This window comes from Sapajus apella, unplaced genomic scaffold (assembly GCF_009761245.1).
Source record: "Sapajus apella isolate SASKATOON/1434 unplaced genomic scaffold, GSC_monkey_1.0 scaffold3, whole genome shotgun sequence".
Lineage (NCBI taxonomy): Eukaryota > Metazoa > Chordata > Mammalia > Primates > Cebidae > Sapajus > Sapajus apella.
In genome coordinates, this window is record NW_022436943.1 from 55870552 (window position 1) to 56014730 (window position 144179).

Consider the following 144179-nt stretch of genomic DNA (forward strand, 5'->3'; position numbering starts at 1 on the left):
CTTTTGATCACTATGCTATATAGGGGATACGTGCTCTGAAAGGATTACCTAGAGGCTGCTCTGAGGGCACCAGGTGTGGCATTACTAATTGATAATCGAGGGAAGTTTTTTGGGAGAAATGAGTGCTAACCTTCATGAGATGATCTGACCTGTTCATTGAGGAGCCAGTAGGTGTGATTAGGTCATGCCAAGAAGTGAAGCTGGACAGGTAACATGAAGACAGATAATGATGAACTTCATATAGGATGCAGGGGGGTTGGAATGTAGTGTTGGAAAAAAGGGAGACCTCTAAATCATGGCTATGGGGAAGAGAGTGGTGATGTCATAATTTGATTTGCATTTCCAAAATTGTTGGTAACAGAGGGTGCCTCAGTGGGGCAAAATTGAGGGCAGAAAGGCTAATCAAAGTGCACAGGGGAGTCACTGTCGTGTATCTGCCTGTGATGTGTCAAGCCCTGTGCTGAGCATGCTATACTGGTGAAAAATACTAAGAGCCTGAATTAAAGCTAGGTAATGCAAGGTCAAGTGGGACAGCTTTCCCATCACATGCAAGATGGGCATGGAACAGTTTTCCTATTACAAAATTCTGCTCTCCTCTTGGGATATCCATGGCTGCTATCAGAAGATGCATTTTGAGCTGTGTTTTCCCTTGGTGGTTAGGGTGAATTACAAGGCTTGTGCATTCTTTATCCTGATGGTTCTCAACCAGGTCGATTTTGACTGCAGGGAACATCTGGTAGGTTCTGGAGACATTTTGTTAACGTTACACTAGGGGAGGAGTCCTCCTGGCAGATGGTGAGAAGAGGCTAGAGATACCATTAAACATCGTACGATGCACAGGGCAGTTGCCCACAGCAAAAAATTATCTGGTACAAAATGTGAGTAGTGCTACTGTTGAGAAAACCTGCTTTATTTGAACTCTCTCTGTCATAGGTTTCAGGAATGGGGAGCTGAGAAAAATGGTAAAGTTCATGACAATGGAACACATTCCTGTGAAAACAAACCAAATTTGAAAGGTTCCTGTATGTTCTAAGATGAGGTCATTTTAAACTAAATAAACTGGAATTAGAAATGCTTATTCATTTATTCTTATATTCATTAATTTGCTAAACAAAACTTTATTAAGTACCTATTATGGGATGGGCACTCATCAAATTTGAGAACAAAAAGTATGTTTCAAACATCTTTAACATCAAGAATATCTATCTACATAAGGTGGGCTAGAGTTAAAAGTGGTGGTTGAAAATTGATTCTCTAAAGTTGAACAATCTGAGCTGAAATCCTATTTCCACCTAATAGCCCTGTGAGCTTGGGAAAATTACTTAACCTCTCTGAACTTGTGTCTCACTTTTGTGAAATAGGAATGGCAGTAATAAAATCTGTGTCATAAGATTCCAGAGCAGGAGTTGAAATCAAATGGTAGTATACATGCAAAACAGTTGAAATAGTCCCTAGTACACAGAAAGCAATCAGTACATTTATTTTATTTGGTTTTTTAAAACAAATATTGGCAGTTACAAAAGGTGAAATGAGAAGAAAGTAAACAGAGTAAAACCTCCCTGAAGGAGGGTGCCTAACCAATGTAAGAAAACCACCTTGCAGTAGCCTGGCCTGGAGAATGTACTGGAAGGTGAGTAATCCAGGAGGCATCAGAATACTCAGGTAACCATTGCAGAAATTTAAGCAAGAGGTGATGGTGGCCTGAATGAATAAAATAGCTAGGGGATCAAAGAAAGAGGAACAATTCAAAATAATTTTAGGAATTAGACTCATTTGGTCTTAAACTTTACAGTAGAAACAATAAACTTCTTACCAAACACAGTGTACCTGGACACACAACTGAACTACATCTTTCTGCTCCCTTGCCATTACGTGTGGTCACGAGTCTAAGGTCTCTCCAGTGGATTATGAGTAAAAGTGATCTCTGCCATTTATTGGCTGGAGCCTTGAGCAAAGTAGGTGTTCCTCCACCTCACTTTCTTTCTACTTTTACCAGTTGGCTCCAGGCAATTCCACCATGCCGCAGACTCTACAAGGTTTGCATGGTTAGCAGATGCATTTGACAGAAGAAATCTGGATCTCTGAGTCTCTGCTTCGAGATGAGTCACCAGTTAAGCTAGAACAGTCATTCTAGACAATTATATGAGCAAGAAATAAAATTGGTTTTGTTTGAATCATTACATATTTACATCTAAAGGTTACTACCTGTACCATCTTATCCTGACCAACTGACCAAAAAAGATGTGTGAATAAAAAGTCGAGTCTGGAGAGACTCTCAATGAAGGATGAATGGTGCTTCTTTTCTTTGAAATAGAAATCATGTGAGAAACATTTTGAAAGAAAGAGGACCTTTTCTATTTTAGACATACTCAGTTTGAGATGCCTATAGGAAATCCCTTCCTCCCATGTCAACAAGGGTAGAGTGTATTTCTCTGACCTTTATTCCAACTTGCCCATGTAAGTTGAATTGACCATTGAGATGGTAGCAGATTCATGTACACAGAGGCTTGAAATGTACCTGTTGTCCTCTTGCATTTATGTAAGTCCTCTTGCATTTATGTAATTACAACAGAAAGAACATTCTTCTGTAGTCCACTGGTCTCAAAGTTGGAATTCATACTTGATTCCAACTGAAGCCAAGCTCCACCTGGTTCAGATTAAACCAACCTACTTCAAACATGTGTGTGCTCATTGTTTTATATTATTAAGATTTGATAGTTATTTGTTACACAGCTATTGTGTCAATAGCTGATGGATACAGTCAGCATATGGGTGGTTTTGAAGCAAAAGAAAATGAATGTGATCATCCAAATTTGCTGATCCAAAGTGAACTCATCCATCTTCTTTCCTCAGACATGCTCCTTCTTTCTTTTTGATCTTGGTAAATGGTCCTACCATACATCCAGTTGACAGAGCCAGAGTCCTAAGATTTCATGCAAGTGTTCTTCCTTTGCTGGACCTCCCACATCTTTGGATGCCCAGGATTCCACCTCTTTACCATTCTTTTTATCTATTTCCCCACCCTTACTCTTTCATCATAGCTTTCAATTTGCTTTCAATCCATATACACCCTGCCTTCATTTTTCCCATTGTACTCACTTTCTACTCATGTATTCACACACATCCAACCACCCATCTTTTCCATTGTGTCACTATTATTTTTCTAAGAATAAATCTGATAATTTATCAATGGCCCCTCTTTATTTATAGAGCACAGCTCAAACTCTTTAGCCTGAAATTTAAACACTTTCATCCAGCCCCTGCTCCTGTGCTCAGTCTTCTTTCTTACAAAACACCCCTTCTCACCCTGTTTATCCCTACCAAACTGTTTGCTATTCTCCAAGTTTTACCAGGGTCTCTCAGAAACCCATGTCTGTGCCACCTTTCTAGAAGTCCTCTTTCCTACTTTTATTTTAACTAACATCCTACATTTTTCAAGACTTAAATCAGCCATCATCACCTCTAGTGAATTTGTTTTTACCTATTCCCCAGGTAACATAGATTCTCTTTCTTTTTCTCCTTCACTGCCCCCTGACAGATTTCTATCCTGGCACCCATATTACTTCATTGGTTTCATCTGTTTTCATGTTGGCTATGCCTGTCCCCTCTAACCGTTTGTATTTCCACAGTTTGGAGCAATAATGAGCTCTTTATAAAAGATAGTTGAGTGAGTAAATGAATGAATGAACGATTAATGGATGGATTGGATTTCAAATTTCCTTCTGTAATATGCTTTGCTTACCTAACTAAGTTCTCTTTGTAGATAACACGGGTCTGGGATGGGTTCAGAGTTATGTTGCCATCTTTGTTGCACAGGAAGCTGTCTTCGGTCCAAATGTAGTAGCCATTGGTGAGGAGTCTGGGACTTCGGCGACAGGTATAGTGGGAGCCTGTCAGGGGACTTATGGAGCAGTATTCAAAAGAATGGTCACCATCCAGGACATCACAGGTGAAACTAAGAAGGAAAAGGGAAAGCCTTTTAAATCTCTATCCATTACACCAGTCCCGTATAAACCACATCTCATCACTGTGAAGGAAAATAACCTCTTTCCAAACACGACTGTCAATTACCTCTGCAACCATTTGGAATGCCACTCTTAACCTCCTGGGCTTCATCCCCTCACCTACGACAGCATTGAACTACAGAACATTTAGTGCTTCTTTCTGTTTTAAACCTTGGTGAAAACACGATGGCTAATCACTTTCCTCATCATATGATGGACCTACATTTGATGTTAGTCTACTATATATATTTTTTGGATGGAATGCTGGCAGCTCACAACCCCCTCTACCCCCTTACTTTGAATAGCCCTCCAATTGCCATATCTTTATTCTCATCACTGTAATAGAGACATTAAAATTATGTGGCCACCAGAAACATATGAGGTACAGGATGAACATGCAGTCAAAGAGATCTTTTTTGGCCTTTGCAAATTTTTCCCCAGGCTGGCTGCACACATGGGCACACGGTTACGTTCCCTGATTTTGTAGCCAGGGAAGTCTCATAATTACTTGAGTAAATCTATATGTGTCTTAGGTTTTAAAAAACAATCACATTGAGTTGGGCATGGTGGCATGTGTCTATAGTCCCAGCTACTCAGAAGGCTAAGGCAGGAGGACCCTTTAGTCCAGGAAGTTTGAGGCTGCAGCGTGCTAGTCATGCCTGTGAATAGCCACTGCACTCCAGTCTGGGCAACACAGCAAAGACCCTGTATCTGAAGGAAGAGAGAGAGGCGGGGGAGAGAGAGAGAGACCGAAGAGGAAGAAGAAGAAGAAGGAAGAGGAGGAGGAGGAGGAGGATGAGGAAGAGGAGAAGGAAAGGAAGGAAGGAAGAAAGGAAGGACAGAAGGAAGGAGTAAATTACAGGCCCCTATAATTGACAGGCAATCAATATTTTATTATAAAAATATTTCATAAATCTAAAATTTCTTTTTTTTTTTTTTTTTCGGAGTTTCACTCATGTTACCCAGGCTGGAGTGCAATGGCGTGATCTTGGCTCACCGCAACCTCCGCCTCCTGGGTTCAGGCAATTCTCCTGCCTCAGCCTCCTGAGTAGCTGGGACTACAGGCACGCGCCACCATGCCCAGCTAATTTTTTGTAGTTTTAGTAGAGACGGGGTTTCACCATGTTGACCAGGATGGTCTCGATCTCTTGACCTCGTGATCCACCCGCCTCGGCCTCCCAAAGTGCTGGGATTACAGGCGTGAGCCACCGCGCCCGGCCTTCTAAAATTTCTTGAGGTGAGATTTGGTGGAAGCCTGGTGACAATAGTAATAGAGCCAGCCATATTGGAGAAAATAATATGTTATGTGCTATTTCTTCAAAGAGGGCTTGCATTTTTCTCCTCTCTTCTCCCATAAAAATTAATTTTTTCTCCTAAATTCCAACTAATCTCATTGCCATTTTTGTGTATGTATGTCTGCCTCAGTAATTATTTTATACATTTCTGGAGGGCAGATATTGTGAACCTAAAAAATGTTCAGTATGTAAATAAATTCAATACCAGTTACTGAATGAAATCAGCTGACAGGCTATGGAAATCTGGTAAAATCTGTGAAAATATATAGTGTCTGAATATATTTGAATTCCTGGGGTGGTTTTGTGTCAATCAGTTAACAGTGATGATATTATAATAGCTCTCATGTGCTCTTTACCTTGATGTTCTCAATAATTTCTGTATATTATGTGTTCCACTTAATTGCATAAATTGGGATCATATGTTTCCAGAGATCACAGATTCTAAGAATCAGAAGGAGTTTTGGCGGTCATGTCTGCAGCCCTACCAAATTCTGCTTGTCCCATCTGCTATGTTTTGGCAAACATTGTCCTGTCTCTGCATGTAAACCTTCAGTAAGAAGGACCCCACACTTACTAAGCACCTCCACGCCCCTTAACTGAACAAATATGACTGTAGCATACTGGAAAGGATAGGGAATTTGAAGTCATCCCTCCGCCCAAGTCCATAATTCCAACTCTTTCATTGTTTAGGTAAGTAACCATAATCCAGTCACTTAGCCTCTTAGACTGTTTCCTTATCTGTAAAACAAGAAAACGAATCTCGACTATGGGGTTATCTTAATAATTAAATAAGAAAATAAATGGTCTGTGCTTAGCACCTAGTAGGGGTCTCATAAATGTTCACTTCCTCCATTCCTTTCTTTCCCTTGCTGTGCTCTTCCTTCTATCTTCCATTTGAGATCTATTCAGCTACCTGAAGAATTTCCATGTCCTCCCTGGGTCCTCGCTTCTCCATACTAAAAGTGCTCCAGTTCATTTAGCTCATCTTTATACGACATAATGCAGTTTTGATCCGTTAGCTATCAGTTTGATGGCTTTTCTCTTAGTCTCCGCTTTTTAAAGATCCTGCTCTTAAATAACATGGCAACCATAGAACCCAACCCTTTAGGTGTGTCTGCCCAAGGAATGTAGAGATTATCACCTCCCCCATTATAGAATCCAAGTCTTTAGCGATGAAGCTTAAGTCACATTAGCTTGATTCATTTCTTCCCTCCAGTTACCAATATATTATCACACTATTAAGTAGACTGTCAAGTCTACGGCCATAGCACCCTGAATGCACCTGATCTCATCTAAATAATCTATCAATTTCTAGTCTTTCCCCTGTATATTTAGATGTACCTTTCCTCTCTTAGACTTTTGGACTAGTTTTACATTAAAGAGTCAATATGTAATTAAAACTTTGCAGATAGATAGAGCTAAGTTTACACCCTGGGTTTCAATCCTGGCTCTACCTCTTGCTAATTATTCTGTTCGAGGCTTAGGATTTTTTTTTTTTTAAACAAATGTGAATCTGTGCAATAAAGATTACCCAAAATAAACCTCATAGATTGCATAAATACTAAATGTCATAGTTTAACGGAGGTTATTAATGACTATGCTTTCCATTGCCTAAGTGTGGCGAGCTAAATCTGTTGGCTACTATTTGAAAGAGCTATTCATATTGTGCTATTAGAATTTTGAAGAATTCTGATTATATTACACAATACTTTTAATATATTTACATGATACAAATATGTTGGAATCTACATGTCATCAATACAAATCATTGATAAAAATATTGAATAGTACGGGTAGAAATCTGAGACTTTGAAAACATCACAAGAGACTATTTCCAGACATGCACTGACACACTCTAACAGACGTTTTGGTTCTTGTTACCCCTATTAATAAATAAGAAAATGGAGGCTCCAGTAGGATAAGTTCATTGCTCAATAACTCAGGGCTGATAAGTGGGAGAGGCCAGGGAAAAGTCTAGATTTTTTTTTCCTACTCTAGTGCTCTTTCTTCTATATTATTTTGCCTACTTGAGAATTAATGGGGCAACTGTATGGTGCTGGACACTTAGGAGGTTTCAGAGTTCTGGACCTGTATTCCTAGCTTCACTCCAATTTCCAAGGTTTCCACATTCAACAGTTACCAACTATAGCCTCCCTAATCCCTGGCATCTTTCCTTTTTAATGCCCCTACCTTTATCCTCTCTTGATTGTAAACAAAGACACTCTTCCAACACCCAGATTATAGTTTAAAAAAAAAAAAAAAAAAAAAAAACTTTCTGAACAATATCAAACATTTAGAGCAGATAACAAAATTATCTCTAGATCTTGACTCTTGCCTCATTCTGCTGTAATAAACTTAGTAGCTGATTCTTTTCAGCAGGTCCTTTCCAATTGGTTTCTAAAGTCCAGTCCCACAGCAAAGCCCAGCAAGGTGTCTGACTGCCTGAAGACAAAGTCCTTTCCTTTCATGTAAGGTTACTAACTAGGCCTTAGAAGAGCCTAAATCATGCCTCCTAGGATAGGACAAAGACTGGGTGGTGAAAGGACAAATATCATTAGGGTCATTAAAGAATTTTAGATAATTACACACTGATAGATTACAAAATGTCTCTCATCCTTCATGCACTGTACATCTGCTTCATGCACTACTGAACTTTTGATATTTTTACATTTAAAAGCTTATATACAATGTACTCAGCCTAGTAATAAAATAGTATTTCAAATGAATGTGATTTATTGAACACTTACCATGAGCCTGGCCCCCTACTTTGCCCTTTATCTACTCTTCACAAATCTCTAAAAATTTGTGATTTAGAATTTCCTGATCATCTAGCAGGAAAAAAAAAGATTTACAAAAACAGCAAATTACTTGGGTATTTTATATAGCTAGTAAGTGGCAGAGCTATGATATGAAACCTAGTCTATCTGACTCTAAAACATGGATCCTTTCCACACGTGCCTCTGTTCATATTGATTTATTTAGTAGTATCAGGAGGCCTACAGTTTGCGAGGAGTGGGTCCTAACAGGAATATATGATCTCTTTATATTACAGGCACATTTCACAAAATGTTAGGAGAAACATCAGCTGATGTCTTTATAGGGAATAAGAGACAGTCAGAGAGTCAGAAAAAAAGGAAGAAAAATGACTCCCTTGCAGGACTTCAACAAAATGGTAGGCTATACATGTTTTAGTAGAGCACAAAATTCAGTCATTGGTATAGAATTCTGTTGCTCTTGTAAAACAAGATAGGAAAGCATATTTAAAAGGATATCAGTTTGAGAAAAAGTAGCCATTCATTAGTATTCAATAGTTTCACCACTTGCCAGAGAAACAATGCAGAGAAATAATATATAATATGATATATATGTATATACTCATTATTCTATTAGGCAAGTTTTCATTTAGTATGCACATGGCACTGAAAAGATATAATGTATCAAAACTAGAGGATAGCTAAAACAATAATTTCAAACCAGTAACACAACAAAGCAAGACATACAGGAAAATAATAATAACAATTGCTAATATTATTTTGAGATGGGATCTCGCTCTGTCACCCAGGCTGGAGCGCAATGGTGTGGACTTGGCTCACTGCAACCTCTGTCCCCCAGATTCAAGCAATTTCCCCGCCTCAGCCTCCTGACTAGCTGGGATTACAGGCATGTACCACTACACCCAGTTAATTTTTGTATTTTTAGTAGAAACACAGTTTCACTGTGTTTTACCCAGGCTGGTCTTAAATTCCTGACCTCTAGTGATCTACTGACCTTGGCCTCCCAAAGTGCTGGGATTACAGGTGTGAGCCACCGTGCCCAGCCAAGAATGATTTTTTTTTTTTTAAAGAAGCCCCATAGAATACCTTGGAAAAATGCATGTGGGAGACAACTGTCCAGCATATTCTCTTTCCAAACTGGAAGGACCTGTATAAACAAATGAGAGAGAAGTAGACTGTACCATACCTGATTAACAGTCATACATGTTGATACATGTGTATCACTTGTACAACAATATACACTGTTGCAACTATCACTAGTATATAAGTATACACCATTGCAAACAGTGAAGGAATGTAAGATGGGAATAGCTGATGTCTCAGCCTAAGCAGAAAGACCAGGGCTCTACAGGAAGCAAGACATAAACTAGGGACTTGTATCTCCTTCTCCCATGTAACACTCCTTTAGAAGTTCCTTAGTGCAGGATGAGGCAATAATAAAACATCAGCATCAAACTGAGCTCATGAAAGGATGGGGAAAAAAAAGTCTTGTGTGAAGCAGGAGAAAACCTGAATCAATTACCCAATGTGTTTGTTATTGTAGCTTACTCAGTAACCTGAGGAATTCAATCACTATTCTAGATTCTCCCTCATTAGTGCATATTAAGACACTTATAGGGTAAAACAGTGAGCAAAAGCCATTAGTGGGGAAGAAAAAAAGTTTTGTTTTGTTTTATATAAGATTTTCTAATGTATAAATACTGTGAGTATTCTTAATTATAGAAACCTCATCTATCCATTCATTCCAGTTCAACCAAAGGCATGACAACAGACTTTATTTGGTGAAAGTTGTAGTTGATTAATATTCTAAACTCTAAAGCAGAATTTTACTGTGTGCAGAGATAGTGTCAATAGTCCTAACAGACAGGCTTAGGGAAATTTGATTCCATTATGGACAATTAGTATCTAGGACAAAGAATGGAATTTAGACTTTCAGATTGGGTTGGTTGATTTGTAAGGCGAAAACTGTGGGTGTGTGAGGGAGAGTGAGAAGTGGGGTTTTGGGAGAAAATAACAAGAGGAAGGAAGAAACTTGAAACCACTACCGTTTTAACAGAGCCCTTATTTTCTGCAAGTAGCTATCAAAATCATTCAGCATTTTTTATACACAAACAGTTTTGCATCTTAATAGTAGCTGATAAACAATCTCCTTTCACATTTATGCACAGGCATCTAAAAAAAACGGTGATTTTTTTTTTTTCTACTAGGAGGAAAAATACCACATTTCTTTCAAGGAAAAAAAAGAAGTGAAAATCATTGCCAAAGTGAACACTGGCATTTAAGAAGCACAAGCTACTGACAGATGGTTAATGGTCTGAGTATCAGCAAAATCAAAGCAAGGAAATTGCTAAAAGGAGTCTAATCGTTCAAAAGATAATTGCATATCGCAGTTCTTCTACATTTACTTGCTACTGGTGTTGACATCAGTTGAGATATTCGGTACATCTTGGGAAGGCCGCTTGTTCAAACTTCACAGATTCTCTGCAAAAGACGTTAAAAAAAGGTGGACTATATATTAAAAATAGAAAAATTATGCCAAAACAGATGGCATCTACTAATTGTGCTAGTCAGATTTGTTTACTGAAATAATACAGAGATACAGGATTGAAGGTAGGAGACCAGATTGAAGACACAACTTCTCAAAGTTGTGTCTGCCTCTGTGACTTTGAACATTTTCTATTGCCTCACTCCATGCATCTCAATAACCTTTTCTTGTAAATAAGAACCACACTTTATTTGGAAAATCTAGACTTAAAGAGGTTGATTTGTAATCCAAAGAAAATAATGAAAGTGAGGTATTTGATCAAGAAATCTTAATAAAATGACTGGTTCTAACAGTCATTTACCCCCCAAAACAAATGTATTTGTATTTTGATCATCTGACACAAATCAACTTCATTATCAAGTTTCAAACGGTGCTTGGAGATTGGTGTCTCTTTTGCCCAACAACTTAAACCACTGACAGGTGGTCACAGAGAATGTTTTTTAATAGTTTTTATCAGCGTGGACATTCCTAAACAGCATAAGTAACACTGCACTAAAGATCGCATACCACTGGGAAGATTTTAGAATCCAGTTCCCATGAGCACATAACTTAATTTCTCAATCACAAATTAAAAACATCAAAGTATGCAAATTATGCAAACTTTGATCATTTACTGTTCATCAAATAGAACTATCTTCTGTTGACTATGAAACTTTTGTACATAGTATCACTGTCCTAGTTGCTTTATAAGGTAGGACAAAATTCTTTTCTGATTCACCACCTATATCCACATTTTGTAACATGAGTACTACTAATGGATTGTTTTTGTAGCTGTAATACAATCAATCAAACCAGGCTAATTCTAAAGCTTTAAGTTTAATATTTCAATAAATTATATACAAACCCTATTAGGAAAATATAAAGCTAATAGAGACCTTTAAAGATGTCAGGATAACTTTCTGGCCTTCCTTGGAAGATCTCTAAATCAAAGCACACATTTACAAATTTCATTTGTTTGGGATACAAAATAAATCCCAATAATATAATGTAATATATCAGTATGTTACTTGTCCTTTTCATTTTTGATCAATATTGTATGGATGTGCCCAGCCCAAATAACCTGATTTTAGTGTTCCCCACATATTAAACTTAATTTTCAGCCTACAAATCCTGCAGCAGAAAGCAAGATCTTATGGTTCTATCTTACAAGTGCTTATAGCAATCTATAGGAAGTACGCTGACATTCAGTTGAAAATTAGTAACAGTAGGAAAAAATAACCCTTCAGGTACAAATCTAAAACTTTTCAAGAAACAGAATCTACCAGTTCCATCAAAGCAACACATCTGTTCTGAAAATTGTGTGCTCATATGTGTTTCTTCCAAAGGGAGTTCCCAGCCTCTTCTTCCAATTGACAAAGGACAAAATTGTTACTGAAATAGGAAGCTTCCTGTGGTTGACCCTGGAGAAATAGAGGACTGAGCACTTCCCCAGCTGCAAATGTCTGAATGTCAACAGGTGCAGAAGTCTCTTAATAAAGGAATCCCAACCTACCTTCTCACAGATGCCCACAGGCATTGCCGTGCACAGGTACTTGCAGAGTTTTGTCTTCAGCAGCCTCTTGTTCTCATCTGTTTCTTGGTACAAATGATTGTGTAGTTCTTGGGAAAGTCAGCCTTACAAACCGTCTTGTTTTCTTTTGAAAACAGCCTGCGTAACTAGAGGCAAAGAGGCAGAATGAGGTCACACTTCCTGTTGGGCTCACATCAGTAGCATTCACACTGAGGAGTGTGGTGAAGATTTCAGATAGTTTCCTGGGCCAGCAGCAGGGAATCTGCAGCCCGTGTGTCAGTCAGTCCAGCTGGTTACACCCTGGTCACTGGAGGGGTGGTTTTCTGAGCTAACTTGTCACCTTGGCTGTGAGAATGTCAGAAAGACTTTCAGCGAACTGACACTTCTTGCTCATCATCTGGCCACATTTATTTATAAGTAGTGCATAGTAGTGATCTTTGTCCAAATCACTGAAATTTATTGAGGATGATGCACTGATGCTATTAAATTTAGAATACTATTAAATAGCCAGAGCTTGATCTTACGAAAATTTCTATAGAGGCAATATATTTATCCACTAAAGTTTGGGCTTTACAAAAAACTATGTAGATGACATTTTACATACACATTATAGTAGAATGCAAATACTTGATGCTCTATGTGGGTTCCTACATATCTGTACTATTATAAGTGATAAAAGAAATATACATTCAAACACATTCCAGTAACATCGAGGTACCACTGCATAGTGGAAAGAGTGTGGGTTTTGGGGTCACAGAGAGATTCAACCTGTCTACCATCCTAGTTGTGTGACCTCAGATTTGTGACTTACCTCTCTGAGTTTCAGTTTTCTCGATTATAAACATAATAATATATATGTCACATCATGGCTTGAAGAATTAAATGAGATAAAAGAAATGAGAAATAATTCAGTCCTCAGCACAGATGTCTAAGGTGTATTCCTTATTTGTTTTCTGTAAATCGAGTTCGCTTCTGAGACACCAGCTTGTCAGGCTGGCAGAGAAGTTAATCTCATCCTTTCTTGGGGTTCCCTTTCCCTCTGAAGTTCTGCCACATGGCAGGATCTTCTGTAGAACATGTTCTAGGAAGCAGAAGCTGTCAGGAGGAGGGCCCATGTAATTTCAAAGTTCCCTGTCTCTGGAACTTCATGTCTAATCCTTACCCCTTGAGTGTGGGCTGAAGCTGCTGACATGCTCCTTGTAAATAGAGTAAGGCAAAGGTGCTGGGTTCCACTGCCATGATAAGGCTTCTGTCTTGTTGGACTCTATTACTTTCTTGGCTTGCACACTTTGGTGAAGCAAGCTGCTATGGTGGAGAAGTCCACGTGGCAAGGAATCAAGGGTTGTCTCAAAAGCCAGTAAGGGACTGATGCTCCGTCTAACAGCCAGGAATCCAGCCAAGAACCAAGTGTGTGAGCTTGGAAGCGGCTTTCTCCAGTTGAGCCTTGAGCTGACTGCAGCTTCATCTAATGCTTGATTGCAGCTGAGAAAGACCAAGAATGAGACAACCCAGGCCAGCCCTGCCCAGCTCTCTGGTCCACGCAAACTGGGAGGTGACAAATGTGTTTTAAGCCACCATGTTTTGAGGTAGTTTGTTACAAAGCAACAGATAACGGATGCATAGACCTAACACAGGTCACTTACTAAGCCACCTGTCATTGCTGACCACTCAGTCAGCGAGTCTCTACTGCATTACTGCCTCCTGTAGAATATAGTCACATTTACCCAAGGCTACTTCTGGTCACCTCTGCCTACATTTATCAGACAGCTGCTCTGCTCCACAGCTGTTAGGTGCTCTCTTTATTGGAATTCACAGTTCTCTTCTTCTCCTTTTCCTGTTTTTTTTTTTTTTTTTTCTTATTCTTCATCCTCCTCTTTCCAGTCTTGGCTTATCTCTTCTAGATGAGGGAGGAAAATCCTTCTGACTCATTTGAGGCCCTCTGCTCTTCCTGTGCCCAGAAATCCATTTCTCCAAAGAGCTCATGTCAGAAAGACTTTGATCTATTTTGTTTAAAGATCTGACACATATTAGAACCTTATTATTAACGATCATAATAATTGCTAACGTTAAGGAGTGCTTACTATGTACCAGGGACTGTTCTAAGCCCTTTCCACATATCAACACATTAATTATTATGTCAATTCCATGGGAGAGGCTCTATTATTATTCTCATTTTACAGATAAGCAAACTGAGTTTAGAGAGTTAACAACCTTGCCTAAATTCACATAGCCAGTAAGTGATGAGTAAGCAGAGCTAGGATTCAAACCCTGGTGAGAGGGTTCCAAATTTGCATTCTTAACCTATAAGTGATGAATGATCACGTCCAACGTGTTTCAGCATTTCCTACAAACTAGGCACGGCACTAAACACTATGATCTTGTTTCAGCCTCACACAGCCCTAGAAAATAGGTGCAATTATAATCCACATCAGGACAGAGGCTTATAGAGTTTACATGAATCTTTCAGAATTGCCAAGGGCCAGAACTAAAGTCCAACCCCATGGCTCCCCTCTCAATCTTCTCTCTTGAGGCCCACTCACCTTCTGGTTGTTTCTAAACACGAGACACATATCTACTTCAAGATCTTTGTGGTTAGTGTTCCCTCACCCTAAGGGTCACAGGGATTTCTTCCTCCCTTCCCTCAGCTCTTTGCTCCATTGCCTTGCTACTAAGTTGCACTCTACACCACTCCCTAGTCTCTCCCTGCTTTATCTTTTCTAAAGCACTTTTTACCAAGCAATATGTCACACAATTCATTCCTTGTAACAAGAAACATACTCTTCACCCAGGATATAAGCCTTAAAAGAGCAGAAAATATTGCCATTTTTTTTTCATTTACATAGCCCCAGTATCAAGAATAGTGCTTCTCATATACTATCAATTCATGTTGATAGAATCAACAAATAAATTAATTGCATCCAGGCAGACTTGCCTTCAGAACTCTTATTCTGCATGTTACATAAATCAATGTTTCTAAAAGCATGTTCCACAGAATGTTTAATCCTCCACTATTAATGGAGGTGATGTGTGTGGATGGGGGAAAAGATGAGTGTTAAATTAGGTACAAAAAGTCCTAGAAAACATAGGTCTCTGTAATAAAGGTCACTATAGAATCTTTTAAATGATATTCGGACTTGTTACTATACACAGGACACATGATCTCACCATCTGTCAGAATTATTTGCTTTGAGAATCGTTTTGTCACATATCATCTCTGAAGACCTGGGTTCCAGAGCTGTGTTGCCAACTTTCATGTGCTACGAATCACAGAGGATCCTACAGAAGTAAGGCAGTTGGAGGCAAGTATTTCATATCAGCTCCCAGGTAAAGCAAAGCTGCTAGTCTGTAAGATACTCTTTGACAGGCAGGATGCTAGAGAACTCATTTTAGGAAATGCTGACATAAATTGGTGAACTTCACAAATTCAATTTTAACATAGTACAAGCAATGAACAAACATGCCTGCATGCTTGCTTAAAATCCCTCACGTACTCATGACCTCCCTTCCTACCCAAGCCTCAACCTGCTTTGGAACTCTGTGACCCATGAGATGGCATCACCTTCCACCCTATCACTCATGCCAGAAAACTAGGAGAAATCGTGACTCCTATCCATGCAGCTCTTGCACTTATCATCTAAGTCTCCACCTTCACTGTCTTTTCTGGGAGTCCAACTACGTCCTTCTGTTGCCTAGAATTCTGTGCCAACATGCCCAGGTCACTTGGTCTCCCTCTAATACATTCCCCAAGCCATGGCCAGAATGACCTTTCCAATAGAAAATCTTATTATGTCACTTCCCTAATTAAATCCACCAGTGCTTGCCCTTGCTCCTCTCCCCTGTCAAGTTCAAAATCATCTTCATGGCCTGCCAGGCCGGATAGGGCCTGGACCTATTTTTCAGCCTCATCGTTCCCTCAATAGGCCCCATCTTTCTTTTAGAATTCAGCCGTACTGGCTTCCTTTCAGCTTCTCTTAGCTTTGCTCTACCTTAGTCCCTTGGAATGTGCTATTTTCTTCATCTCCCATCTCTTTCTGAAAGAGCTTTTTTTTGAGCAGCCTCTCTGACCCTCCTAGACCAGGTTATGGATCCCATAGCTGCCTGCCCTTCCCCTTCAGAGCATACATCACAATTGCAATTAATGAGCCAAGTTTCTGTCCATGTTGGTTCCTCTTGCTACACTGTGAGTTCTCAGAGAAGAAGAAGAATGCTTTTCTAGTTTGCTATTATGGTTTCTATGATTAGCATAGTAGGCACTTAATAATATGCGAGTAAGATTTAATTTTTTATCATCTAAGTCTGGCTGAGTTTTATGCCACACATAGCTCAGAAGGGCCAGAAGGAAGTATATGGGCAAAAGCCTGGACAGGCTTATAATTTGGAAGGAGTTGGAAGCTAGCCAATTTATAACAGTTCTGCCATAGGAAAAATCAACCTCCAAATCTTAGTGGCATACAGCAATAAGCTTTTATTTTCCCACTTGGTGGCTTTGTAATACGTCAACTTGGCGAAGTGAAACTACATTTCCCAGAATTCCTTTTCTGTACGCTCCTGGTTAAGACAGGCCCTAAAAAGCAACTCGTTCAAGATTTGGAAGCTGAAAGTGGAGCTGGAGATGTGTGTATTCTTGGAAGATCCACACCAGTCAGACTTCGCAGCAGCTCATACACGTTTTCACATACCTGCTGGCTTGATGTATGGACTTGGCCCAGAGCTGCGGTCCCTGCAGATCACTTCCTTCCACCTCACAGGTCCTCGTAGAGGAGAGGGTGTGGCTCTACAGAAAGAATACCGGCTTCTGTTTAGAACATACACAGCAATGAGGGTGGAGTCTCAGAGACAGGAAAAGGCCTATGTGACTTTTGGTGATAGATCCACGTGTGTTCTAGATGGTTCTCTGTGGATTCCAGGTTTCCGTGCTCTCCTCTGCTTCCTGTTCATCTTTTGATATTGAGCAACTGTCTTGTGACTTCAGGCTCAGCACCCCTCCTAAGAAACAGCCAAACTGAGCTCATTTACCAGTGTCCATAATGGAAAAATGTTCAATTCCTATTTTACATTATTGCAATTTTGCACCATTCCTAGTGGTTCTGCTTCTCTACTTGAATCTAACACATCTTTATATTATTATTATTATTATTTATCTTTTGAGACAGAGTCTCACTCTGTTGCCCAGGCTGGAGTGCAGTGGCACAATCTTGGCTCACTGCAGCCTCCACTTCCCAGGTTCAAGGAATTCTCCTGCCTCAGCTTCCTGAGTAGTTGGGATTACAGGCAACCACCACTATGTCCAGCTAATTTTTGTATCTTTTAGTACAGTTGGGGTTTCATCATGTTGGCCAGGCCGGTCTTGAGCTCCTGACCTCAGGTGATCTACCCACCTCGGCCTCCCGAAGTGCTAGGATTACAGATGTGAGTCACTGCACTCTGCTGAATCTAACACATCTTGACCTGTGTTCATTGCAAGGTGGCTGTAGCTTTGCTCCTTGTGCCATCAGTCCAGGAGGCAGTACCCATTATGGGGGACTTCACTTTCCTGTGGCAGAGGAAGAGAACAGGAGAGCTGTGAGAAACACATAATGGCTTTTAAAGCTTTTCAGAACTGGTGTCTGAAGTTCCTACCCATATTTCCTTGGTCAACGCATATTGCACGGTCAAGTTCAATGCCATCAGGATAGGGAAGTACACACTCCAGGGAGAAGCATTGTAAGTCATAGGGCAATGGGGCGGAGGCATAGCCAAAGCATATAGGTGGGGGCGGGAAAGGAAGAACTGGGAAGTGTTGTATAATTTACTACAGTCCTCCACATTGGTCACAAATACTTACATTTCTCCTTTTTACTTTAAAAAATGCTGTATTTGTCTAGGCATGGTGGTTCATGCCTATAATCCCAGAATTTTGGGAGGCTGAGGTAGGTGAATCACTTAAGCTCTGGAGTTCAAGAGCAGCATTGGCAACATGATGAAACCTCATATCTCCAAAAAGTAGGCAGGCGTGACGGCTTGAGCCTGTGGTCCCAAATACTCAGGAGGCTGAGGCCATACGATCATTTGAGCAAGGGAGGCGGAGGTTGCAATGAGCCAAGATCCCACCACTGGACTCTAGTCTGGGCAACAGAGTGAGACTCTGTCTCAGAAAAAAAATGCTGTTTTCACTTCATCTTTCCAGAGGACACGCCAAAATCTTATTTAACCATGGCAAGAGTCTTCAAGTCCAGAATCTCATAATAATCTCTACATCAATGTGGTTTCTCTTGATATAGGGACTTCTAAAGCACCTTATGCCATATGTCCAACATTCAATACCAGAACAGAGATAGAATAACTTCCAGCAAAACTTCTCCTATTTAGAAAGAGTAATGGGGCCATTCTGAAATGTTATGATCTATTGTTACAAAAGCCTTGTATCCTGTGAATAGGGAATGCTCCTTGATACAGCTCTGATTCTGTTCCCAAGGGGTAGCCACTCAAGCAATTGTGGCTCTTATTTCCACACTCTGGAAAGTAAAAGTATTTTTTTTTCCATTACTCACCTCAGCCACCTCTGAAGATTAGAGAATATGCCTTCCTTGGGGGCTGAGCAAATTTCTCAACTTACTTTCTGCTTGTAGAAGTCTACAAAGAACTAAAACAGATTTACAAGAAAAAAAACAAACAAACCCATTCAAAAGTGGGCGAAGGATATGAACAGACACTTTTCAAAAGAAGACATATATGCTGCCAACAAACATATGAAAAAATGCTCATCATCATTGGTGATTAGAGAAATGCAAATCAAAACTGCATTGCGATACCATCTCACGCTGGTTAGAATGGCGATCATTAAAAAATATGGAGACAACAGATGCTGGAGAGGATGCAGAGAAAAAGGAACAGTTTTGCACTGTTGGTGGGAGTGTAAATTAGTTCAACCATTATGGAAGACAGTGTGGTGATTCCTCAAGAAACAGAAATCTCATTTGACCCCACAATCCCATAACTGGGTATATACCCAAAGGATTATAAATCACTCTATTATAAAGACATATGCACATGTATGTTTGTTGCAGTGCTGTTTATGATAGCAAAGACCTGGAACCAACCCAAACACCCATCAATGATAGACTGGACAAAGAAAACATGGCACATATACACCATGGAATACTATGGAGCCCTAAAAAATGATGAGTTTGTATCCTTTGTAGAGACATGGGTGAATCTGGAAATCACCATTCTCAGCAAACTGACACAAGAACAGAAAACCAAACACCACATGTTTTCACTCATAGGCGGTTGATGAACAGTAAGAACACTTGGGCACAGGGAAGAGAACAACACTCACTGGGATAGGTGAGGGGGTGGAGGGGAGGGGAGGGACAGTGGGGTGAGGGGGAGGGAGGATGGGGACGGATAACACCGGGAGAAATGCCTGATGTAGGTGACAGTGGGGAGGGGAACAGCAAACCACCATGGCATGTATATACCTATGCAACAATCCTGCAGGATGCAGGATGTGCTCATGTACACCCAAGCCCAAAATATAATAACAATAAAAAAAAGAATTCAACACTCGTAGTCACATCAGGAAGATTAAAAAAAAAAAAAGGTTAGCAAATGGAAAGATAACTTTGTAACTTTTAGTTGTCATAATCTCTTTGATACCAAACTGGCTCCTCTTTGACTATATGTTTTATTAAGACCATATTGACACCTTTTCATGCATTTGATTTCAGTTAGTTTTATCTGTCAATATTCATACTTATAATTCTTTTGAGATGTGCTTCTTTTGAGAAGTACTCTTTGTTTTTAAATTGCTAGCACCTTGAATTTATTGGACAACCAGTTGGTTAGGCATCTTTCCTGTGTCATGTAAATAATTCATGGCCACATCTTTGAAGAACTTTCAAACTGTTTGGCTTTATGAGAACTGCCAGATTATGTTGGTCCGTATGAGTTGTGATGAAATTGTGAGATTATAATGACACTAAGGAGTTATGTTACTCACAGGTAATATAGGGGTAGGGGTGGGGATTATATACACAAATATTTTGAGAATATGATAATTAAATTATAAGCGATCCACTAAAAAAGAACATATAAATCAGAAATGGCAGACCAGAATAGATTTGGATTTACTTAAACTGGCTTACTTCAATTCCCTTGTAATAACACTGGAATAGTTCATGTCCAAATAGTGATAGAAGAATGAGATTTCTAATGATTTGTCCTGCTTTTTAGAATCTACAGTTTCTACATAGTTAAATTCACTGCAGTACTTTCATTATTTGCCTTTAGATTTGATTTTCTTATAATTGATGTTCTCAAACTTCCTTTCATCACAAATATTTACATTCCTTCCTTTTACTTTAAAAAATGCTGTATTCCAAATCACACTGCCATGTGTGTACCTATGCAACAATCTTGCATGTTCTTCACATGTACCCCCAAACCTAAAATGCAATAAAATAAATAAATGGGGAAAAAACAATGCTGTATTCAGCCAGGCATGCTATCCACACCTATAATCCCAGCACACTGGGAGGCCAAGGCAGGCATATCCTTTGCTGCTAATGTGTCTTTTAGGATTTATAGAATATTTCCTGCAACTAGAATTCCTGTCTCTCAAAAATGCTATAGATATATCCCTACTGTTTGCTCAGGGTTCAGCTTCAATTGCAGTATTTTTGTTTGTTTGAGAAAGAGAGACAGAGATGGCGAGGGACAGATTATGAAATGGGGTGCAGAGGAGGCAGATCGAGAGACACTGATTAGATAGTGAAATTCTACAATAAAGTCTTAATACGAGCTTACATTCTGGGCAGCAAGAACAGTGTCTTATTCATCTCTGTAATCTCCAGCAGCAAATGCAGGGCTTGACACAGTATGTCCTCAGCAAATGTGTGTTTTCATGGAATCATAGTAAAACTGGGACTATTCTTAAAAATTACGATAATTAGTACATGGTTCCCTGAAAAAGATGAGAAAGGAACATTAGGAAGTACCTGCCAATTGTATATCAATTATCATTTACCAAACATAATTTCTATTTCATTTATTCTTCATTACAACTCCACAAAGTAGGTTTAAAATTTTAATTTCCATGTGAAGAAGAGCAAATCAGAGAAGTATCTAGTCCCAAACATATTTGTAATGTGTCAGGCCTAACATACAATTCCTGGTCTCATTCCAGATCCCTGGATCTTATATGGTTTATTATTTTAAGTTGTTGTTTAAAAAACAATAGCAAAATGCAAGTTAATGGACTGATTTCCTTCAAATCGACAGTCTCCTATTACCTTCAAGATAACATAGTTATAAAAAAAATAGGAGAAAAAAGAAAGAAAACCAAAGGGTGTTTCTCATCCTAGTGAAACCGGCTCTGCTGAATGTTTTGCAAAAATACAAAACAGGAAGTAATCCGATACTCGACCACAAGGGTGTGTTGCCTCAATGCTTTTACTAAGGCAAACCACGAGCTGTGCAATGCTTGTGCTGACAAATTATCTGCCCCTGCCCTACTCCTCTCCCTCCTGCAGAAGGGGTATTATTTCATTCGAATGTCCACAATTACCTTGGAGATATTGTTATTGTTTTTTGGTCCTGGCCAAGAGGCCAGCATTTAGACAGATTGTGAGTGACTGGAGCCCAAATGCTGACCCTGCACATTCTTACACACTAAGACTTTCAAGGTATCGAAGTTACCTGTTTCCATGTTTGTCTACTTGTCTACATTGTTAAATGCCTTAAGATCAGGAATTAAGCTTACCTGTCATGCTCCCTGAAACTCGTGCTGTGTGCTTGGCACATCACAGATGTTCAATAAATGCATGTGGAAAAGAAATGTTAGTAGAATATTTTCATTTGTCAGTTCTTGAAACTATGAAGAACTATAAGGCACTAATAATTATAAAGTCTACGTAGAACTCTTATTTGAAGCTTACTCATCCTTCAAGGGAATTTTTTTTAGATGGAGTTTCGCTTTTGTTGCCCAAGCCGGAGTGCAATACATATTTTGAATGTCTCTTCCTCTATGCTGTCCTTCCTGATTTGTCAAGTGCGAATGACCATATCCAATAGTATCTTTGTTTTAAGTTGATTTATATTTAGCTTTATACTGTGTTTGGCTGTTTCTATATACATCTCTGCAACATGGCAAGTCAACTTTGAATGGGTACCCAGTTTTATTTTTCTTCTTGTTCCCTTATTCTACTTCACCCAGTCTCTAGCATTAGAAAAGAATTCCAAAAGAGTCTGAGTGATATGAACTGAATGTGTGTCTCCTTGTCCCCCAAATTAATATATTGAAGCCCTAATCCCCAATGCAATGGTACTTGGAAGTGGGGCTTTTGGTAAGTAGCTACATAATGAAGGTTGAGTCTTCATGAATGGTATTAGTCCCTTAGAAAAGACAAGTGAGATGATCTCTCACTGTCATGTAAGGACACAGTGAGAAGGCAGCCAGCTGCAAATCAGGAAGAATCCCAGGCACCAAATCAATCGGCACCTTGATCTTGAACTTCCCAGTCTCTAGAACTGTTAGGAATAAATTTCTGTTGTTTTGGCTACCAAGTCTATGGTATTTTTTAAATAGCAGCCCAAACTAAGGCATTAAGTGATTAAACAAATAATGACAAATGAATGCACATAAGTAAATGAATAATGCATGCTTCACATATGCTGTCTGCCATATTTGAGGATGTCACCGAATTGCTGCTAGGTCTGTTCTCAGTGAACACAATGATCACTAAGAGAGTTAAAAATATTCACTCATGGTGACTGTTAATTTATGTAGTTGCTGTGTTCTGTTGCTCACCCTCTCCTCCCCTAGTTTTAACAATCCACAGAAATGGGGATTGTATGTTACAGAGACTCTCTCTAAAATCAAAGACTTACAGAATTAGGAATATGAATGTTAGGCCAATCTCTCACTAGATTTGCCTCTCAGTTGGCTTGGTTTTCTAACTTTGCAAACCAGGAAGAGACTGGTCAGCTTGGTTGGATGGCTGTAAATTGTAATCTGGAGTTACCATTGTGTTGAATATCAGTTATTTTTGCTGTCTCTATTTCAGTCTTTTTCTTTTAAATAACAGCAGCCAAATTTTGCATTAAAGAACCCAGTCATCCTCACCGCTTAGTCCATTAGGTTTGGACCAGTCTTCATACTTAGCCTGCCTGCTTAGGCTTTGGAACCCAGTTTAAGCCAAATCAGTACAAATCATCCCCAAGGCCATCATGCTTGGTTCAGGTCTAGGCACCTAACTTAATTTAGGCCAGTGAGAGAAAGACTTCTAGGATTTGTTTTTATGGTTACCAGGATGCTGTCATGTCTTAAGCTGTTGGGAATTGGGATGCAGATCCCCAGAATCAAGCTAACCCTTAGGAAATAGAGTGGAAGAAGTTATAGTTTTTCACTAAATCAAACTGACCCAGAAGGCAGACTTATCCCTTATCTTCTATTAATTCCCCAACCTGAAAAATTCCCTTTATGCTTACACATAAAATTTTCACTAAATCTTCTGTCATGTGCGACGAAAAAGAATCCCCATGCACTGCAGGTGTGAATTTTTCATGTACGTATGAATTGTTCAGGGTAGCTTGCTAAAACACAGATTTCCAATGCCCAAACCTAAGATATAAATCAGGGCCCAGGAACTTGCATTTTACCAAACAGTGTTGCATTTTAACAGACTGCCTTGTTAAAGCAGTGCCCCTAAGCTGCATGCACATCTGTGTAATGCAGATAACTGGCAGACCAAAGCTTGAGAAATACTGATATAGCTAATGCAAGAGACACTATTAAACAATGATAAAAATCTGGGAAGGTGCAAAAGTATCACACAGCAGCAGGAAGCAAAGGCCATCCTTTGTCCTGAATCAGAAATGGGAAAATATTTTGAGCTGTCAAGGGTGGATTCCATATCCAGTGTAGCACTATTTATAATATCTTTACTAATTTCTCATAATTATTTCTTCCTGCTTTCTGTGGGATGATTATATATCTCAGTTTGTCTAGAAATGTCCAGGATCCACCTGTCATTCTGGTGTAACTATGAATAGCATTTCCTTCCATTCTCAAAAGTGTTTAGGGTTGGATAATAAATTTTATGGTCCAACTCTCTTGCTTCATGGTAATCTGCACACAAAAAAAAGAGTTCTTTGTCTCTCTTGTTGTATTTGCTGAAATAGTCGTACATATTTTTTCTATTTCATGACCCTGAGTGGCAGAGACTTTAATATCTTAGAATCATTACTGCCAAGCCTAAAAGTTTTAAAAATCTCAGAAATCCATGTGGCTCTGAGTAAAATGTAAACTTAGTAACATATAAACTTACAGATATATGAATATATACACAATATATGTATATATACGTATGTTATAAAGTAATACATACTACTTTAATATTCTTTACTTTTATTAAAATAAATTGTATTATTATTTACTTTAATAATATATACTTTAATAATTTTTAAAAATTTTATTTGTGTATACAAACATGTTTAAAATGATTTGGAACACCCTATCATCCTTAGAGTTGGCTCATTCTAAGAAAGTGGAATATAAACCTGCAAATCACATTGAGGAATACATTAGAGACGTGAAAGAATGCTGTAGGAACTATGGGAGAGATGACATCTCTGCCAATTTATACATGGCCTAGAGGTCCTATTGTCAGGGATTAATTCTGGAACAACTATAACTTCTGGTCAGTTGATAAAGGGTTATGGTGACAGAGAAAAGAGAAGTGAGTGTTTTGGCAGGTGAGGGAAGTGATGGCAGTGCTCTTTTCAAAGATTTTTAATGCACCTAGAATGGAGAGATTTGACAGAGGTTATCTATCACAGTGGTTTAAGTTTCTACTAAACTAACCTTAAAAGAAAAAAAAAAACAACCTTGAATTGCTTTGATTTTCTTACTAATGCTAATTATAAATATTCAGTAAACACACAAAAAATTACTTTCTTGTGTTTTATTTGTAATCAAGGAGTATCTGGTATTAAGTAGTACCTTTTTTCTACCTTAAAATAGGTATACGTTTGTTAAATATTCCAGGAGACACTATGGTTCCATATTCATGCTTTTCATGTTGGAGGAATTTAGTTCAGTGATTTCTGCCTAACAACTGTTGTTTCAAGATAATTTGCCCACTGCTTGTTTGGTTCTGCTCAAACACAGCTGTAAGTTCTTTCTTTCTATATTTGGAGATGGAGTGACTGATGGCTGGGCATCAACCATCTGGAAGAGGGTGTGTTGGGTGGAAGAGAGGAAAAGGGACAGAGCAATGCATAGCTTCACAACATGGCTGGGGAGTCAGTACAAGAGTTTTGTATATTCTGTATCCCTTCCCTGATCCTGACCTCTGACGCTATATAGTTAAAAGAGGAAATTCCTACATAAGTTTTTTGTCAGTTTTATCAGGCTTAATGCCTCCCTTTTAGAGTAAACATTATGTTCACACTCTCTCCACTTTCTGAAAACTAATTCATAAATAACATAAAAGCTATACATATATACTTAAAATTATGACAATGATAATATAAAAAACACATTTTATGAAAATAATTCATAAAAATAATATATATTTCAATACATAATGTTCAGCCATGTCTCACAGAGACATATAATGGAGTAGTGAAGTGCTTGCATGTAAATTTAGATTTACTCTAAATGTAGCAGTTACAAAACCAGACTGACACAGGTGCATTCTATCAGTGCCTCAAATACTATGAGTAATTAGCCATTGGTGGCATGATATTTTAAAATTAGATAGACTCTTGGTAATGTTCAAAAAAAAGGACAGTGTTTCCTTACCTTACATAGCTGCTTCATTCCTGGAAAATTTAATGTGTATTAAAACCTTTCAAAAATACATATATGTGAAATGCAGTTCTAGGCGCAGGTTTTTCACCTACATGAATGTCTGGAAGGACATCCAGGAAGTCATGCATGACCTGGGGCAATTCTTCAAGGTATGGGACTGCACTGTACATTTTAGGATGTCTAGCAGCCTTGGTTCCTGGTATTAGTAGCAGTGCCCTGCCCCAAACCTGAGACAACTAAAATACCATCCTCCATTTCCAAAGTGCCCTCTCTCGGGGATGGTATTAACTCCACAGAGGACTACTAAGCCTGTACAATCTACTCGAGCCAGAAATCATTTAAATAAGACCTTATTTTTATTTTTTTCTTTCAAGTGTTATTATTGGAAGACCCATCATCAAGTTCCAATTAAAATGGAACAATCATCTTTTCAGGGCGGATTCTCAACAAATAGTTGGGAGAATGGACAGAATCTATGTTATTGTTTATGTATGCATTTTATTTAAATTGCAAACAATCTCAAATTTTTAGTGGTGTATAATAATAGATATTTATTTTTTCTCACTTAGTAGTTTGTGATTCAGCAGGGGTTCTGCCAGAGTTCAGAAAGATTTAACTCTAGGCTGATCATCAGAAACTTGATTACTGGTACTGCCACAGATGTGGGAGAAAAGTTTCCTTATTTTGAACATCATTAGCAATTTTTGATACAAAGTACTTAGTAAAAGAGTTTTACTTGAAGTTAGAACTTTAGCTGCAAGGGACACTGGAAACATGAGATTCTGATTTTTTCATCTTATTTAGTGGGAAGTTGGTTCTGCATCCAAGATTCATAAGGTGGATGTATCATTTAGTTTGGGTACGATTATGCCATGTAACAAATAATCCAGCTCCCAAATCTCCATAGCTTAAAATAATAATTATTTATTTTTTTCCTTATGTGACACAGTAGTTGTAGATTGTCAGTGAGGCCTGGGCTCATGATAACCTGTCTAGAACCTGGATTGCTAGAGCAGCTATCACCTCAAACACTGCTATTCAGTGTGCCAGAGAGAGAAAACTTGGTGAGCTAGTGTTAAAAATTACCAGCTGGCCATGACAAATCCCACTGCTAATTACATTTGATCGGCCAAAGCAAATCAAATAGCCAAGGTGGAAAGTATAATCCTGTCATGTCCTAAAGGAGATGCTACAAGTATATGGTGTTCTGAACTAACGACAACCATGATGAGAAATTTCCCAAACATGGAAACAGGATTCAGATGCTGGACAACCAAAAAACAAGATACCCAAGTCCGCTAGAGACTGCCTTATTTATATCGTTTCCATGTATAACCATGCTCAGTCGATCTAGCTCAGTAGCTGCTAGTGACATAGTGGTGCTGAATGAATGTTTGTTGAATAAAAAACAGAATATGATTGTTTAATTTACCAAATCTTACTATAACTGAAGCTTAAAGAGAGTTACTTTGCTATTTAACTCTACACTATGAAACAAGATAAATATGTGTCATTTGCATGCAATGTTGCACTTGAAAGCCAGAGTGGTACAGTGGAAAGGAAGACAAAAAAGATGTTTCGTCTCAATATTACTTTGAATGTGTCCACTCATTGCTTTTTCCCCACCGCAGGGATACTGTTTCCTGTGCTTAGCAGAGTTTGGGACAGTAGGTATTCAGTAAAAGCAGTTCTGCTATCATTAGCTGTGTAGTCCTGGCGAAGTCATATCAAAGTAGCCATAGGTTAAGGTTATTCAGCTGTGCCCAAGCGCAGGCATGCACACACATCTTAGCAACATTCGTCTTTGTATTGTGAAGATCTCCAAGACTGGAAAGCGATACAATTGTACAATTGTGATTGTCATGTGACATATCTGCAGCCTAGTGTCTACCACAAAGTATCCATTCAAGGCAGGCTTATTGATTTTCTAACAGTAACCATGCTCGATTCTTGATGTGGAATGGGGTGGGTATCTAAGAAAGCATGTAGTGCATTTCAAAAAGTTTGCCGAGAGTCCTGGGTAGAGGGTTTTGGGGACGTGGTTCCCAACGAATCAAGAACAACAAGCAATGCCCTTCGTCCTCAAATCTCAAAGGTCAAACACTTCACAACTACCAGTCGGCACCGAGAGCTCGCGTTCCTTCCTTCGCTAACCAGGGCCCCGCCCGCGAGCGGTCGGCTAACGACCGCAAAGCCCCGCCTCCCACGGCGTCCCGCCAATCGGCTGCGCGGCCCGGGCCCAACCCTCGCGGGTCACGTGACAAGGCCAGGCCCGCTTCCGGCACGTCGCGGGCGGCTGACGTCGCCGGGGTCCGGCGTCGCGTCAGGGCTGGCCGGCGGCGGAGGCGGTGGCGGCGGCGGCAGCGGCGATGGCAGTCGACCCAGAGCGAGCTTGAGGGCTTGGACCCAGCTCCCTCCTGCGAAACCCTGGGCCGTTCCGGCGCTGCGGCCCCAACTCGCTCCGCTCCTGCTCCCTCCCCGGCCGCTGCCTGGGCGGAGGCGGAGGCAGAGGCCCGGGCTGGCCGCCCTTCTAGTGCCCCAGCTCTGCCCCGGACGGCCCGGCTGCTGTGCAGAGAGGAGGCCGAGTCGGTAAGAGGCGGCGGCGGCTGGGCCTGGAGTCCACCTGGCCCCCGCCGGGCCGCCCGGGACGCCCCCATTCTGGTGTCTCTCTCCGGCCCGCTCCCCTCCCGCCTCCCTCCCCGTAACTCGCCGGCCCTATTGTCTGGGCGCCGCCGCTCCCTCTTCCCCTCCCTTCCTTCCCCCCTGCCGAGGGCCGGACGACTGTCAAACCTGGAGGCTTCTCCAGCTCCCTGCCAGCCCGATCTCAGCCTTTCCTGCTTGTGTCTTGCCGCCCCCTCCCTGTCTGGCCTCACCTCCTCACATTTTTTGGCCTCGCGGTCATTCTCTGACCATTGCTTTACATTGTCCGTCTCTGTGTCTTCTTGTTCATTTCTTCTTCCCTCTCACTTGTCATCTTTCAAAACTTCCACTGTCCTATTTCTTGCCAATCTTTACCCCTTTCCTTTCTGTTTTTACTCCTCTCCGTGCTGTCTGCCTTCTTTTTGCTTCAAGGTTTACTCCCAGTAGACTGTCTTACTTTATAAAAGTTCCTTAATTCAAATCCCCTTCATCTTTCCCTCTTCTACCCTAAGACAAAGGAAAATCTTGGTTATCCTGGTACTTCATCCCTGTCACTGGGGGATTATACTTATTCAGTCCATCACTTAATTATGAGCTCTAAGTTTGATCCTGGAAGATGTTAATGTACCTGGTGAACCACCCCTTACTGTATTCTTCCTGTGACGGACAGCAGAAAAGGCTGATTCTATTTCTACACAAACATTTTAAGTAACTGCCTTACATATTGCGGACTAACAAGATCTCTATTAAAAATATTCATACATTTGTTCTTTTGCATCAACTACACCCTGGCCAAGCTCCCTGTTAACTTTTTAATGCCTTAATATTTGCTCATGCCCTGCCAGGAGGATATGCACTCTCCCTCTCCAACCATGAGTATTCAAGTTTGAGTTCGCATATTTTCATGGCCAGTGTTGGTGCTATTTTTCCCGTTACCTATCAGATTCTTTCAAAGAGAAAAGAAGGAGCAGTTGGAATTTTATGTTTGCTGTTCTGTCTGTTATGAATTGTGGCCAAACCGTTATAAAAAATGACAATTGTGTGTGTTTCCTTTTTTCTTTTTAAACTGTAGGGAGCACAGTCATTAGTCATCTTAAATATCAAAGAACATCTTAGGGCTCTCTCCTTGCCCCTAATAACAATCAACTTACATTCCTAATTATGAGTTATGTTTTGACTAGGCTGTCTCAAAATGTATTCATATTCCTCATGTACCCATTAGTGAAAAAGAGGCCACCTCAAATGTGCTCGGTGGCCAGTGTGGCCCAAAATGTAGTAGTTTGCATGTGAATGATCTAGACATACATAGGTACTCCTTTGCAGTTTTTGTTCTTGCGTTACAACCACTTTTATTATCAATGTGGACACTGTCTATATTGAAATATAGTAGAAATACTCAGAGTTAACAAAAGCATGTTATTATTGCTTGTTGAATATGAAGTATAAGAAAGCAGTTTCTTTTGTAACACTGTGTATTAAAGTATTGAATTATGTGCTACCAAGGTGGGAGATCATGGATAGTGAAAACTCCGAATCCGAGGAGGAATTAGTGGTATCTTCACTGGCAGAGGAGTGTGTCTAATGTTTCCTCCATCTTTGTGTGCTGTAGGGCCTTATCTAGTGTTTTGTATTATGAGGCACTCAACAAATATTTGTTGAAATTAAAAACTTGATTTTGTTCTCAAGAATTGCAGTAGTCATATTCCAGAACACTCAGCCATCTTAATTTTTCAAAGGCAGGAAAGCATTTTCAGCTGTCCCTGTGGAGAATTTTCTTGGGTAGCGTCAAGCTAAAATATAAAGTGTTTTTTGCTATTGACAAGTTTTAATAGCCCATGTATTCGTTCTTTTCAGATAGTTTTCTTTGTTCTCTTTCATAAGTCATTATCAAGATTGCAGGTTGCACAGTACTTTATTAGAGATTTTGGTAATCCTTCACATTTCTTAAAAATTTGGCAAGTATTTTGTCTTCTCCTGTATTGTTTCAGAAAGTCTGTTTAATTTTAATTTTACCTGTTCCCTTATACTCTACTTCCTATGCATTTTCTGCATTGGAATCTAACTTTTTTCTTTCTCTTGAGGTAGTGAAAAGAGAATACTGAAGAATAGGATCTCAAGATGAGTAAAAAGCCCCCAAATCGCCCTGGAATCACTTTTGAGATTGGTGCTCGTTTGGAGGCACTGGACTACTTACAAAAATGGTATGGAAAATATAGAATTTTCACCTAAAGCACAATATCTGTAGCCTTACATATGTTAATTAAGACAGTGAATTCCACTGATGGTAGCGGAAACATCAGTGTATTCACATTTTGATTACACATGTACGTTGTTTTTTAGTCCTACTCTTTAGGCTTTGTAGGTTTAGCATTTAGAAACTATTTTTAGTCAGTTATTTAGTACAATCATTTTCAGTGTTTGAGAAATGAAAATAATTGTCTAGAGTGTGAGGTTTATGGAGAATACCAGTACCCCTGTATACCTTACATGAGTTGTATTGGTGGAAGTAGAGAGAGGAGTAATCCAGAGAACCAACTTCTTAAGTTTTGGATAAATTTTGATGTAAGTCTGTATTTTTGGTCTGTCAGTGGTAGTCTTTCAAACTACAGAGTATATTAATGGTTAGCATAGGATTTTTTAAAAACGATTTTACTTTAAGTGCTGGGGTACCTGTGCAGATTTTGCAGGATTGTTACATAGGTATACACATGCCATGGTGGTTTGCTGCCTCCAACCCCCGTCATCTACATTAGGTATTTCTCCTAATGTTATCCCTCCCCAGTCTCCCCACCCCTTGTGATCCCTCCCCTAGCCCCCAACCCCCAACAGACCCCACTGTGTGATGTTCCCCTCCCTGTGTTCATGTGTTCTCACTGTTCAACACCCACTTATGAGTGAGAACATAGAAAAGCATTTTTTTATGGTGAACACTTTCAAAAACATCTCCACTATTCATTATCCCACCTAAAACCAAAATCACATTGAAGTTTCTATTTTCCCTGGAGGTCCGTAACCTAAAGGCATGTTGTTACTGTCTTCATTGCAAAATAGGCTGTCCTTTCAGAACTTGTGTGTCTCCCCCTATTCTGGCCATTGTGGTAAGTGGTAAATTTAAACACCTCCCATCGTATCTTTTATACAGTAGTTAAGAAAAGTTGGAGAATTGGTACAAAACTACCATCTGGAAAGGCGAGAAGGGTAAGCCACACACAGGGGTCCCTGGGCCAGAGCAGGAATTAGTGTGGTTCTCTTTCTCCTAAGGAGTGTGTCCCTCATTTGGCTTAACTGACACTTTGTTCTGCTGTCTTGGCAGATGTCTTTTTGTTGCCATTCTCTGGTTCTTCGCCTGAGAGGGACATTAGAGGGTTTCCACTTCTGGGAGGGATGCTGCCTTTGCTCCTCCTGAAGCCCATTTATTTTGATGCAAGCCCTGGTTTAGCAGTTCCTGGACTCTCCCAGAATTTTAAATGTTTTCTCATTTAAAACCATAGTGGGCATTTTGTAAATTTACTTTTGATTGATTTGCATTAAGTCAACTTCCCGAGTTGGCAATGGCAGGCAGAGAAATCTTGTTTAGTCATGGTATTTGACTATATTGATCAGGCTGGTGTTTCTCTCTCTTAACATCTGGTGTTAGAGGTTGGCATGTATCTCTGACCCCAGCTTAATGGCCTCTTGTCTTGAGCCCTGCTTTAGGACAGTTTGAAGCTACAATTTGAGATGAAGAGGTTAATTGTCACTGTCAGTAGGTGGAGAATGTACGTGATAGTTCCCAGGAGGCGTTTGGGAAGCACCTGGGAATTAGACAGTAGCATTTCTCCTTGTAGTGACAGTCAGATTATCTCCAGACATTGCCAGATGACAGCTGGAATGAGGGCGAGTGGCAGCAAAAAATGCTCCTGTTGAGAACCTCAGCATTAGACTATGCAACAAAAAATGCTAGTTGAGGCAGCAGTTGGCTATCTTGGTTCGCATTTGACCAAGAGAAGCTTTTTACTCCAAAGGCATACTGTTGAATCTCTGTGTGATACAAGAGTATAGGAAATAATACTTGTTACTTCTTCAATGTTACCCTTAAGTGGTTTATGGATTTTTAAGTTACTGGCTTTCTGAATTAGTTAATTCGTATTAATATATTCTCTTAGGCTTCCCAACTGACAGTGTTGCAGTTGAACTAGCTTCCAGTTTTGGAGAAACGCATAATTAGTTCTGTCAGTAATATTCAGGGATAGTAATATAACTTTGATATTAGTGAGATATTTTGGTAATGAAACATTTTCTAATTTAGGAGCTATTAAATTTATGATCCAGTAGTTCAAAAGACTACAAAAAAGAACTCTTAAAACCTTGCTTGAGGCCGGGCGCAGTGGCTCATGCCTGTAATCCCAGCACTTTGGGAGGCTAAGGTGGGTGGATCACCTGAGGTCAGGAGTTCGAGAACAGCCTAAACAATATGGTGAAACGCTGTGTTTACTAAAAAATACAAGAATTAGCCAGGCATGGTGGCGGGCACCTGTAATCTCAGCTACACGGGAGGCTGAAGTAGGAAAATTACTTGAACCTGGGAGGTAGAGGTTGCAGTGAGCCAAGATCACTGCAAATAAATATCTCACTAATATCGAAGTTATATTTCTATCCCTGAAAATTACTGACAGAACTAATTATGCGTTTCTCCAAAACTGGAAGCTAGTTCAACTGCAACACTGTCAGTTGGGAAACCTAAGAGAATATATTAATATGAATTAACTAATTCTCAAAGCTAGTAACTTAAAAATCCATAAACCACTTAAGGGTAACATTGAAGAAGTAACATTGCGCTGTAGCCTGGGTGAGCCACAGAGCAAGACTACACCATCTCAAACAAAAGAAAAAAACAAAAAGAAACCATGCTTGAATGTACCTTGAGAGTATTCTGTTTTTAGAGTACTTAGGATTTCAGAGAACAAATGAAAGTTGTATCCTCTTGCCACAAAATTCGTATGTGCTTACTAGATAATGTCATGCAAATGTACTCACTGATAAAGCTTACGTTTAGTTTTAATGACCTTGGTAATAATAGTCTCTTTAATGGAAATAAGCATTAGCCAGAATAACCGCATATCATCACTGACACTTGTTATCAGTTTTATTTTTATAAGCTCATTTATATAAAGATTTTGGTACTCTGTTTCAGATGGCTTCTTAATTAAAAAAGAATTGAGAATATTGTATATATGTATTCTAGGTAATTTACAAAAATAATTTCCTTAATGTGATTTTACTTATTAACTACAGTAGTTTCAAGAACTAGTTAGGCTGGGATGCCCCTTAGATTTAGGTGGTTTGCTATTTGACAACTATTTAATTAATGAGATGTATTGAATTTTATATGGGACGCAAAAGATTTATGAGATTAGTGTTCTTAACAGATTTTATTTCTAAATGGGATTATAAACTTAATTGTTCATGTTATGCCATATGTAAATGATCATTTTATATTTCATGGAAATTCTATAAATTTTTGCATTAATATTAAGTAACATTATAGGATTATTTGATTGATGAGAAACTGACATTCTTGTGAGAAGCAAAATATTATAGTTAATCATTGAAAATATACGGAAATTCTTTTCTCCCTCTTCCCCCACTCTTCTCTCTTTCCCTTCTTTCATATTCTATTTTTTGCATCCATATTGAATGCTTAGTCTTCCAAATTTATTCAATTCTCTTTGAAAAGTATTGAGTCATCTTTGAGATAAATGTAGTTTCAACTATTATAGGCATTGGATAGGGAGGAGCAGGAATGCAAATCTTGCTTACTGTCTCTATACTCAAAACATTTACAATAAGCAGCGTATTAATTAGAAACTAACTTATCACATGTTGATAAATTACCTTTTGGAGAGAAGTGCAAAAGGAAAATGGTGCTAGTGAAGAAACCAAAATGCCTATTAGTTTTTCTTTTTTTTTTTTTTTTTTTTGTGAGACAGTGTCTTGCTCTGTTGCCCAGGCTGGAGTGCAGTGGCATGATCTTGGCTCACTACAGCCTCTAGCTCCTGGGCTCAAGCTATCCCCTCACCTCAGCCTCTTGAATAACTAGAACTATAGCTGGGCACCACAAGTCTGGGCTAATTAAAAAAAACAAAAACAAAAACAAAAAAAACACTTTTTTTGTAGAGATGAAATGTCACTGTATTGCCCAGGCTGGTCTGGAATTCCTGGGCTCAAATGATCTTCCCACCTCAGCCTCCCAAAGTACAGTCCTGGCTGGTTTCTCATATTTAAAAAAGGAAAATAGTTTTTGGTATGTGTCTAGACATAAAAGGATAAACTCTAAATTTAGTAGGTAGAAATAATCTGAAGTTAAGCTCTCACTTTTAGCTTTGGGTAGATTTGATTTAATAGGAAGACTCAGTCTGTTTCTCAGGAATTATTGCTTGAACAAACCATATTACATAATTCTTAAAGATCAGAAAGATACCTTATCCTTGAAAATACATTGTACCTTTTTAAGTAGTGATTTATTTTTATTTTCAAATTAACTGTAACTACATTGGCGATTTATTTACCAGTGCTAATGAATGCAGGCCCTGAGGAGCCATCGAGAGGTCAGTCATCTTAGTCCCAGTATTTGCTTTTTCATACTTGGGTCTCTCCTACACTAACCAAATCTAACTCCTGAGTAATGTGGGCTGTTTTATTTTTTAAAATATTATAGCTTTGCAATATTTTTAAAACATTTTCTTTTAACTTTTTTTTTTTTTTTTGTTAGGGAGTCTCACTCTGTTGCCAGGCCGGAGTGCAGTGGCATGATCTCAGCTCACTGCAACCTCCGCCTCCTGGATTCAAGCAATTCTCCTGCCTCAGCCTCCCGTGTAGCTGACACTACAGGTGTGCACCACCAATCCCAGCTAGTTTTTGTATTTTTAGTAGAGACAGGGTTTCACCACGTTGGCCAAATGGTCTCGATCTCTTGACCTCGTGATCTGCCTCGGCCTCCCAAAGTGCTGGCATTACAGGTGTGACCCACTGTGCCCGGCGTTTTGTTTTAACTTTTTCAATCATTTGCATAAAGACTTTAACATGCTAATGTTTACAGCTAACATAGTCAATCATTTTTTATCTTTTTTTAATCATATTTTTCATACCAAACTCTGTGCATCCAAACCTTGATACTGAGTTTTATAACCTCTTGAAGGTAGTAACATCATAAGAATAAAAATGAGTATAGGTGTGTTGATACAGAAGTGTATTTGGGGAAGGAGAAAGTTCAGAGTCGAGGTTATGTTGGAGACACTGTAAGCCGGTGGGTTTAAATTCAGACTGTTACTAATCCTGTACATATGGGTAGGTCCTTTAGGTTTTCTTAGCAGGAAAATGGAAGCAGTGTTACTGGCTTTTATTTAGAGGTTGGTTTTTAAGGTTCAAATAAATTTATGTGTTGCTTTAAATTCTGCAGATTGGCACATAATCATAAAGCATTGAGGTAAACGCAAAAGGAGAGGGAGAATAGAAAAGTCTTTGGGGATCTGAAGAGTTAAGTGATTGAATTTTTTGATGTAGCTTTAGTTGACAGGAGAATGGCTTGGAATCATAGAAGGCAAAACATCACTGCAACAAGCTGATGATCTTTTTTCCTTTTTTTTTTTTTTTTTTTTTTGAGACAGGGTCTTACTGTCACCCAGGCTGTAATGCAGTCATGAGATCATGATTCACTGCAGCCTGCAGCCTTTACATTCCCAGGGCTCAAGCCATCCTGTTGCTTCAGCCTCCCAAGTAGTTGGGACTATAGGCATATGCCATAGTACCTGCTGATTTTGTTTCTTTCTTTTTTTTTTTTTTTTTTTGTGGAGAAAGGGGTGTCCATGTTGCCCAGGTTGGTCTCGAACTCATGGGCTCAAGAAGTCCTTTCGTCTGTCTTGTCCTTCTGAAGTTGTAGACAGACTTTTTGAAGTGTTAATAAAATCCTCACGTTTCCACAGAGTTTTACAAAGTTTGCTTGCAAATACTAAGACATCTGATCATTCTGAATATTGTTTAGTAAGAAAAGTGATAAAATCACACTGGTGTTGACTACTGATTTAACTCCTGTTTTCTGATTGAAATTAAAATAGTTATTCTACAGTAAATGATTGTTAGAAAAACACAAGAGATTAAATAATATGCTCTGCTGTTAATCTTAAAATAAATTTGAAATACAGAGTCAGTTTAAAACATTCAGATGAGTTATGCTCCTCTGACTATTTTGGAACATTTCTATTTAATTCTCTTCTGGATCTAAAAAAAAATGGAAAATGTAAGATTAAAAAATATGGAGATTTCTTCAAGTATCAGAGTTTAATAGAACAGTATAAATTTGAATTGGCAAATGCTGTTTTCACACATTTGAGGTTTTTGAACTGTACAGAACATTTGCAAATGTGAGTTTTAAGATGTTCATGACAGGATAGGAGAATTAAGGAAATTTACATTGTAGCAAGTACAAATAACTTTTTAATCTAAATAAAAATATATATTTTCTGAATAAAAAGTTACTTTTTTCTCTGATTAGATTTAACTATTCAAAGGAAAACACTACTAGAGATAAGTTGTATAATCTATATTTAGAGTAGGAGAATGTTTCTGAAATGTAACATGTAGATCAAGTATAGTATTGTAGGAACATTAGGTGAATACTATAAAAATAGAGGTTCTTTTACTAATATTAAAATGCATGCAGTTTTTGTCTTTTTGTAATTTGGGATTCTTTAAGTTTGTCTAAACATGGAAAGTAATGATTATTATTTTGAGTCACTGCCTTTGAAAACCAATGCCATCTGGAGACTCAGAAAAAATGTACAGTTATAGTTGTATATGTACACCAAAATAAATGAATTATATCCTGTGGTCATCAGTTTATAGAAAACTTATACATGACCTCCTGATTAAGGACCCTTCTTGCAAAGAATTCAGTTGAAATTTGTAATTTGTTTAAAAGTTCTGAGATAATTTACATTTAGATAGTCACAAGTTTTAAATCTTATAGTCAAAGTGAATCATCCAGTTTAATTATCAAGCAGGTATGTACCAGTGCAAACATTTTACTACTTTAACTTTTAAAATTTCCACAAAAGAAAGCCCCGTAAATTTCTTTGAACAATACTAAATATAAGAAAGCTTCCCTATGTACCCTTCCAAATGTGTGAAAAGCATGATTAGAAATAGGGACAGAGAATACACCTGGTGTTAGGTTGCTCTGGCTCTAGTGTTCTTCCTTTTTTTTAAATATACTAATGTATTTTTTATAGAACTTTTTCTGATTTATAAGCTTTTTCTGCTTATCCTAGCTTTTTTTGAAAAACAAAAGTATTGGAAACAATAAATTAAACTGGAAGTCATAAAATATGGGTTTTAAGTACTATTTTGCCATGAACTATGTGATTTTGCAGAGGTATTTCTCTGCTTTAATGTCCTTAAAATGAATATCTTACATTTTAGATGATGTTTCAGGTGCAGTTCAATTCTAAACTCAGTTTCTTTTTATCAATTTGTAGCTATTCAGGGATGACAGTTTTTTTTTTTGTTGTTAAATCATATTTTTAGATGGGTAAATAACACAAACTTGAGGCAAAGCTAAGATAGAAAGTCATAGGTAGTTCAAAACTGCTGGCTACTAGAGGGGAAAATGAGAAAAATATAGAAAACTGAATATAACTTGGAAAAAAATCTAAAGGTTTCAGCTATTTGAGGTATAACTATATTGGGCATGAAACCCTTTGGCTCCCAGTATAGTGATCTCTCCACCACAACCCATTGTCTCACTTAGATTTCCTAAAGCTTTGTGCCTCAGTTAACTAAGTGGGCTCAGTGTTCATGGATCATCTGAGTTTCTGAGCAATTGCAGTAGTGAGTGTACATCTGGCATTTGGAAGGGCCCTGAAAGTCCAGCAAGCCCATGCCCCTCTTTTTCATTGGAATTAGAGGGCTTGAGCAAGGTAGGTAAATTTCAAGTTTATCTGTCCTAGAGAGCCTTCCTCCTAAGTTTACTTTAGAATCAAATCTCCAAGCTGATGATTTCTTAGCGTCCTTCATACATTCATAATGGGGGTAAAAGTCCAGGAATCTCAGGCTTACTATGCTGTGCTTTATGTGTGTGTGATCATATGGTGGCAAGGGTGGGAACAAGAGAAAAGACTGTTTTATTTGCTTATCTGACATATGATTGAAGTCCAGCTATCACATATCACACACATCCAGCTCCCTATTTGTTACATAATTCCTGCTGAATGTTATTATGTATTATGAGATTCCACCCTGCCGCATCACATTAGATAATGGTTTAGTTTTTAGTTGGGGGTTGATTAAAGCCACTACTGTAGCTGGAAAACAGTTTATCTGTTTTGGTAGTTAACTCTACTAAAAAGAATGTTTTGCAATTCTAGTTTTGCTGAGTAGACAGAAATGGCATCTGCAGATGCTTATGTTTTTAATTTTGGTTTTAAGTGATTTAAGCTGAGGGAGAAAATACTAGTTTTAATTTTAAGTTTTGAATATCAGTAGTACAATTTTTAAAAGAAATTAACGGGGCATTGAAAAGGCGGCTTAGTTCTGTTCTTTATAAAGGTCCCAGTTTTTTAGTATTTTTACTGTAACTTTATATTTTGAAGAACTGTTGACCACTCCCTATCATTTCTTGCTACAGATCATTAATACATAAGAATATTTTTATTAAATTAGAAATCGGTATGCAAGTATTATGTTATTTCAGTAATTATAATTACCTCAACTTTGAGAGAATTGTTGTAGTAAAGTTGAAGGAAGAATATAAATATTTACTTAATATTCGGAGTGCCTTGAAAGTCTGTTTTCTTATTGCCAAAAAAAAGTTACCATCAATTAGCAATAAATGTATTTCTGGTATATCATGATAAGCTAGGGTACTGAAGTATAAGCTATTTAATGAAATGGTATATCTGCAAGGCCTTAACATGGTAACTTACTCATAAAAGGTGCCCAGCAAAGTTTATTGAATTTTGTTGGGTTTAAAAAAGATGAACACAAATGTTTTGGGATGTCTTGAAATAACCTAGTTACCATTGCAGAAAATTACGGCAATCGCATTGTGAGTTTTGGATTGAACACTAAGCATAAGATATTTGTTAACCTTGATTAGCAAATTTAATTTATTTTAAAGTTACTTTGTGTTTTCCTTAGTTCTGTAACGTATCATATCCTAGATTTCCTATCTTAATTTTAAAATTTGTGAGTTTCAAACATGATAAAAGTTAAGCTACTTTCTTTTCTCCAGTTGTTTTAATAATGTGATCTTTCATACTTAGGCATAGTTGAGATGTAGTGCCCTTTGAGAAGTTTTAATAACAAAACAGAGGAGACTTTTATCTTTGCTTAGTCATTTTGTGCATGGAGAATATTTATTTTGTACACTTATTTTCCATACTCTTTTGTCTAACAAAAACCAACTTTAGGCATGTTGCTTGTATATGAAACAGGTATTAAAAGTAAAATTTTAAGAATAAACAGATAAAGTAATTTGATTTTTGTATTGTTTTATCTGTTTTTAATACAACTTTGGTAGGAGCCTCCTATATTGAAACACTGCCATAAATGTAATAAAAACTGAGAATCATCAGTTGCAAGATGCAGAATCTGTAATGATTGAATGCATAGTCTTTACGGACAGGAATACCTCAGTTCAAGGATCCACCATTCATTACCTCTTTTAACATGAGCAAGTTACTGAATCTTTCAGAGCCTCCATGACTTCCCATTAAAAACTGGGAACAGTAGTAGTACCACACTTAAAAGGTTCTTTGAGGATTTAAACAAAATAATGCATGTTATATGCCACATGGTAGGCACTTAAACAGTTTTAATCATAACAATAACATGAACATTCATTATTTTAGGAAAGTAGAGTCAAATGGAATAGAAATTGATGTAAATTCATCAGGCGTTAATCAGTAGGCATATAAACAAATATGACTATCTGTAGTAAAAAACTTTTTAAAGTGCTAAATGTTAAGCAGTAGAACTGGGTGATTGTAACCTGCTAGATTTTGAGTTTTGCTAGCATAATTAAGCAATAAAAGTTTAGTTGCAGTAGCTTGAAAAAACTGTATGAAGTACATAAACTTTGAGTCAAATACTCATGACAGGAAGAGTATGATTTAGTGGAGCAGGAAAGAAATTCTCCATGGTCTAATGGATTCATGTGGTGGGAGAAGGTAGTGAGTACAAAGGCTAAGATACAGATATTTTGATTTGGTTAGAACTGACAGTGTGAGTGAATATAGGCATGCCAGGATTCAGGTGCTGTGGGGTTGGAGGAGAGAGGAATAGGAATTTAAATACAGTGGTCTGGAAATGAAACATTAATTTGCAAACTACTTGCCACAAGGTTCTAAAAGAGAAGACATAGCTTTCTTCTTTTTGTTGTAAAAGTTGTGGACAAGTAGGAGGCAGGGTGAACTATCAGCGGGTGCCAGGTGTGTATTATGGGGATCAATAGGTCTCAAAAGAAGGCCTAGGAAATAATGTGGTGAGGTTCTTACGCTTCAGTGCTAGAGAAGACATGATTTTGACCCATAAGCTATCATCTGAATGATTTGAAATTGTAGACTATTTTGTAGTAACATTGGATTTTGGAATATTGAGTTTGAATTAATTAAGAGAGTTTTGTTTTAGTGCATTGTTTTTAAAGTGTGGAGCAAATGAACGTGCAGTATTTGAAAGTGCGGAATTTAAAATACTGTAATTGTAGTAGGTGATATCGTTACTGTAGTTATAATCAATGGGTGAATGAGAAAACATTTTTGAAAATTATAAAGCTTAATGTAAATTTAAAGTGCTTCCAGGAAGCTAAAAATGTTAAAGGATTACTAGGTTACAAGAATATTTTGTTTGCTTTGGGTTACATTCTGTGTTAATTTTTGTTGTTTGGCAAATAATCCTCTTACTAATAATTAGATGTAAGGCAGTTCTTATCCTTCTGTTTCTAGTTCTTCTAATCTTTTAGTCATTTTTCATGACTACCATAGTTGTAGTTGTTCTTATCCACAGAACTATTTTGAATTGTTAATCCTAGATCCCAGGATTCTGCTAATATTTTGGTTATGCTTAAGTCATGTTTTAGGTGTATTTCATACATACTATCCTTTATAACATAAAGAACTGCCTTGTCCAAGAGAACATCCTTGTTCAGATACTCTTTCTGTATGCTAGCATAATGTTTTTATTATATTACCTATTACATTATATTGAGTTGTGTTATTTGATTCTTTTTTTCTTTGTTGATTAAATGAAATGAATGAGGACCTGTCAATTTCTAAATTTACATGAATTACAAATCCTATTGGCTGATCACTATAAACAAGAAAATGACTTTTAAAATACATAATTTGAATAACTTATTGAGGCAGTTTATAAAAATATGTTGCTGTTTTGATTGATATGGTGCTTATTCAAATGATTAGTTAAATCTCAAATCTTTAAGTGAATTCTCATGGTCTTTAGGGCATTTGGCAGCACATTCTGGCCCTGCTCAGTGGATTGCAACCTGTCGTTGAGATAGTTATGAACTCTGTATTTTGACTTAAGTGCAGGAAATTCTAGGTTATATCAGTTAATTTCCCTTGTCCTTTTCTCATGGTTGACTTTCTTTATCAATACGGATAAACATCTGAATATATATTTCAAACTAGAAGACAAATCAGAATGAACTCCTTAAATGCAAATGATGTTTACTTGTTTTGGTGTTTTTACGTTGAATGCAAAGAAATTTTAAAAATTAATCCATCAGATTATATTTCTGGCATAGCTGCATGCCCACCATTAGCTTCCCTCTTTTACCCTAGGATAATGAAGCTCTAAGAGTTTGAGTTAATAAATGATCTTATCTTCCAAAAGTTTTTGTTTTTGTGAGTGTGGACCCCTTTGAAAATCTGATTAAACCTGGGAATTCTCACCTCGAAAGAATACCCATATCCATTTACACCAAGAACATAGTATTTTGCATGCAGCCTCAGGGAATTCAGTCTCCTGATCTAGTGTGTGAGTCCAGACCTGCCCATGTAAAACAGTTAACAGTGTGAGCCAGGATAAGAATTCATTGGTAATAATTCCCATTTTAGGTTTCTATAAAATATGTAAAAATAAATTGTAAACAGAACATTTATGTTTTGATAACACTTAAGAGTTGATATAACAGAGAACTGATAAAGTATATTTACAGTGGAGCTAACTTCTTTGGTCAATTTCTGTTCTTATTAGATTATGGTATTTGTCCAGACTCTGTGGATACTGCCACTCTCTGAAGACGCTTGTATAAGTCATAGTGTTAAAATGACAGCACATCAGATAATGCAGTCAAATGCTATAGGAGTTCAGAGAAGGTGAAAAAAAAAAAAATTCTTGGTGATGGCCTTGCTCTACTCTAGTGATGGCTACAATTTGACTTGACCATTAGAGAACTTTGATCCAAAAGGGTCCCACACTAATTCGGAAAAAGTCTCAAGAAATCAGTTGAGATTAGTAGAATTGCATATTTGAAAATTCTGTTAAATTTAGCAAGAATCGTTTTAAAGTCTTTTCTCTTTTGGAATGCTCTTCATTTTTAAGTGAATAAACAACAAAGAATTCATTTTAGAGTGGATTATTTTTCTTGTTAAGTTTTCTGAGGGTAAACTCTTTTCTAGGCTTCAAGTATACAGGACATACAAGAGAGCAAGGTAGACTTAGCAGTGGAGGCGATTATTTTCTACACAAGTAGAAAACATTTAAACAATGCATGAATTTTAAAGTGAAATTAGGGAAGGTACATAGCAGAAATTTTAGGATATATTGCAGTAGTGTATAAGGGGTAAGTAAGCTCTATGTGGAATTTTGGCACTGAGAAATCCTACTTTTGTTGAGATTGCCTTCTCTTCATCTCTTTCTGTTGAACCCTTGAGAGATGCCAGCTATGGTTGTTTTCTTTCCTGTTTATCTCTAATCATTGTTATTGGCATCTAATCTCTGACTCTTTAAATCTTTGAATCTTTTCCTAATTTACTCATAATTGTCTGGGATTCAGCCTAATCACTATTCTTTAACAGCTTCCTATGATTCAACCTTTAAAAAAATGACAAAACAAAAACATTAACACTATGCCTTCCAAATTCAATTAGAAAAATCGTATGTTCAATTCACAGTTAATTAGAATAAAACATAAATAGTGCATCAAAATAATACTGTTGTAGTTGAGTATACAGAGGAATTTATGAATACATTTATGTTCAACAGCATTTTTTTTCACTGTATGTATCAAAACATGATTACCATGAGCCATCTGCTAGAAATAATTTCACTGTGCAAAGCTATATGTTAAATTACCATTTACTGCATTTTACGTGTATGCAAAGATCTTGATGTTACAATTTTTTTTTCCTCTAAGGTATTACTGGTAACCAAATTAAGTACAAACTTTAAGCTACTCCCTGTTATCTGTAGAATAAAGGATCGTTTCATTAGTTTGCTATTTCAGGCCCTTCAGGTTTCAACCAAGCTAACAAGTCCCATCTCATGTCTTAGTATTCTCCTTTTCCTGCTTTACTTCTTACCATGTAGTCTAGCTGGAAGTACTACTACTCTTTTTTTTTAAGTACTCCTTCAATCTCTGAACATGAGGTCTTTGAGGACAAATAACCACATCCTACTTATCTTGAAATCTTCCATGGCTGCTGGCCTAACTCAGAATCATGTGATGGCTTTAAGTAAGTGAACGTTGAGTAAATGAATTATGCTCTGTGTATGCACTTTGTTTATGCTCATGAAGTCCATATTCTAGAAGTCCCCTAGCAAGTCCAACATAAATAACGTCTCCCAAGAACCTGCAGTAAATTCCAAGATTTTCTATGGACTATTAAAGCATCTTACATACAGTTTTTGTATACACTTACCAGTTTTACTATGCATGATATAATCACTTAGATGTAAGCCTTATCCCATTTCTCCTTTTGACATAGAGTATAGACTTTTGTGCCACTTAGTCTTAGTTTATAATACTGTCTGCAACATGTGTATTCTTGGACAGGTTTTCATCTGTTAAATGTACACTATGTCTTCTATACCTTTGATGATTACCAAGATCAAATGAGAAAACATACAGAAAAACAGCACTCAAAAAGTAAAGAACACAGAGCCTGACATACGTGTGATAGTAAATATTCTGTCTCTTCTCTCTTGCTCCTAATCTGACCCTAAGCTAAGCCCATCAGTGATAGGAGTTGTGGAGTTATTTCTTTTTCTTTCTTTCTTTCTTGTTTTTTTTTTTTTTGTTGTTGAGACGGGGGGAGTTTCACTCTTGTTGCTCAGGTTGGAGTGCAGTGGTGTGACCTCGGCTCACCATAACCTCCATCTCTTGGGTTCAAGTGATTCTCCTGCCTCAGCCTCCTGAGTAGCAGGGATTACAGGCATGCACCACCATGCCCGGCTAATTTTGTATTTTTAGTAGAGAAGGGGTTTCTCTATGTTGGTCAGACTGGCCTCAAACTCCCGAACTCAGGTGATCCGTCGGCCTCAGCCTCCTAAAGCGCTGGGATTACAGGCGTGAGCCCCTTCGCCCAGCCGAGTTATTTCCTATTTATGTACCAACAGTGCCTAGCAAGTGCCTTAGTCTTATTGGATGTTCAAATAAATGTTTAATGAATCAACAGAAATTTGGACTTTTTTTATAATGTTAATATTTCTGTGCCTTTAAGATTAAAAATTTGATTAGTGAACATTATAAAAATTAAAATAGAGAATAATCATGGGCATCTGTGTTACTTACTTAATTCTTGGCCTTCATCCCAAGTGTATGTATCAATTACTAGTTATTTATGTAGAGAGTACAGAATGCTATGACTTATCTTAAAAAGGATCCCCAGAACATAATTTTCATTTTGGTTGTTGCATCAGGCATCTCAGCCAGAAGAATGTTAAATATTTTAGAGAAACCATAAGTCACTTTAAAATGCAATCCAGATTTAAATTATTCAAAACCCCTTAGGTGCTGATTCTTTACTAAATTGAATCATGTTGTGAAAATAAAGATGTGTTTAACCTTGTTATTGTGGACTATTCTCACTTTGAGAAATGTTTCAAATATATGGAGTTGTGTACATTTAGAATTTGAAGGAACCTAAAGAATAAACTCCTTATTTTTTTTATTCAAAATGTAAATGTAAGGACAAATTAAGCACATGAAATTAGAGGCTTTTATGTTTTGAGAGAAATTTATCAATTTTTATAATTGAGAGAAGCTCTCTTTATAGTACTTTAGTGACTAGTGAATGTTGAAAAGTAAAGAACAACCTTGTTCTATGTTTTTCTTAATGCTATTGGCAATTTTTATGTTTTAAAAACCAAGACAACAACAACAAAACCAGAGCAACACTGCAAAAGACAAGTATTATAGCATTGATTCTAAGTGGGTGAGGCAGGTGTGTCCACCTCAGGAAGTATGTTCATCTCTTAAGTTTTCTTGTTTTTATGTCTTTCTTTAATACAGGTCTTCCCTCACCTATACTTACTCCCCCCAAAAGACTGAGATCTAACAAGGTTATAATTGGGTCAATTGCCTTCTTAGTTCTGAAGAAATGAGCAAATTGCCTTTCTTTAAAGCTGCTTCTTACTCCTGCTAACATTCCCTGAGCAGCAGTTATGTGTCCTGTTATAGAGCTGGGTGCTGGGAACTATAAAAGTGAATATGACTTAGTTATCTCCAGAAGCTCACAGGCCACAATGGCATTTCTAACCTCATTTTCCTTAGGTGTCTGCTATCTTCAGAAATATTAATACATTTTCATGATAAAAGGGGCTACATATTACTTTGAATCTGGTAACACTGAATGCTTTATCTCCATCTCATTGGCAGCACCAAGAAGTCTTTCGATAAAGAACGCAGCCTAACTTTTTAAATTCATTAATTCCCTAGATTTTTTGTCAACAAGACCCTTTTTTTTTTTTTGGTGCCACCCATATCAGTGTCCCAAGAGATATAAATGTTCTGCAGCACCCAGTTTGAGAACCTGTGCAGAGATGACGTACAGCTCAGCAGCATGGGAGTTAGGGAAGCCTTCACACGAGCACTTCTCTGTGTTTCACCAAGTTTGCAATGATTTGTGTACAAAGGAAGGGAAGGGTGGTTTAGGGCTCTGCTGAAAGAATAGAATCTAGAACAGCACGAATGCTTGACACAGAGCAACGTATGTTTGAGGAAAATCCAAGTAGCTTAATACCATTAGATCAAAGTGGGGTTGAATGTCAAGGAAGAAGCTCTGCTAGAGAATGATCCTTGAAATGTCTAAAAAACTGAATAGTGTGACTGAGCTGTAACGTATATAGTAATCAGTTCCAACATTTCAAAGTTATATAAAGTCCATTGTACTTTATGTTTAAAGGTAGTTTTCCGCAGGGAAAACAAAGATTCTGAGTTTAGCAAAAGCTAGCAAGAATATGGGATAAACTGTATGGCTGAATCATCTACCATGTGCTGCTATTGAGTTCTGAATGTTATTTAATCATACTTTAAAAAAAAATAAGTCATCGGTCAACATTTTAATACAGTACATTAAAAATGACGAAGCAATTTTCCTTGTAAAAAAATTCGAGTTAACTAATTCCTGTTTTGGGATTATAGAATTGTCACATGTGAAGACAGAACAATGAAATATTTTATATTTTTAAATCTAAGGTTTTACTGAGCTTGTCCTTACCATCATCGATGCTCTTTATAAAATATTAGTAAACACAGAAAAATAAGAATAAATTGAGCTTATGTCGTATAAAGACAGTGTACGTGCTGATGTACTTTTTACTAGACAAAATTTGCATATTTATATTTCTGCTAAATATAGTGCTTGTTTTTTACATTTTCCCCATATTGTAAATTCTTTGTAAATACCACATTCAGTGACCACATTTCATTCAGTGAAATATTGTTTGTATAGCTCTAGACAGTCTTCAGTTTTTCCAACCATACATTTAGACGGTTTCCACTTTATTATTATAAATAATGTTTTCTGTATACAGTTCCAGAATTGGAATTGTTGGGTCAAAAAATGTAGGAATATGTTTAAGGTTCTTGCTGTATGTTACCACATTACTTCACAAAGCAATGCAGTCATTTATATTTGTCCTGAGAGTATATCAAGGAATTTATTGAGATCTTGAAGACTATCATTTAAAAAGACAATAAAATCAGACTTTTTTGGTTAGTTTTAAAATATGGACATATTTATTGTTCATGGTTTTGATGGTAAGCAACATTTCAGCTATCTCTATGATACTTTGTATAAACAGATATAAAGATTTTCTCTTGATATGAAGTGTTTTGATTTTTGAGGTATCCATCACGAATTGAAAAAATCGACTATGAAGAGGGCAAGATGTTGGTCCATTTTGAGCGCTGGAGTCATCGTTATGATGAGTGGATTTACTGGGACAGCAATAGATTACGACCCCTTGAGAGACCGGCACTAAGAAAAGAAGGGCTAAAAGATGAGGAAGATTTCTTTGTAAGTAGCAGGTTTTTTCTGTTTGCTAGTTTTGCTGGCTATTTAATGAGATATTTTAAAAGGAATCTGTTAAATTTTACAAAAGCCTGTTTTTGTTAAGGAAGTGCTTATTTAATATACATGGAATTGATCTTAAAAGTTGTTTAAAATAGGATTTTAAAGCTGGAGAAGAAGTTCTGGCTCGTTGGACAGACTGTCGCTATTACCCTGCCAAGATTGAAGCAATTAACAAAGAAGGTATGTGTTTGAAATGATCTGAGACTTAAAATTAGATTAATAGTAAAATTTCACTATATTTTAAATTTTAGTTAGTATATATTATGTAATCATGTATAACTTTGTTTTATATTTTACTGAACAAATTTTCTGCAAGTACTCTTTTTTGGGGAGCATTTAATATGTTATATGTTGTCGAGAATAAAATGCCACATGATTTGCTACCTAAGTAGTATTTAAATTAGTAGATGAAAATAGTTGGTTAAAATTTTTCAACTTTCAATTCACAGGCTTATATGCATTTTATTTCTATTTCTCTGTTTCTAGTTTGTGACCAAATTACATTTATGAGCATCTAACCAGAGTGTGAGGAAAGGTTAAAGATTTAGGGAATTCAAATCAGTTTAATTCACAAGTGAAACACATGGGCTATTTTCTGAGGAAAGACTCTGGACTTTTTACCAATTAGAGGATTTCCTTTATTGTGTATCTCCCTGCTCTCCTATCATTAATTTCTATAGATTATTGAGTTAATTTTTCTAGTAGCTTTTTGTGCCCATTTTTTAGAATATTAGATACTGAGCCAAAGTTACTTAAGTAATCAAAAATGCTGAAAGTAACACAGAAATTAGGTGTGTTAGTGTTGTGTAAGACTGGGAAACCTATTGGACAGATAATTAATTTAAAACATAATGCATATGCTGATTAATTTGGAAAGTTGTGAGAAGTAATAATTAAATTATTATTGAAAACATACCTGAATATTTTTTTTTAATTTCTCATTTAAAAAGTTATGGAATACTTGCAAGTATTTTTTTAAGTCAGTAATACATTAATTTTCTACTACAGTTATTTGTTAAACTTGACCACTTATAATAGTCCTCCCTTATCCACAGGGGATACATCCCAAGACCCCAAGTGGGTACCTGAAACTTTGGAAACTACTGAACTCTATATATCCTGTGTGTTTCCCTATACTGTACATGTATATGAACGATGAAGTTTAATTTATAAATTAGGCATAGTAAGAGGTTAACAACAATAACTAATAATAAAATAGAATAATCAACAAAATATTGTAATAAAAGTTTTGTGAATGTGGTCTCTCTTTCTTCCTTCCTCTCTCTCTCACCTCTGTCTTGCAAAATATCTTACTGTGCTGTACTCACTCCTTTTCAGACCGCGGTTGACTGCAACTGTGGAAAGTGAAATCGCGGATAAGGGGGATTTCTCTATTCATTGTTATTACTAAAGAAACAAACATTGAGTGACAGCTTCTTGGCAAGAAGGGCATTTGATCTAAGTAAGGGGACATTTCCTTTAAACTGAGTCTTGAAAGACAACTAAGTTAGCTAAAGAAGTGATCAGAGGGCTTTTCTGGTGGAAGAAATCTATGGAAAATAATAGAAGTGGGAGAGGCATGCCATCTCATTTTAAGGAACTGCAGGTTGTTTAGAATGATGCATTCCTTTAAAGGTGATAGAGTAGCTGGAGTACAGCTTGGAGAGAGCCAAATATTGGTACATGAAGTGTCATGTAATCTTGCTGAAGAATTTGAATTTTGTTTGGAGGTGTTGGGTGCTGTGGATTTAATCTAACAACAAACTTGAGAGAAAATAGGAGCTAAGAGAAGATAGAAGAGGAAAACAGAGATATATTAAGGAACGTTAGGTGGGAAAAAATAAGTCATCGTAGTCTAGCTAGAAATTATAATATAACTTTATAAAGACCTTAATCCAATGTATTGTTTTAATGAATTGAAACCATGAGTATGGCTATGGTTTTCTTACCACTGGTTACTCCTACAGAAAGATGTAAGAGACATCTCAGTTGTTAGGTGTGCAGGCTATTTCTCCTTTTCTAGTGGGGCCTGCATTTCCCTGTGCACTTACACCTCTGTGGAGCTGTGTTACGGAGCTTACATTCCCAAGTCTTACTCACATTGCCTCCTGAGTGTCTAGTCCAGAGCCTTGCACACAGTAGACAGTCAGTAACAATTTGTGGAAGTAAAGGAAGAAGTAAAATCTATTCTGTTGGATAATAGGAGGTACCCCAAACAAAGTAAAATTAAACAGTCATTGCCTTCTACATTAATTGGTAACAGTTTCTAAGAGCTTTGGGACCTTCCTCCCATGCTTAAAGTTCCTGTTGTGTGTGCAGATGCAAGTACACACATGCCACACACACTCAGAACAAAACCACTGTCATTCTTTATCCTTTCATCTACAGGCATTTAATATAGAAAACCACTGTCATTGTTTATCCCTTTCATCTACAGGCATTTAATATAGAAAATTCAGCTTATATTAGTGGAGGAGTGATGATACTGATTGTGGTCCCTGCCATTTCAAGAGTAGTTTCAGTGAACACATAGTGAAATATTGGCAGATACTGTTTGTTTTCTGAAAGGTATTAATTTTGTGATCTCTTTATGCCCCACGTGGTGAATGTGCCTGCCTCCTACCCACCTTAACAAAAATCAGAAGGGCAAAAGAAGCTGTCCATTCAGTGTAAGAGCAAAACAAAATGAACAATTGTCAACATTTAGGCATTTGTAATACAGCATATAGAAGTGAAGAAAAGGGGCCAGTCTGTGTACTGGAGTCATTGGGAAAGTTTTCATCTTGGGGATGGTCCTTGAAGAGTGGACTTGGGTTTAGATAGACATAAGGAGAGCAGAAAGGCATCACAACAGAGGAAATAGCACAAGCAAAGGCAGAGAGGTGTTAATGCCCATATGGTCTGGTGTGCATGCTGAGTTTTCCTAGAACGCTGTATTGAAGAAGGAAGATGGAAAGTTGCAGGGAAGAGGGGGGTGCAAGGTGTACATAGAGTTTGGCATTCTCAAAATATTTCCAGGTCTTTACATCCTTGCTATTCACCGACTCCATTGTTTACATAACTTGAATTTAAATCTTTATATCTGTGAAATTCAACATTATGCTGATTATAGAAAGATATAAAATCAAATGGTGTTATTCAAAGTACAAAAAAAAAATTCTTTGCACATATATATGACTGTCTTTGGTGCCAACTCCAAAGACATTAGTAATGATTGATACATTTCTTGTTTATAATTATTTTATAAAAGCCAAGTATCTGTTTACTTAAAGCGGGACTCTGCCTTCATTTGGGAGTTGGTAGAAGAACTTTTATCTAGGAAATGACAGGAAAACCTTTGAATTTCCTTAAGTAGAACATTATACATAATTTATATCTTCTAATAGTACTGACATATATTGACTTGAAAGCATGAGATCTGTAACAAAAAATGAATATGCTTCATAATAGACAAAATCTTGAGTCCTTCAAGTAGGATGAGTTTGTAGGAAAGACATGGATGACTAGATGAGATCGGAAGTATTGGTTATGGCTGCACTGTCGCTTAGGTGAATGCCATTGGGTGTAGCACTTAGCCTTCCCCTAGAGTTCAGTGTTCTGAGCTACATATGAGGACTTTAATCTAGACGGTTTGTAAAGTTTTTCTAGCTTTAATATCTGGAAATCTATAATTCTTTCAGTTTGTTATTATTGCCCAAGGAATAATCTTTTCCAGGACAAATGATCTTTTTTTGTATATCAGCTCCTTCTCTGTATTACTTCTTTTGAGAGAAACCTTTAAAGAGCAAATGGTAATTCCTATGGAAATAGTATATATTTTTGTAAGTAATAATTTTTACTTTTGTCAGCTATGAGTCTAAGCATTTGACATATTGCAAAATAAATTATCAAATTCCTTAGTAAAAATCAGAGTTACATGGAACTAACTTATCAAGGCTTAATTTGTGTACTTTTGAAGGGAAACAGGAATTCAGAGTTGTTTCTAGAGGGAGGGAGAAAGTAAACTTAAACTTGATGGAGTCCTTAACAGGAGTATATGTTTGTAGTTTTTGCATTCCAAAGCATTTATTATACAGATCATTACTTGTTAGATTTCAAGTGTTGCTGTAAAATTGAATTATATTTTCTAATGATTCTGACTTGCTCCTGTTTCAGGAACATTTACAGTTCAGTTTTATGATGGAGTAATTCGTTGTTTAAAAAGAATGCACATTAAAGCCATGCCCGAGGATGCTAAGGGGCAGGTAAGAGTGTTCAGTATTCCTGGCTACCCAAAGGGATATCTTCTTGAATGATGATTGATCAAAACATATTTATACATAGATATATTTTTATATGAACTAATTGTAGGGTTATGTGCTGATAGCCCCAAATAGCAGCAAGAAAAAGCAGCTTAGACTGTAAAATAAATTATACACTTGATTTTTGCTTCTTTGGTTTTAGACCTGCTAAAGTTATAGGTCACTAGTTTCTGTTCCAGGTGAAATCCCAGCATCCACTAAGCTGGTGTTGTCCTATCGACCCAGCTGGATCGTGTAACCAGTCTATGGGAAGTGAGGTAAGTGCCTTTTTTTTAAAAAATTTTGTTTTGTTTTTCCTGGTATATAATGTCATTTAGAAAGTTAAAAATTTTTAATATAAAATTTTACATTGAGTTCTTATCTTCTTCTTTCCTTCTACAAATCATAGTCATTCATTTTCCTTTAAAAGGCGCTTACCTGACACTCTGTAGGCTGTTTCAGGTAGGGCTTTCTGAGTCATATGGTGGAAGCAGTGTATTGTATGCTTTGTCACTGCTCAAAGCAAGAATGGACGGTAAGCATTGGAAGGAGAATCTTGGGTGGAGGTAAAACCACAATTCCATTTGTTGGCTATGTTTTCTGAAATACTGGAAAGAAAGGTGCCATTAGAAATTTAAAATATTTTCCTTTATATTCTGCTGTTATTTGGGATTTTCAGCACCTGGACCTACAATTATTCTTAAGAAATTGAAAGTAGTCTGTGAAAATGTCTAATATGGAAATATGCTACGTATTTGTTCAAACCATGCAGTGAAAACTCATTCTGAAATGTGTTGAAATTACCTGGTCAGCTTCAGTCAAGCGTAAATGTTTAATGCTCTAGAAATGTATATCCAACACATTAAAAAAATTATGAAGAAATAAGTGTGATTCTTTTAAATTACCTGTTTTTCGAAAATTTAATTATGAAATGATTAGCAAGCAGATTTCCTCTAGTTAACATGTAAATGCAATTTAAAATGAAAATGCTTTTGATCAGGAAGTGGCTTTGTGTGTTCCCACATGTATATATAAATAAAGTGTTCTTTTAAGCATTCAGTGGTGTGATTTCTTGGTTACTACATAGATTGATTAAAATGTTGGGAACATTGTTTAGTATATACCTGCTTAAACAAAAGTCTCAATTTTTTTTTTTTTTTTTTTGCTTTAAAACAATTATTTTGTTATTCAGGTTGATCAGATGCTCATGAAATGACATTGGTATTATTGCCTTAAAACTTTCTTTTTTTAAAGTGGGACACTGAGCCAATTTGGTTTGTCATAAAATTACAGGTTATAAAAATTAAATTTATTGGATATTAGGGATGTTTGTTTTTAATAAGTAGTGATTCCTTAGTCAGACTATGGTGTATTATAACATTAAGATCAGTGCCAAGATACAAAACTACTGAACTAATATTTGGATAGTAGCATATTTCTTTTAATTTTTCATTTTTCTTTATAATGCTTAATTACAACAACATTAACAATATTTGTAGAATTGCGTTTTATAAATGACGCCCATTTTATGAGTTGCTTTTTCCTAACAAGCTTTTGACTTGCCTTCATTAAGAAAATATGCCAAATCAGGTGTTATTTGGCCAAAACTAAGGGGTGGCCTATCTTGCTATCTTCTAGATTTTGAGTACATTGAGAATTTCTTTATAGTTTTTAAATTGAGCTAGCAAAGAATTGTGCATCAAATTAATGCAGTCTGGAAATGCTCTTTCTTAAACTTTCTGTAGAACCTGTCGAAATGTGACATTAATAACACTTTTGTATGTGCAAACCTCCAGATTAATTAATACTCTTAAGCCTAAATAAGTCTTAATGCTGTTGTTTTTTACTTTGAATCAGTTGGTTAATGCTGCATAAACTGCTGCTTGCATTATTAAGAGGTTAGCTTGAGCACTTTAAGGAGCTTTTAATATTACAGTGAATGCAAGGTGCTTTTAGTATTACAGTGAATGCGACGTAGTCCTTCTAACACTGTGTCTGTAGACATTTTTCTCACTGAATAATGGTAGACACGTTAACAGCCTAAAATAAGATCCCCTCTTTTTCTCCCTACCTACATTTTTTTCTTCTTCCACATAATTTTGTGTGGAATGGTAGTGTTGATACATAAATAGCTATGAAACTGACATATATCATAGGATGAGGATTGATTCCTTCATCTTACGAGATACTTTCTTGTTCCTTGTGGTTTTCTACCCTAATAAGAGCAGTAATAATTACAGGGTGAGAGATTGAGCCATTATATTTTTAATATAGAGGCTTGTAACACAAGTACTTGCTTTTTCTCTTGATTTTCCTTCCTGAGGGTGTGCTGATACAGAATTTATGTTGTAACTCACGAGTGTTAATGGTTGGCTCAAAGGTCCTTTGCTATTAATATTTATAAAATATTTTTTTCTGTGTATTGTTTCATTGGAGTCTTTTAGTAGATCCTTTGACATAGATATGGCTAATATTTCTGCTTCACATTTGAAGAATTCAGATGTTACAGGATTGAGTGACTGACTGAAAATTTTACTCAGTCGTTCTGAACAAAGTGATTCCGTTAACCCAGAGTTTCTGATTCCAAACGCAATGCCCTTTTGAGTGCAATACCTTTTTATCTACAAAGCGCTTGGAAACATATCATTATTAGTTATAGTTCATGAAAAGATTACACTTCAGTTATTTTTGACAACGAAGCTTTTCTATAGAGGGAGTAAATTCAGTGTTTGATAGCAGAGTAGAGTGACTGTGCTTAATAAAACTGTATTATATTTGGGTGATGGACACCCTAAATACACAGACTTGATCACTACTAGTTACATACATGTAACAGAATTTCACATGTATCCCATAAATTTGTATAAATAAACACAAAAGCAAACACAAAATAAAAAAAACATAAAAATAAAGGAGAAAAACAATGGGAGAGTTCTTGAATCACACAGCTACAGTGATTCCCATGCAAGTCATATGATTAAAAAGCATTTAAAAAACATGTTTAAATTTTAAAAGGTGTGATATGATTCTCTTTTTAGTTTTCTCTTTATTGGAGGTAGAAAACAACTTGGAATGGAAACTACTTCTGGTGTTTTCCAGCAATTCTAACAAGTTAAAATTTTCCCCACAATGTGGAAGCCAGAATTTAATGCTCTACTCTTAATAGGTCTGCAAACATATGATGTCTGTGGCATATACAGTAACACTTTACTTTCCTTTTGCTTGTCTGATTGTACTTACTCTTGTTTCTCTTCTCATTTTGTTGATTGTTCTCTCTCCTTCTTTTTTTCATTGATGGTGACTTCTTTTCTCATTGCTTAAATGTTAGTCTCAAAGCTCAATTTGGCCATACTGCTCTTAGCTACCCATATTGCTCCTTGAATCTTCAATCACTTTCACTTTTCTGTACACTTTTACTCCTTGTCTTTGTTTAATGTTTTTCCTTTTGCTTGGAGTAACCTTTTCTCCTTTGCCGCTACCCCATCCGTAGCAAATTTCTGCATATCTTTAGGGTTTTGTTCATCTGTCATTTTCCACTTGTCTTTCTCTTCAGTCAAAATCAATCTTTTCTGTTCTCCTATAGTATTTTGTTTACTACTCTAGTACCTATCCTGTCACGTTGGATTGTAGCTAATTTTATTTATCTGTCAATTCCTTATGGACAGGACCAGCATTTTAACAGTTGTGGTCTCCTGAATTCTTAGCCTAGTACCTGGCATATAGGACAGGGTATAATCTCAGCTACTCAGGAAGCTGAGGCAGGAGAATCACCTGAACCCAGGAGGTGGAGGTTGTAGTGAGCCCAGATCGTGCCTCTGCACTCTAGCCTGGGTGACAGAGTTGAGACTCTGTCTCAAAAAAAAAAAAACAACAACAAAAACAAAAACAAACAAACCAAAAAAGAAAATTAGTGATTAAATGTGTTTAGTGCAATCACATGATGTTTTCAGTTAATTTCAATCATGCGAAAGAGTTAGAAATACAGATTTTTTTTTAATGCCTTTTATTTTCACCATATATTTTTAAGGCAGTGTTATCCTACATTGTTCATTGCTTAATTTTATTTACCTGTTTTGCTTATATTGATGTAAACCATGAATTAAATTCATTTGATGTTGTGAAATTTTTAGTTGCTTGGACTAGGGATTTAATATATTTTGAGAGAATCTGAATTAGTAGTCTATTTGACACAGTTTAGTGGCCTCAGCAGATTGACTCTGTAGAGATATTTATATTTGTTTTAAAAACATTTTGATTGTGAAAATATTAAAATGTCAGGACCACTGTATACTTGTTTACACCTTTTTATATTTTTTATAATAAACATTTTTAGTTAAAAATACAATAGTAAAATGTATTTAGCAACAAACTAAATTAACACAGGAAAAATAAATACTTGCACCTCAGAAGAGTGGTACCAAACAGAGACCTAGGATGTTGTATAGGAAGAGAAATTAATGTGGAGTTCTGACAGTGGTTGCTTTACCTTGGTCAGTGGAGCTCTTTTCTTCTTCATCAGTATTATTAAGCTGTTGTGATAAATTGCTATCTGAATTTCAGTAGCTTTAGAAAATAATAAAAGGCATACCTTTCTTGATTTCTATGAGATTGACTGTAATTTGAATGGTACCTTTGTCCTAATAAGGCATAGTAATTTTGGTAGGTGGGAATACACTATTCTTAATCTTCGTAGACTATTCAAGATAGCATTTTTCTCTTCTAGTCCTTTGTATTATGGAAAAGTGATGGAATGCAACATTTAAGCCCTAAAATACTAAGGTAGAATGTCATGTAGTATTCCTTATCTGCCATAGGTTTCCTCTGCTGTTTTATGAGAGGTTATACATTCTAACCGTTTGATTATTAAATTTGATAACCTACCATGTTGATGAGCTATCATGTAAATATTGTTATCTCTCTGTGTGGTTACATGTGAAAGTAGCTTTGAAAATGTGACACATATTTTTATAAATGTAATTACATTTTAATTCATTTTTAATACTTCACATGTTTTGTGTTTTTCCTTTGGAGGATTGGATAGCTTTAGTCAAAGCAGCTGCTGCAGCTGCAGCCAAGAACAAAACAGGGAGTAAACCTCGAACCAGCGCCAACAGCAATAAAGATAAGGATAAAGATGAGAGAAAGTGGTTTAAAGTACCTTCAAAGAAGGAAGAAACTTCAACTTGTATAGCCACACCAGACGTAGAGAAGAAGGAAGATCTGCCTACATCTAGTGAAACATTTGGTACAAAATACATTCTTATGTTAATTCCTTATGACACTGGTAAACTCATTAGTGAACAAGTCAAATCCCTTGGCTTCCTTTGATTTTGAATGTATAATTAAATTTTTAGGCTTTTTCCCTAGTAAAATATAATGGCTAACTTTTTTAGCATCTTACAGATAGACCTGAAAATTAATAGTGTAGTATGGGTTACTTGATATTGGATGCCCTCAGCATTCTTGAATAGAAATAGGTTGAGATTTTGATTTGTAACTTCTTGGTAGCAGATTTTTGTTTGAGATTTTTTTCTTTTGTTTTGTGTTTTTTCTGCAACCTTTAAATGCTTCTATGTGTGTTTCAATATGTAATATGGAAAAAGCAGTAAGTCATTTTCTTCTTGCATTTCTTTAAGAATAACTACTTTAGTAGTCTTTTTATTCCAATATGTTAGTCTGGAGGGATTTGTGGTTTTCAAAGGTCTTTATCAAGAAGTAGATTAAACTAATGTGCAAAGCATTGTTACTATTTTGCTATTAAAAAATCATGTGTTTTAATTTTGGATTCTAGATAAACTCTCATATATGTGTTCTATTAAAAGTAGGACTTCATGTAGAGAACGTTCCAAAGATGATCTTTCCACAGCCAGAGAGCACATTATCAAACAAGAGGAAAAATAATCAAGGCAACTCATTTCAGGCAAAGAGAGCTCGCCTTAACAAGATTACTGGTAAACGACAATGATTTTTTTTTGCGGGGGGAAATGGAATGTTTATAATTTTAGAGTAATTTGTTTTTAATAAAATAAAATGCATCTTTTGGTTTAATATCATGGACCTGTTAATAACAAAGACAAGCTCAATGTCTTTCAACACTGTCAGCTTTTTCTGATGTAAAATGTGAAAAATATCACATATCTTCTACCTACCTCACAGGGATGTTGTGAGGGTTGATAAGGACAAATACTACAAAGCTCAGTCATTTTTAAATTACATTGGTGGTAGTAGTAGTTTCTGGAAGAATTATTTTGTCAACTTAAGGTAACACAGTGTTTGAGGTTCTAAATTTTTTCATACATTCTTATAATTGACCAGTTTTACTTAAGGAGGGTACCGTATATGGTTGGAAAATGACTTACATTTACTTCCTGAATCTGTTAATTTCTGAATTTCTGATAAAAAAGTATTTTTATAAGTTTTTTTTTTTTTTTTTTTTAAATTTCTATTCTTCAGGTTAGTCTCTAGAATCTGGGCTTATTTCCATATGCTTTCCTGTAGTTTAGGAAATAGCAGTGCTAGGCTATTAGAAAATTCTTGCCTGGTTAGTGTTCATGGAAGAGGGGATTGAAGGATTAGAATTGGGGCCAGTCATACTACATCCTGCCATGTCCATGGTCTGTTCAGCCTAGTGATACTAGTCTTCAAAAGAAATAGTGAACATATTTACTTTTTCTGAGTATATGTTAAAAGTGGAGTTTAAATATTTTCATGATTTAGTCATATGTTCTTATTATAAGGACATACCTTTTTTTTAGTGCCTTTGGCCTAATAAAGCTGTGTAAACCTTTGTTGGCATTCATTTAAACTTGAAGAAACTTGATTTCATGGTCAGATTTTAGGAATAAATGTAAACTAAACATTTTGACCATTTTCTGAGGAGAGGAAGCCAGCTGAAAGATGACTCTGGAGCTGAAGAGTTGTTTAGATCAACCATTTTATTTATATTGTTCATCTAAGTGATAATAATTGGTTTCAGCAGGTGAGAATATTTAGTCTCTTTCCATTTGTATATATTATTTTCATGCCTGTCTCTGATAAAGGATATATTTGGCTCCAGAACAGGAAATATTTTAAATCAGTTAAACTGTTACACTTTTTTCCTTGTAAACTATTAACCTTGGAGAAAGCCACGTGTTCTCTAAGTGATTGTTCTTATGGCATGAGACTTCAGTTTTGCCTTAAAATGTGGAACCCATTGCTATGTACTGGGCAGAATTGGAATAGTATTTCTAACTCCTGTGATACAAAGATTGAAACAGCACTATTGGAGGAGTCAAGATCAAAGAAGACGGAGGTGACACTGACACGATACAGCTGCCAGCTTTCCAGCTTCATTTTTTTTTTTCCTTCAATTTGGATAATCTCCTTTTAATAGTTTCAGTCAATATAGTATTACATACGCCTTACTGGGAGATTCAAGCTCAATGTTTAAAGAAGTAAAAAAACCAAAAAGCCATAACAGAAAAACTCAGCTGAGCCCGCAATGATGCATTATTTCTCCATGGCCTTGAAAAGACAGTAGTGAAGGAAAAAAAGTACCATTTTACCATGTGCCTCAAGGTTGTAATACTGCTTGCTTAGTAACACCTTTCCCTTCCGTGGAGGGATTTTCTCTTCACGTTCCTTTGGGAGTCTCAAATGAATAGGTTATAGTTTGACAGCAGCAGCAAAGCATATGATTTTATGAATGTGAAGCCATTATGATCTTTTCTCTTTATTTACTCAGAAAATTTAAGTGTGTTGTAATCTTTTTAATAGTTCATCTTTCTACATCTATTTCTGATTTCATGTTGCAACTATGTCATGCAAAAAGACAATAGATATTGTAAGATCACCTTCAATAGTTGAAATTCAGGCTTGCCTTTTAACAGTAAATTCATTTATAGTTTATAAAGATAAATGAGAACTAATACAAAAAAGTAATTTTGCCATGGCATTATGGTATATTTTAAATTTATCAAGCCCATCTGTATTTGTCTTTTTGTCCTTTTACTACTGAGAGGATTGAGGCTGGGATCATGGCAGCCTGCTGTGCTGTATTTCTCTCCTCTATTTTATTTTATTTTTAAAGAGTTCTAGCTTAAATAAGTGGACCAGCCGTTGGAAAACTTTAAGTCGTGTATTTATCATTTTTTCTATTCATTTTGCCACATATATACCATGTGATGATTTTAAACTTGATTTCTGTATAGAGAGTCATAAAAGGATGGCTTTTTTGAAAGATTCCAAATAGGTAGACATTGAAAATACAGTTGTACAGTATATGGAATGCGTATGTATGTATATACATATATACACATATACCTATTTCACATATATTCATGTTCCATATGCTGTACAATATATACACACACACACACACACACTCTTCCAGGTTCATATTTTTCATTATGTAGTGTACCTTATTGATAGCTGTTATCATATATGGCTAATACATACTGATTTGCAATAAACAATTTTACATAGAAAATTAGTAGTCCATACTTTTGGAAAAAATTTGTAAACAAATTGAAAATGACTAGACTTAAAACTGCAGATTGTCTAGGGAGTAAAGGAAAAAACATCAGCAGTTGGTGCTGCATGGTCTATTTCTCATAGGTTCTAAGAGTTCCTGGAATTTCAGCCAGCTTAGGTGTGTTTCTGTAACTTAAGAATTAAAAAAAATTTTTAAATCCTGAAATTTGAATTGACCAGTAGTATATTATTGATAATAATATCAAGAATATTTGATTCTTAGTCCCAGCAAGAGGATTGTGTTTTGAAATATCTGGATGAAAAGTAGACCAAGAATTTAATCACTTTACTCTTTCTTTGTTCCCCTTTGCCATTCCAGGGAGCTCTAGCCTCTGTTCTACTTATTCCTATTGGCAGGAAGAGACCAACTGTGTATTTTCTAGCTAATATAGAATACTGGGAAGTTGTGACTTTGTTGGTGGATGGAACTAATGACTATTTGATATTCTTCTTTTACCTAATTTCTAAATAATTTCTTGAAGCACCATATTGCATTCTTATGGGGCAATTTTATCCCATAGGTGTATTCTTCTAGAAGAGGGCCTGTTAGTAATATATTGATAATTAATAGGTACTTGCTGATAATTTCCTTTCAATTAATTCTTCTCATTTTTCTCATTTTCTATGGATATTGCATTTCTTCCTGGAATATTAGCAGGTCAACATAACAGATTTTGGACTGCCTCTTAAGGCAGAAGTAGTCAGAATTCTCTCAAGTACCTATTTTATTATTTGTTCCATTTTGTTGTTTATATTTAATAGCTATTTTGTAAGTTGGTGTGTATGTAAAAGCATAAAAAAGACTTTATTAATCATACCTGGGCTTTTAAATTCTCTGGATAACCAAGTATTCATTTTTAAATCTAATTTTAAGTAGTTTTTTCCTAAATCTCATTACTTTTTATGAACACATTACAGCACTTTATTTTTCCTTCTCAAACCATTAATGGAAATGGATTTTAATAAACTGGGTCTGTAATGTCCTAATATAAATCTGTAGGTTATGGGTGAATTATTTTGTTTCAATACTTGTGGTACCTATTTTCAGTTTGTGATCTATTTCATCTATTGAGTATTAAAAACTATTTCTACCACCTCTATGAAAGGAAACAAAACAGAATATATATAATATATTGAATAGCAAAATTTGTCCTGTTTGAATAGCCTTTAGAAATAGAACTTTTACTCAGTTTCCTGCAAAATAAGAAGCTGATTTTCTAATTATTTTTATTTCAATAGTTTATTGATCCTTAAAAACATTAGCTGGAGAATAAAAACTTAGTGAATGTGGCTTTGAATGTTAGACAAATGTTCAGTACTGTATCTTTTTCAGTAATGTAAGAATATGTTCAGAATATAATTAGGATTAAAACTATTTTTGTAAAATTGTTTATATACAGTTGATACAGTATGAGACTGGAACAAACTATGTAGGTTTTTTTTTGTTTTGTTTTGTTTTTTTTTAAATCTCAAACTGGGACAAATACCAGGGTTTTTTGTTGTTGTTGTTATTGTTGTTTTCTATTTATTTTTTAATATAGAGACGGGGTCTTGCTATGTTGCCCACGCTGGTCTCAAACTCCTGGGCTCTCAAACTGCTACAATTACAGGCATGAGCCACCACACCGGACCTTAGATACCAGTTTTAATACTAATCATAGATGTATCAAACTCATTGTCTTACACTCAGCCTTTTTTATTTTAAAGTATAATCTGAGTACTAGGTATTCACCTTCCAATAAAGGAAAGGTATCTTTTGCCTAATTTAGAATTTGACTCGAGTACTACTTTAAGATTTTAATTTGTTTATTTATTTAGAAACAGTCTCACTCTGTCCCCCAGGATGGAGCGCAGTGGTGCCATCTCGGCTCACTGCAACCTCCACCTTCCAGGTTCAAGCGATGCTCGTGCCTCAGCCTCCTGAGTATCTGGGATTACAGGTGTGTGCCACCACACCCAGCTAATTTTTGTATTTTTAGTAGAGATGGGGTTTAACCGCGTTGGCCAGACTGGTCTCACACTCCTGACCTCATATGATTCTTCTGCCTCAGCCTCTCAAAGTCCTGGGATTACAGGCATGAGCTGCTGTGCTGGGCCCAAGAATATAATTTTAATATGTGAATTCCTACATAGATCACTTCACTTCTTTAGGATAGTTATCTTATAAAGTCAAGGCATGTTGCCTCATGGATAGCTCTATGTCATACCACATTTGATGGGGAACCATTTTTCTTCTATTAAATATGTTGTGGACAGCTTCTGTAATGTATGTAGTATAATTGCTGTAGTCAGTTTACTATTAAGTTGTCAGTTGTTAAACGTGCTTTTTTTGGAGCAAAGTTTTTATGTGGCCAACTTTGAAATGGCACAAATACGATTTTTGGTGGCCTTTTATGAGCAGGGTGGCCTTGAACAAAACAGAATACTTGTTCTAGGCCTATAAACTGGGCTTCATTGAAGCTACCTGACAACTTTGAAATGACACAAAAATGGGTTTTATTTCAATAGTATTTTGGTGGCCTTAAACAAAACCAAATACGTGTTCTGGCCTTATAAACCATACTTAATTGAAGGTACCTGACATGCTTAGCAAAGAATTTTAACCTAAGTAAATGCCTATATTTTATTAAAGCAGAGTTTTGATGTTTTGGTAAATTAATAATACAGTTATATATTCAAATAAAATATATTTTTTTCTATTTTTAAGACAGAGTCTTGCTCTGTTGCCCCTGCTGGAGCTCAGTGGCACAACCTCGGCTCACTGCAACTTCTGCCCCCTGGGTTTAAGTGATTCTCTTTCCTCAGCCTCTCAGATAGCTTGGATTACAGGTGCCCACCAGCACGCCTGACTAATTTTTGTATTTTTGGTGGAGATGGAGTTTTACCATGTTGGTCAGGCCGTTCTTGAACTCCTGACCTCAAATGATCCGCCCCCCTCAGCCTTCCATGGTGCTGGGATTATAGGCATGAGCCACCACGTCTGGCCTATTCTGTTTTTTAATTTGAGAATTGTGACATACATCAAAGAAAATTGGAACTTCTAAAAATTTTTGTCATTTATAGACAAAATGAACTATAATACTAAGTTCAGATGTTCTAGGAAGGACCCACACTTTTATTCCCTTAACATAAAATGGATCCATCTGTGTTTAAACTCTTATAAGAAGATAAGGTACAACTGGACACACATAAAGCTTAGATTGAAAGGTTCTAAGTGAACTTAAGAATTGGTAGCTTTTTTAGCTAGTAAAACAACAGAAAATCATATTTTATGTTCTAGATGTTTGGAAGGGTTTCATCTGTCTTACTCTGTTTTTATAGTTGTTTAGACAAAACCTGTATTATAATTATTAGCAACCTGAGCAATCTTAATCTGGACATTAAGACGTAGAATTTTAACTTTTTACAGGATAAATGTATGTGTGCATGTGTGTGTTTTCAGTGAGTAACATTAAACAAAAACCCACACAACTATGTAAGCAACTCTTCAGTCCTGATTCAGTCTCTTGGCTTATCATTAAGCATATTTGTATTTTTGAAAAGAAAACATTTGAAACTATTTACTTCCTATATATTAAAAAGTATAGGAAGTTTCAGCTGCTAAGATTTTTGAAAAGTTAATTAGGGTGTAAATCAGTATTTTTTTTTCTAATAAGCAATTTCTGTACGATTTTTCTCAAGGTTTGTTGGCATCCAAAGCTGTTGGGGTGGATGGTGCTGAAAAAAAGGAAGACTACAATGAAACAGCTCCAATGCTGGAGCAGGTATGAAATGGTAGCATTTGATTTTTTTCAAGGTTCCCACTGGAATGATGACGGAGCTCTAGTATCTACGTAATTGAAATTCCCCTTTCGATCAGATATGGGAATAGGAAGCTAATTAATTGATGATATATTTTTAACTCTGCCTTCTCCAAGATATACAGATAACTACAGACTTCATTAGTGTTTGATTTCAGTAGACTGGCATTAAAGCCTTTGTCTCCAAAATTTGAAGGTCTGGAGACAGGCATCCCAGGGTATAAGCTTCCAGCTGGATCACCTTTAACTAGCTTACAAAAAGACCCTTACACAAATACTTTTCATTTGTGAGTTAAAACAGGGTTTTTTGACATCTAATAAAGCTTCTTTTGTAAGAAGTTTCTTTTATATTGTAACAATTGGTGTTGTTAGATTGACTATGTGTTTTATGAATTGATCAATGAGCCATACATTTTTGCTAGGATGTATATTTTAATAACTACAAAAAAAGAGAGTTTAAAAAACTATTAAGGGTCTGTCTTTAAACCACCTAATAGAGGAATTTAAAAGTGAAGGTTGCAGTTGCTAGATTTTGCCTTGGCTACCTTCAGATTCCCACAATACTTGTACATAATGAACTGTGCATGCTTTTACATTCTCTAAGGGCTTAACTTCTTAGGCACTGTAAGACATATAAGAACACAGTAATAGCCATAACTGGATTTCCTTGGTTCTCCTGTTTTAAAATCTGAGCCTTAACGTAGTTTTAATATATCCTTTTTGTATTACTTTTCTTTATTAGTAACCTAATAAAGAAGACTTTAGAATGAGTATCTTTTGCTCTTCTCTAGATGCGTTTAAAAAAATACTCCAAATTTAATTGATATTGTATTGAGTTTTTCAGGGTTATTTTAGGCCTGATTTGATAACAGTGCGTTGTTTTGGTGCCTCCATTAATGTTGTATGAAATCAATGGGTCTTTTAAATTGATTAATATGTCATTGAATCATATCTTCTGATTTTCTGTGATCATCAAACGGTTAAGTCTTTGCCGTTATTGTCAATATATCAACCAAATTTTAAATAACTTTTTTTACTGTGTATTACTATATTCAGCGTCCCAGTTATACAATATTTTGTATTTTCACCACTGTTTATGGTATTCTCAGAGTGCGATAAATCAGGGACTTGGGTAATAAAATGTTTCTGGAAAATTCATTACAATGTCAATCTTTGATTATGCACAATCCTGCTGAGGTGAATGTGATTGTGAAAAGTACTTATTAAATGTGGAAGTTAGTGTAGAGGGCAGTACCCACTTTAGACAGAAGTATAGAAAACCAAGTTTTGAAATTGAATTTCTAAAAAGAAAGGAAAATTGTGTAACTCGGCTGTTTCTATTTTCATAATTAAAAAATTTTGAGAGTCCTTGCCAGTTTTGTAACAAAGAGACCAACAATCATTAATGAAAACCTTGTAAATTATTTTAGATTTTAAGGAACACCATGCCATTCCCTCATTTTCTATTTGTCATTCAAGTTGATTTCAATGTGAAAATGTTTTGTAACCAAACATATTTTTATCCTATGTGTTAGCCTTGCTTCATAGTTAAAAAGCCGAGTTATAAAGCTCTTAATTACATCTCAATTGGTATCAGCAATAGACCTAAAGAAGAGGTATCGATTGTTACTAACCTCTGTTTCCTAATGAGTTAAAGTAATGTCATTCATGACATAGATTGATAACAGGCCTGTAGTCAAAACTTACTGTGCTAATGGACTTATTTATATTTTTTAAAAATTCAAACTCTGTGGTCTTGAACCCCAATTCTTAGCTTATTAATTATAGATTATTTAATTGTATTAGGGATATGTCATGTTATATTTACTTTTGGATAAAACTTGCATTAGATGCATAATAATTCAGTAAGTTTTAAAAACAATGTTAATTTTTCCTTGTTTAGAAGTTAAGCACCTTATCAAGATATTAATTTAAGTTTTAAAACCTTGTTTTATAACTTTGTAACTTGAGAGTAATGGATGCTGTAGTGATGTCTTTCACATATGTGAAGATGAACAATAAAATTGTTTATTTACAAGTAATGGCTCTAATTACTTTTCTGGCAACACCTTTTATGATAAGGTTAGGAATACTATCTGTTTATGGAGTACCTTTTCAAATAATTAACCTGCACTTAAACACATTTGTAATGAGTAAATTCAATAATAGAAATGACAACTGAATGAATGGGACACTTGACACCAGGCCTTTTATGTGGTTTGTCCAACATGCTGTCTGTAGAGCATTCAAGGTGCCCTACTTAATACCAAATATGCATTTTTTTTCCCCAACCAAAATTTGACTTGTATCAGTGGGAACAGAATTATTTATTTATATGGTCCCCAGAAAATGATCTTTCATACTCCAGAGAACTGCAGACCGTAGACCTGATAGTTATTCTCCACAAGATACAGAAGTAAAAAGATATCTTGGGGACAAGCATGTTGTTTATAGTGCTAGCAGTTTCACTCTTTATAAAGGCCTATGGTAGAAGAGATTTTCAAAAAATGTGTATTACATATTTTGCTCTCAGATAAGTATATCAGAAAGAGAGAGGCATTTCAGCACCATAGTTTGCAAATCCATCCAGTGTAGCTATTTTCTCTTGTTTTGAAAAATGGATACATTCACACATATTTTAACATATGTAGGAAATTTTACAGCCAAATGAATAAAAATATTCTTTTATGAAAGAACTGACAAAGTTCTAATTTTTTTTTAAAAGTATCAGTTGGCAGGAAGAAGGTAAAAACTCTCATCTAAGAATGCGACGTATTTTGTTTTTAAATCCAATGTTTTTAACTTACACTTTATCTCTTTGGTTTTTTTTGTTGCTTGTTTTGTATTGTTTTTTAGTCTTTTAACTCTGTATTGCTGGTGGCTCTGATTTCATGATGCATTGTGCTTATGAAACTCTAGCTTTCAGCACTAAAATGAGTTAAAGATAATGTTTTGTTAATTTGGTCATTGTTTTCCTGTTCAGAGCTTTCTTTAAAGGGAAACTGTCTACTTAGACCTCCACATTCAACTTAATAAGATAAATGATTTTTTAAGAAAACATCTAAAGTTGAAAGCTTAAATGTATTCCCTAGTCCTTTAAAACATGAAAATGTTATTTGTTTATTGAATTATTGTCATTGGCAATTATGGTTCCTAATGGGGTGAATTTCTGTTTAATACTGAAAATATTTGTCCTATACCATTTTATATTCTGAAAATATTTTGAATAATATATTTAAAAAAATTAATTTAGACTGAAAGTTGACAGCATCCCTTTAAAGATAGCCTATTCAACTTTTAGTTAATAATTTGTGGGGTTCTTTTTGGTTTTTCATTTGTAATAGAAATGTTATATGTTGCTTAACAATGTTTCTGGATACTAAAGTTGCTTAACAATCAAAATAGAATACAAGAACAAAAATGAAGAAGCCAAAATAAAAATATCAATTTTTTATTATTTATTCAGGCGATTTCACCTAAACCTCAAAGTCAGAAAAAAAATGAAGCTGACATTAGCAGTTCTGCCAACACTCAGAAACCTGCACTGTTATCCTCAACTTTGTCTTCAGGGAAGGCTCGCAGCAAGAAATGCAAACATGAATCTGGAGATTCTTCTGGGTGTATAAAACCCCCTAAATCACCACTTTCCCCAGAATTAATACAAGTCGAGGATTTGACGCTTGTATCTCAGCTTTCTTCTTCAGTGATAAATAAAACTAGTGAGCACAGATTTTTAAAAAATAGTTTTTTATCCTATAAGATACATTAAAAACAGTTTGATTGTAGTTATATTGTATTTTTATGAAGTTGCTTTTTTAAAAACTCAAACTTAAGTGGATATGATAGGGAAGGCTTGAAACTATTTCAGGGGCAAAAACCATGGACATTTCTGACTGATTTACTGCTGGTTGAGATGCCTTACCATTTAATAACACAGATTCTACTGTAGTTTGACTCTCCGCACCTAATAATCCAAGCATACTGAGAGGCCTGATTCATTACAAAAAAAAAAAAAAAAGAAACTTATAAAAAGACCGTGATAGCTATTTTTACTTAAGACTATTCTTGTAGATTTTGTGTCCCCACTTGTCTACTACTTCCCTCTGCAATACATTCTATTCATCCTTATTATAATATTTATAGTCTAGACTTCAGTTTAATCTTTTTAATGAAAGAAGAATGCCCCTGAAATTATATTTTTAAAGATTTTACTGTTTCAGTACTAATTTTTCAAGAGTTAATGCAGCCTTTTTCAAAATAACCTTTCAACATGGGTGTATCTATCTATATAAATACATATGTCTATATATCTACATATATAAATAATACAAGATTTGTGTTGACCCTGAGTTTCCCATATTAGTTTATTATTCTAAGTTGGAGACATGAATAACAGTTATTTGAAAAGTCAGTAGGTAAATGATGCTTTTTTTTTCTCTTTATGCAACAAGTGAAATACATGATTGGAGAATGAATATGACACGTTTCCTTATGAACTATTCCATATTGTGTCTTCCAGAATAATCAAAGATGTTGACATTCAGAAGACTTTTATCAAACATATTAACCTATTTTCCTTCAGTTGCCATATTTTCTACTGAATCATTTTTTCATTTTGATCAGGTTTTGCTTTGTTTTGTTCTTTTTAATAAATAGGTGGAAAGAATGGGAACATAATTCAATTGTTTTCCTAATAGGCTTCATTTCATTTTGACATTTATCATGAAATAGTGTCAATAGTAGTCACTGGAATGTCATATGACATTAATAAACATTTTATTTTGGAAATTATTTTATATTTTGGTATAATCACAATATCATAGCAATTTTATTCTTTCATATTTTTAAATTATCACCATGTATTTTTGTTTTGATTGTAAAATTACTCTTAAATACCCAAACATCAATCTCTTTAGAACACTCTTACTTCCTCTTTCTAAATTAACATGAATGTATTGGCATATATAATCTTGCCTATTCTTGTCAAATGTGTTTATATGCCATGTAGAAAGAAGATATATAAAAGTGTAAAAGACATTTCCAAATATTTATATTGCTAGAAGATGCCTAAATTACTCACCAACTTATTAAAAAACATAAGTTACACAATGTCATAATCTTAAAACTCCTCATTTGCTCACAATAATACACAAAGTTGTCTTTGTTCAATTTTTTTTTTTAATGAATCAGGCCCAGACATGTTTGTAAAACTCCATTGGGGGGTGATAAAGGGATAAAATTATTTACATTAGTGTAAAGTACAGCACTAACTCTATAATGTTATATCATCTATGCCCCTGCCTTTTCTCCCACTTAGAATTTCTAGATTTGCAATGTAGCAAAAGGCATATATATAATTTTTTTCTTTATATTTTGCTGTAAAGAGAGTATTTTCCCGAAGGAAAATGGCAGTTTACACAACGACCTGCAGTTAGAAAAGTTAACTGTAGTCTGTCACTTGGGGAAGCTACTTGAAATTAATGTTCCATTTTGTTTTCTTTTAGTTATAGTATAGATTTTAGAATTTTTGATTGCCTCATTTTGTGAATGAGGCCACAATTTTTGCCTTTGATTACCTTTGGAACTTGCCATTCCTTGTGGATATCTTATAACAACATCAGAGGGAAGAATATAAATCATTTTTCCCATTTATCTCCTTAAAAATTTTTAAATGATCTTGGTATGTATCTGCTTCGTGAACATTGAAGATCTTTTTCTAGGTCCTCCACAGCCTGTGAATCCCCCTAGACCTTTCAAGCATAGTGAGCGGAGAAGAAGATCTCAGCGTTTAGCCACCTTACCCATGCCTGATGATTCTGTAGAAAAGGTTTCTTCTCCCTCTCCAGCCACTGATGGGAAAGTATTCTCCATCAGTTCTCAAAATCAGCAAGAATCTTCAGTATCAGAGGGTAATGTATATTGATTTCCTATAGAACCAAACATAAAAGAAGATAAAGAAAAAAACTGAGAGATAAAGATTATTAAAATATTAAGAAATTTCTGCTCTTTTATCTTCTGGAGTTATAAGCACTTCTACAAATATTTATCGAATGCCTTCTTTGTGCCAGGCACTGTTTAACTTATGTAACACTTTAATTCACAGTGATAGTAATGGAGCCATTTTATCTGTGTTAATGTTATATTACACTCTTTATTTTGTGTAGTGCCTGATGTTGCACATTTGCCACTTGAGAAGCTGGGTCCCTGTCTCCCTCTTGACTTAAGTCGTGGTTCAGAAGTTACAACACCACTAGCTTCAGATTCCTCTTACCATAATGAATGTCCAAGGGCAGAAAAAGAGGATACACAGATGCTTCCAAATCCTTCTTCCAAAGCAATAGCTGATGGAAGAGGAGCTCCAGCAGCAGCAGGTAAAAGAAAAAAAAATAAAGGCTCTTATAAGTAGCTAGGCTTGCAGTTATTAGGTATAAATATTTTGAGGCTTAACTACATTATTTTGATTCCTATATAATTCCTTTTCATAAATAATTTAACATTTGTAGGAGAGTTTCCCCTGTATCTGTTTTGAAGATCTTTTGTGTGATGATTTTATAATCATATTCCTGGACATACATGCTTCTTACCTTGTCACTTGATCTATTTTCTTCTCCCTGCTTCTTTTTTATATATCCTTATTTCTACTAAATGTAAATTACTAGAGCCAAGTATAATTACAGGAATTCTTCTGAAGCCAGAAAATACTTAATGGGATCAGTACTTCAGTTTAAGGATTTTAATAGAATTTAATATTTAAGAAACACTGAACTATGTGCCTGTATTTTAAATATAATTTCATATTCTGGGGCAGAATCCTCCAAATTGAATTAAATTTGCTGTGAAGTTATTTAAGGAGTGCAGTATGTAAAATCAGCCATCCTTACTAACACATTTTTGCATGATTTTGTGATATTTATTGTAGTTCGAAAGCATTTGGATATGTATTTTACCAAGCTGATACTTTAAATCTAACGGATTATTAATTCATGTTTCCCTTATGTGGGTGCATTGCTTTATTTAGAAGTTTTTAAGAATTATAACCTCATTCAGAATACACATAATAAAAAAAAGGCCAATATTGGTTGCAAATGCACTTCTGATAAATTACTATTTGCAGTTAGCTGTTTGAAGGAAGTCTGAATTTAGTTAGTTCTTAGTTGGAGAAAAACATCGTTTGTTGATTCATTATCAAGGGTGTTGGTGATCATTGTGTTTACAGGCATCTTCCTGAAACCACTTTATCTGTTTTTTGGATTAAGCATAAAATGAACCTTACTCTTATCTGGTGATGGCATGTATTGAAATAAAACGATTGAAGTAACTTAAGAGTCATATACTTATTTTTATTAATTTTTATCTTAATATAAAGGTTGAAGTTACTTTGTACATAATTCTTTATCATATTTTAAAAAATAAAATTCCCAAATCTGAATATTTGTAGATTTTGAAACATTTCCTGTAGTTTCTCAAATTAAATCTATTGTCTTTTGATTCTTAGTCTTTCCTTAAGATAATTAAGTTTTCTTTCCCACTTTTCCACAAGATTTCTGAATTATCATTGACTCATTGACATACTTTTTTGATAAAGGTCTTATTCAGTTCTTTAATGTTCTGGAATTTGTTACTGTACTGAATATATGAAAAACATGTTAAAGTTATAATGTTACATAACCATTAGGAAAATTATTTTCAGATGTACATGTGAAAATATCTACATTTTTCTTTAAAAATACTCTAATAATAGTAACAATATTGAAATACAGGCCAATATAAGTAACTGTATATTAAGAATCTTATGTTAACAGATTATATGTGCTAAAATATCAATGTAGTGATTGTGCATGAAAGTCCTTGACTTAGATGATTTTGCTTCTAACCAGATTATTAACTTCCTCTTTTCAGAGTCTAGCATATTTGTGGCAATATGGCTGACTACCTTAATAAAAGGTAGAGAGTATAGCAATAATATGATGAATTCGTAGATTCGTTTGTGGAAGAGTGAGGATTGTCTGGGTGTGATGAGCTTAATAGTATAGTAGCTGTCAACTTTAATTGCTTGTAGCAAGGAAAGGCATAGTTTTAATTTTTAATTACTGCAGGTTTATTAGAGGGTTAAACACAGTATTTGAATAGAGTGAGGTGAAGTTCTAATTTGTTTCTGTGACCTCTTAATTTTTAGTTCTTGAGGAAAGCAGTGGAATGTAGGTCATTTTCTAACTGATCACCTTTTGATTAAAACTTTGTGCAGCTGTCTCACTTGCATTGTAATTCTGAGTGGTCTCCATGCTTTTCTCCTTAACCTTTTTGTTGTTCACCGTCTCTTGACCATTTTGCAGTGTTTGTTATGCTTCTGTCTGCTCCCCAAGTCCTCTTATGTCTAGAGTCAAAGTGCCAGGTTTTTATGTTTTTGTTTCTTTTATATATATATGTGTGTGTGTGTATATATATATATATACACACACGTACATACATACATATATGCACACACACATACACACACACGTTTGGTTGGTGTCCATATTAATTATAAAAATAAATTTTGTTACTGTTCAATTTTAAAACTTACAATAGAAAATATTATTTACAGTTTATGTCAGAGACATTTTCTGAGTTATTTTTGCCAAGTTGAAACTCTTAGGGAGTTCAGAATGATGAAGATGTTAGTTGCTAACTGTGAAATCATTGGGCATGATTAGGTTTTTACTTTTTGAGGAGCAAGATAAATTCACGCTGCTGAGTTTAGCAGTGATGCTAACAGATTGATGAGATTTGCAAATGGTCCAATTATTATATACAACTATTCCTCATTGTTTTCCAGTAGAGACAATGAACTTGCGATAATCTCTCTACGTTCTTCTACTGGGATGGATGCCCACATGACTAGCCACTGTTGAGAATGCTATTGCTACCCACATTACCAAAGAAGTAATTGGTATCTTTGTAAAAATTGATGCTTTTGTTTTTATTTTATTATCAGGATGCTTTCTCACAGAGCCAGCCAATTTTAGAAAAGGATACAGCCTCAGGAAATCTTAATTTTGTTAGTATCTGTTAGTATTTATAGAGTAAATCAAGTTTTTAAAAAAGTGGCCTTTTCAAAAATAAACTCTTGGTTCAGGTTCTCACAGGCGTCTTGGGCCCAGTTATCTATTACCCCTTGTCATACAATTCTCCCTACCTACAATTAGGTAGGGAACACATCGTGAACAGATACGGAATTTGCCTTTGGGAGACTTGAATTCTAGATGGGACACAAAGCTAATAACTGAAATACAAATAATTAAATGCAAAATAGAAGTTCCTGAAGAGGTGTAAAGTACTCTTGGGTGTAAAGGAAGAAAAAATTGTCCCAAGAGGCCTCTGGTAGGGCCTCCTAAGAAGTCTGGAGACACATCCCATCTGCCTTGTCTTCCTGCTTCCTTGAAACTCAGCTTTTCATGTAGGTTTATGATGAGATTATAGTAGATGATGACTGTGGCCACTTTTGACTGTGGTCAGTGTTGATGTTTTACTTATCATTAATCAGGCATTTGATAAGAGTCTACGTTTATTCCAAAAAAAGATTATGATGTATGGTAGGATTATTTTCAACTTAAAACTTCAATTTAAGATAGTTTTAGAGATGATAACCTTTATTGTTTGTAACCACTGTGAAGACACAATTGGCATTAGTAGATTGTATGAATATAATTCTGAGTCATTTAGTTACTCTTGTATTAAAAGAAATACCTTTAGTAACACATCTTCATTTTTTTAATTTTTTTTAGTAAATTAGTAAGTAAATATCAAAGAGCATTTACCTGTTTTATTGAAGCATGTCTTAGTTAGCATGGATAGAAATGTTGGCTTGACATGGTCATGCAGAGTGTAGCTTTATGTAATGTCCTCATCAGGATGGCCATGAACAGGTCCCCTGAGTTTAGGGTGGCATTCAATGAAATGCATCAGGCTTTGCTTCAGTGTCATTCAAAGTCATCTTAGTTTTCAAATGAAATGTAGATATAAGTAAATACATGTGTGTAGATTTATTATCATAGATAAGATAGTTGGACTCTTTTTAGTGAATCTTCATTTGAGTGTCCATAATTTATATTATCAGTTGGTTAATACAATGTGTTTTATCTATCAACAGTGAAAAACAGGAGTAGGTCTTTGGGTTGGTCTCAGTTAGTATGGCCAAAAAGCATACTGTCAGTTCTACTGAATCTGCCTGTGGCGGGTTTTGAAATGGCCTTCATTTTTATTCCAACATCTGACATCAACTTTACATTTACTCTTTAAAAGTCTTTTTGTTTTAAATTGTTTTTCAATTTATTTTCCAGATTTGTTCAAAACAAAACTACAACTGGAGACTCCGTAATCTGCCTCCACCCTCATACCAAATGTTCATGGCTTGTACAGAGCCTGGGGTTTCCATGGAGAGTCTCAGGGATTGCCTCTCTTTTTAGCCAGAAGAATCTGTAATGTTTAGCATACCAGAAGAGGCTTGAGAAATTGCTCTATATTACTAGTTTTTAAATTGCGTGCAAGCAGGCGTGGTTCAGACATCTGCCTCTGTGACTTTAACTAGCGTAGCTCCATTTGCGCTTTGGGTTTTGTTCTTGCATTCAGCTGCCAGATAATATTTTTTTTTTTTTTAAATGTTCTGTTGCTAAAATTTAAAAATTACTGTTCTACAAACTAATGTTCTGGTACCTTGGTCACCAAATTCTAGTACATAGTAAAATAAAGACAAGATAGTGAACTTCTTGTAAAACTAAACGTATTTTTCTTGTTAACTGCTGGAATGGTCTCTTTTGTTTCTATTTGTATGTAAGTATTTTTTAAAGTCCTGCCATTGCATGTATGAATATTTATTTTAATTTTTTACTTGAGTAAAAACGTTGACAACCCTTTATGAGTCCCCCAGTTTTACTTTTGAAATTTTATCATTTATGAAATCGAATGGTTTGGGAACCACTAAAACATGAAAAACTAAATCTAGAACTGACTCTCTGGAACCCACTCTGGGAATGACTGCATCTCTACTGCTGTGTTAACTTCTTTGTTCCTGGTGCAGTGGTTCATAACTGTTTTATTTGTCTTCCAAGTACCTCAGGGTGGTGCACATTCTAGTCAGTCAAGGTAGCCTGGTAAGGCTGTTCCTTTAATCTGACTCCCCGTCCCCACCCCAGCAGATTTTAAGCATCATTGCTTTACCTTTTCCCTAGAGATGCAATGCTCCAGAGATGTAAGCACCTAAGAGGCAGTGATCGCTGTTAGCAATATATCTGAATATATCTGTACTACCACTGAGGATTTGGAAAGCACATTCCTCATGGTTTGCATTGTAAATGCTTTATTGTTTTTAAGGAAATTGCGTAAAATTTGTGGAGTTCTAATAGTTCAGTAAGTAGTAAACAGAAGTGATGTATTTGTTCAACAGTCTTGCTAATAAGAAAATTTCTCTTTGCTGTGATGTCCTTTTCATATTTTCTGTCATAACAAATGGAGATTATCAATATTCTTATTTACATTTAAACTTACTTACTAGAGCCTTATTGGCACTTGACTTGAGTGGTATTTTCATATTTTTGTTATGTTTAAATGTTAGAAATATTTGAAGTAAGGTCAATGAAATGTCAGCTTTTTTGATACTGTTGTAGAATGATTTTTAAAAATTAAAGAACTAGTAAATGATGATATTAAAGCAAATGTAATAGACTAAAATTAAATTTTAAATATACTATAGTATTTTTCTTAGACTAACACTAGCCACAAGTAGATATTAGCATTGGGAATGGTTGAATATGAATTGATTAAATGTACCTGTGTCAGCTGCACAGGTACAATATTGGTTTAAAAATGAATTTTGGACTATTAATACCTATATCGGAACATTTATTGAGATTGAATATTTTAATGTATACATATGTCTTTGTATTTTACATTTATATATAGAACAAAAGTGGTTTGCAGAACAGTTTTATTTTGGCTATTATCATTACCTAACACTGCATTCATAATGGAATTCAAAGGTACAAGCTGTTTTAGGCACAAGAACTTAAGTATTAGTTTAAAAATTGTGTACAGATTGTTGAAAACCAGTGTGCTTTAATATGGAGTTTAGTATTTCATTTGGATAATCCAAACAACATTCATGTTGTAACTGTCACAGAAGTAGAAATGGTACCTGGACTTACTACTCAGATGAATTTCAACATCTTTTGGATTGCCAAAGGCTGTGGTGCTAGAGCAGACCTTTACTGATAGCCTAATATAGTTAATTTTTCTTAATAGTTAGACCCATATTTATGCTATTTTTTGAAATAGTGTAGTGTTAAATTATCACCCTACTACAAAAGTGAAAATGAAAAAAATTACATGTTATGACTCACATGATTCTTATAACTGCATGAGATATATAGACTTATTCCTATTTGACAGAAGAGAAAACTAAAGCACAAAGGCATTAAATGATGTTCTCAAGGTGATACAGCTAGTAAGTGGTGGAAACAAGAGTTGAACCTAAGTAGTCTGAATAACAAAAATCGCATTTAATTTATTGTTTTGGTTATTTTTTAAGGTAAGAAATCTCACTACTTTGTTACCAGTCGAGGCAGTAAAGCATATAGACTCTTAGGACAAAGAGCCTTACATAGTTTTATGAGCAATTGTAATGTAAAATGTCCCATACTTTAACTTTTTCTGATTAAACTTACATACTTTTCTCCTAACCCACAGGAATATCGAAAACAGAAAAAAAAGTGAAATTGGAAGAAAAAAGCTCAACAGCATTTGGTATGAACAGAAAGTAATCTTTAAGCAAAAGACTATAAGGCTTGACAGAGAGGGAGAACATAGTCTGCCCCTTTCTCTTTACCTGTTAATGCTTCCTTAGGTGTAAGTGATCATCTGTTTTAGTTCTTACTAGTGTTAGTCAGCTCCAGATACATGATTTATTAAACACATATCTTGTTTTATATGTAACTTTTTTGTCAAGAGTGTCTCTTGCTTTCTCTGAGAACTTTTGTGTTTGATCATCCCTAGTCAAAATTATGGCTATTCAAAAATAGACATCGATTTAATATTGTTGAGACTTAGAGAATGGATGATATATTAAAATAGTATTTTTTTCATACTTCTTCAATATACTTTATAAAAAGGTTTTTGAGTTTTCTATTTTCTATTTGCTGTAATGACTAAAAGTCAAGAAATAATGGATGATAGTCTTATATAGTCTGTAGATTAGCTGACTGGAGCTTGAATCACTGAAAGTTGGTCATATACGTTTGATAAATTATAGGCTAAACCATTGTGAGGTGGAGCAATAGTTAGTAGGATATATGTGGTGATTTAATTTGAAATGTTATAGGGTACTGCTCTTAATATTTTTTTAAGTACATATGGTTGGGGAAAAGAATGCTTTACAGTTTTGGGAAAGATTAGTTTAGTGAAATGTATTTTTTTCCTCATGTTCTTAGCCTTCATTGTTAAACACACAGAGAATGTAATTAAAGACTGGAGGAGTTGTTTATGAGTTGATTTAATTATTTTTTAAAGCTTTTCCAAAGACAAAAGTTTAAGTTTTTTTTTGTTTTTTTTTTAATCTCCTGATATATTTTCTCATTAAATTACATATGGAAATGCTGATTCTCTTCATTCAGGTCCTTTATAAATTATGCAGTTTAACTTCTTACCACATCAGGAAATTGAGAATATTACTCATTTAAAGGTTTTAACCACTGTCTGTGTTAACTTTAAGGTATCAGGAGTTGGGATTTCTCAGCACTGCTAATGAAGATCCCCTCTTATAGTCCAATAAGCTTATCAGGACTTCCAGAGTCATGACATGAACAGTTTAATTGAACCCATCCACTCTGGGCAGGTGACTGGAATAGCTGATTAAAACATAAATGCTGCTTTTAGGTTTATCACAAAGGAACAGCTCAGGATCAGTCATGATTGCTGAAGTATTCACTTATATCTTTTAGGTAAGAGAAAAGAAAAGGATAAGGAAAGAAGAGAGAAGAGAGACAAAGATCACTACAAATCAAAACAAAAGAAGAAGAAAAAAAAGAAAAAGAAATCTAAGCAGCATGGTAAGTACAGTGAGATGGTTATTCCCCCTTTTGAAAAATCTGAAGTTTCCTTTGAGTCCCCTTTTCTTTTACAAAATGCAGTCATAACATGATCCCCGTGTTGAGAAATGAGAAGTTTCTGTAGCTTTCCTTTGACATGAAATTTCAAAAATATACTCCTCTGTTTTACTCTGGTCTATAAATTAATTGTTGCAACTGATTAGACACTTTTCCTTTCAGCATTTTAGTAGACTCAGTGTCCTGACCAAGCACCCTGTAGCATGCTCAAGTAATTATTCTCAGTCTAGAATTATAGAGACCCTTAAGTCAGCTTTCAAGAATGAGAGCAAAATAGGTATTTTTAGAAGAACTTGAGAAACCAACAGAATTTGGTATCAGCAGTCTGTATTTAAAGGAAGTCCTAAAGGGTGTACTTGAAGGCAGAAGGAAAATGATGGCAAAAGGAAATTCAAGATGCCAGAAGACATGGTTAGCCAAGTGTAAATATGGGTAAATCTGAGCATTGACAGTTTGTTGTGTGGAGAAAAACAGAACAAAAGTATATAATATACCTTGTACATTGGGAGTAGCATCTTTGTATTTCAGCATTTTTAAGCTCCTTGAAATGTTTTGGAGAAATGAAAGAGATTTTTTGCTTTTAGCTTTAATAAGTTAAGTCTGCAGGTTAAAATAACATAAATCCTAAAAGAATAGAAGCGTAAGGTATAACTCTCAAAGTTTAGTTCATTATATTTAGAAAAAATATAGTGAATAAACTATCCAGAGAAGGCAATTAATAGAGAAAATCATAGAAAAAGGAGAAAAAATACAAATTATAAGATATTAGAAGTAAATCCAAATGTATTAGTAATGTAATTATAGTTATATAATGAAGATTATCATAATCGGTTTTAAAATTCAGTGCCATGTTATTTGTAAGAGACATATATAAATGTAAGGATAAAAGAGGATAAATGTTTAAAATAAAAATATGAAAAAAATACGGTAAATAAATACTACCTGAAAGGAAAGTTAGAGTAGATATGTTACAGATAAGATAGTCATTAATGCAAAAATCATTCCTAGAGATAGGAGGTTACCATGTAGTGATAGAGGTTCAGTTCACTTTGTATCTTCCTAGATATAAAATTTCTAAGTTTTATCTCTGAATAACATCATTAATGGTGATGTATCTTTTTATTACTGATAACATGAATTTCATAGTAATTAATAAATGAATAAAGCTAAAAAGTATTCTATAAGGATACGAAAGCAACAGCATAGTTGATCTAATAGCTTCATATACCACATGGATCTCAGCAGCTGTAGAGTATATATGGTTTTCCTAGCTGGACACAAACATTTGTTAAAATTGACCCTGTGATGCAACTTTAAGCAGATCTCAACAGATTGTAAAATTGGTATAATACCAGACCCGTAGTTTCTGACCACAATATGTTTAACTAGAACCAACATAAAAAAGGTAATTGGAAAAGCTCTGAAAGTTTAGAAATCTAAATAATTCATGGATAAATAACAAATTCAAAGGGAAAGTAAAAGTGATGTTACAAACCTGAAAGATAATAAAAACATTGTATGTCAAAACTTGTGAATGTAGTTAAAATGACACTTCTGAGAAGAAAATGTATTGTCATACACACTTGTATTTGTAATAATAAATATTGGCTAAACCTGTAGCTTACAAAGTTAGAAAAGGACAAGAATAAATCTAAAAAAGTAGAAGTAAGTAATAAACATATGAGTAGAAATAGACAAACTAAAAAAAGTGTGCTGGGAAGAATTTTAAAGTGCCATATTTAGTTTTTTGTTTTTTTTTTTCTGTTTTTTTTTTTAATCAAACCTCTGGGAAGACTAAGAAAAAAGACAAAGTGCACAAATAAATAATATTAGAAATAAAGAGAATGTAATTACACATACTCCAGGCTTTAGAAGATGATATAGACAACTTTATGCCAATAAACTTGAAAGGCTAGTAGGAAGTATGGACAATTGCCAGAAACCAAACACAAGAAGAAAGTTAAAAACCTGAATAATCCAGACCTTAAAATAAATTTAATCAGTATTTAAAGTGTTTCTACAAAGTAAAAGACCAGGCCCAGAAAGTTTTGCTGCCAAGTCCTACCAGACATTAAAAGAACAGATTACTCTAAACGAATGTAAATTTATTTCAGAATTTAGGAAAAGAGGAAGGACTCCTGTAGTGAAGTGAATAGTGTCTCCCAAAAATACATGTTTAAGTCTAACCCCTAGTATCTGTGACTGTGACCGTATTTGAAAATAAGATGTTTGCTGATATGATTAAGTATCTCAGAATGAGATCATCCAGGATTTAGGATGGACCCTAAAGCTAGTGACTGGTGTCTTTTTAAGAGAAAGGAAAGGGAGATGTGAGAGATATAGGAGAGAAGGCCATGTGAAGATGGAGCAGAAATCAGGGATGCAGCCCCAAGCCCAGGAACCAGAAGTCGCAAGAGTCAAGGAAGGATTTGCCCCTTGAGCTTGCAGAGAGAGCACTTCCCTGTCAAGCCCTGATTTTGTACTGCCAGCCTTCAGAACTTTGAATAAATATCTGTTGTTTTAAGCCACTAAATTTATGGTAATTTCTCATGGTACCCCTAGGAATGAACACAACTCCAAATTTATTTTAAATGATTTAAATAACTTTGCTATCAAAATCAGGAGAGAATAATATGGGAAAGCACAGCCGCAAGCTCTTCTTACTTATGGATATGGATCCAAAATCCATAAATAAATGTTATGAAATTAAATCTAGCAATGTGTTAAAAGGATATGACCACACAGAATTGTATGCAAAATTGGTTAGACATCAGAAAATTAGACAGTGAAACTCAATTTTTAAAGCATAGATGAAGTCTGTTTCATACCTGCTGTATTGACACAAATGACCAGGTAGATAATAGCAGATGTTGCTGAGGAAATGAAGGCAACTACTCAACTACTGAGGGAACCAGATGGGGACCAGGGAGTAAGGTGACGATGTGTGTGCCATGTGGCCTAAAAATCCCTGAGGAAACTCACACAGTGCATCAAATATGAGAGTGTTCACAGCAGGAATGTTCACTGGGCACAGCCCAGCTCTCCATCAAAAGTCATGCATTCCCTCAGTGGAATAAATACATGAATTACTGCTACAGAATCTCAGGAACAAAATGGCAACCTAAAAATCAAGTAACTGAAGAAAACGTAATATTTCACTGATGTAAAGATTAAAAATTATAAAATTAAATGGTATATTTTTAAGAGATTCAACTGTGTGTGGGAAAAGCATGAAGAAAAACGAGAATGATGAACAAAAATTCAGGATAGTGGTTGCCTCTAAGGTGGGGAAGGAACGTAATCAGTTCAAATTGGAAAGTGGCACAAAGGGACCTTCAGAAATGATGACACTCTCTTAAACTGTGGTATCAGTACCTAAGTGTTTTGTGGTATTCATATTATTTGTCATGCCAATTTTTTCATATTTATTACACATTTAATAAAACCAGTTTTAAAAAATATAAATCCAACTGAGCAGTTTTGTAGTTGATAATGATTGTTGCTAAATTCTTCAGATTTTAACTCTCCATAGTCCAAAAATAACATTTAATTTTTCACAGAATGTAAAGTTTTTACATTCTTGAATTCTAAAACCAGAGTAAATTTGAAGATACAGGATCAAAATGGAGTTCATAAGCTTGAAACTGCTTTCCAGAGAGAATATTTCCAGACACTTCTATATGTGCCTTGCTCCTCACTCCTTTCCCTTCTGCCTGCCCCCACATCACCTCTTCGTATATAGTTGCAAATTCAAACTAGAAATGATGTAGAGGTGGGAAACTCTGGAGTTTGGTAAACAAAAACCATTCACCGTGAACTGATTTGATGAGTGAATACCCTCCTGTGAGTGGTATGTCACAGTACAGGTATGAGAAGCTGAGGTTGCAAATAAAACTTCCAGATGAACTCCCACCTGACCAGAGACTCTCAGGGGTTTGCCTAGCTTACGTGTTCCAGTGGAGACCTACATTGTCAGTGCAGGAATGACTAGCTATTTTAAGTCATCTTACGGCACAGCGGCAAACTGTGGTCGGTTCTAATATTTAGTAGCAGACACAGAATCTTATATACAAAATACCTGTGAAAGTGGGGAAAAAGATAACAGGGGCCGATACAAAGCAAAATAAGAAGAGGCCTAGGATTGGCAGCAAAATGAGGGATAGAGCTTAGGAGAATGCGGTAATTGTAACTTGAAAGAAGAAAGAGAAATTAGGATTAATAGAGGAAAAATGGTCAAAATACTTGCACCTTAGAATTGTGACCAGGACTTAACTATGGTAACCCTTTATAAAGAGCCATTAAAACATACTTTAAATGGTATATATTTTTATTTTTTAATAAAAAAGAAAATCATATATATTTGTGTACATTTTAAAATCAGACTTACAAATGAACATCTTAACTTTGTAAGTAGAGTCCTGGTAAGATGCACAGAAACGTTGCTATTTATAAAAGGCAGGTGTTGAGTTTGGCAATCACTATCATCTTTGTAATTAATTATTGCATTTGAGAAGAATTTATTCTGAGCCATTTACTTTATCTTAGAAATGACACTTTTCCCCAGATGGTTAAATTAGAAGAGTGGTCTTTAAATGGGAAATACAGGATTTTAAGTAACTTTCAAATTTTAAAGACACCTTAATGTTAAAGAATTGACATTATTACTGCATGAGGTTCTTGATATGTTTTTTAGTGTACAGTTAGCACCATAGGGAGTTTCAAACTCTTATTTACTGCTCAACATTATTACATATATCCTGCTGGTACTTATGTGCCAAAAATAAGCATTTTGTAAATATTACTACTTCATTTAATCCTCATATGACCCCTTAACAGTAGGATTTGTTATTTCCATTTTACCAACAGTTAACTGAGAGAGAGTGAGAAAGAGAGTTCTCCAGGTCTCATAGCTAGCAAGTGGTGAAAAGCAGATTCATTTCAAATCCTAGCACTTCGACCTACTAGTCTGAATTTTTAACTTTAACCACCATGCTGGGTTATTAATACCTGAAATATTATTTATCAAACTGTGTATTCTTCTCTTCAACAAGTTTTTACTTGTTTTTGTTGATATACTAAGTTCTTGTCCTTATCTGTCATTTTAATGCAGTTATGCAAAGTAATATTTTACATTAGTTGTTTTTTATTATTCTATGAGGTAGTGGGTTATGATATGTTTTGAGTAACAGATTGGTTTACGAGACATAATACTAATGTTGTGTTTAATTTGTGTGGATGAGAAGTCACCATGTTAGGATTTAAGAGTGACATCTTTGCCAGTTTTTAGCTTTGATACTTTGAGCAAATCACTTCGTCTCTGACTTTCATGTGTCTATGAATATAAGGATACTGAAAGCATATAGAGATTAAAAAGAAATAGAGTTAGAAGGGAAGAGAATTGAAAGCATTGCATAGTAAAGAAGATTTCTTCAAGGAGCTTGAAGTCATTTAAGTATATAGTAAGAATGATAAGCATACCTAAAATCTCTACCAGGTAGGTCTGATATGTGTGGTAAGAGTGGTACAAAATAAATCTTTAAGTTGGAAAAGCTGATGCGATCAAGGAAGGGGCTTTGTGTAGGAGACCACTTCTGATCTAAGCCTTGAAGCATAACAGATAATAGCCAGAAGGGATTGGAGTGGGGAACACAGACAGGGTGCAGAATGCCAAGCTTTGTTCATTTGTTAATGAAACATATTAAATATCAGCCATGTTTTATTTTAGCAAAAAATTGAGATTTCTTTCATTAATTTTACACTCAGACTCTGCTTCTACTTTTAGTTTTGCTGAAAGGGCGATACAGAATGGAGTCGATAAGGCAGCCTTGAAGATTGAGCACAGGGACTCAAATCCTGCCTATTACACTTAGGGCTAAGTGACCCTTGACAGGTTATTTAAATTCTCTACATCCCAATTTCCTTTCTTCTAAAATAAATGGTAATTGATAGTTTTACTGAATAGCTTTCTTATTCAAATTAAATAATCATTATAAAGTACTTAATGTAATGCCTAGTATTTAATAAATGCCCTTTCCATGTCTGGGCCTAAGTAACATGGTGTTGGGCAAACTGTGGTTATGGTGAGGCCATTGGAGGCAGAATAATGTAGTGCTGCCCAAAGCCTGCTGTAATCCGACAGCATCAGCATCATCTGGGAGTGTTTCGTTCCCAATGTACTGGAGATGAGACCCAGGAATCGAGTTTTAACAAGCTTGCCAGCTTGTACATACTTTAAATGTTGAAATACACCTATATCACTTGTTAAGAGTGCAGCTTCCACAGTTAGGCTGCCTGATTTGACTGTTGGCTTTGCCGTGGATAGTTGTGTGTTCTTGGGCAATTTACTTAATCTGTCCTGCCACAGTTCTTTACTGACAGTCCTGCTTCCCTTATGGATGTTTGTGAGGATTAAGAGTTAATACACATAAAGAGCTGACTCAGTCAGTGTTGGTTATGCTATGGAATTTATGATGGCCAGTGGCAGTTTCCCATTGCTGCCTTCACAAATTACTGCACATCAGTGGTTTAAAACAATACGTATTTATTATCTTAAAGTTCTGGAGGTCTGAAGTCCAAAATGGGTCTCTCTGGGGTAAAACCAAGGTATCAGCAGGGCTTCATTTTTCTCTGGAGGCTCTCAGGGACAGTCCATTTTCTTGCCTCTTCTGGCTTCCAGAGGCTGCTGCGTTTCTTGACTCTTGTTCTGTTCCCATCTTCAAAGCCAGCAATGGTCCAGTCTTTCTCATATTGAGTCACTCTCACATTGTCTCTTCTGCCTCCATCTTTTCGCTTTTAAGGACCCTTCCCATTACATTGGGCCGACCAGATAATCCAGGATACTCTCCCTGTTGTAAGGTCAGCTGATTAGCAACCTTAATTCTACCTTTCCACATGTCTGAGCCCGTTTAAAGGTTCTAGGGCTTAGGACATAGACATTTTTGGGGGAATATTATTCTGCCTCCCACAACTCCCAACTTCAAATGGATACTTAGTACAGACTAGTACTAAGTACAGACCAATACTTCTCTTACAAGCTCATTTCTCCATTCTCTGTCTTTCCTTTTTCCCACTTGTTTCCACCTCTCTTGTATTCCGTTTTCCTCACAGAGGTGAGGAGACAGACATCATCAGGTGGGAACTTGCTTGTAGTCTGTCCACCACATCTGCATGCGTACCTGAAAATACTCCTTTTCTTTGCCTCTATTAAAATGGAGAGAATGTCTGCCTTTCTCTTCTTAATCTGGCATTTTTCACCACTGCCATACCCCTTCCCCACATCTTTATGCAGTTCATGCAGTGATGTGTAAGATTTCCCATCTTACAGAACCCTCCTCTAAACTTCTGTTTCTTCTCTGGTTTCTCCGCCTTGCATTTATTCTTCAGCCCCATCTCAGACCCACTTTCATCACCTAGTTGCTCAAGCAAAAACCTGGGAATCAGTTTTGATAATGCCATCTTAGTTCTGGGCCTCGTCTGTAACAGCACTGTGTCTTTGTCAAAACCTTCCCCTTAGTTGCCATCACTCAAGTTCTGAGCCACCAGCATTTCTTGCCTGGACTCCTGCTGTAGCCTCTGAAGCATCCCCCCACTTTTACGTGTGCCTTCTTGCACTCCACCCTCCACTCCACAGCTAGGGTGATCCTCCAGAAATGGAACTTTACCTGTCACATCCTGCTCCTTCACATAACCATTGAATAATGGAGGTTTTATTGCAGTCAGGTAAAACTTTAAAAAAAAATCTGATCTGGTTCCTGTCACTCTAGCTTTGTTTCCCCATTATTCACTGTGCTCAGCCAGTCTTACAGTTGGCCAAATGTAGCATCATCCACTCTTCAGCTTCAGAGCCTTCCCACATGCCTGGAATCACACCCCCGCCTCCGTGTTTCCTTCCCTCACTATACTCTCAACTCTCCAGTATGCTGCATATGGCCTCTCCCCCTGCAAACATCTGTGGGACTCATTCCAAACTGAGAAAAACAGAATTTTTACAGATTTATTCCAGGACTAGTTAATTATTCACAGAGATTTTTCAGTTGAAAAAATATTGATCTGATTATCACTATATAATTGGTGTGCTAGACATCAGGAGAACTTATTTACAAATTGTGAGGAAGGAAAAAGGTTAATTTCCATCTTGCACATCTTTTTTTTCCTCTTCAACTTTTCTTAGGTGGTTGCAAAAGTACCACAATTACTTTTGCACCAGCCAGATAAGTTCTTGGTTATATGTGCAGGTTTGTTGCTTAGGTAAACATGTGCCATGGTGGTTTGCTGCACAGATCAGCCCATCACCTAGGTATGAAGCCCAGCATGCATTCATTACCTTAGCTATTTTTCCTGATGATGTCTCCCATTTCCCACCGGCCCCAGTGTGTGTTCTTCCCCATGTGTTGTCATCTTGCGTATTTTACTGCAGACATGGTTGTGATTATAATGGAGAGAAAATATAGAAATAATCCTTTTTCACCTCTGTACTACTTCACAAAAGTTTACTGGTACCAGTTAGAACCTGGTGCTCCCTAATATATATATATATGTATCTTCTGGGGTATGTTTGTTTCCCAAGTGTTCTTGCTAAACCCACTTTCTCAGGTACATGTCAAGCTTTTCATGGATGAGAGGAGAAAGTGGTAGCATGATTATTTGATGTATCCTGCACATGACTTTCATTATTTTTATAGTGACCTTTCTTAATTACCTGACACATTATTAATATTTCTTTATGTATCTTATGTTGCAGACTATTCAGACTATGAAGACAGTTCCCTCGAATTTTTGGAAAGGTGCTCTTCTCCACTAACTCGATCTTCTGGGAGTTCTCTGGCTCCACGAAGCATGTTTATGGAGAAAACTACAACCTATCAGTACCCAAGGGCAATTCTGTCCGTTGATCTTAGTGGTGAAAGTATGTGTGACCATGTAATGGTTCAAACAAGATTTACAATTCTTAAATGTGTAATTGAGAAAAAAACATACTCTGTTAAGGGCACACAATTTAAAAAGTTGTCAGCTAAACTAATGTGAAAGTCTTGACATGAGAAATTTGAACTACTTTTTAGTTTACATAAATTGGCTTTATACCAACAGTGGAACATGTTGAAGACCCTTACTTTCCTTCCAATATTACAAACAATAAGAAGAGAGTTCCCAGCTCTGGACTTTGAGGGCTGTGGCATAAGAGTAGAGCTCTAATGCAGTAGGGACCAGAGTCAGAGAATGAGGAATAAGGGACGAGGCCGTCAGTGTTTGTACAATCCAGGATCCTTATGAGTGAGCTCGATGGTGGATACTAGATTAAGTGTTTTCGTTTGCACCGTTCACTTCCAGGTCTAACTCCTTCCTGGCTTCTATGGAGAAAGCATTTTCTTTCCTTTATAGCACATGACACTTGTGAGATTTTAGTTTTAGAAAGCTTGAGTTATGGGAGGGGATTAAAAAGAAGTTACCACCACTCTTTCCAGCAAGCACAAGTCCCCTTTTTCCCATGGTTCAGTGGTTCTTAACTCCAGGTGGACCTTCTAATCATTGCTGTGGTGCTTTAAAAGTATACTGATCATGGGTCGTACCATGAAGCACAATTGAATGAGATTTCTGGAAGGATCCTGGCAAGATACAACTTGTAGGTGATTCTGTGGAGAAGCAGAAGTTGGTAATCGAGTTAAGAACACCCTTGCAGTAAATGATCAAGATCTGAAGATCATCTCTCGCTGTAGAAAGGTGGAGAATAGGGGTTATATCTAGACTAGCTGTGGTGCTGAAGCAGGAATCCTTGAAAGAGTATGAGAAGAGCCGCAGATGGGTACTCTCTGTTCTTCTTTGTCTCTGCCCTGCCCTTGTGATCAAGTACTGAGCCGGGAGAAAGAAAAGGAATGTTAATAAGGTCTTAGGCCAGAAGTTCTCAAATGTTAGCATGTGTCAGAACTGCCTGGACAGCATGTTAAAACACATTTCTGGCCCTCACCCTCAGAATTTCTGATTTCTAATAGGTTCCTTGGTGATAATGTTGCCGGTCAGGGAACCATACTTGCAAAATGCTGTCTCAGGGAATAGCAGTGACTGTTTAAGGGGTAGTGGTTGGAAGGCAACAGCTGTTCCTGTGGCCACTCAATTGGAGCCATTGTCTAGGTGGCTATTTAAGCGCAAGGGGGAGCATTTATTTGCTTCTAACATAACTTTCAGCCCTATCATCCATTTTACTCAACTTCCAAAACTCAGCTAAGCATGCGTTTAATGCTCGGGAGTTATTCAGACTGGAGAATATGATAAATTTGCTGGGTAACACCATAAAACCTGGTAATTTTTGCCATGCAAGTATATGTGAGATACACTAATTCTTTTCAATGATATAGTTTCAAATTAATTTGTATTTATTTATTTATTTTTTGAGGCAGGTTCTTGCCCTGTTGCCTAGGCTGAAGTACCGTGGTGTGATTGTAGCTCATTGCAGCCTCAAACTCCTTGACTCAAATCAGCCCTCTTGCCTCAGCCTCCTGAGTGGCTAAGAATACTAGCACATGTCATCATGCCTAGCAAATTATTTTTGCTTTTGTGGAAATGAGGTTTTTCTTTGTTGTCCAGACTGTTCTCAAACTCCTAACTTAAAGTGATCCTCTTGCCATGGCCTCCCAAAGTGCTGGGATTACAGGTGTGAACCACTGTGTCGGGCCTATTTAGTACTTCTTATATGCTACAATAATATTTGAAACTGTTCTGTCCACATTCTATTAAACTTGTACTTGGGAAAACCCAAAGAAAATTTGGATTCAAGCCAGCAAGATTATGGATGGGTGAAATTTTCCTCTTTAGGTTCTTTTAAAACAAGTTATACTGTTCATATTAGATTTTCCTTATCTAGTTGATTTACTAGCTCAATGAATATTTTCTATTCATTCTGTATTCTCTGTTATCTATTTCTCTATTATCTATTTCTGCTGACCTTCCTTCCATATGTCCTCTGACTTCAAAGAGAAAGAAACTATTTATTTTTCTATAAAACATTAATAATTCAACAACAAAACATTCAAAAACATTGAATCTAGAAAAATGCCAGATTAGAAGCTGATAGAGGAAACACTGTTATATTGAATATGTAAAGTATATATAGCGTGAATTTTTAAAGTTCAAATCTGTTCAACTTCAATCTGATCTGCTTAAGTCTGAAAAGGAAATGTCCTCTCTCTGACTCCTTAGTTCTTCTACAAACATTCTGGAGTGACTATGTTATATATCAGACCTCATTCTAATCACTGGGGATGTAGCATTCAACAATGCAAAGTTCTTGCTGTTATGGATTCTGATATCCTAGTAAGAGGAGATAGATGATAAACAGGTCAAGGGATAACTCAGAATGTGGCTTGGGGATAGGGTGTGAGGTAGGAAGCTACTCTGCTGAATAGCCTCTGTCAGGAGCTCACACAGTGTTATATGATGTTCTGTGTCTCGTGATGACTCGGTTTTCCTAACATTTCTCCATCCAAACTACTGCAAAAAATTTAGTATCCCATCATCATTTATTTTCCTTTGTTATAAATAAAGATTCCCCCGTGGCTGTCTCAATTTTCTTTTCCTCAATAACCTGAGCAAAACAGTCGGGCTTGGCGTTGACACTATTATACAGACACACCTAAAACCTGGCATGTAAATTGAGTTGTACGTAGCTGTCATCCCTATGATCTAGTTTCTAGAATATGCTTAATTAAAAAAAAATATTCTCACCAAAACAAAATTAATACATTGAAAAAACTCCTTGGGGAACTCATGGTTCTGTTTTTAAGAAATACTGGTAGAGTGAATAAGAACACAGGCTTGAGAATCAGACATTCCTGGTATTCAGTCGCTTTCCCACTCCATGACTACATTTCTCAAGCAAGTTATATGTCTTATATATGTTTAAAGTGCTTAATATAGTACTGCGTGCTTACTAAGTATATAGTAGTTGATGCTACTGATACTGTCAGTGATGGTATTGTTGATTTTAGACCTTAAGCAAGGTCCTCGCTGAAGTTTATAGTACAAATAATAAAACCCGTCCTCTTACAATCCAGGTTTTTGTTTTTGTTTTGGGTTTTTTTTTGTGTGTGAATTTTCAAAAAGCACTTTATGAATCCAAAAAAGGAAGAAAAAAATACAAAGATTGAATCATCAGTGGTGTGCTAGAGCCAGCTTATGCTGGCTAATGGGGACTTACTACACACACCTATCCTCAGGTCCACAGACAGTGGTGTCACACCAATAGTATGATATCATGAGGGGAGGACCCAGGTTTTTATGAGGATGGGAAGGGATCATGTTTGTGAAAGTATATGGAAACTATGCAAATTTAAATTTTTGATATCAGCCTTAGCCATAAATCCTGTAAGCATGAAGTCTGAAAGATACTTTGAATTACTTATAATAGTGTATACTGTAAGATATAAAGCAGTCATAATAGCCTAAGTTTCAAAAATCTTTTGTTTCTATGTCCAGAGACAAGTACAATACAATATTCTCATTTGTTTGCTCCCCCTTTTAAAATGTTTACTAGCTTATGATCGCTTCTCATAGCTCCTTTCTCTATGAAAAATGGCATGAAAACATAAAAAAGATTTGGTGCTGAGTATACTTCTTATATATATTCTAGACTTATCAGATGTAGACTTCCTAGATGATTCTTCAACGGAGAGTTTGCTTCTGAGTGGGGATGAATACAATCAGGACTTTGATTCAACCAATTTTGAGGAATCTCAGGATGAAGATGATGCTCTTAATGAAATTGTGCGATGTGTTTGTGAGATGGATGAGGAGAACGGCTTCATGATCCAGGTAATTGGCTAACCTCTCTTCCCTATAGTAATGAGTCAGTTGTTTCAGGTGCTCAGCTAATGCATCACAGTGTTTTATTTCTTTACTAACTGTTCTACTGAAGATAGAGGGTTCTAACTTATTTTATGGAAAATACCCATAGTAATGATTAGGAGATTTCCTCATCAAGTGTAGTAGACAGTGTTCTTATTTTAGTGTTTCTCTCTTTTCTAGGGTATTTAGTTTGAGACCTTCAAGCTGAAGCTCTTTAGAATGATTAGGGTGGTAAGCCTTCACGCTAAAGGGCAGGCTGCAGCAGCCTTTCTCTTCCTCATCGGCATCCATGTTAGTTATTATAATAATTAACAGTATATAGTCACCCTTCACGTGTCAGTGATTAAAAAATAGAAATTTCCCATATTCTTAAAAAAAGGGAAAAATTTTGTTGCAGGAATTAGCAACTTCTTGTATGAAAGATATCTTTAAGATGAAAGCATAACCCAAATTTTGGGATGTCAGAAGATTTGGAGATACTAGTTGAGAGCATGAAGAAAGAGTAATCTGCTTTTCCTCCCATTTTCAGTGGTTTTCTGGAGGTAACTAAAAATTTATAACTTTACCACAAGAGTAGTACTTTAAGAGATCATTGCTGTAGAAACTGCTATATACTTTTTTTTTCTTATTTCTGCATTTTGATAAACTAAGAGTTTTATGATGCGATTGCCTTAAAATCGGTGGGAATTAGAGAAATTATGACTTTTTTAGGATTTAAGTAGTTGATCAAAACATATTCTAATAAGTGCAACAAAAGACAGTTCTTGAAGTAGTTGACCATTTCAAAGATAAAATCATGACTTGATTTTGTTATGTTGAATAAAAATGGAACTGATCGTGGCAGTAAGAAGCCAAGCCAGCGAATTCAAAGAATGGGCATGTATCCTTATTCCTAGCTTGTTCCTAGTGAGGATCAGGTGACTGTAATACTCCTCTGTTTTCTGCAGTGTGAAGAGTGCTTGTGCTGGCAACATAGTGTGTGCATGGGGCTGCTGGAGGAGAGCATTCCAGAGCAGTACATCTGCTATGTCTGCCGGGACCCACCGGGTAAGAGTTTCTACACCGTGCTCATTGCCAGATTCCTCCATGTCTCCTCCAGGATTCTAGAGTGTGTCAGCTGTGTTCACCACCACTACAGCAAGTTCTCACATAATGTCATTGACAGGCTCTTGGAAACTGAATCCAAGTGAAACAGCATGCTATATACCAGAGGAACTTAATTTGTTTATATCAATGAGCTTATAGTACATTTTGTTTCATTATTCAGTGTGTCAGTTTCCAAGAACCTATCAATAACACTTAGGGAGGACTCACTGTACTTCTTGGTCAATTAGACTCAACTTCCATATTAAAATTTTAAAATATTTTTTCACTTATACTTCTGTTTTCCATATTGATTACTTAAATACATTAGCATACATTTATCAACAAAATTTCTGTCTTACTGAAAGAGAAGAGGTATGACTTCTTCCTGGAGAAGAATTAGCCTCTGTCTGTTCTTCTTCTAACTAGGCTTCTTTGTGGCAATTGGAGTAGATCTGCATCTGTGTTCTGAACTTGCACGCTACTGACCTGGCAGTTCTGCATGTTTGACTCATTGTGGAGCAGGTGGGGCCTCAGAACACCACCCATGATGCCTTTATTTTACTGATGAGGCAGACTGAGATGAAACCTGTGCCTTTTCATTCTCCGTTCACCATGCTGTCTACCTGGTGCCTTCCTCTATGCTAGAGGGTCTTCAGATAGCATATTCTGCATGTTGAATTTAACTTCAGCCTCCAGGCAGGAAATAACTAGGTTTTCTCAAATAATAGGCATGTGGTGAATTGGGCACATGACTATTTGAAATAAAGAAGTCACAGTAAGTCACAAAAAAGTCACAGTAAGAAGGAAGAGAATTATTCACAGCCATATGAATGTAGACATTTGTTTATTCATTCACTAAAATTTATAATATTTATTATTCATTGTATTCTTTCAATAAGAAATGTAGACATTTGTTATTTGTTCAGCAGCATTTATTGGATGGCTTCTATTTGCCACTGTGGTGAGGTCATTGGTTAAACTATGCCTTCAACCAGCTAGGAGTATAGTACAGGACACAGGCACATAAATACCTAATTATAATAAGATCTAATTTGTATTAACATGGAGGATATGGAATTTCATAGGATTCTGTGAAATCACAGACATGGGGGAAGGATTCCTATTCACCCAAGTAGAACTCTGTGGTTCATCCAATTCAAAACTAAGGTTAATGAGAGAAGAAACCCCTGTCTAGTTTTGTTTTGTTTTGTTTTTTGAGCTAGAGTGTCACTCTGTCACTCAGGCTGGAGTGCAGTGGCACGATCTTGGCACACTGCAACCTCCGCCTCCCGGATTCAAGCAATTCTCCTGCCTCAGCCTCCCATATACCTGAGACTACAGGCACACGCCATCATGCCCAGCTAATTTTTATATTTTTAGTAGAGATGGGGTTTTACCATATTAGGCTGGTCTTGAACTCCTGACCTCAGGTGATTCACCCGCTTCGGCCTCCCAAAATGCTGGGATTACATGTGTGAGCCACCATGCCTGGCCTGTGTCTAATTTTTAATACAACCCTTTGAGCCTTTTTAGAGGACAGGTGATAACTACAAAAACATTGAAGGCAGTATGCTCAAGGTTCCATTTGCAGGTGTCATCTGCCACCAACCCGACCACATCCTTAATGGTGTTTCTTCTCATTGGTGGGCAGGAACAGTGAAGGTGTGGAGTAGCTCCTCCTGCACCAACTCCTCAAAATGCTGTCTTACTCATTTGAATCTGCGCCTGGTGCTAGAACTTGCCTTGCTTAATAAGCAACGTTAACAGGGTAGCGGTTGAAGAAAAATCTGAGTAAGTGCTTGTGGTCCTTTGTGACTTTAATGTCAACTTCATCTACAGGTCAGAGGTGGAGTGCAAAATACCGTTACGATAAGGAGTGGTTGAATAATGGGAGAATGTGCGGGTTATCATTTTTCAAAGAAAATTATTCTCATCTCAATGCCAAAAAGATAGTTTCTACGCATCATCTGCTTGCTGATGTCTATGGTGTTACAGAAGTGCTACACGGGTTACAGCTGAAGATTGGAATATTAAAGTAAGTGAAGGGTGGCAAAGGGAGGGTCACACTTTAGCAGACATTTTATTTCAGACCAGCACTCTTGGCCTTTTGATGGTCCAGAGTAACAGTTTGGAGAAGAGAACAGATATTTGAATAAAGTTTCATTTTTAAAAACAAGGAAAGATTAACAACCCTCTGGATGCATTGGTGTTTTCTGCCTATTCTCCTAGAATGTGTCAGTGTGGTTAAAGGTAGATGCAGCATCTAGTAATTCAGCACATTCTAGCTGCTGTCCTATTGTTTGGTGTATTCACCATAATGTGCAAAATTAAGTGCAGTTGCTGTGGTGACCCCTATGCATTGTGTCCTCCTTCAGGAACGCTATCAAGATGAAATAGATTCTAAACAGGGTATTTTTTAATATATATAAAGATTGATTGAGAGGGGATGAAGGGAGTCTACAAACCAGAATCCACTTCTCTGCTGTGCACCAAATGTGTTAGTCATCCCCTATGATTTTCTCTTAAAAAAGTCTCAGCCTCCCTGAAGAACATATCAGAATATTCTTGAAGTGCTTATTTTCAGTCCTTCCTAATGCCTGACTGGAATTCTTCTTTAAAAGAACAAATTTTTAAAAACCCCACATTTTAAGTAAAAACAGGATGATTCACGGGTTCTTCACAAGATTTTCTTCATTTGAATGTACTTGTCATGGCCAGAAACTTGGCCTCATCCTCTCCTTGCCTTCCCATCCTGTGTCCTTCACATCCTATCCATTGCAATTTGCGAACATTGTTCAATCCGTTCCTCTCTCCCTTCTCACTGGTGCTGTCACAGCCAGGCTGTTATATTTCATGTGAACGATTGCCATGCTGGGCCATTATCTCTGGCTCTAGTCTTGTTCTCTGTCAGTTCATTCTTTGTACTGCTGCCAGTGTGAGCTTAGTAGATGACAAATCAGCTTGTCATTCTCCAACTTAATGGACTAGAGCATCTTCCTGTTGTCCAATGGACTGAGTCCTTCCATGACACATACTCTGTCTACCGTTTTGTTGCCACATATTCCCATATTCCGTATGCTTTTCCCCCAGTGTTCCAGCTATCGCAAACCATAATCCCTAAATGAAGCAAGCTTTTTCATAGCTCTAGGCCTTTACCAGGATAAGCTTCTACCACTAGTGCCCGTAGTAGATGCCTTTTATAATTAACTGGAGTTGACCCAACTGGAGTTGACCATGTGCTTTTTGGCAAAGTCCGTGCATACTGGTGTCAGGCACTTTGGTACTTAATCTTTTTATGTCTGTCTCCCCTTACTATATCATGGGATCCTTGAAAATAGGGCTTGTGTCCTATTCAGCATTTTATCTCCAATTGATAGTGTAGGGTAAGTACTTAGTAACTATTTGTTGAATAAAATTTGCTTCCATTTATCATAAGCCTGAGTATGAGTTTCTTTTTTAAAAGGCCGTGTAAATGCTAAGACTTAAGGGAGGGACTAATGTATTAGGTCTTTTTTTAAAACCTGATTTCCTTCTTGGTGTTAGTATGAGTTTCTCTGCATTCCTGATTTTGCTAAGGATTATAATTGGACCATTTCTGTTTCATATACTTATAGGCCCTCTTTATGTCAATATTTTAAATCATAATATATATTATATACAATTTATTAAAAGTCCTACACATCATGTACTTTCATGTGATATTTTATTTAATCCTCATAATAAGCTACTTCATTTCATAGATGGGTAGTGAAAGACAGATTTTGTGACTTGTCTAGGCTTCTTTATGGTACAGCAGAATTCAACCCTTTGGACTATTAGACTACAGTGCCAGCTTTTCTTCTATTATGCCTTTTACTGATATGAGTGCTTTAGTATTTTCTGAATATTAAATTACTAGAGATTCAAAACATTATAATTTCAGAAGCAATACTTGAATATTATTGGAAGAGAACTAATTTGACTCAGTATGTATCTAATTTGGAAATTATTAATATGCAAACATTCTGAGCCTTTTGAAAGGTTTATATCTCCTGAATGTCCTTCCACTGCAGCTCTGATGATTGGATTTCTATTTTACTTACTGCAGAATTTTAATTACTACAGAATTAACTGTACAATATCATGCTTACATGTTCAGTGAGGATGAGATAAATGGGCATTATCATAGATTGTTGGTGGGGTTGTCATTAGTATAATCCCTTTCTAGGTCACTTGTGTAGTACCTATCAAAATTAAAATGTGCATGTTATCCAGCAATTCCGTATCTAGAAATTTGTCTGACTGAAATATTCTGACTTGTGTGCCAAGGTACACACAAGTACACAGACATAGAACAGTAGGAAAGTGGTTGGCTGGACTGTACATTTGTAACTATCCAGCCACTAGAGTAAAAGTAAGGGAAATCTATCTGTATGAAATGATATGGCAAGATGCCCATAGCATGTTAGGTACAAAAAGGCAGATTGTATGTGTTCTGGTTGTGTCACAAGAAGATGTGTGTACTTACATCCATTTCAGCACTAATTTTATGTATATGGAAAAAGTCTGGAAGTTTATACCTCAGTTATTTATGATTGCCATGGGAGAGGAAATTTTTACTTTCTGTGCATTTATATTTAGGATTTTGTTCATCAGGAATTTATCACTTTTTGACTGAGTAAAAGTTTTTAAAATATGCTCACATGAAAGTTTTTCAAATTTTACAATGAAAAAATGACAATAAAAAATCAGTAGAAAAAGAAATGCATGTATCAAATGATGATGTGGACTATCAACACAATTAAGTTTGTTACTGCTTTTCTGAGTGTTATTTCTTTAAAATTGAGAAAATTCAAATTTTGAATGAAACCCTGGAGTGAGCTAACTTAAAAGAATACCTTTGCTTTTGTCTTTGAGTCCCAGATCTCCTAACCTAGTTCTGAAATATATTATTGTATTCAGCTTGTTACTGGACTTTTGTTTTTCTGAACTGCTGTTTTCTCAACTTTGTTTCAAGGAATAAACATCATCCTGACCTTCATCTCTGGGCTTGTCCTGGGAAGCGAAAAGATCAAGATCAAGTAATAGCTGGGTTAGAGAAAAAAATAGCGCTAGACACAGTTAATCGAGAAGAAAAGAAATATATACAGAACCATAAAGAGCCACCTCGTTTGCCCCTAAAAATGGAAGGAACTTACATAACAAGTGAGCACAGCTATCAAAAGCCACAAAGTTTTGGTCAGGACTGTAAATCTCTCGCAGACCCTGGGAGCTCAGATGATGATGATGTTAGTAGTTTTGAAGAAGAGCAAGAATTCCACATGAGAAATAAAAACCGTTTACAATACTCAGCAAAAGAACACGGAATGTCTGAAAAGGTAAAACTGGTTCATTTTTCTTTGCTTGGAAAATATGATAGAACAACAAAGGAAAATTTTATAAAATAAAACATACTGAATTCCCAGATTTTACTTGTATTTCCAAGTTCACCAGTATCTTGTTAAAGTTAGGAGATTTTTAAAAATTTCTCTACAGGAAATCACTGGCCATTTCAACATTTAATTATCTCCTAATTCAGAATTGCAGTAATTCAATAAACTGTTTCTCTAACAAAAGTCAATTGTATAAGCACATTAGATGCCTCTAAAACATGAACCACATTATATTCCAAATGAAAATGTCCATGTGTAAGAATGTGAAAGTACATATGAGTGTAATGATTTGTCTTCCTCTTTATGTGTGTTAGATAAAAGGCGGCACTCTAATTTTCTTTTTAAAAAATTGTAGTATATTTGTCAATGCATCCCGCTATTCAGTAAGCTGAATTCTGACATATCTTTGTGTATTGGATATCTATCAACTTATTTCCTGTACACTGAGATTATCTTAGAAATGTTGTACCTTTATTTTGTACTGATTTTCAATTAGTGGGGCCACTTTAAATTAGGTTTTTTTTTTTTTTTTTTTCCTCATTTTTTTGCATTCCTTAACAAGTAGTTACTGTAAATAAATGCTTAACTGAATTGGAAAGTTTATATTTCATATCATAAAGTTTGTGGTAAGTTATTTTGTCTAATTAATATCCCTTGTGTGAAATGAGTTCTATCTGGCAAATCTCAATGCACATTGTGTGTGTGTGAGTGTGTGTGAAGCAGTTTGCACTTTTGGAATTTTTGAAAGGTTTTTGCCTTTCCCTCCTCTCATTGGTTTACTGTACTGTAACAGTAAAGTCCAGCCTATAGTTAATTAGACTTTATACTGGTCTTTGGCAACTCTCTTGACTTTTTTTCGTCATTGCTTTGCCCTCTTACGTCCACTTACATCACCAGTTAAGATTAATTGAGGAAGAGGCCAGTCCAAATTAGTCAGGTATTCTAATTGCAGAATAGAGTTAGTGACTTCATTTATTTAGCTCATTTTATTGAAGCCTACTTGCCTGTGTAGCACCATGTGAGGCATGGTGGAGGGAGGTGGTAGACATGTCTGCTCTTAAGAACCACCGGCTGGGATTTGGTTGTGTACCAGTCCATCTTTAAAGATATCCAAGGAGTCAGATTGGATCTCACTGTTACCAGTGTTGAAGTGTTTCATGTATCTTTACTTCAGTGACTACATTTCATCTCGTTCTTTCTGTTTGTTTTCCAATGGTCCTTTGGAGAAGAATCCAGCTGATGGGAATACAGTATTTGTTTATAATGATAAAAAGGGCACCGAAGACCCAGGAGACTCCCATCTTCAGTGGCAGCTCAATCTCCTTACACACATAGAAAATGTACAAAATGAAGTTACCAGCAGGATGGATCTAATAGAAAAAGAAGTTGATGGTAATTTAAGAAAGAACTAAAATATAGTTACTACACCGTGTTTATTGTTACTATGAAGAAGTTACTTAAAAATTCTTAAATTATGGGATGAAAACTACAGATACTCTCCATACTGATGGGGCTTTATTACTCCCTTTGTATTATATTTGACATATTTGGGATCTTTTACACTTAAAACAATATGACTGGGTATGATCATAGGTATTCATTTTTTTAAGGTGGATATTTATTAAATACAGTCTATCTACCAGGCTCAAGATAGATCACTTATGGAAGAAATTTATTAGCTTAATTGAACTAAGTTTTCTTTGGAAGTTAACATAAGGGATGTAAGCATTTTTGAAATGTGAAAACATTTTGAATCAATATTTTACTTTGGTTAGCACTTGTTAAATTAACTTCTACAAAGTTAAGTAGGTAAACCTTAAGTTTGCATACAGATTTTCAAGCAGTTTTCTTTTATATTTTAATATTGTGTCATCACACAGGAGGCCTGAAAAGTAGGACAGAGAGATAGTATCCCTGTTTTATAGTTGAGAAACTAGAGTAATTTAGATTACCTGATTTTCAGTCCATGTTGTTCTTAATGCTTTCTGACTCCTGTTTCTTCCTAACATCATAGATGAAATTCTGCACCCCAACTTTTTTTTTAATTTGGCATAAGCATGTGATATTTCTACATTAAGTTAGAGCTCCTACTCCTTCCTGCCCCCCCACCCTTGAGAAAAGAAAAGAGGAAATGGAAACCCATTTTAGAAGCAGCATCCATCTGGGTGTAAGCTAACTGTAGAGCTGATGTAATGTTTTGAGTAGATTTTTGAAGAAAAGAAAATGCATCTTGATACTATTTCATATTATTAGGTTAGATTTCCAAAGGGAACATGAATAAAAACTATAGAAGACAATCAATTGCATCCTGCCTAGAATTTTAATATGCTTGTGTGTATTTTTAAAAATAGTGTTAAAATAGTGGAACTGAAAGAATACCGAGAAATTGCTACTTCCTTTTCATTGTTAAAAAGAACTTCCGGATTAAAAAAAAAATGATTAAGTGTGTTTTGTGTAAAGTAGAGATGACTTGAGTCTGAGCTAATAGAAAGCTTAAGCAAGTATAGGGAATTGTAGTTTCTTATTCTAGGAGTAAAAGGGGACCTTCAAAATGAAGTTAGTATGTATATATGTATATGTGTGTGTATGTATATTTCCCCTCTTATATATAAAAAATATACATTTCCTGTATATTTAAAGGGGAAAATTATCTTAAATGACAGATAAAAATTGCCAGGAGGGACTTGAACTCTGTGGGGGGGGATAGACAGCACGCTAAACCTCTCGGAAATGGCTTGAGTATGTTGGCCTTCTAAAGACAGGCAAGTGAACTCTTATCTCCATCACAGCTCCAACTTTCTAATTGTGTCATTTTCTGACTGTGCGTCCAGCTGCCATTCAGATTTGCTTATTTTCTTCTCTCTTTTAGTTCTGGAAAGCTGGCTTGATTTCACAGGGGAGTTGGAGCCACCAGATCCTCTTGCAAGATTGCCCCAACTTAAACGCCATGTAAAACAGCTCCTAATTGACATGGGCAAAGTACAGCAGATAGCCACTCTTTGCTCTGTATGACAGCAGTGAACACTTAATGAAAGAATGTGGCTTTCTTCAGTCAAATCATTTTTATTATCCACATGACAGCTAAGTGGATAATTTAAAAGCCTAGTAATGTCTGGTCATTCACTGGTTCGTGATGTCAATAGGATGGCACCTTGGAAAACAAAATGAAGAACAGCTTTATCAAGGAAGCTAGAATTTAAAAACAAATTCATGAGCAAGCTGCAAATGAGAATGTGTTATATGCCAAGGATCAAGGAAGTAGAATGTAATCTATACTAAGGGATTTCAAGTGGGCAGAATTTTTGAGTACTTGCTTACATGAAGCTCAAGATACCTGTAGAAAGAAATATGGTATATTTATATAGTTTTTAATAGAAAAATCTACGTTTATAAACCAGCACTTGGCCAAAAACAAAATTGAAAAGGAAATTTAAATTCTGGAGAATTCTACAGGGTTGCTCTAAGAACTGTCTTTGATCCAGCTGTATGGAAGTTTAGGATATTTAAACTTTTATAGGATCATGAGCTGTTTCTTGGGCGATGAATGTTCTTAACAGAAAACTGACAGTGGAAGTCTGACTTCTGGGGAAAACAGTTGTGGAATTCTTACTTCATTATGAATGTATTTAAAAACAAACACCAAATAATTGGAATATATTACAGGCATTAAGCTCATTAAAAACAAACTGGCTTGCAGAAGGGTCCGATGTGCCAAGTTGATCATGATTCTGCTGGAAAGAGGTTTTTAAATATTGTGGGAGTTCTCCCACCCTAAGTCTTATATAATGCCATCAGTCCATCCAAAACCTATGTATCACCCATGCTATATATGTCATATATATAGTTGAATGGCAGTATTCAGGCTCAACGTACAGTTTGATCCTGAGTATGCTTGGTGTTTGCCTTCAGAAAAAAAAATTGTAAATAACCTCAGCTGGGATGAGGAGTGACAGAAATATCAATATAATTTGTGGCTGTGGATTTTTTTAACTGCTAGTAGTGGAATACTGGAAAAGCTTCATTTCTGAAGATGAATTTTATTTTTAAAAAATACATGCACACTCAAAACTTTTAGCTTTCATCACAAATGGACAAATTTCTGAAACCAAAGGCAACTAAGTTGCTGTGTTAGCTCTTGCTGGATTTTGAGCCTAGGTCCTACTGTCTGCCAGTACTCATGTGAGTTGTATGCGCCCCCAGTGCTACATACGCAGGTATGCGTAAGTGTGTATGCTTGTTTTAAACAAACACTCAACATACATATGTACATAATCGACACATATTTATATCACATATCTAGTTTTATTACTATAGATTATACGAATTGGTGGTTAACATGAAATGTTACCTTTTAACAGACTGTTTTTAAAAATTAAAAATGTATGTATAGGTTTTGAAATTTTTTTAAAAGGGGAAAAAGACTGTTAGGTGGAGGCTATTTGATGACATATAACACTTGAATATTTTATGCCTCATTCTGTTTATCAGTTCTCACAATCTGTATACATGCATTTTAGAACTGATAGACAGTACACTTGAATTTATCTTTGATAAGAATACATGCCACTGTACATTCAGATATTATTTAAATTTGCAAACACATTGTTCTATATGTAAGGGTACTGTATGTAAAACTCTTTATTAAAACTATTCCACATATCCTAAAATTTCAGCTTGCCTTTTTGCGGCCTTATATTTTGATGTAAAGATTAAAAGAATGTGCAAAACAGTCAGAAATTTTTATTGCCTTTTGAGATTCTCCAACTTGACAAAGTGCCAAAGATCAACAGACAGAAAATATAGTCCTGTGTATTTACTTGTCATATTTTAACTTTGTGAAAGACCTTACTGATAAATGAAAAGCTTTAGCCGGGGTGGTATTGTGGGGTAGTTGCTTAAATTTGCATATCAAAGTAAAAAAATAGTGCCTGTATTCGATGTGTGGAGTAAATTTGCTAATGTCTATATTTTATGATTGTTACTATTCTCTTTCCTTTGTGTTTTAAAATAATGGCTCTAGTATTTTCGCTGTCATGGCTACATTCTAGACATTGAATTTATATCTTCTTTTTTTCAGATATGGAGCAAATAGCATCCTTAACCAAGATCCTTTGTACCTAGTAACATTCATCCTCTCGATTCCTGGTGAACAGGGTTAAATTAATGCACATTTGTTCTTGTAGTTTCTAAAAATTAGATCAATTTATTTGTTAGCCAGCAAATTGAAAATTCCATTAATAGATTACTGAAATTTTTGCTCGGCTTATATATATGTGAACTGGAAATCTGAATTTTTAAATTTAGATTATTAAATCAAATTATTTTTATGCATATTTTCCATTTAACATAGAATATATCAATTGATTGAAGTCTTTCACAGCTAGTGGGCTGACCCTTTTCTTCTTTAAGAGAGTGAATTAATTTCTAAGAAGTCAACCCATTGTGAAAAGTTTCAGATGAGATTTTTTTCTTTCCTTTTGGTATTTTTAAATATCACTATATGTATTTAAATAGAAGCAATAAACTAGAGAGAGTGTTTCTTGAAAAGACAGTGTTTTATTTGCTACCCAGACAGAACAGAATGAGCATTGATAGAGAGGGCTCCCTCTTGGTGTGTTACTGATAAACTTGTACTTCCTCGTACTTGTTTGTGTTTCTACTGACTTATTTCCAAACTTAAGAGTAATGTACTTTGAAAACAACTTGATTATTATTTTAATTTCAGGTAAAACCCCTTTTCCTAACACTCATCTTATTTCCACTGTCTTATTTCCTCTCAGATGTTCATATTTCACATGTTCAAAATGAAGCATACTATTTCCCCTCCAATAAATGAAGTCTCCTGCCAACTTCACTGTCTCCGTTAATAACGTTACCCTAAGAGTCCGGGTTTCAAACACCTAGTCGTCCCTCATACCCATATCATTAAAACAGATAATGTTGTCTTCTTCTCAATCCTACTGAAAGTCCAACATTTTTTATAAAATAATGTCATGAAGATATTATTACTGGCCTCTGAAACCGTAACTTTGCCTTTATTCTAATTCATCAAAATTGTCACTGTCAGACTGTTCCATGCATTGCATATGTTCCATACATTTTATATGTTACCTGCAGTATCTAATTTGTTCATAAAATAAGGTAAAATGATCATTTTCTAGACAATGCTGATATATAGAGGCATTTAGAAACTTATCCTGGATAAGACCTAAGGGGCAGGTTCAAATCCTGTGCTTTTCAAGTGGATGGTCTCTTTCCAGCATATGTGCTTCAGCTGTTCTTCTCATTTCAGTTTTCTGCTCTAGACTGTCTAGTGACTTCCTGTTTCAAAGCATGTCAGGTCTTTGTAATCTGGATCTTTTGCAATTTACATAATCCTCAAAGTTATTTAAATGTCGCCTCAATGTTAAATGGACTACACTCTTTTTCCTCTATTACCTTCATACTATTTTCTTCTTCTGGAAAATTCTCTGCTGTTTGTTGTCTCTCTGTAAACCCAGACAATCCTTCAAACTTCATTTCTCTTCCTATGAGAAGTAATCCATTACCGGAAGCCTTTCGTGGTATCCTGCATTGTACCAAGCCATGGAGCAACTACATCCGTGATTAATAATATAGTAGAACAGGCATGAACTTTGAAGTCTTGGACTCAAATTTTCACTCTGGCAATTTACTAGCCGTGTGATCTTTTGGACTTTAGTATCCTTATCTGTAAATTGAGAATAATGCCCAGCTTAAAGCCTTGTTTTGAGCATTAAGTAAAGCAAATAAAGTACCTAGAAGCTGTTAAATAGAAATTTCAGTAGACATTTAGGGTTGTCCCTGTGCCAGCTATTAAGCTTAGAGGCTGGGAATGGATATAGGATTAATAAGATCACAGTCTATAGACAATTGGAAACATAAAAAATATTTTTCACCAAGTTAGGTGCTATCAGAGAGTATAAGGAGACAAAAGAAAGATAATTAGACTTGTAGGTGGAGGGGTTTTTGGGAAATAGATGATGTATGTTAAAGCAGTGGTCTTCTCATGTCTTTCGACTAAGTGGCCTCTAAAGAAATTTCAAAAAATTGCATTCCAGTCCTGGTACCTACTGTCTTTGGGGACTCCTGAAAGTAGAGCAAGAGACAAGATTTGATTGTACTTAGTTTATTCCGGAAATGATCCAAGGAGGTTGAAATGAGGGAGAAACAAAGGTGTGGGAGGGGAGGGAAAAAGCTAATAGAAATATGCGTAATTGAAGACACTGCCATGAACAATGGAGCTTTGATTCTTCCATTCAAAGTTGTAAATTTAGACTATTGCAAAGGATAATTTCCAGGTTGCAAATATTGATATGTTCAACCAGTTACATTATTTTTAAATTTTTACAATAGAATCAGAATAGTTTTGTTACTTACCAACATCTGTTTTTATCATCCATGAGCAGTCTTCTTTAACATTTAGAAATTTTACATATGTTTATCTTCTCCCTTCTGCCTTTCCATTTTACTTACCAACAGAATATTATTTTCTATAATTATAGGTCTTTATCATCCTCTCATACGTTTGTCCACAAAAAAATGGTATACTGCAATTTAAAAAAGCATAGGCTTAATAGGGTATCAAAATACACCAAGCACTAACATCACTGAATAAATAGAAAAATTTACAATTGTAGTTCAAGATTGCACCTCTCATAATTTAGCACTAATTGGTAGAACAAATAGACAAAGTCAGGATATATTATAGAAGACTTAAGCAAAAACAATCACCCACAATGACTTAAAATGGGTATTTATGGAACCTTCTGTCCAACAACACAAGAACATACATTTTCTTTTGAAGTGTACATAGAACACTAAAGAAAATAGACTATATACTAAGCCATAAAACAACATGTCTCGATGAAGGTAAATACAAAACAATGTGTCTCAATAAATGTAAAATAATTGAAATCATGCACAATATGCTGTCTGACCACAACTGAATTAAATTGGAAATCGATACCAGGAAGGTATCTAGAAATGTTCCCAAACATTAAGGAATTAAACAGTGTACTTCTAAATAACCCATGAGCCCAAGAAAAGTTACAAGTAAAATTAGAAAATATTTTAAATTGAATGAAAATGAAAATAACATGCTAAAATGTGTGGGATACACCTCAATGTTAGAAATTACAGCTTTGCTTATATTTATAAAAGTATAAAATCACTGATAAAAGATTTCACCTTAAGAAACCAGAAGATAAAGAGTAAATTAAAGCCAAATAAGCATAATAAGAAGGAAATAGTGACAGTGATGGAATGAGTGGAATTATTAAATGAACAAAATACAAAGTCAATATAAATAAGAAAGCTGGTTCTTTGAACAGAGCAGAAATTGATAATCCCTTGGAGACTGATAAGTAATTAGAATGGACAGTTTTGTCAGAGACAGTGAATAACTATATTTTCATATATTTGAGGCTTAGATGAAATAGAAAAATCCCTCAAAGGACACAGATTACCAAAAGACAAGAAATTGGAGAAGTTGAATTTATACTTAAAAACCTAGGCCAAGCACAGTGACTCACACCTGTAATCCCAGCAATTTGGGAGGTAAGGACAGAAGGATCACTTAAGCCCAGGGGTTCCAGACCACCCTGGGCAGCATAACACCCTGTCTCTACAAAAAGTAAAAGACAACAACAATAAAAATGGCTAGAGATAGTGGCACCTAGCTGTAGTCCCAGCTACTCGAGGCTGAGGTGGGAGGATCGCTTTAGCCCTGGTGTTTGAGGCTGCAGTGAGTGCTGATTGTGCCACTGCACTCCAGCCTGGGTGACAGAGCAAGGCCCTGTCTCAGAACAACAATAGAAAAAACCTTAAGGCCTAATTGAATTCTATTATAACATTTAAGGGAGATGCAATCTCTATTTTATGGAAACACTGGCAGAAAGTACAAAAAAACATTGAGTATCTTACATCTTGAGTTGAACTTTGACCTCATGCCAAAACCAGAAAAAGAAGATCAGAAGACCAATACATACTCCTCCTGAATATAGGCACAAAATCCTAAGCAAAATATTAGAAAACCAAACCCAGCAGTATAAAGGATAATATGTCAAGATCAGGTTGAGAATATGAAAGTTGGTTTACTATTCAAAAATCAAAACATGTCAATAAAAGAATACAAACTATATGTTAATCTCAATGAAAAAGTATTTTACAAATTTCAACACCATTTATGATTTAAAATCAGAAAACAAAGATTAGAAAGGAATTTACAATCTATAACTATATGAAGGGCATATACCAAAAAACTTAATCTACCATCATAGAGGCAAAAGAATACGTTCTTCCCTAAGATGAGGAACTAAGCAAGAATGTCCACTATCACCACTTTTATCCAGGATTGTGTTGGAGTTCCTGCCAGTGTAAGATGGAACTGGGCAATAAAAGGAAATAACAGTAAACCAGTTGGAAAGAAAGATGACATGTTTTGTACCTGGAAAAGTCTAAGGAATCTACTAAAATGCTACCAACAACTAATAGTTCTGTGCATTAGCAATGAGCAATTGGAAATTAGAATTTAAAAAAAAATGCTATTTTCAGTAGTATCAAATGATCAGCAGGGATAAATTTGAAAAATATTTAAAATGTATGCAGTAAACTATGAAAATAATGCTGAGAATAATTGAAGAAGACAGAAATAAATAGAAAGCTATACCAGGATAATGGATTGGAAGACTCAGTGTTGCTGAAATGTTGGTTCTCCCAAAATTGACCTGTAAATATAATGCAGTCCTACTTAAAATCCCAGAAGACTTTGAATTAGATTATCCAGGTTATTCTAAGATTTATATGAAAATGCAAAGGATCTAAAATAGCCAAAGAAATTTCAAGAAGAATAAAGTTGGAGGTAATCCAATTTCTAATTTTGAGGCTTATTATAAAGCTACAACGTGGTGTAAATTTAGAGATGTAGATCCATGGTACAAAAATAGAGAATCCAGAAATAGACCTGAAAAATATGATCAGTTGAATGAGAGTTTCAGTTGCTCCATATCCTTGTCAACATCTGGTAGTGTTAGTGTTTAAGGTTTTAGCCATTTAAGTGTGCAGTGCTATCTTATTTTTTTTTTTTTTTTTTTTTTTCTCTTTGGAGACAGAGTCTCACTCTATCCCCCAGGCTGGAATGAGGTGGTGTGATCTTGGCTTACTGCAACTTCTGCCGCCTGGAATCAAGCGATTCCATGCCTCAGCCTCCTGAATAGCTGGGATTACAAGTGCATGCCACCATGCTCAGCTAATTTTTGTATTTTTAGTAGAGATGAGAGTTCACTATGTTGGCCAATCTTGTCTTGAACTCCTGACCTCAGGTGACCTGCACCCCTCAACCTCCCAAAGTGCTGGTATTACAGGTGTGAGCTATGGGCCCTGGCCTCTGTTACTCTTTTAATTTCCATGTCGATATCTAATTGTTCCAGCACCATTAGTTGAAAACATTATCTTTTTTCCCTTTGAATTACCTAGGTGGTTTTTTTGAGAGACAAGTAACTATAATTATGTTAGTTTATTTCTGCACCCTATATTCTTTTTCCACTAATCTATATTTCTATCCTTATGCCAACATGAGGCCATCTTAATTACTATAGCTTTTTACTAAGGTTTAGAATCAGGTAGCACAATACTAATTATGTTCTTCCATAAAATTATTTTGCCAATTCTAGATTTTTTTTTTTTTGCACTTCCATAAACATTTTAGGTTCAGCTTGTCAGCTTCTTTTAAAATCTGCTGGAATTTTGAGAGGAATTGCACTGAATCTGTAGATCAATTGCTGTCTCAACAATATTGAATCTTCTGATCCATGAGCATGGTATATTTCTATATTTGTGTAGAATTTATGTATTTTTTTCCTCAGCAGTTTTCTTGTAGTTTTGAATGTTCAGATTTTGCACTTATTTTGTTAAATTTATTTTTATGTATTTTATTCTTGATTATATTTTAAGTGGAACTGTTTTCTTAATTTCATTTTTAGATGTTTTACTACTAGAAAAGAGAAATAAAATGGAGTATTTAAAATTTTATATCTGCTAAAATCACTTAGTACTATAATTTTTGTATATTCCCTAAAATTTTCTATATAAATTATGTTTTCCATGAATAAAGACACATTTATTCCTTTATTAATGTGTATGTCTTCATTTCTTATTGTATTATTGCACAGGCAAGAACATTCAATGCGAATAAAAGAGGTGAGAGTAGACATTCTGGCCTTATTCCCTTGGGAGAAAACAGTCAGTCTTTCACTATTAAAGATGGTGTTATCTTTAAATTTTTGGTACATGCCTTTGATCAGATTGAAGTCACCTTTTATTCTGGTTTGTTGAGAGAGTTTTTTATGGTTATTATTAATGGGTGTTGGATTTTGACAAATGCTTTTCTGTTTCTGTTGACATGGTCGTATAACTTTTGTATTTTTTAATATAATGTATTACATGAATTCTTTTGGCAGTTAAACCAACCTTGAATTCCCAGAACAGACCCTACTTTGTCATGATATAAAATGCATGTTATATATTGCTGGATTTGACTTGCTATTGTGTGGCTAAGAATTTTTATATTTGTATTCATAAGGGAATATTGTTCCGTAGCTTTATTTTCTTGTAAGATTTTTGTGTGGCTTTGATATCAGGGTAATACTGGCTCTATTAAATTAATTGGAAAGCGTTCTCTTTTTCTGTAATTTCTGGAAGACTTTATATGAAGTAAATATTGTTTCTTTCTTAAATGTTTAGTAGAATTCACCAGTGAAACCACTAGGATTGGCCTTCTCATTGGGAGAAGATTTTAAATTACTGATTCAAATATTTTTATCAATATAGACATTTGGATTTTTAGTTTTTTCTTAGAGTTTATTTTAGAAGTTTGCATCTTTCTAGGAACATGTCCATTTCATCTAATTGTCTAATGTGTTAGCATAATGGTTTTTATAATTGTTCCTTAAAATTATTTTATGGTTAGTCTGTAGTCATGTCTCTTATTCTTGATTTTATAATTGGCTGCTTGTCTCTCCCTTCCTTTCTCCCTTCCTCCTGCCTTCCTTCCTTTCTCTTTCTCCCTTCACCCCAAATCCTTAGTCTACTTAGAAGTTTGTCATTTTGTTAGCCTTTTCAAGAAACTGTTGCTTTATTTTAGTTTTTCTCTTGTGTTTTGTAGTATGTTTTATTCATTTCTGCTCTGATCTTTTGAATTTCCTCTTTTGTTTTTTTCCCCTCTTTCAGCTTCTTGAGGTAAAAACTATGATTACTGATTTTTGATCTTTCTTCCTTTGAATATAGGCATTTAAAGCTGTAAATGTCCCTCTAGTCACTGACTTAATTGCATATCATACTTTTTGACATGTCCTTTCTATTTTCATTCAGTTAGAGATATTTTCTAATTTCTATTGTGATTTCTTTGTTGACCATGGATTATTTAGAAATGTTGTTTAATTTCCTAGTACATGGGGATTTCTCAGATTTCATTCTTTTGATTATTTCCAATTTTATGCCATTATTGTTGGAGAATATTCTTATATGATTTTAGTCCTTCTCAGTTTTTTAAAAGTCTTGTTTTATGCTAGCATATTAAATGTGCACTTGAAAAGAATGTGTATTATGCTGTTGTTAGGTGAAGCATTCTATACATATCAGTTAGGTCAAGTTGGTTAAGAGTTTAGCTCATGTCTACTATATCTACTATACCTTTACCCTTCTTTCTAGTTAGTATATCAACTAATAAGAAAGAGATATTGAAATTACCAACTAAAATGATTGAATTGTCTATTTGTCTTTTCAATTAAATCAATATTTATATTTTTTGGCCTCTGTTGTAGAGTGTGTATGTGTGTGTGTGTGTGCGCGCGTGCGTGTGTGTGTGTTTATAATTTTTTATATCCTTGCATACTAAACTTTTCATTATTATAAGTATCTCTTTTTATTTCTGGTAATGCTCCTTGTCTTAAAGTCTGTTCTCTCTGATATTAATGTACCCAAGAGTAATGAAAACATGTCCACATAAAAACTTATTTACGAATGTTCATAGCAATATTATTCATAATGGCCAAAAAGCAGAAACAACACAAATGTGCACCAACTGATAAATGGATAAATAAAATGTAGTATATCTACATAATGGAATGTTATTCATCAAAAAAAATATGGATTACTGACACATGCTACAACACTTCTACAACATAGATGAACATTGAAACCCTCATACTAAGTGAAGAAAGCCAATCACAAAAGACCATATATTATATGATTTAATTTATATGAATTTTCCAGAATAGAAAAATCTATGGAGACAGAAAGTGGATTGATTAGTGGTTACCTAGGGCTGCGGGGAGGATGGGGAGGTTGGATGATGATGGCTGAAGGGTGAGGGATTCTTTTGAGGATTGCATTCCAAAGTTTATTACAGTGATGGATGCAAAAATCATGTAAATGTGCCAAAAGCTGTTGAATTATACACTTTAAATAGGTGAATTGTATGGTATCTCACCCAGTCTTTTAAATTTTTTAAAGAAGGAACACATATACATCAAATTGTTGACTATGATAAAACTAAGGAGATGTTGCAGCCAAATAAAATGTTAAATCCTAGATTGAATCCTGGAACAGAAAGAGGAACATTAGTGCCATAATTGGTGAAATTCCATTACAGTATTCAGTTTAGTTAACAGTATTGTTCTGATGCGATGATGTTAACATTAGGAGAAATTGATTAAGGAGTATATGGGAACTTTGCACTACTACAGCAACTTTTAAGTCTATAATTATTTCAAAATAAAAAGTTAAAAATTATATGAGACAAGAGTAAAAATGTAACCTATGGATTGTAGTTCAAAATGCACCAGTAATGGTTAATTAAATTTAACAAATATACCACACTGATATAAAATGTGAACAGTAGGGAGAACTGCATGGGGAACGAGGGTATATGGGAACTCTATACTATCACTCAATTTTCTCTAAATCTAAAGCTGTCAAGTCTATTAATTTTAAAAAATTAAAGCTTTTGAATTTCTATTTCTGAAAAATGAATATGAAAGAATAATTATAATATGCTATCTGTTTAGTTTGAGAAAGAAAAGAATTCAGTGAAATTATTACAAACTGACAGGCAATTTAAAGTTCATCCTTGCAACACACTGTCTCTAGGAATCAGGCTGGCTCAGGAAATCAAGGAGGAAATACAGTCATGAGAAAAATATGTCTCACAATCAACACAGAAGCCTTGAAAGAATGAAACAAAGTTAAGGAAGATAGAAGAGACTGTTGCTTTGGAGAAAGGGTGCAATCTGTGAAGACATGTCAGATTTAAATATAAAATAGGACCTTGAAGTCCAGAGTGAGTTGATACAAGTGGGAAGTAGAGATGCACAGGGAATCCAATTACTTTGAAAATAGACACTAGAGAAAACAGAAACATCTTAATTTTTACAAATAAAAACAGACTTGAAAAGATTGGACCACACTACACTCTGAGATCTTGGAAGATCTTGGCTCTGTTGTTGGGTTTCTTCAAAGAACTAGGATCAACAAACCGTTGAGAAGTTCCATCTTAAAACCACAAATAGTTCAGTAAGTGGGAACCATCCCATGAAGAATGGGCCACTATATGGGATGCTTACAGAAAATCTAGACAGATGTAAGAAGATTGGTCCAAACACAGAGTACTCAAAGTAGTTTTAGTGAGTTTCAAGGTGAGGCAGTCATCTTCATAGAGAGAAGGAGATACAGATGCTATTTATGTCCCAAGGAAACATGCCTGAAAAATTTAAAGAATGATGGCTTTGAAGTGAGGCACACTAATGTGAGAGCCATTGGAGGGGCCAGGCAAAACAAGATAATGTACATGTCTGAACTGTTAGTCAAATGGCAGAATGTCTTGACAGAGACACTTGAGGAACAAGATAGGTCTGAATAACTGATGCTTTCGGCAGTCCCAGAGTATAATGATTTTATCTCCTCAGATCTGAGAGAAACAAGTGGACAAAATATTTCCAGAAAGAACAGAACTAAAAGAAAGAAGGACTCAAATTTAGCAAACCATCCCAGCCCAAAATGAATCAGAGAAGAAAAGAGAGTGACTTAAGCTAGTTAATATATTAGAAAATAGGATGGACCTTTCAGAAAGCAAAAGGAAAAGTGGGAAACAAAATGTCAATGCCATATTTATCCATGGCAGAAAACCATGTAGCAAAACAACTGCGACTCAAGACAGAACAATTGAAAATAAGGAAAAGCAGTGTTTTCTGGAGCAACGGGGTTCTAATCATTACTAGTCCCATAGAGCGACAACATTCAAAAAACTTAATAAGCTAAAAATGATGCTTCCACTGAAAAAAATTGGGGGACAGGGAGGAAACATTCCCAAGGGTAAGACTTCAGAGGGTTGCAAAATTCCAGGACAGCAGCCAGTGTGAGATGGGACTGTACATGGCTGTTCACAAAAGCCAGGAGATGAAGTATGGCCAGATACATCCACTTTCAGTGTTGCACATGGGCTCAACAGAGAAACAGAAATGGAGAGGTTTCAAATATGTTCAACACAAGGAGATGCATCTTAAATAAGGCTAACATCTGGGACTGCCACCATTGAAACATTCTCATTTTTGCAAGAAAAATGATATCAAGTATTTATTGCACAGCAGACACTACTATGCATTTTGTATTTATTACTTTATGTATAATTACCTCATCCTATGAAGTTGAGCACTAATAGCATTACAACTTTACAGATGAGTAAATTGGGGCACAGAGAGATTAAATAGCTTGTTCACGGTTGCATCGTTAGTACTCTTAGTAGAGTTTCATGGAGAACCACTCTGGTGAATGCAGAACGACTCTGATGAATGATCTTTCCCTCGCCAAGAGTTAGCCATTTTTTTTTTAATGGTGGAGACCACTGGACTTAGCAGGGTATGGAGGGGGGCATTTTGGGAAACTTAGGAGTGCTTCTGCCTTATTCCTGATTTTCAGTCTATGAGAATTCTTCTTCCCTAAATGCTCTTGGCTTCTTGTTCCATCCCTTTCTATAGATGTTAATAGTTACCTGGTTGATGAGTTACTTTTCCTCTTTTCTAATGTAAATGTTTTTACTATAAATGTTTGCTATGAATTTCTCTTTCAGTACTGCTTTAGCTGTGTTCAACAAGTTTTGATATGTTGTATTTACATTTTAATGCAGTTCAATGTATTTTTTAAACGTCCTTTGAGTCTTCCTCTTTGACCCATGGAATACTCAGAAGTGCATTTAGTTTCCAAGTGATTGGAAATTTTCCTGTTGTCTATTCCTTATTTATTTCTACTTTGATTCCATTTGTTCATAGAACACATTTTGTATGAATTCAATTCTTTTAAATTTGTTAATGTTTATGGCTCAGGATATGGCCTATCTTGATGTATGTTCCATGGATGCTTGAGAAGAACATGTTCTCTGCTCTGTTGGATGGGGTATTCTTTAAGTGTTGATTAGACCCTACTGGTTGATGGTGTGGAGTTCTTTTGTATCCATGCTGATTTTCTATCTAGTTGTTCTATCAACTGTTGAGGGTGAGGTTGACTTGCCTATTTCTCCTTTCAGTTCTATCAGGTTTTGCCTCGCCTATTTTGCAGCTCTGTTGTTTAATGCATATACATTAGGACTGCTATGTTTTCTTGGAGGATGAATGCTTGTGTCATTATGTATTATTTCTTTCTGTCCCTCAGGACTTTATTTGCTGTCAAATCTGTTTTATCTGATATTAGTAAAGCCACTTCTGCTTTCCTTTGATTAATAATTGCATGGTGCATCATTTTTCATTCTTTACTTTCAACCACCTATGTTATTATAGTTGAAGTGAGCTTTCTGTAGACAGTATATCGGTGAGTCATATTATATACTCTGCCAACCTCTGTCTTTTAATATTGTATTAATTTTAACTATATTGTAATAATTGAAATTTTGGGGCTTGATATGCCATTTTATTTTTATTTATTTATTTTTTAGATATAGTCTCACTCTGTCACCCAGGCTGGAGTGCAGTGGCATGATCTCGACTCACTGCAATCTCTACCTCCCGAGTTCAAGTGATTCTCCTGGCTCAGCCTCCCGAGTTGCTGGGACAACAGGCATGCACCACCATGCCCAGCTAATTTTTGTATTTTTAGTAGAGACAGGGTTTTGTCATGTTGGCCAGGCTACTCTTGAACTCTTGACCTCAGGCGCCTGCCTCATGCTCCTAAAATGCTGAGATTACAGGTGTGAGCCATGCTGGTTCTCTGTTTTCCATTTCTTTTTTCTTTTTTCTCCCTTTTTGTGAGTTACTTGAACATTTTTTTTCTAGAATTCTATTTTGATTTACCTGTGACATTTTTTGATTGTATCTCTTTGTATAGCTTTTTCAGTGACTGCTCTATTACATTATATATACATAACATATTACATATTGGTATTGGAATCTTTACCAGTTTGAGTGAAATATAGAAAGCTTATCCTTTTTCCATATTTTTACCCTCCATCATTTATAATTGTCTTAAATATGTCCTCTATATACATTAAGAACTACATCAGACAGTGTTGTTATTTTTGTTTGAATCATCAAAGATAAGTTAGAAAACTAAGGAAGAAAAGAAAGGTCTGTTGTATTTACCCATTTTTTTTTCCTTTTACTATTACTCCTTCTTTTCTAATGTTCCAATATTTCATTTTTTTTTTCTGTTTTTGAGAACTTGCTTTAGCCATTCTTTTAGGGAAGATCTTCTGTTGACAAATAGTTTTCCTTCATCTGAGAATATCTTGATTCTTGTCTTCATTCTTAAAAAATATAATTTCACTGGATATGGAATTCTGGACTGAAATTCCTCTCTCTCAGCAATTGAAAAGTGTTGTACCACAACTTTCTGCTCTCCATTATTTTTCATGAGAAATCTGCTATTACTCAAATGGGTTTTCCTCTGTAGGAAAAGACGTTGTTTCTGTTTTGCTACTCTCACAATTCATTTTCGTCTTTAATTTTTAGATGTTTGATGTGTCTTGGTATTGGTTTCTTTGGGTTCATACTCTGGTGTTTACTCAGAGAAAATCTGTAGTTTCATAGCTTTTGCCAAACTTGGAAATTTTTCAGCCATTACTTTTTTCAAATTTTCAGTTCCACCTTTTTTTTCTCTCTTTCTTGCATTCTAATAACATGAATGTTGGATCTTTTGTTACAGTTCTGCAGGTCATCAAGTTTCTGTTTATATTCTCTTCTCCCTGTTTTTCAAATTGGATTATTTTCATTGTTCTGTCAAGTTCCTGGGTTATTTTTTCTGTTTCTTTCATTTTGTTGTTTGGCCACATCTATTGAATGTTTTACTTTTATTATTTTCTTTTTTAGTTCTAAAATTTCCATATAGTTATTCTTTGTATCTTCTATTTCTTTACTGAGAATTTCTATTTTTTCACTTGCTTTGTATACATTTATAATTGCTTGCTAAAACATTTTTATGATGACTTTTAAAATCCATATCAAATAGTTCTGACATCTTTGTCACCAGATGCTGGTATATATTGATAGTCTTTTTTCACTGAAGTTGAGATTTTTCTAGTTTTTGGTACAATTAGTGATTTTTGATCAAGACTTGAACGATTTGGCTAAGAAACTTTGGTTCTCATTTTAGAAGCACTCTTATGACATCACTACATTGGGAAACTGGAGATGCTACTTCATTACTGCCAGCTGAGACTGGAAGTCCAAGTTCTTACTCCATTGACACCTGGAAGCTGTTCTGCTTTTCTGTACTGCTAGGCAGGGATGGCAATTCAGCCTCTTCTCTAGGCCTATGCCACCCTGCCTGAGACGGTCAGGGTTGCCCCATTACTGTTCACCACGTGACCTTTCATGGACACAACAGGGAGATGGTCTTGCTACTGCTGGGCAGTTGTGAAGGTCCTGATACTTCACTAGATCTCTTCTGATACACCAAGTGGCAAGGGGGAGAGTGACACCTTATTACCACTGGATGGGAGCAGAATTCCAAGCTCCCTGCAAGGTCTCCACTGATACTGCAGAAAGAGGAGGGTCATTACTCCCCAGCAGGGTAAAAGTCACAACTCCTCACTCTGTCTCCTCTGACAAACCGTGTCAGAGGGATTGGGAAACCTCCTTACAGATTGACAGGAGTGGAAATCTGGGCCCCTCACTTGACCTTTGCTGGCTTGGTGGGGTTAGAGACAGATTTTCTGTGTTGTTTGGTATAGTAAAGAGGTGGTTGTCTAAAAGTTTTCTGTCTTACCAGGCTGTTGCCTTTCCTGGACTTTGGCTCAAGAGGATTTTCTTGGGGCTTGTTTTATCTGTGCTCATTGGCATTTCTGAGTACCCTGCATCTCCAACATCTCATCTGAGACTTAGGAGGCCAGATAGATCCGGGAAACTCCTACCATCTCTCTCATTCCTTTGATCCTGAGGGCGATAGCCAGTCTTCCTTCTCTTCACCTTTCAGTGCCTTATGTTTGTTTTATATATAATGTTCATGGTTTTAGCTATACTTAGCAGGAGGTATAGGGAAAAGTGTATTTTTCACTCCATCTTTCTGGGCTGAGAAATCAAGAACCAGAAATGTTTATTATTGCCCTAGAAACCTAGAAGAAGAAGGGTTGTGACTTTGTGTCCTTGGGTATGTGGGGGATGGGAAGAAGCTGTCCCTAGTGGTAGCAGGGATCCAGCAATATAGTGGCATGCTGGACTAAAGGAGAGATGGCTGGGAAGCAACCTGTGGTGCATGACAGCTGATGGATGGTTGTAAAAAACAGTGGTGTCTGATGATCCATTTGAAGCCACTTCCTCCTCTGTATTCCTATTACTCTCTATTTCCCCCCATATCTTCAGTAAGCACCTATTATATGTAGCAGCTTAGTATTAAAGAATGGAGGAGATGAAAGAGAAGGTTATGCAATTGTATTCTGGGCCAAGGAAAGTGGGAGAGGTGGCAAGGCCAGTGGTGAAGAGCCTGCCAGAGTGACAGAGGCCTGAGCAAGGAATAAATTGGTGAAGAAAGATTAGGACCTTGGCATGTGGAGTCACTGTGGAAGCCTGTATGTTCTCAGAGCTCAGTAGGGAAGAAGTAAAAGCAGGGAGCAGTAGCTGAGTCATTATGAGAAAGAGGGTTTCATGGTGGGGAAGTGACACCTTGGCTGGATTCTCTTGAAGCTTGCCGCACTGTTACTTGAGTGCAGAGAAGCACCTCTGCTTTTGCGTATGGAGGGAAGCTCTTTGCATGGATTTTGAAGGCAGCCTGTGCTGTTTAGACTACTGAGTGCCCTTCCACAGGCTCCTAACGCCTTGCTGCTTCTCCAGGTGGGGTCTGAAGTGGAGTCAGCTCAGAGGCCTGCCATTCCTCTCTCATAGTACTCTTCATTCCAGTGATATCTTGGCTTGCTTCATGAACCCTGAGCACAGAGTTCCTAAAGCACCAAACCCAGTGAAGCAGAGACACCTCTGGCATGGGTCTATGCATTGCTTCTCAGGGCCCAGGCCAGCAACAATGATTCAGCACACAAGCCAACCTGTGCAAGCTTTATGCATGCATTTTAGGGCAATGGGAAGCGTGGTGAGCAAGGTTTGTGGTAAACCTTTAACCACATTCAACTTCTTCTAAGATTTATCTGCTTTAGCATATGTAGAGATGGAGAAATGACCAGGAACTGCACAATGCTGTTCTTGTTATATTGCTGTAGAGCGAAGGATGCTGCTGGCTCTCCATAGCCTGGGGTGAACTTGGCCCATGTAACGGGGCAGCAGGGAGTCAGGCAGGTGAGTCATTCATTGTGTCTCCTTTTCCAGTAAATGCCAATACGCTCCCCAGATCACCTTTGCCTAACATCTAGGTCTTAAACTAAGTTGTCCTCCCACTCCCCAGGGTGAATTGATCTCCCTGCCACACGTACCTCCTGAGCACCTGTTGGCTGAGTCTCCATCCCCATCTGTGAAAACACTTTGTGATGTGCTGTTTCATATCACAGAATGGAAACTGTGTTTTGATTCACCAGGCACCAAACACTCTTTTTGTAGAATCTATAAAGTGACATGGAGGGCCATATTTTAGAGGACTGTCCCTGCAGCTGGTGAGGAAGCCCTGGTGAGGGGCAGCACAGGAGGCTGTTCTGGCGGGCTGGTTCTAGGCTGAGGGGATGTGTTGGAGGCAGGAGGAGTGAGGATGCAGAGGAGGGGAGGACCCACAAAGTGGAAAGAGCAGCAGCCTGGTACGACTTGGAGGCTGATAAGACTTGAGGAAAGAGGCTTAGGAAGGGGCTTGGATTTGCGCTCACAGAGACAGGCAAAGGTGTGATGTTGGGAGACAGGTCGAAGGTTCGGATTGGGCTGTGTTGAATTTGAAAGGTTTGTAGGGTGTCCAGGCAGAGTGGACCTGTGGTCGAAAGCATCTGGCTGGAGACTGAGCTAGAGAGAGATGTGGAAGCTCCAGGCATGTGTGGTCCCCAGGAAGGATGTGCAGAGCACAGGCTGTCACCTGTTTTTAATCCACACCCTGACACTTAAAATGACGTTGTGTTTTACTTTCTCTAGTTTGTATCGTGAACCCAACAATAATGACAGTAGCTGTTACGGACTAGCTGTGTCCTCTCCCCAATCCATATGCTGAAGTCCTAAAACCAGGACCTCAAAATGTGACTGCATTTGGAGATAGGGCCCTTAAAGAGGTAATTAAGTGAATAATGAGGTCACAAGGTGGGCTCTAATCCAGTATGACTGGTGTCCTTAAAGGAAATAGATACTAGGACACGCACGCACACACACAGGGAAGACCAAGTGTGGACACAGGGAGGAGATGGCCATCCACAAGCCAAGGAGAGGAGTCCTTAAAGAAACCAACACTGTTGACGTCTTGATCTTGGACTTCCAGCCTTCAGAACTATAGAAAATAAATTTCTGGTATTTAAGCCGCCCAGTCTGTGATACTTTGTGATGGCACCGGTAGCAGACTAGTACAGTAGCTAACACAGGGTACTTATTATGTGTCAAATACTGTCTTAAACACTTTAAATATTTTAACATATTTAATGTTCATAGCAACCCTATTTGTAGAAGGTAGTACAGCCCATGGCAGGGCAGCTATATCAGCTCCTTCATTTCCCCAGGGTTTGGAGTCTCTTCCACTTTCCAGCTTGTCCTCCTGTCCTTCACTGTCCCTGGGACCACATCCTTTAGATTCTCACCGGTCCCTCCCTCTCTCCTCAGGTGCCAGGCTCAGCAACCTGCCCTCATCACCTGCCAGTTGCCGACTCTATCTGTAACTAGCTCCTTACCTGGCTGGGTTGGTCTTCTGAATACTTGCCATTACTTGGTATGATGCTTTTTCAAAATAGAAAGAATCAATAATAATAATAACTGTTAGGGTCTACTGAGCATGTGCTCTTCAATGTCTGTTTATTCTGTTACAACTACCTTAACAAATAGGGACACATTATTATTCTCCTTTTAACTTTGCTTTCTAGAGAAGGAGGCTGGGACTCAAGGAGATGAGGTGAGTTTTCCCAGGTCTCACAGGAACAGGATTGAAGGAAGGAAGCTGTGTTTTCCAGGAGAAAAAAACTTACATAAAGGCTTTCTGTGAAAGACAGTTCCCGCTCCCTTTCAGTTGGCAAAGTCTGAAGTCCTAGGAAAGAGAGGTAAAGAATAGAAATATGAATGTGAGTGTGTGCGTATTTTGCTTCCCTCACTAAAGTTTTCACATTCTATATTAATAAGGGCAAGGTTTGCCTGTTTTGTTCTCTGCCATATCAGTGTCTATATTAGGTGCCTGCTACTGTGGGGCTCTAAAAAGTTGTTAGAGAAAGAACAGAAGAAAGGAAAGTAGAAGGCAGGAAGGAAAGAAGGAAGGTAGGAAGGAAGGAAGGAAGGAAAGAAAGAATGAAGGAAGAAAGGAAAAAAGGAAAGAAGGAAGGAAATGAAGGAAGGAAGGAAGGGGAAGGAGAAAGGGTGCAGGGGAAGGAAAAAACAAGGGATTGCTTTTCCCTCATGGGGGGCTTGAGCTGGTTGCTTCCAAAGCTACAAAGCTTTGGTCTTTACCCATAAAAAAATTTTGAAGTCACCCCATCCAGTTATGTTTCCCTACAGTTTAAACAAGAATTCTCATGCTCCACTAGCCACACGAGTGCCTTCAGGGGGAGTAGACACAGGTGGAGGGAGCTCCTTGAGACCAGCAGAGAAAACAGGATGGGGCACTGCCTCACTGAGTACCTGTGGGTGGAAGGCCATTGCCAACCACAGCTCTATAAAGGCTCCCTGGCCAGGGGACCTAGGGCAGGCAGTGGCTTCTACTCCTTCCTCCCGGGAAGGGCCAGGAAAATGGCCCTGGTCTTGGGGATTGTCAGCCTGCTGGGCTCTGTCTGCTTGGTGTCCGCCAATATCTTTGGTAAGTTCTAAGGCTGTGGAGCCAGGGGACTGGGGAGGGAGCTCCAGTGTCAGCCAGGCTCTGCAATGGGCCTTCAAACAGATGTAATCTAATTAAAATTTCCCCAATGCCCACATGTCAGTGATTTACTTTCCTTTTCAGATAAACAGGCAGATTTAGAGAGAGGCGAACTAAATTACTTGAGGTCACAGAGCTAGTGATTGGTGGAGCAGAGATGGGAAATGAGATTGATCTTCCTATTCAATTCTAGGTCCCCCTCACTCCACCATTTTGGCAAACTTCGCATTGACCTTGGGTTTTTAACCCCTTAGCTATTCCAAAGTCTATGTCATCCATGAGAGGTATTTTAGAAGTAGCCAGCAGGTAGTAGGAAAGGAAATCTACCTGTGGAGTGAAATAGTCCTAAATTCTGTCCTAGCCACTTACCCGTGTGACTTTGGGCAAAGTGCCAAGCTGCTGTTTCTTCATTTAAAAAGTAAACAACAACCTCATGGTGTGGTTGTGATTTCCAGGTAAGATTCTCTGTGTTATACGAGTCCTCAATGGAGAAGACGACATGTACATTATTAATTAATTTGTATTTCAATGTGTATCTAGAAGGTGCTACATCTGCAGGGCATGGCTTGATAGATTCAAGAACTTCCTTGTGGTGCTGTAACCTACTCCAAATAGCCTCATGGGAGCAGGGGTGGGGAATGTGGAGTCCCTGTGTTGATTTTGGAATCCTTCACTTGCCAGCGCTACGTGACTTTGATCAGATGACTTTCGCTGCCTGAGACTTGGCGCCTCATGAGTGACAAGGATATATTGCCTGTCACCTCTCAGGGGAATGCTGTGCGTTAAATCAGCTAATGTAACACTTGGAGAAAAGTGTGCCTAGCTGCCAGATTTTAAGATAGACTGTCACAGGTAATGGTGATGACCCTGGAAAAGCATCTGTGCTTATGAGAGGCCATCTCTGTTCCGGCAGCCCAGTCCATGCTCTTCTCTGATGAAATACTTCCTTTCCTAGAGTACCAGGTGGATGCCCAGCCCCTTCGTCCCTGTGAGCTGCAGAGGGAAAGGGCCTTTCTGAAGCGAGCAGACTATGTGCCCCAGTGCACAGAAGATGGCAGTTTCCAGTAAGGCTTATATCAGCAGCAAACTCTCAAGGTCCAAGATGCCATAAAGATTGTCTGGTGCCTCCCCGTCTCTTCCTGCGCTCTGTCCTACAACTCCTTTGTGCACATGATGCTTGGCCACTGCCATTTGGAGGTGCCTGCCTTTCAGGTCCCCAAGCTGATCAACACTGGCCAAGCTGACCAAGTGAACCCCAATCCATGCTTCATCCTCCCACTGCTCTCCCTTCTCTTCCTGCCATCACTTTTTCTGTGATGACTTGAATAAACCGCACGTGTTGGGGGGTGGGGCAGAGTTGCAGAGGGTGTCAAATGATCTGTGTTTTGGCACCTCTCCCTCCTCCAAGTATCCTCTTGAGAAGCTGGGGTGGTGGAAGGAGAGGCTGCCTTGACTTCCCAATCCACTTCTGCCTTCGGCCCTGTCCAGGACAGCTTTCTAGGCTGCCTCTGGGCTTACAGGTCACTGTCTCCTCATTGAGCTGCTCTCTGGAAGGTGTTTCTCCAGCTGCCCTAATGCAGTTGTGGGGCCTGAGACCCTCTCTATGGAGAGTGTGGTAATAATCTAGACAATCCTTCCTTGTGGAATAGACAGGAATCATTTGTAATGTGCAGGCAATTGAAATTTCCCCATGCTATTCCAGTCATTTTGAATAGGGGAACTCCATCAATATGACGGTGTTCTGGGACACATCTGCAAAACATCCCTCCTTGCTGCTATCTTCTGTACACCCTTAATATGCGTAACCTCCCAGGAGCATGCAGAGACACTGCTAGAGCAGTCCTTGCTTAAATTGCTGGGAATTCTGGAGCAGCAAGGAAGGCGTTAAGGAGGAAGTGTCACTTTCACCAGCCTTATTTATGTTCCCATCCCAATTCTCTTGTTCCAGCCTCTTGCAGTTTCAAACCTGGTCTGTCCTCAGGAGGCTTTGCATATGCTGTTCCCTTTACCTGGAACATCTTTTACCTTCTACACCCCCGACCATCCTGCAGGTCTCAGTTCAGCCATCATTTCTTTCCAGAAATGGTATCAACTCTATGGCCTGACCTGACCCCTCCCATGTGCTTCCCAATATACCAGGCCGGCCCCTGATCCCACTAACGTCCCACCCCCAGAGCCCCCAATCCTATCCACACAATGTGGGCACTGCCTTTACCCTCTACAGCCTCATAATGACTGAGGACACTTAGTGGATGTGGCTGAAGCCCTGCACTCCAGGGTGGGTCACTTGCTTTGGGGCTGGCAGGCTGGACAGGTGTTGAATGAATGGCTGGGGCAGGAGGCAGAGCAGGTGTTAGCCAGGCAGGAAAGTGGAGCCTTTCCTTTCCCAGGTCAGCCACCCCTCTCGCTTCCACTGTCCCCCTAATTTAAATGAACCAAAACCTGGAGGAACGGAAACGAAGAAGAGAAGTAGGCTGGGTGGGAGCCTGTGTGTGGCTTTGGGGGCCCGTTGCAGAGTCACCTGGTCTGCCTCTCCTCCCCAGGACTGTCCAGTGCCAGAATGACGGCCGCTCCTGCTGGTGTGTGGGTGCTGATGGCAGCGAAGTGCTGGGCAGCAGGCAGCCAGGACGGCCTGTGGCTTGTAAGTGGGGACAGGAGGGACCCTGCTGGGACAACTCATGTCCAGGAATGAGCACTGGGTTTGGGTAGATGACTGAGCGAGTCCTCCCTCTAGGCTGCTGGCTTCTCTGTGAAGAAGAATCATCCCTGCAAGTCAAGGAAGGCCCTCTGTGCTGCAGGGCCCCTGTGAAAATCCAGTAATTTGTTAAGCAATTATCCACCCAGTTGCTCCCATGCGCCAGGTACTCTGCCTGGTGCTGAGAAGACAGTGGTGAACAGACATCACTGTCCCCTGAAATCAGAAAATGACCATAAAAATACGAAGTGCCTTCTCACCTATGGTGTGAGGTGTTTCTAAAAATTTAAGACTTGGGTCAAAGCTATCCAGTTAAGATCATTATTATATTGAGTCATCAAAGAAACACAGTCCCCTTTTAAAACATGTCATAACCCTAAAACAACGGTCAATTTAAGCCAACCACCATAAAATGAGGAAACTGAGCCTAAAACAAAAACTCTGCTTTGATGGATTAAAAGCTCTGTTTGGGGCATTAGTTTTACGCATCCCGTGCGGCTGTTGTGGGGGCACACCTGTCTGATACTCTCCGGCTGCGTGAGCTTGGCTGGGTCAGGCGTCCTCACTGAGCTATGGCTCCTTACCTGTGACATGAGTATAGCATCTGCCTTGTACCATGTGGGGATTTAGAACACATGTAAACACTAGGCACTAGTGGTATTCAGTAGGGGGTGATCATTGCTAATGTCTTAGTCCATTTGTGTTGCTATAAAGGAATGCCTGAGGCTAGATAATTCATAAAGGAAAGAGGTGTATTTGGTTCACAGTTCTGTAGGCTGTGAAGGAAGCATGACCCTAGCTTCTGCTGCTGGCGAGGACCTCAGGCTGCTTCCATTCATGATGGAAGGGGAAGAGGAACCATCTATGCAGAGATCATGTGATGAGAGAAACCTTGAGAGACACAGGGTGGAGGTGCCAGGCTCTTTTTAATAATCAGCTCTTATGGACACTGATAGAGCTGAACTCACTCACTCTGAGGGAGGGCATTCATCTCTTCATGAGGGGTCCGCCTCCAGGACTCAAACATCTCCAACACTGGGGATCAGATGTCACCATGAGATTTGGAGGGGACACATGCTGAAACTGTGCAGCTAAGGTCACTAACCCTCATGCAGATTGGTGAACCACCAGCTCCCCAGGGCTACACAGTGAGCCTGGGGAGAAAACCGGACCCAGAAAAGCTCCGTTAATGCCAGGCCTGCACTCCGATGCCATCTCCCCTCCGCATTACCGGTGCTCTGGGGTACATGACTGATCGAGGTCACACCGGTGAGCTCTACCTGACCCAGTCCACGGGATACCAGCTAGGCCTGTGCTGCAGTTGCCACCGATCACTCAGTCCCTCTGGGGAGGGAGCATGAGTTTTCCTGGGCTCAGCCCCCTGGACATTTCCCCTTGGCCCTACTTAACACTGCTCCTTGTACCCACAGGTTTGTCATTTTGTCAGCTGCAGAAACAGCAGATCTTGCTGAGTGGCTACATTAACAGCACAGCCACCTCCTACCTCCCTCAGTGTCAGGATTCAGGGGACTACACGCCTGTCCAGTGTGATGTGCGGCAGGTGCAATGCTGGTGTGTGGACGCAGAGGGCATGGAGGTGTATGGGACCCGCCAGCTGGGGAGGCCAAGGCGATGTGAGTTTCACACCTGCACCCCTAGAGCACGGGAGGAGCTGCCGCTTTCCTCACTGTGAGCCAAAACATTTAGGGTTTCCTGCCAAAATGGGCAGAGAACCAGGCCCTCAGTAGGGAAGATAAAAGCTTTCAAGGGGAAGGTTTTATTATTCTCATATTTCCATAGGGTAGACAAGTCATATTTGCTGGTTGATCATTAGAAACATAAGCAGGATTTCAATAAATGTTGAGTCTCCTATTGCAGACCTAAGTCACTGTGTGGGTCTCTAACTGCCATGTATATAGTATAAGCACAGCCATGTGCTGCATATGGATGTTTTGGTCACCAATGGAGCACATACATGACAGTGGTCCCATAGGGTTATAATAGAAGTGAACAATTCCTATTGCCTAGTGACGTAATGATAACCTTGATCCTAATCTGAGTAGACCTAGACTATCGTGTGTGTTTATCTATTACTTTTTAACAAAAAAGTTTTAAAGTAAAACAAAAATTAAAAATAGGGAAAAGTTTATAGATTAAGTACATAAAGAAAGAAAATATTTTTGTACAGCTGTACCATGTGTTCATGTATTAAGCTAAGTGTTATCATAAAAGAATCAAAAGTTTTTTAAAATGAAAGATTTGTAAAGTAAAACTGAAGTAAGTCTACAGGAGTGTACAGGAATGTCCTAGGCTTTTGTGTTCACCCACTGACTCGCCCAGAGCAACTTCCAGTCCTGCAAGCTCCATTCATGGTAAGTGCCCCATGAAGGTGCCATGCAGGTATACTATTCTTTATTTATTTATTTATTTATTTTTGAGATGGAGTCTCACACTGTCACCAGGCTGGAGTGCGGTGGTGCAATCTTGGCTCACTGCAACCTCTGCCTACTGGGTTCAAGTGATTCTCCTGCCTCCGCCTCCTTTACAGGCACAAGCCACCATGCCCAGCGAATTTTTTTTTGTATTTTTAGTAGAGACAGTGTTTCACCATGTTGGCCAGGATGGTCTCAATCTCTTGATCTCATGATCCACCCACCTCAGCCTCCCAAAGTGCTAGGATTACAGGCGTGAGCTACCGCGCCCGGCCTATTCTTTTATACTGTATTTTTACCGTACCATTTCTATGCTCAGGTATGTTTAAATACACAAATACTCACCATTGTTTTACAGTTGCCTGTAGTATCCATTACAACAACACACTATACAGGTTTGTAGCCTATAAGCAACAGGCTAGCTCGTACAGCCCAGGTGTGCCGTGGGCAAACCATCTAGGTTTGCATAAGTGCAACTCTATGATGCTCACATAAAAATGAAACCGCCAAATGATGGTTTCTCAGAGCGCATCCCCATTGCTAAGGGACACATGACTGTATACGCTGCTCGACTGTAGAAACATGTGTCTACTTATACATAAGAATGTAATTTTTCTTCATGAAAATGTTTAGGTCCAAGGAGCTGTGAAATAAGAAATCGTCGTCTTCTCCACGGGGTGGGGGACAAGTCACCACCCCAGTGTTCTGCAGAGGGAGAGTTTATGCCTGTCCAGTGCAAATTTGTCAACACCACAGACATGATGATTTTTGATTTGGTCCACAACTACAACAGGTAAGGGGAGCCGACCTCCGTGCTGTGCCTGCCACTGGCCCGTTACCTGCCCAAGCACACCCTCACCTTGAGCTGGGGGCTTCCACGTGTCACACATGCCGCGTGGTAAAGAGTTAAGAGCTGCTTTATTCTCATGAGATGTGCTGGGCGTCTGAAGTGCCACAGGGTTTTTATCAAGGCAAACTGGCAACTGTTATTTAATGAAAAATATATGTGCCCTCTGGCCAATGAAATGTAAAACATCAGAATGTGAAGACATGTGGACTAGGGTGCCTACTGCATCGTTTTTCATTATAGCAGGAAACTGGGAACAAAGTGATCATCAGAAGGTGGTTGGCTGAATCAGTGTGAATCTGCCATAAATATTTATGCAGCCATTAAAAAGACTGCATTAGAGCTGCTAGAACATTTGACCTGGAGACGCTGCCACAGTATATTATAATAGTACAATACAAGATACAAAGCACAGATAATAAAATGTAATATGCTTTAATTTTTAAAGAACAGAGGAGCAAAAAGATCCTTTACACATGCTTATATGACTATACTATTAAGCAGGTCTCTGCATAGGTCTATGTGGGCACAGAGGGTAGGAGGTAGGTGCATGCAGTGAGTGGTTATCCTGGGCTGCTTCGGGGCGGGACCGCTCTGCAGAAGAAGGAGTAGGCAGGAAGGGGATCTGTAGAAAAAGAGAAAAGGCAGCACTTCCAACAGCACGGATATCATCATGTTTGTGAACTCTTGTAAACTGTGTGTATCTGTGCATTTACAAATAACTTTTAAAATGTTAGTAGTGAATATAAACAGAGAGATGCATTCTAGATCTTGACCCAAATAACCAGGCAGCTTCTGGTTATCCAAGGTGGCCCATTGTTTATTGTAAAAGCGTTCACACAGACCTCAGATGTAACTGAACCATTTGGAGTTAAAAAGAAATGTGAATACTTGTCTGCAAATGCTGATATGAATTCTCTTGGAGAACTTGAGCCTCTGTGTGGCTGGCTTCCAAAACAACCAGTTTCTTTCTGTGTGTGAGGAAGGAAATTCTCATGGGCTGTGCCAGGAGGCAGCTCAGACGAGCAGCCTGGGTGCAGAACTGTCCCATAGACAGAATTTGTTTGAACTGCATAATATTTTTAAAACTGGAAACTTCAATTAGGTTACACCCCATGAAATTTCTAGTTTTGTAGGTTAAAAAATAGTTGAACATGAGCAGTTTTATATGTTCAACCTAAAACACACAATTCTGAATTCCCGATTGTAAAGAACAAGGTAGGAGACTGCACACGTGCATTCACTGGTGGCCTCAAGACACTGGCTTTGCTGCTCTTTTTAGACCAAGGACCCACCCTTCTGTGCTCCAGGTCCCTCCGTGCTCTGGTGCCACACCCCTGACTTCCCCATCCTGCCTGGTCCTGTAGCATTTGCCTTTGTGACCTGCCTTCTGCCTCTGCCACTGCTTAGAACAGTGGCCTGGCCACTTACTCTCGCCGAGCCTCAGTGTTCCCATCCATCAAATGGAGGACAATGCCTTGCTCATTACCTCGTAGTGAAGATTTGATGAAGCCTCGTCTATGAAGCCACGGGTGCGAATTTACACTATAAATTACTATACTTCTGCAGGGCATTCTTAGGCATCAGCCAGCTTCAGCAAACGTAGCTTAGATTTTTCCCTTCCGGGCCTGGCCTACCTGTGGGCATATATAAATCTCAAATAGCCAATTTTATTGAATGTTCTTTGCTGCATACCAATGTGTTCTCAGTTCAAGATCACCTGAGTGCTTGCTATATACAGGGAACTTTATATCCTTTAACCTACCTGAATACATACAGAAATAATTAGATAATTACAGTCATTACTATACCAGTGATTACTGAAACATTAAGGAACATCGGGTGAGTTAAGGAACTCATCTTAGTAAACAGAGTAGGTGCTAGAACTGTCTGGCTCCTTTTAGTATCCCATAAACGTAGCTCATCTGTGTTCCCCTATAGTGCATGGCACAGAGCCTTGCACACAGCAGGTCTGCCATCAGTGCTCAAGGAATTGGTGAATGCATCCCAGACCCTGGCGGGTGCCACGTTCAGGTTGAGGCACAATTCACAGCTATTTCCACAAGAGGGCAGTCGAGTTAAATGCAAAAGTTCAGAACTAAGCATCCTTTGTTTAAATTTACTCCTGAAATGGGATCCTTTTCATTTTGTAAGCAAGCATGTCTCAGAGCAAATTCTGGTACCGAAAGGTCATGGGAAGGGTTGGGTGGTTGGTTACTGGAACTGCAGCTGTAATCAGGGATTTTCTGATACTTATGCGGACCTGGGCAGTTTTAGGCCCAAGGACTCCTCTGAGCACAGTGGAAGGAGCCTCGGAGGCCATAGAGAGGGCCTAAGCTTAGCAACTTGAGTTTCCAGGTAGAATATGAGACTGCCAGTGACGTTTGAATTTCAGATAGCAAAGAGTAATTTTTTTGCAGCGTAAGTATGTTTCAGTATTGCACCAAGCATTTTAAGCCTGGGGTGGGGGAAGGGTATGTCGTAATAACCATGGGACGTGGAGTTTTGAAAGAATGGAATGGGCAAGGGAAGAGCAGAGTGGGTGTGGGTGGGGGAGGCAGTCCTCCGAATTCGCAGGCTACTAGTCCAGGCAAGAGACAATGTTGACATGGAGCAAGTGTCCCAGAGGACGGCAGACACTTGATGGGATGAGACTAGAAGAATATTGACCAGATGGAATCCACAGAACTTGGCGAAGGAATCTACATGGAGGTGAGGGTGGGAGAGAGTCAAGAGCGACTCCTAAGTCTGGTTTCTGAATGGATGCTTGAGGATACATTTGGAAAGGAAAAGCCACAAGCTTTGTTTTGGGATATTGAATCTAAGGGGATTTCGTTGAAAAAATTCTAATGGAGAAGTGACGGAAGGCAGTTACTTACTTCCCTGGGGCCACCAGAAGGCTGGAAACCTGTGGGCAGCTCCTTGGCTGACCTGTTGCTGTGAGTTATTTATGTGCTGGGTAATGGTGTGCACTTGAATTTGGCCATGGTGTTTGCCCATTTGGAGTAGGTCCTTTTGCCCTTCGAGAAGGCCACCGCTTACTCTATCTGTTTGGCTGGGAAATTTTAAAGGACCACGTTGTAATGGAGAGCAAGCTACACTGGTCCTCCTGACTCATGCCCCATTTTTTATATTGCCCTAGCCCAACCATTAACTATGGACACGCATTGTGGCCAAGCAGATTATAAGTAAATGTCTTAAGAGCCTTCAAACAGGGTTAATGCCATTATCAAAGCCTTAATGATCTAATTGGCTTCTTCATTAACCTTTGTCCTTAATGGCTAAACACACTCAAACCTCTTAGCAACCAGTCTAACCTCAAATGCCTTAGCCATTTATGCTACCCAGATTGCCCAGTGGGAAGAAGGATCAGATGCATCTTAATATATGGTAAAGGAGCATTGTAATCAGAACATGGAAGGCATTGTATGGAGAAATCTCACAGGTGAACCACAAGATTATCCTCGCTGCAGACACCTGCGGTGATTGGCTATGCCTCAGGTGCTCTGCTAGGCAATGGCCCCTCTTTTTTTCTTTTTTTTGAGACAGAGTATCACTTTGTCACTCAGGCTGGATTGCAGTGGTGTGATCTCGGCTCACTACAACCTCCGCCTCCCAAGCTCAAGGGATTTTTCTGCCTCAGCCTCCTGAGTAGCTGAGATTATAGGCTTCTGCCACCCTGCCTGGCTAATTTTGTGTTTTTAGTAGAGATGGGGTTTCACTATGTTGGCCAGGCTGGTCTCGAACTCCTGACCTCAAGTGATCCCCCCACCTCGGCCTCCCAAAGTGCTGGGATTACAGGCGTGAGCCACCAAGCCCCGTACAGCCCCCCCTTTTTTAAGGAGCACCCTCCCTAGTGCAGGAGATAATCAAATACATGGCTCATTTGTTAGTGTTTAGACTTCTGAATGGACTGCCTGAGGGAGACGTTAGAGAATCTGACTGAACCTGAGGCAGGAATCGTACTTGCAAATGAACAAGACCGAATGCCCAGTGGAAACCAGAATTTCACATTCCTCTGAGCTTGGTTGTAATTTCTCTGTCTTCAGGTTGGCCATAATCTGAGCATAAAGTCAGAAATGCCACCCTTTTCCCCTCAGCTAGGATTTGCCTTCTTGAGGATTCTTCTATGGCCACCCTGAGATTTTACTTTTTATTCAAGGAAAGGCAAACATCGTTTTCCACTAGATTGTGGACACACAGGAAATTAGGAAGCTTCAGAGCTTGAACTCACTGGCGATTGCAGGGTAGGGCCCCTGAAGGACTGGGCTCTATTGGAGTCGTAGTCCAAAATATATATTATTTAAAAATTTTTAAGTACTGTGTAGATTTTGTCTTCTTTTTTTTTCTTCTGATATGACCAAAACAGGATAAAAGTGGAAATTAGAGGGAATTGTGAGGAAGGCAAAATAAAAGTAGAAAATCAGAATAAGGCAAGGCAAAAATTGGGCCACATCACCCATTCTACAAAGTCATAACAAACGTGGGGGCTGCATATTTGTCTCTGAGCTCCCTGTAACCACAGAAAAGAAAAAAATAGTCTTAAGTTATTTGGTTTCTGCCAAATAAAAATAAGAAGTTTCTCAGGGATTGCAATGTTTTCTTCCATTGAGGATGGAGGGAACTTCGTTCCTCGGGTCCTTATGAAGGGGAGAACACCGTATGCCACAGGGGACACAGGACTTGCTGTCCTGCTGCTAAAGGACCAGTGGTTTCCAAAGGCCGGTGCCTGTAAAAAATGTCTTCAGGTGCCGTATTTAGGAGGCTGCGAAGCTTGGGCCCTGGCCTTCTCTGCCAGACTTGTACCTCCCTTGGTGACTACCAATTTCTCAGTTTCCCTTGCTGCCCACATCTGTGGTCTCGTCTCCTACCTTGAAGTTGGAGGCATGTAAATGACCCTTCTAGATATGTTCTTCGCTCCTCTGTTGTCTCCTGGTCAAATCGCCATTTGTGGCTTTAGAATCCCACTCAAACACCTCTTTTGGGAGCATTCTTTGGCTCAGCTGGCTCAAGGCTAGGAATGGAGCCAAATTGTCCAGCTTTCACTGGGGCTTTGGGTTCGGTCTCAGTAGTTTGACTTCTGTCGGGTGACGTGGGGCAGGAGATCTAATAAGGAGGAGGTTGAAGGCATGACAGAGCCCTTGTTTCCTGATGACAGTAAATCGCTCATGACGGGCGCAGAAGCAACAGCTAAACAATCTTCATGGTGCTAATTATTATTTTGGAGGAGGAGCCAGAAGTTCACAGACGGTGATATTGTTTCAGAAATTAGGCACAGACATCAAATCGTATCAAATGGAATTGTGGGCACATGGGAAATTGGGAAGATTCAGAGCCCAAAATCACTAGTGATTGCAGGACAGGGCCCCCAAAGGACTGTGCTCCACTGGAGTGGTGGTCTTACCCTTTGGCCGCCTGGTATTGTCGGAGTGCATTGGAAATGAACTTGGGATTCTGGCCCCACGGTCTTGGCTAGATGATCTTGACACAGTCACATCACCACTCAGAATCCCAGTTTTCTCATTTGCGAAATGGAGATTTTAAAAGGGTTGTTGTGAGAATTAAATGACACAAAATATAGAGAGTGCTTGGTCTGATTGTTCATACATATCACCTGTGATTATTTTATGACTAGTAATTAATAGCAACAATCATATTAGCTCTTCTCACTACATACGGAATTGGCAAGAAGGGATTAAAGATGGCAGCACAGGGTGTCTGTCCTAAAGGTCATACGGGAACAGCCCTAGAGAGTTCAGATGGCAGTAGCTGGCCTTCGGGTGGCCTTACTGGGAGAGTGAGAGGACCCTCTCAGGAGCTGAAGCCAGGGTGATCTTCAATATGCAAGGAGCAGGAATATCAAGAGTGAGGTCCATGCAGAAAGCACTGGTAGGCCAGGTACTGGGCAGTTGATGAGACCAGAAACCCCCAGAGAGGGGATCTGAACATAAAGAGGTGGGATGAAGCTGGCTCAAAGAGCTCGGAGCTCATGTCTACCATGAGCCAGGACGTTGAAGTGGATTTAATTGACCGAGCATAGAACTAGAGGATTTAAACTTGTGCCTCATGCTGGAACGTGTTTCAGAAACTACCTCGGGCCAGCACTCACGTCATCAACATCTATGAGACGTCAGGAAGAGCAAGGTGCTGGGGATATGGAGCAGTGTCAGACAGAGTCACGTGCCTTGCAGGGTAGGGCATAGGACAGAAGCCAGGTGCAGCCATAAACACAATGAATAACACCAGTGGCAGAGATAGACAGTGTGTGCTGGGCAAGACCAGGGTTTGAACCCCAGTTCTTACCGCTAGTTCAAGATAGTGGCCCATACGCCTTACCTTCTTAATCCCTAAAAGGAGGATTAAAATATATCACTTTCCTTTTAGGACTGTTAGATGGATTAAATGAATCAACATGTATTAAAACATTTTGCAAGGGATGGGTGCGGCGGCTCACACCTATAAATCCCAGCAGTTTGGGAGGCCGAGGAGGGCAGATCACGTGAGGTTGGGAGTTCGAGGCCAGCCTAACCAACACAGAGAAACCCTGATTAGCTGAGCATGGTGGCGCACACCTGTAATTCCAGCTACTTGGGAGGCTGAGGCAGGAGAATCACTTGAACCTGGGAGACAGTTTGTGGTGAGCTGAGATCGGGCCATTGCACTCTAGCCTGGGTGACAAGAGCAAAACTCCATCTCAAAACAAAAGACAGACAAAAAAACATTTTGCAGATAGTCTTTTATAAAGTAGTGCTCAATAAATGAAAGTTATTATTATACTATTATTAGCATTTTTAAAATTGAATTATCCTAGGCTCTAATGAATGAACTTTTATTATATACCCCCATCTCCCTATCAGTGGCAACTAAGCAAAGTGAGGTTTTAATTTTTGTTATGCCACACACTTACTGTAACATTCTGTTTAACATCCATACACAGAATAATAGATTGACAGCATGAAAAAAAGTATTCATCATCCCATAGTGCATTTATAGCTTTTGTTTTGCATGTTAACTTCCATTCAAATTAACGAATAGTCAGTAACTTGAATGGAAATTCAAAGCCAGACTCTGAGCAATGACTACACCATACATTGCCTTCTAATAATGGTTCAGTTATACAGCTGTAATTGTAATACATGTGTATGGCATTTTATAGTCTAACCTTTTTACATAATGTTATACACACTCCCTTTTGGCTAGAGTTTATAAGCATTGTCCTTGATCATAGCATTTTATTATACTTAGGGGATTTACTATAATTTACTTTTTAATTTTCTGTTATTGGACCTTAAGATTGTTTTCAGTATTTTGCTAGAATAGGTTGCACAGCAATTGACTTATCAATGTCCAGACTTGCCTTTTCTAGTAATTTATTGTTTGGAGATAGATTTCCAAACATGGGTAGAAACACATAATGCTTGGACCTCATATACTAGTTATATAGTTATATAGGCATGAAAACAAATCTCTAAATGTTATAAAAGATGAACGGTTTCTCTCTGGCCGCTAAATCATTGCATAGGGGCAGAACTCCTCAATATGGCTTTTGATGCTTTGCCTTTCTATTACTTCAAAGACAGGGAACGCAGCTGATGAGCTCCTTAGGAAAACTGCCAGGCCAGACATGATTAGGAAATCTCTTTCCTCAATTTACAGAAAGAGATGGATGCCCTTGTTAGTGATGCTGTACTGATTTGTGTTTTTTTTCAGCTATGGGACTGGATAAATTTCCTTCTTAAGGATTTCCTGTGGTGGGAGCTGGCTTCTTTTCAAGCTCTTGAAAAGTTGTAAAGGGGCCTGGAGTCATTTGATCTCCCAAAATGAGATCATCTCCAATGTGCCATATGTTTGTAAAGCAGACTTGGCTTTTAGTCATGAGAGTTGTATTCCAGGAAAGGAACCAGTTAATGGGATCTTCCTTGACTGTTTTCACCTGGCCCAATGAGACAAACGCATGGGCATAAATTGGTCAAAGGCCGTAAGTGAGGAAAACGGCTAATTAGCAGCTGGCAGCTATGCACAACTTTATTTTACAAGGTCCAGCCAGGTTCCAGTCAGGTTAAACTAATTTGTAAAGAAAATGCATTTACTGCAGGAAGCATGAAGCAACTGTCATGAGATAAGAAAGTAGACATGCCTTTTCACTAGGTGTGGGCTTGGCCACGTTTATTTCTACAGGAAGAGCTTGTGATGACTTGCCTTTATGAAATGGTGACCATAATTCTCATTGTCTCCAAGGTTTCCAGATGCATTTGTGACCTTCAGTTCCTTCCAGAGCAGGTTCCCTGAGGTATCTGGGTATTGCTATTGTGCTGACAGCCAAGGGCGGGAACTGGCTGAGACAGGTGAGTAACACCCCTTAGGCCATCCGAAGGGAGGGAGTGTGATTCCCCAGGTGTGAGAGCCTGCATACCATTACTTGTAAAGCACAGCTAGAGTGACAGGCTGCTGTGGGCATGGAGGAGGACACAGCCTTAGCAAACTGTCATCTGCAGTATGGTGAATGAGGCTGCTCCTGGCCCACACAATGCCTTTGTGCACACTGGAAAGAAGTGCCCCGCTCTGGGCAGACGCAGCTCCAAAACTGACGAGTGGAACACAGGGTGGATTGAATCTCTCATTCTGTAGGCACTGCTCCTTTGTTCTGTGAACAACCTGCATAACCACCCACAGCAGGCCTGACTTTGGAAACTGTTAAAGTGTTGTTCAGACTGATTGCCTAATGATGCTGGTGAAGGCTCTCTCTCACTATGTTTGCACAGCAAGGTCAGGGCTTCCTTTCCGAATGAGACCGTCCCTGAAAGTCTCGCTGTCTTTGTTCAGGTTTGGAGTTGTTACTGGATGAAATTTATGACACTATTTTCGCTGGCCTGGACCTTGCTTCCACCTTCACCGACACCACCCTGTACCGGATCCTGCAGAGACGGTTCCTCGCGGTTCAGTCCGTCATCTCTGGCAGATTCCGATGTAAGTCATAAGCTGCCCAGTGTGCGTGTTTCCACTAGGGGGCGCCCTTTGGGCTTCAACGTCGCTGCGGTCCGCGTGGCTGTTCCACCAACGTGAGGGCAGAGATGAGAAGAGCCCTGACAGCAGGCGGCAGTGCATGCTGGGAAGACACCTCGCGCTGCTGACACTGTCTCCTCCTTTACCGCGTGGATTTCTTCTAGGCCCCACGAAATGTGAAGTGGAGCGGTTCACAGCAACCAGCTTTGGTCACGCCTACGTTCCAAGCTGCCGCCGAAATGGAGACTATCAGGCAGTGCAGTGCCAGACGGAAGGGCCCTGCTGGTGTGCGGACGCCCGGGGGAAGGAAATCCACGGAACCCGGCAGCACGGGGAGCCGCCATCTTGTGGTGGGTTTCCTCTGGGGGCTTCTTGTGGGCTCCTCGGATCATGTTACTTTAGCTGTTCTCCAGACCAACCTCTCTGGACCCCATTAATTCAACTGCCTTCTGGTGTGCCCCACTGGCCCTTCAAGCTCAACCTGACTGAAAACCAGGTTACCATCATTCACTTCCCACATGTTTCTCATCTTCTCTCAGACCTGGTTGCTTTTTCAGGGAGCTCAGGGAATATTAGGAGGCTCACAGGTGAAGAAAAATAAATGTGCCACGAGACAGGAGCATGCACGTAGCTACAGGAGCACGGTGGGGTGGGCATTCCATCTTGCAGCAGGTATGGGAGGGAGGCATTTAGGAAGGCTGCATGGAAGAGGCTACACTTAATCAGAATCTTCCAAGGTGTTTCCTGAAGGAGGGGAGTAAGGAGAGGTGTTCTCCGTATAGAGAACAGAAGAAGCGGAATTGGAAGGACAGAATAACAGACTTTGAAATGCTCATGATCATCTAATCTGCAAGTAGGGTAGAGAAAAAAATTGCTGGAGTATGAACAGGGTGGTGCTCCGGACTCTGGAGAAAGGCAGGGGTAAGACAATGAGGTCTTTGTTATCCTAACAAAGGCTTGGGGTCTTAACCGGAGGTCAGGTGACGACAGTGAAAGATTTTAAGTTGGACAATGTCATCGTGGGTTTTGCGTGTAAGACAAAGAAATTCTGGAGGAGAGACTCAAAGGAGCAGTCCTCCAGAGGCCGTGGGGCTAATTAGAAGGTCATTGCCATGTTCCAAACAGAGATGATGAGGTCTATATTAGCTTTCTAGGGCTATGGTAATAAATCACCACAAAGTGAACATCTGAGAACAACTGAAATGTATTGTCTCTGTTCTGGAGGCTGGAAACTGAAAATCAGGGTGTCAGTGGGGCCGTGCTCCATCTGAAAGCTCTAGGGGAGGATCCTTTCTTGCCTCTTCCTAGGTTTTGGTGGCTGCCCGCAATCTGTGCTTTCTTTGGTTTGGGGCAGCATGACTGCAGTCTTTGCCTCCATTACCACATGGCCGTCTTCCCTCTGTCTGTGCAACTTCTCTTCTTATAAGGAGACCCAATCATGTTGGGTTAAGGCTCCACCTGATCCAGTCAGCCATCCTCTTAACTACAGTAATCCCATCTACAATGACCCTTCTGCTAAATAAGCTCGTGTTCTGTAATTCTGGGAAGAGCATGAATTTGAGGGACACTATTCAACCAAGTATGGGAATCAACACTAAAGCAGAAACAATGGGAGACAGTGAGAACTCTTATTAGGCATTCCAGTGAAGACCCAATTTTCTCTTCCCAGTGAAATTTTGAAGGATGTTACCATGAGGAAGGGAAGAACCAAGAGCACTCCTAGGCTTCCAGCTTGGGGAAGCTGGGTAGATTTTAAAAGATTTGGAATTGTGATACACCAAAGCAGGGTTTTTATAGCATCAATATGTATGTTAGCATTCGTTCAATAATTCCCGTTAAATCATTCCATTTCTCCAACTTAACCTTTTGAATATTCTTGACGGCGTGTGGTCATATTCTATCTGCTAAGTGTGAGAATGTCAAAAAAGAAAATTTGGAGATAGTTTCTTGAAGGTATTTGCAATCACATTTCATTTCTACTAAAACCTAGAGAATGGTGTGCCCTCCAACTTCCAGGTGGAAAGGAAGAACTATGATTTGCCAAATTAAAGTCCAGAAATGGCTCTATCAAATGCATAGATGGATCGTATATTTTCATTTTTTCTCTCTGGTGTATCAGGTCCTTTTCTGAGGAAAAAAAATGCCACATAGAAACAGTAATTGAATTTCCTCGCTTTGGTAACACTACATAACAAATGACTGGAAGGGGTAACCTCTTAATTTGGAGGAAGAGTAAGCAAGGCAGTAAATTTAATTTCTGCCATACCTTCCTGTAATATCCATTAAAAGAGGCCGTGGCCTCTCTGAGGGATGTTATGTGCTCCGATGCTGCCAGTCTCTCCCCACTTGCACCACATTTTCCAGTTCTTTCTCCGTTGCCTGGTTACAGAAGGAAATTGGGTGACTTTCTTCTTGGCATTTGTGTGAATCAAGAGGAAAAAATTATTTTAAAAGTTGGGGGTGGGGCAGGTGGTTAAAAGGTCTTCTCAGAGTTATGATTTTATGGAGAAAAGTGGAGCTTACTTATATCCACCTATGTAACTGAGACAGCCACTTGGTGTTTGAATTTTATATATTTTTTTCTCTTAATCTGGGTAGAGTCAGCCTAGGATGTTCAGATAGAGTGATTTGGTCATGCAAAGAGTTGGCTGAGTTGATCACTGTTAAATTAGTAATTTCTAGGAAAGGTCAAGGAGCCCAGAAGAATGTTCTATGTGTGTACTCTGGGTGGGCATTATTGTTTTATATTATAGGAAGTATTATATTTCCTATGTTATATACTGCAATGTGGGAAAATATTTCTTATTATAGGAGCCATTAACAGCATTTCAGTTATGGTTCTTGCCCTCAAAGAGACCATAGCTAGCCTAGACAAGACTACCCCCAAAGAGGAATTAGCCACATTAAAAGCACTTAGTGAAGCATTAAAGTCTATTGAGAATTCCAAGGACAGGATGCCACAACAAATCACTGCAAATCAGGTGGTTTAAAACAACAGGAATTTGTTCTCTCATAGTTCTGGAGGCCAGAAGTCTGAAATCAAGGTGTGGTCAGGGCCATGCTCTCTCTGAAGATTCTAAGGCAGAATTCTTCCTTGCCCCTTCCTACTTTCCGGTGGTTGCTGGCAATCCCTGGTGTCCTTGGCTTGTGGCTGCCTCCCTCCAATCCGTTCCTCCATCATCACACAGCCTTCTTCCCTGTGTGCATCTTTGTGTCTTCACATGCCCTTCTTATAAGGACACCAGTCACTGCATTTAGAGCCCACTCTAATCCGGTATCATCTTAACTTGGTGACATCTGCAAAGACCCTATTTCTAAATCACATTCTGAGGTGCCCGTAAATGTGAATGTCATGTCTGTGGGTGAGGGGGACAACATTCACCCGAGTTCACTTGGCAAATGAGGTCAGATTTTCAGAAAGTGGGCCAGTATTTACGAGACTTGCCTTAGAAGGGATCAGCCTCTAGTGAGAGCTGTGGGTGTGGTCTTGCCAACTGGAACAGTCACTCCCCCAAAATGGCCCCACAGAGGCAGTTCAGTGGAAAGGAAAAAAATAGAAGGACACAGAGAAGAAAGTGGTTTCAAACGCAGCTGTCTTTGATGGGATGTTCTGGCACCTTACTACCTGAAAGATCTGAGGGGCTGTCTCAGGATTGCTTGTGACCTTAAAAACTTTTCTCCTATTTCACTTTGTCTCCTGCAGCTGAAGGCCAATCTTGTGCCTCCAAAAGACAGCAGGCCTTGTCCAGACTCTACTTTGGGACCTCAGGCTACTTCAGCCAGCACGACCTGTTCTCCCGGGTGGATGGACTGGCCTCTCCGAGAGTAGCCAGATTTGCCACACCCTGCCCACCTACGATCAAGGAGCTCTTTGTGGACTCTGGGCTCCTCCGCCCAATGGTGGAGGGACAGAGCCAACAGTTTTCTGTCTCAGAAAGTCTCCTCAAAGAAGCCATCCGTGCGATTTTTCCCTCCCGAGAGCTGGCTCGTCTTGCTCTTCAGTTTACCACCAACCCAAAGAGACTCCAGCAAAACCTTTTTGGAGGGAAATTTTTGGTGAATGTTGGCCAGTTTAACTTGTCTGGAGCCCTTGGCACAAGAGGCACATTTAACTTCAGTCAGTTTTTCCAGCAACTTGGTCTTGCAAGCTTCTCAAATGGAGGGAGACTAGAAGATTTGGCCAAGCCACTCTCTGTGGGATTAGGTTCAAATTCTTCTACAGAAACTCCTGAAGCCTCTAAGAAGGATGTTGCTATGAATAAGCCAACTGTGGGCAGCTTTGGCTTTGAAATTAACCTACAAGAGAACCAAAATGCCCTCAAATTCCTTGCTTCTCTCCTGGAGCTTCCAGAATTCCTTCTCTTCTTGCAGCACGCTGTCTCTGTGCCAGAAGATGTGGCAAGAGATTTAGGTGAGGTGATGGAAATAGTGCTCAGCTCCCAGACCTGTGAGCAGATACCTGAAAGGCTATTTGTCCCATCATGCATGGCAGAAGGAAGCTATGAGGCCGTCCAGTGCTTCGCAGGAGAGTGCTGGTGTGTGGATTCCTGGGGCAAAGAGCTTCCAGGCTCAAGAGTCAGAAGTGGACAACCGAGGTGCCCCACAGACTGTGAAAAGCAAAGGGCTCGCATGCAAAGCCTCATGGACAGCCAGCCTGCTGGTTCCAGCCTGTTTGTCCCTGCTTGTACTAGTGAGGGACATTTCCTGCCTGTCCAATGCTTCAAAGCAGAATGCTACTGTGTTGACGCTGAAGGTCAGGCTATTCCTGGAACTCAAAGTGCCATGGGGAAGCCCAAGAAATGTAAGTCTGTTGGGTATTCAATCTGTAGATTCCCCAAGTCTCTCTTTAGGCCCTGGCCCAATCCAGTACAGTCATAGAAATCCAATCCTGGCCAATGCCTGCACTTCAGTTAAGGACAAAATTGACTGCTTATCTTAAAAATTATTCAGGAATGCCTAGATAATGTTCATCAAACCCAGGAGTAAATAGGGAGATTTGTTTGGCCTTAAAGAACTGCCGCACACATTTCTGCAGTGCTGATCACCAACTGATGTCAATGGTGCTGATTTAGTCATGGGACAATGCCTATGTAGATGTTATTTGCATATTTAAGCTTCATGGGATTTCTATGGCTACATAGGGGTTTAGATGGAGTTTGGACAATTAAGTGGTTTTATCTTGGTCTTTCCAGCTTATTAAGTTTCTTAAACTGAAACACCTGCTCATCATTTCTCCCCAGGCCCCACACCTTGTCAATTACAGGCTGAGCAAGCTTTCCTCAGGACGGTGCAGGCCCTGCTCTCTAACTCCAGCATGCTACCCACCCTTCCCGACACCTACATCCCACAGTGCCGTGCTGACGGGTGGTGGAGACGAGTGCAATGCGATGGGCCCCCCGAGCAGGTCTTCCAGTGGTACCAACAATGGGAGGCTCAGAACAAGGGCCAGGAGCTGACGCCTGCCGAGTTGCTAGTGAAGATCATGAACTACAGAGAAGCAGCTTCTGGAAACTTCAGTCTCTTTATTCAAAGTCTGTATGAGGCTGGCAAGCAAGGTGTCTTTCCGGTGCTGTCACAATACCCTTCTCTGCAAGATGTCCCACTCGCAGCACTGGAAGGGAACCGTCCCCAGCCCAGGGAGAACGTCCTCCTGGAGCCCTACCTCTTCTGGCAGATCCTAAATGGCCAACTCAGCCGATACCCGGGACCCTACTCAGACTTCAGCACTCCTCTTGCACACTTCGACCTTCGGAACTGCTGGTGTGTGGATGAGGCTGGCCAAGAGCTGGAAGGAACGCTAACTGAGCCAAGCAAGCTCCCAACATGTGAGCTAACACATATGAAGTGCTGAATGTGTGTGTGTGTGTGTGTGTTTAATATTTTTTTTTTAAAAAGGATGTCTAGTGGGAGGGTATTAAATGTCAAAGCTGGACTGGAGTTTAGAGATGGCTGAGAAAACCAAGGCTCACAGAGGGAAGGGACTTCCCTGCATCCTCACAGTCAGGCGTTGGCAAGATTGATGCAGTATATTTTAAAACTTTCATATAATTGATTACTTAAATCAGTGTCTTAGATTTTTACTGGATGTCTTCTGTGTGCAAAGCATCTTCATCTTAGAGCTGATGAATGCTGTAAATGTGGAGATGACCTGGCCCTTATCCCTCTATGGTTAATGTTTAGTAATCTCTCCTATGTTAGGTGCACCTTTTAATTGACCATTGAGTATTACAGTGATCCTGCTACTTGCATAGAATGCTGCTACATGCGGAGACCTCAGGAGAGTGCCACCTGAAGTGTCTTTAACTGATTTGGAAGGATTTAACTAAGGGACTGATTGGAGAGCTGTTAACTGAGATCTATACGTTCAGCTCCGTGGCAGGTCAATTTATGGGAAAGTTGAGCCATAAATAGAATGAAGCTGACACCGAGTTTCAGTTAAAATGCCTTATCTCCCGTAGCCGTGCCAGCAGCTTGACAGAAGAACCAGACAGGTTGAACTCTGTTATTACCAAATCAGAATACCTCTAACCAGCCATTGCTAATATAGGTGAGATGATAGCCATTCTAAGAAAGCTCTCAATTCATTCTCTGCAATGTTAAACATTGTCTGGACCTTTCTCAATAGCGTTAAAATCCATTAAGCTATTTTGATATTAGCCAAAGTTTAGGCTTCGGTGACAGCAGAGTTTTAGAATGTCGGGTGAAAGTGAGGAGAACAGTAATACCCTTGGCATTTTGAACAGTTTAGAGATGGCAATGCAAGGACTCTCCATTCAAATGTCAAGTTCTAGCAATGCAACCCTCAAGGTTAGCACCTTGATCTTGGCCTGACTGTTAAATAAGAAGTCTTATTTATTTTTGTGGTATTTGTAGAGTCATACTCCATACCAGTACTCGGGTCTCTTACATGGGGACAGTCCCATAATTTTAAATTATCTAAGATTAAATTTGCTCCTATTTGTATGCAATTTTAGAAGCCTCGGTTGTTGATATCAAAAGTACCTAGTAACTTTATTTTATTTTATTTTGAGGTGGAGTTTCGCTCTTGTTGCCCAGGCTGGAGTGCAATGGCGTGATTTCTGCTCACTGAAACCACTGCCTCCCAGGTCCAAGCGATTCTCCTGCCTCAGCCTCCTGAATAATGGGGACTACAGGCCCCTGCCACCACATCCAGCTAATTTTTTGTATTTTTAGTGGAGGTAGGGGTTTCACCATGTTGGCCAGGCTGGTCTTGAACTCCTGACCTCAGGTGATCTGCCTGACTCGGCCTCCCAAAGTGCTGGGATTACTTTAGTGACTATCTTACTTTAGTCTGGGTGCTGGGTAGAATGTTAGAACTAGACTTTTTTCATTGAGTAACAGAAGACTGGATATAAGATCATCCATTAGGGAGAAAATGTTAGAACTTCCTTCTCTCTTCAGTATTTTCTGCCTTCCTTTGACGTTTCTATTAATATTTTCATTTTTGTAATTAAATATTAACAGCTGAAACAGTTAAAAATCCACATGTAGTATATTATTTTAGTAGTATATGTATATACCTTATAA

General features: G+C 37.6%; 3 protein-coding genes and 1 long non-coding RNA gene across 21 annotated transcripts in view; 2 read left to right on the forward strand and 2 right to left on the reverse strand.

Moving 5' to 3' along the window:
• Positions 1–12303, reverse strand: part of TMEM71 (transmembrane protein 71) — a 48585-nt gene extending 36282 nt beyond the window's left edge. Inside the window, exons 1-4 of one of the 2 annotated variants that reach the window (XM_032253826.1) lie at positions 12111–12303; positions 10479–10554; positions 9160–9220; positions 3743–3955 (exon numbers count right to left, since the gene is read on the reverse strand). In XM_032253826.1, the coding sequence (XP_032109717.1) occupies positions 3743–3955; positions 9160–9220; positions 10479–10518 (314 nt within the window). In that variant the 5' untranslated portion in view covers positions 10519–10554; positions 12111–12303. The other variant, XM_032253827.1, reaches the window with a different exon arrangement.
• Positions 12304–28193: 15890 nt separating this feature from the next.
• PHF20L1 (PHD finger protein 20 like 1) lies at positions 28194–104043 on the forward strand. 14 transcript variants are annotated; one of them, XR_004261538.1, is made up of 22 exons: positions 28235–28512; positions 30645–30764; positions 47906–48077; positions 48230–48314; positions 52290–52378; positions 52603–52692; positions 57446–57659; positions 58237–58365; positions 64610–64692; positions 68195–68447; positions 70449–70637; positions 70893–71099; positions 77449–77505; positions 78699–78806; positions 87604–87768; positions 91483–91664; positions 92645–92744; positions 94623–94818; positions 97780–98140; positions 99421–99586; positions 100858–100956; positions 101064–101179. XR_004261538.1 is itself a non-coding variant. In XM_032253835.1 (21 exons), the coding sequence occupies exons 2-21, from the start codon at positions 30682–30684 to the stop codon at positions 101204–101206; spliced, it is 3072 nt and encodes a 1023-aa protein (XP_032109726.1). In that variant the 5' UTR covers positions 28194–28512; positions 30649–30681; the 3' UTR covers positions 101207–104043. The 14 variants fall into 14 exon arrangements, 13 of the variants coding, with proteins under 13 accessions (XP_032109726.1, XP_032109769.1, XP_032109811.1 ...); XM_032253835.1 differs by lacking the exon at positions 100858–100956 and having other exon boundaries at positions 28194–28512; positions 30649–30764; positions 101064–104043; XM_032253833.1 differs by lacking the exon at positions 100858–100956 and having other exon boundaries at positions 101064–104043.
• Positions 104044–120321: 16278 nt separating this feature from the next.
• On the reverse strand, positions 120322–130742 carry LOC116534009. The gene is made up of 3 exons (XR_004261551.1): positions 130211–130742; positions 125760–125766; positions 120322–120332 (listed from the first exon to the last, which is right to left on the reverse strand). It is a non-coding gene; the product is annotated as an uncharacterized LOC116534009 (long non-coding RNA).
• The window catches only part of TG (thyroglobulin), a 272807-nt gene continuing 250102 nt past the window's right edge, over positions 121475–144179 (forward strand). For 2 of the 4 annotated variants that reach the window (XM_032253934.1, XM_032253944.1), the window contains exons 1-10: positions 121487–121597; positions 122610–122718; positions 124198–124295; positions 125780–125983; positions 127415–127574; positions 135867–135973; positions 136452–136595; positions 136796–136981; positions 140335–141432; positions 141872–142456. In XM_032253934.1, coding sequence (XP_032109825.1) covers positions 121531–121597; positions 122610–122718; positions 124198–124295; positions 125780–125983; positions 127415–127574; positions 135867–135973; positions 136452–136595; positions 136796–136981; positions 140335–141432; positions 141872–142456 — 2758 coding nt within the window. In that variant the 5' untranslated portion in view covers positions 121487–121530. Of the gene's footprint in view, positions 121598–122609; positions 122719–124197; positions 124296–125779; positions 125984–127414; positions 127575–135866; positions 135974–136451; positions 136596–136795; positions 136982–140334; positions 141433–141871; positions 142457–144179 lie in introns of all 4 variants that reach the window. The other 2 variants (XM_032253958.1, XM_032253951.1) reach the window with 2 other exon arrangements.

Bases quoted from the DNA above. Each gene is read 5' to 3' on its own strand.
- PHF20L1 (XM_032253835.1), top strand. From the start codon at position 30,682: ATGAGTAAAAAGCCCCCAAATCGCCCTGGAATCACTTTTGAGATTGGT. The intron at 48,078-48,229 runs GTAAGTAGCAGG...TGTTTAAAATAG, and splicing joins AAGATGAGGAAGATTTCTTT to GATTTTAAAGCTGGAGAAGA. The intron at 57,660-58,236 runs GTACAAAATACA...TTCTATTAAAAG, and splicing joins TACATCTAGTGAAACATTTG to TAGGACTTCATGTAGAGAAC.